At 56.8% G+C, this 130,658-nt stretch overlaps 3 protein-coding genes across 3 annotated transcripts; 1 reads left to right on the forward strand and 2 right to left on the reverse strand.

Annotated features, from left to right (window-relative positions):
* Positions 1-585: 585 nt before the first annotated feature.
* On the reverse strand, positions 586-97,377 carry LOC119096064 (ecotropic viral integration site 5 ortholog-like). The gene is given in 17 exon segments (XM_037218924.1): positions 586-1,814; positions 3,719-3,814; positions 4,410-4,505; positions 5,595-5,741; positions 5,995-6,219; positions 6,471-6,632; positions 7,415-7,585; positions 8,046-8,282; positions 9,466-9,624; positions 11,457-11,537; positions 11,539-11,691; positions 14,220-14,345; positions 16,664-16,834; positions 27,991-28,119; positions 31,631-31,850; positions 49,352-49,480; positions 97,038-97,377. Coding segments are annotated over 17 exon segments (2,538 nt in total). The 5' UTR covers positions 97,109-97,377; the 3' UTR covers positions 586-1,649.
* Positions 97,378-108,760: 11,383 nt separating this feature from the next.
* Positions 108,761-113,991, forward strand: LOC119095438 (guanine nucleotide-binding protein-like 3 homolog). Its single transcript, XM_037218263.1, has 3 exons — positions 108,761-109,269; positions 111,625-111,797; positions 112,867-113,991. The coding sequence occupies exons 1-3, from the start codon at positions 108,859-108,861 to the stop codon at positions 113,921-113,923; spliced, it is 1,641 nt and encodes a 546-aa protein (XP_037074158.1). The 5' UTR covers positions 108,761-108,858; the 3' UTR covers positions 113,924-113,991.
* Positions 113,981-122,582, reverse strand: LOC119095439 (2-oxoisovalerate dehydrogenase subunit beta, mitochondrial). Its single transcript, XM_037218264.1, has 8 exons — positions 122,302-122,582; positions 120,202-120,343; positions 119,644-119,782; positions 118,193-118,348; positions 117,656-117,827; positions 116,926-117,071; positions 115,433-115,519; positions 113,981-114,939 (listed from the first exon to the last, which is right to left on the reverse strand). The coding sequence occupies exons 1-8, from the start codon at positions 122,432-122,434 to the stop codon at positions 114,799-114,801; spliced, it is 1,116 nt and encodes a 371-aa protein (XP_037074159.1). The 5' UTR covers positions 122,435-122,582; the 3' UTR covers positions 113,981-114,798.
* Positions 122,583-130,658: the final 8,076 nt, after the last annotated feature.

Here is a 130,658-nt window from a genome sequence, read left to right on the forward strand (position 1 = left end):
TGTCCAATTGATTTTGTTCCTTTTGGTATGGTACCGTTCGTGCGGCTCCCAGTGCCGTGATCGTGTGTGTGTGCGTGTGTCGTTGGGGATTTACGACGCACTCAGCTGCTGAGGCTATATGGCGTCGCCTGCCTCTCACCCTGGCAGGAAGGGCGGGCACCGCGTGCCGTGATTGGTCCCCTGCGGCGCGCGGCGGCTTTGTAGTGATTCTGGCGCGGCGCAGCGATTGGCTGGCGTCCTCGGAGTGTTGAACAGCCTGACAACGAGCGGACACACGACTGCGTTTGTGTGATGAAGCAACGCACAGGCGTGACTCGTTAGCAGCGTGCGCAGCCACCTTCGCGCCGTGTCCGAACCCCCACAACCGTCATAGATTCAACGATGAGATGCCGTTTTAGAGACCCACATCGTTTCGCGCTGTGTAGTCGAAGGATGGGCAACACTGGCAACAACAGCAGTAATTTGGTGGCTGTGGGTCACGCGTCTAGCAAGGACTAAATCGCAGGCAGATGCTGAGGGCCTTCATCCCATCCATCACAAATCGCCTTGGCAACCTCCCACCCCGTGCACGGCGCTCAAACTGCAATGAGTGTAAACCATTTATTGACTGATTTCAGCACCAACTATAACGAGTGCTCTCTGCGGGAACCAGCCCGTCACCAGCACTGGCGGAGCGTGTTCTCGTCAGTTCAGCTGACGACGGCGCGTGCTCCCGAGTGCTGAGTGCCCCCACTCCGCCGAGTGCCCGGCGAGTGTCCCCCGTCGTTGCGAGTGCCGGCACTTCGAGGCGGCATCGCTCGGCCACGGTCGGTGTTAACGGTGTTCGGCGACACGGTGCAGACGGTACTGATGTACCGTCACTATCAACAACTCACGATTAGGCTTCTAGCAGCTATAGTTACAAGAACATTACGAAAATGTAAACGCTGGTTTCGGGCTCGAAAACATCGGCAGGAAATAAATAGGACTCTGGCGAAAAGCGCCACGGAGGCAGCAATAAATTACATCCAGCACCGCCATTGCAAACGGTTATTCATTGCTCACACCGAGGGAAAACATTCGGAATGCAAATTTCTGATCACAATCCACGGTTGCCACGGCAACCGGCCGAAGTCCAGACCAACTCATGAACACCACGCACACTGTATCACGTTAAAGCACACGCCGTCCCCGTACCCCAGTGCCTTGCAACGACAACCAGTAACGTACGGCGTATCACAGATCATCTATCATTAACATCTTCCCACGCTCAGACGCCGGGCGGCTCGCGCGCCCCGGGGCATCGGCAGCTGTCGGGAGGGAACATTGAGGTGCGCGGGCGCCGGTGGCGCCGGCACTGCTCCTAGCGGTGAACACCGAACACATACGCCAGCAGCGCGCGGCGAGCAGCCTTCAGTTCGGTCCAAACAGCGTGCAAAATGAGATTCTTCCCGCCCACTCCACGCGTCTGCCGCTTTCCGTTCGTTGAGTTCCTGCGCCGGGCCAGGACATATCGCCGGTCGGTCGTCCGATCCCAAGCCCGCCACCTCTCGGCCGTCGGCTAACCGAAGGCGGCGACGCGCACCGGCAGATGGGAGCACCATCTACCAAGACAGTATGCCCATCCGCCGCCAGGGTGACTGGTGCGCGCCGCCGCCTTGGGCCTCATGCTAGCTGGCGGCGGCCAGCTGGGCCGAGCCGGGCCGCTCGTCGTCCAGCTTGAGGCGCAGATCCTCCTCCTCGGACGCAGATCCGACGCTGACACGCGGCGACAGGATCTGATGGATCTGCACCTGGTTGTTCAGCGACCGGTTGGAGTGCTTCAGCAGCAGGATCTGGCGGCGGGGGGGGGGGGGGGGGGGGGGGCGGCTCAGCAGGGCGGCGCGGATCGGGAGTGATCCACCAAGGTGTGACGGGCGGGGAGGCGCGGGGGGTTGTCGTGACGTCCCACGTAGTGACCGGGGAGGGGGGGAGGGGGGGGGGGGGGAGGCAGCACTGACGCCGCACGACGCAGTGAAGGCGACCGCGAGAGTGACACATTGTCCCACACCGTGGGAGCTGGCTCACGGGGAATGCATCCACAGACTAAACCATTCCACCATATATGACAGCGTGGCGGCTAAAAGCTTCCAGTGGTGACCTGCCCCACTAAATACTTCACGTTATGCACCTTAAGTAATTGGGGTTAAATACACATACAACTTGAGAGAAGACCAGGCTTTTTCATCACACACTCAAATAAGCAAGCCTTCCTTAGAAATTGGAGTGAAAACAGCATACACCTGTTTGTTGCAAAGCATAGGAAACATGCATTGTCCTGCTATCGGATAGTTGTGACTTAAGACCTCACCCGTACCCCGAGTTCCAGAAGTGCGAACAGGTCTTGAAATGACAGCACAGTAAGGTACCACCCCACCCCGGAAACCTATATCAACTGATTATGAAATACTAAAAACACAGCCACTACCGGTTCAAGTACACTAAAACAATACGGTACAAACATGTAGCATATAACGTCTGGCCTTAGCCGCATGCGTTTATCTAGCATCATATAACATTGACAGCACATATATTGTCGATTTTCAATTTCTATATACTTTTAGTACAGTACCGTTTCATTTAGACACGTGCGGTCTGGAGTCCCGCAAAAAAAAACGTTGAATCGATCACTATGCAATATAAAGATCAAGCTAAGCATGCTCTTATAAGCAGCTATAGCCATGTGTGCGCATCGTTACTCCTTAAGCATAACTGGTCTACGTTGATGGGCGCCATATGACCAACGTAGTCGGTGCGCCCCAAAGCCCAAATCATCATCATCATCATCATCATCGTCTACGTTGAAATTGGCGTCTTTTCTGCACGTTGGAAGTCTCTTACACCGACAGGTAGAGTCGGTATCAAAGGCACGGTGGCATAGCATCGTATTTTCACACGGCACACTGAGGTCGCTTCAAGCATACGGAGCGGCAGAACAATTCTAGCTGTGCCCGACGCTAAAACGCTAGAAACGAAAGAGAAGCGGGTGGCATTTCATCTGACGCGGGGCCGACCGTACGACGGAAGCACCAGCCATGCAGCGCGAGCACCGCGTCACGGCCCAACCGGCACTTACTCCAGACCCGTCCCGAGGCAGCACAGGGCGCTATAGGTGCTTGGGACGGAGGAAGAAGAGGCCAGGCAGGGGACCGCCCCACTCGAACATCGGCGACGGCAGAGGAGACGGGGAGGTCATGCTGGGCACGCGCACGAACGACAGGGGCAGCTGCGCCGGCGAGGAGGGCAGGGAGGGGGAGACGGCGAGTCAGTGACCACACGCTGCAGTGCGCACGCGTGCGCGCACGCCGCAGTGCACAGGGTCTCGGCGCAGTGCACTGTGCTGGTGCATGTGGCGAGTCAGAGGAGACGGCGGGCAACAGCAGCACGGTAAGGTGAACACGGAAATTCAGGGGCTCCATCGGTCTCGCGCCAGCTCGAGATTGCAAAACGCAGGCAGTTGGTGAGCATATAGCGCGTGAGACATATCGCACCATATTACCAGACGGACAGTGGCGAAAAGTTCACGGTGACAAGAGACAGAGTGTGATGAGTGCAAACACGTCAACCAGATCTCTCCATGTGTTACCAACGCCCGCACCAGGTTAGGGCTTGATGCCTCTGCCCACGGGGCGCGGGAGACGCGCATGTGACGTCACACACGGACGCGCCTCGCAGGCGACCGCCCCTGGCGCCGGCTCACCTCGGCCTTGAGGTCGGCGACCTTGTCGGAGAGCTCCTTGACGCGGTCACTCTCGCCGACGCCATTCAGCTCGCCCTCCGCCAGCAGCTCGTGGTTCTGCGAACGCCGGACCACACAGCTTGCATGGCGCAACAGAACGCCAACGGGGGTGCAGCTGGAGAGCCGGCTCGCGCAAGGGGCTGTGCTAAGAAGCTTCACGCGAAATGCAGAAATGAGAGTGTACGGGCCTCTTATGCACGTTTTATGCTGAGCCCTGAACGTATGATCGGATTATGTCTGACGTTTGACAGTTATAGTGGAACGCATCTGAGCCCCCAGAATGAAAACCATTGGACAACACCGACGCAGATACAAAACAAAAATCACCTACCAAAAAGAAAGACTCAACAAAAATCAAACATGTTAATTTGCATTGTTAGGCGCTGTTTCAGCCTGTATCTATGACATGAAATCAACTCAAAAGTAGCATTTTCGGGCCAAATCCAGGCAAACCTGCGCCACAGACATACGATTTACTTTCCCGGTGTTTACTCAAATGCGGCCAGCACTGCGCAACAGCATGGTAAAGCAACTCAGTCAGGGCAGCGCGTAGCCAACCAAGTTCGTCGGAAGCGGTCCGCCATGCCGAGCACGTGCTGATCACGTGGTTTACCATGTTGCTTATGGCCAGCCTGGCTGCCGCATGCTCTACCTTGAGCTCCAAGCTACACAGCTTGTGTGTGAGCTCGGCCATGCACTGGGTGTGTTCGGCGTCCCGGATCCGGGCCAGCATCAGCTCCTCCTTCATCTGACGGAGAGCGGGCCGACGGCGCCGTCAGCGGTCTGTTTCTCACGACCCGGCTCCAGTTCAGCCCAGCGTCCGTGGTCGACACGGATCGGATGGCCTGGGTTCGACTCCCGCCGCGGGAGACTTTCACAGGTCCCGAATTTCACTCGGGGCTCTGGAGAAGCCCCATCCCTCCGGCCTTGCTGAAGCTGGTGACCTTTTTAACACAGGCGTTGACAAAAGGCACCCAAATTATGATAAAGGGGATCCCATTAAAGTTGAGATGGGCGCAAAACGACCATAGCAAATGGCGTGTCCTAAAACGCCAATAAATAAACAACAAAAAGATCCCGCTAAAGCCTTTCACCAAGTTACGTTTTCACTTAAAATGTGATATTGGCAAGCAAGTACATCTTTAAAAATGCCCATATAGATTGCCCTGTAGATTTGAAAAAGCTTTTCCGGGAGACAACTGGGCTGGGATGAAGCAGGGGTCCGGCGGAAGGGAACCCTATCGCTGACAGCGTCTGTCCAATGCGACACTGTAGTTGAAGCGACTAACGTGAGCTGGAATTGAACGCCGTCTCGAATGTTCTCGCGGCGTAAATGCATGTCGCTCGAAGCACACAAAAACTTCGAAGAAGTCGAAGAAGCGCCAGTGCCGTCCAGAAATTACTGGGTTTGAGGTGACATAGAGCGCTGAAATGTGTTTCATGGAACTGATAGCAAGAGCAGCAGGTCGCTCCCAGCGCGGCGACGACGCCTGCCTTTCACCACTAAGGCGCTCTTCGCATCTCTCGCATCCACTGGAGATTGGTCAGGCAGCACACACATAAGGCAAGGAGAGCAATCAGAGATGCACCTACTTCTCCACGCGTTTCCGCGAAGTTTAACGCAGTTCTACAACAGCAGGATTACCGTCAGTCGTGTGACATGCATGGTGCACATGTTTGCAGTTAACAGCAACGGAAACCGGCTCACTCTATTTAAAGCCTCTTTGTCTGGGGGAATCTCATTAGATAGCGCCACCCTTCCACTTACGCGTTTTTGACAGTCATGACTGTGTTACGTGGTCTTATGAGATGGGGCCCGTCCCTCCAGCGGTCGTACCTTGGTCTGGAGATCGGAGAACTTCCTCTGACTGTCTTTGATCTCGTCTGCCTGACGTCTGTTTTCAGTCTCCAGGAACTCTACCTTCTCCAGAGTCTTCTTGTGCTCCTCACTCTGTCGCCGCAGCTGATTGGTGGTCACCTGAACCTGTGAGTCAATAGGAGGGCATATTACATTGCCGAGGAAGGATGACGCACGCTCGTCAATCGAGCTTCTGTTCCTAGTCCACAAAAATTAAAATAATGCTACCAATGCGGACCAAAAAACACCCAGCGTGCCACCAACCAGCGTAAGGATCACCACACCACTTTGTGACCACATTTTCAGCTGATGCAGTCACCAAAATTCTCCTTTCCAAACTTAAGCCTTTCCCTACCCGGGTCTCCAACCCACAGCCCACCTGCGTCTCCATTTCCATCATCTTGTTGACCATCTGCTTCATCTCGGCCACGGCCTCGATCTCCTTCAGTCGTGACGTCATCAGCTCGTCCTGCAGACGGGACGTGTCCTCGCTGCTGGTGCTCCAGAAGAGCAGCTTGCGCGCCGCCGTCGGCGTCCGCATCGTCGGCGTGTCCGGGCCGCCGGCGCCACCCGCCTCCACCGACATCTTCAGCTTCTCCTTCTCCTGCGGCGGCGGCGGCATCGTCACAGAGGTCACGGAGAGTGGCTGGGTGGCAGAGCCAGGTCCCTGAAGCATGTTCGAATTTTGAGCTATCTGTTACGTCACCGGCCAGCAACACATCACAGTACGCAGTAACATGTCACCAACTGTAACACACCGGTCAGCGTCACCATCTAGTGCACGGTCCCAGCAGCAGAGTTTCACATGACCGCCGCTCGGCGGCGCTCGCACCAGCCGTCCGCCGGCCCACGCACCTCCAGGTGCCGCTTCCACATGACGTTGAGATCTGCCACCGTCTGCTGGAGCTCCTTGAGCGCCAGCACGGCGTCCGCCTCGCGCTGCTTGGCGGCAGCCAGCTCCTCCTGCAGGGCTGCCACCGGGTCCTCCGGCGGCTGGTCCTTGAGCTGCCGCAGCTCCTACGCGGCGAAGGTGGCGTCACGCACGGTGGTATCAGTCGGCAGCGATGGGAGACTGGTGTCAGCGCTGCAATCTTGGCGTGGTGATACCAGGCGCAGGCTCATCCAGAACAAGCGAAACGACTCGACATATCCCTGACACGATGCGGTATCCGTGATCAGAGACTAGTGCGAGTGTCATGGTCCTGACCAGTGATGCTAGAATCAGACTCGGCCCGAATGAAACCCATTCTTTGCGAAGGAAGATTTGACTTAATCACTCAACGCGCGATTATTCGCCTCCTTCCCCGCATGATTCCCCCAAAATATCAACTCATTTCCAAAAACATTCGGCGCAAAATCTGAGATCACAAGACGGGAGTGGCTCTTAGTACAGAGCACATATGGCGCTAATTCGCGGCTCAGGGAACGGCGGCCCCGGATCCCCCCCGCCCGAGCGAGTGCACCCCCACGCGTCCAGCCAGCACGCTGTCACGCGTCCAGCCAGCGCGTCCTTATGCGTCCAGCCAGCACGCTGTCACGCGTCCAGCCAGCGCGTCCTCACGCGTCCAGCCAGCGCGTCCTCACGCGTCCAGCTAGCGCGCCGTCACCCGTCCAGCCAGCGCGCCGTCACGCGTCCAGTCAGCGCGCCCTCACCTTGTCCTGCCAGCGCGTCCTCACGCGTCCAGCTAGCGCGTCCTCACGCGTCCAGCTAGCGCGCCGTCACCCGTCCAGCCAGCGCGCCGTCACGCGTCCAGTCAGCGCACCCTCACCTTGTCCTGCTGGTCGCAGCGCGTTCTCACCTTGTCCTGCTGGTCGCAGCGGGCGCTCAGCTCGCGGATGGTGGCCTCGTTCTCGGCGTGCTCCAGCCGCACCTTAACCAGCTCGTCCTGCAGACATCGCATCAGCTCCTCCTTCTGCTGCAGCAGCTCCGTCTTGAGCGATAGCTCCTGCAGCGAGTCCTCGTTGGAGCTCTGCAAGAGAGGCCGGCATGGGCGTGAGGGAGTGCGACTCAAGAGCGTGAGGAGGGCGAGCGGGCGGTCAAAGGGTCATGTTGGGATGACCCAGTCCGAACAAAAGCGTCACACTGGGCGACACCTGCACTTGTCTCCAGCGAAACAGACTTGCTGGATGTTCCAGAAAAAAACATGGCTGTTTTGAAATGAAGAGTGAGATTGGCCGCTAAGTCCATGGATCCATTAAAGTGCTGAGCACGGGTATGGACCGATCCACTTACCTGCATCCATCACTGCCAAACATCGTTGGGAATTTGTACATAGTCAAGACCTTTCAGCTCCCGCCAAACGTTTCTAAGTGGATTCTTTAGTCGTTGAGTAAAAACAACCAATCCAAACCTCAATTCATTCCCACAACGGTCTTGAAAACGTTATCAACTGCAACGCACCGCGGTACCACGACCGCCGCCACGCTCACCGACTCGTTCATCTGCTCGGAGAGCTTGTGGATGCGGGCCCGCGCCTCCTCCAGCTGCTGGGCCGTCTCGCCGCTGTGCTGGCGCACCGACTCGAGCTCGCGCTTAATGACGTAGCTGTGCTCAGCCTCCTCGGCGCGGCACACCTGGCCCTGGATGAGACGGTCGGCCAGCGCCACCGACTCGGCCTCCAGGTATTCCACTTGCTGGCGCAGCAGCCGGTTCTCCGTCCGCAGTCGCTGACGAAGGAAGAGCGTGGTCAGGCAGGGGTCAGGCAGAGGTCAGGCAGAGGTCAGGCAGGGGTCAGGCAGACGTCAGGCAGGGCCCAGGCAGAGGCTAGGCAGAGATCATATAGAGGTCAGACAGAGGTCAGGCAGGGGTCAGGCAGAGGTCAGGTAGGGGTCAGGCAGAGGTCGGGCAGAGTGTCACAAATATAAGACAGGCATCACTGTTTCAGGAGACCTCAACATGTTCTGAACTCCATATCCAATAGCCATTGCAGTCGTGCCCAAAAAATGAAATAACCAAGGCCATGCACGGCCTTGTGTCCATCAGTTTGCTATCCCTGTTCGTGGTCACGCAAGTATTACGGAGTTCAGCCATGCGAAGGTCATTTATGCACGCTAGTTACAGATAGTTCCCAGAAAACTCTCCACCGTCGCTGACAGCTGCAGCAGCGCTCAAAATGTCATCTGCAGCCCGACAAAGGTCATACGGAGGTCATACACTTCGCAGTTCCTACGCTCGCAGCATACGGACGGTTCACGGCATGACAGCCGGCTCACGGTGATTAAACCCAGAACGGCGCGATTAGTTGACACACTACGGCCGTTACTTCGCTCCCTCATTCGCCCAGAGCACACAAGGGCCGCCTCTCGACCTACTCGGCTTCAGCAAAATGGTGCAAGCACGATCGCCGCGGCCTGAGCTCACCGGCTCCGGGACACTTTAAAAAGGTCACCCAAAGGTCCTCTCCGCCTCTCATCAATCTCGATGCTTATTCATAAGGCCAGCCACGTGACTTCGACGGGAGGGATGGGTGGATCGTTCGGGCTGGGGCGCCGCATAAATGTGAGTGCACCACCACCAGTGCTTCCAAAGACTTATGCATGACTGTGTATACACGAATAAGGTTGTCTATAGGGACTTCGTGACACTATTCCAAAGCTGGAGTTTTCTCGTTTTATGTCTACCTACACCATGCGGCGAACAGCTCCCCCTCAACGACAACGTACCGTGAGATGCAGCAAAATATCATGCGCCTTCACGCTATGTCCACCAAACCTTACCATGGTGCCAGGTGCGGGCGAGTTATGAGATGAGTTTGCCGGGGCCAAGCGTGGAGTTTAATGAGGAGCCCGATGCTTCGTGGCTGCATTGCACACAAATTTCCAGGACAAGATACGCGCGTCAAGCACTCACCCTTAACTCTACTTGTTCCTCGTGCTCTTTGGTTTTCATCACAGTGTACTCCTTCTCCAGCTTCTTCATCCGCTTGGCGTTGTACTTGACGTTCTGTGCCAGCGTGAAGTGGTTCTCCGGGTCCGCCTCGAACTTCACTGGCATCTCTTTCTGGAAGTACTGTGGACACGAGGAGCGGGATGAACTCCCTTCACACCGCGCGTCACACCGCTTCACACCACGTCACACCGAGTGTCACACCTCCCTACACCGCGTCACACTGCTTCACACCCTTCACACCGCATCGGGATGGGGACCGGAGCCAGACTGCGCAGAGACGCCGGCCTTCTCTGCACGACGCTTCGGATTCGAGAAATCACGGCCGGCAAGTGTTCAAATAGGTTGAAATGACAAAGCAGCTGGAGCGAGCATCTGTCAATGGACAAATGTAAAAAAAATGCGCATGCGTGGAGGAGAATTGGTGTGGTCGCTAAAGCTCTGCCGCATGCCACTCTCCATCTAGACACAGGACACACGTTGTTGCGGTCTCTCGAGTTCTTGTCTCAGCTTATAGGTAAGATGATATTTATAGACAACAAATTTGCATTCCCTGACAACGCGCAGGGTGCGAGGGGTCGCATTGGCCTCATCGGCCCGACATTGTCAGCACCAGTCGACCCGCTGAAGCCACGTGCCCAGATGCATCGCCCCCCAAAATATCTCGCTGCAGAATGGACGCATCATTTTCGAACCCAGACCGTACATTCTGCGGGGTCCCGAAGGCCGTTGGCATGTTCCCCCCCTGGACCTGGCCACCCGCCAGCCCGCGAGGCTGGAACCGCAGCGGCGAGGCGTCGCCGTCCGCTCCGCCCCCGCCCCGGCACAAGTCACGGCCGAAACAAAATGAAACGGGCGCCATCCCAGCATGACTTGTGACCCCAAACGACGCTGAGGCGCATCCGGGGATCCCGGCACGGTGATTCCGTCCACGCCGGCGGCAATTTCGGCCGCCGTTCCATGCCGAATAAGCGTCGACGTTCGGGGCGACGAATCGCGCGAGACGGAGGCATCGCCTCTGTCGGCTTCCATTTCTCGCGTCAGCGGCTAGGACAGGGTGATTCGGCGTCAGCCGGCCGTGCCGAGGCAAACAAAGATGGCGGCGCAGGACGCGGCGGCCCGGTGCTGCTGTCGGTGCCGGTACTCGGAATTAAGCGCGGCGCTGAATGGAGAGCTCTTGAACCGGGAGCCGGAGGAGGCGGCGCGCGTGTGATAAGTGAGGGCGTGGGTGGCTGTTCTTGAGTCGCAAATGCGCAACAATTACGTCATTGTCATGAGCAGCGGACAATGACGTTTCACGGGCATGTTGTGAGGAGGAACCCAGCGGTGACTTTCACTCCACCGAAATCCGGGTCGGTGACCGTTCGAAAAGTGCGTAGCCTTGACTGGGCGAAATGCATCGTCTTCTTATGTGGAGCAGCACACCATGGACGCATCGCTAACCGTTTCGCAATCAGAGGATCGCATGTCCTCAACGGCTGTGAGTGACCTCCAGCGTCCCTGTAGCGACGCCGGGTCACTGACCTATCGATGACACGCGACCCTGGACGCTCGACCGGCCTGTTTTTGTCTCGCTCTTCTGTTTGTCGAGCTCCAGAGCACACATCGCTCGCGCGTTGGCCAATTCACGCCCGCGTCCAAACAGCGGGTGGCATGTAAACGAAGCGCCGACAACGACTGATCAATTGACGAGGTCGCACGATAGGAGACTGCTCACCGGTTTCCCTGACAGTCCAAGCGCCAGACTCCGGGTCAGTCCTGATGCGTCATTGTGCGGAAATTTTGCGTAGCACTGCGCCAGTGTGCGGAAAACCGAGTGTAGCCGGCACGTAAGCGGGCGAGCGACGGCCCTTTACACATCAAACTCAACATTCCACAGCCCGTACCACCCCTAGCGACAACTTTATTTCCCGCCAGCCCTGGCTTCCTCTCGAAGCGAGTCAGCATGCACCCACCTTCAACATGCCCTCCATGTCCTGGCTGAGGATGTCGGCCTTGCCGACGATCAGGATGGCGACGGCCAGTCGGAAGATGACCCTCCATGCCGTCCGAGAGGAACCAGTCCATGACGCGGCTGGCCAGCGGCAGCGGCAGCGCCGTGGTGAACAGCGTCAGGAACCACGAGCTGGCGTACATGGACGTGTGGAACGACTGCGACTGGAAGTGACCGTGCAGCTCCGGCAGCTGCTCCTGAAAGCACAGTCGGCGGGTCGCGGTCAGCGTCAGTATCAGCGGGTCAGGGTCAGCAGGTCAGGCCCAGGGGGTCAGTGTCAGCGGGTCAGTATCATCGGTCAGGGTCAGCGGGTCAGGGTTAGAAGGCCAGCGTCGACGGGTCAGGGTCAGCGGTTCAGGGTCAGCGGGTCAGGGTCAGCGGGTCAGGGTCAACCGGTTGGGGCCAGCGGGTCAGGGTTAGAAGGTCATCGTCAACGGGTCAGCGGGTCAGGCTCAACGGGTCAGGGTCAACCGATCGGGCTCAGCGGGTCAGGTTTAGAAGGCCAGCGTCGACGGGTCAGAGTCAGCGGATCAGCTCCCGCAAGCGCGGGTAGGGGAGGGGAGGGTAGGCTTCTTCAAGCTGCAGAGCGGCGGGGTGCTAGATTGCTAGATCCTTGATGACGTGGCGAGGGTGAAAGAGCAGCCCCGACAGCTCTGCCAGCAAAAACGGCAGTAGTGGCAGGTCCGTATGGGTGCAAAAGAGGGCGGGGCTGACTGTCAGCAGGTGGCAGGTGGCAGGAGGGGGGGGGGGGGGGGCGGCCTGCCAACGCCAGACATGGAACATTGATGCGATTCCTGCCCCAAGCCGGGATGCAACAGATATTTGAACTTTCGCAATCGCAGGTTTCCGCGAATATGGACTCCAGACATGAAGGACCAGGGTATGTTGGCTGCAGAGCTTCCATAAGAAAGAATTCGCGAGGATTTCAGACCACGCACAGTTTCATTTCAACACGTCATCTCACACCTGCCACGTGTCACTTGTAGCTTGGTGCCTGCCCTAGTTCCCACACACTGTCGATAACCCTGGGAGAATCTCGGCAGAAGACAGTGTGTCACTTCTGCAGGCTTGGCAGTCGGCTGCATGGACCGTTCGCAAGAATACATCGGCTGCTGCCTCCTCGGGTCCTGAATAGTTGAGCCGTGATGTGGTCTGAACAAAGGACAGAGGTAGAAGGCGTTTTTGTTGGGACAAAGATTCAAGTCTTTAGCTCTGCGGAGATTTTAGACATTCATTCCCTTCACGACGGCCTGAGCCGGCGCTAGCCGTCAGTGCCGAATGCATTAAGCTGCCGTCCCATCCCTCGTTTCCAATTCCACGTTAGCATGTCTGGCTTATACCCCGGCCGAGATTTCACCGCCGAGCCAAGTCAGCTGACTGCCGTCCAGCCTCTCAGCTGGCGCCAGTCAGCTGGTCAGCGGTTGGCAGAGCGCCAGCTGCCTGCAGACAATGGGCAGAAGCCGACGGCGGACCGCCCCGGCTCCGGGAGGTCGTGCAGCTTTAATCGGCCCGGAGCCGGCCGGGTCAGCTGCAGGGCGCTGACCCCGTGACCTCAGCCGTGCGAGGTGAGCGATCGCTCCGAAAATTGGACCTGGCGCGGCTGCGGGACCGCATCTGGACCCGGGCGGAGCGCGCCATCCGTTTCTGGGAGACAATCTCGCGGCGGGCGGCCCTCTGCCCCCCCCCCCTCCCCCCCCCGCTCCCAGCTGTCGGGTTCAGCGGGGCCTGGCGGGGGGCCGCTGGGAACGCGAGAGCCTTCAACTCAGCCGGGCGGAAACGAATCCCAACTTTGCCACCCGCACCTGCGACCCAGACAGGCGCCCCGACAGGATGAAGACGAGCGGTGCTCAGACGTCTTGCTCGGCTTGAGCATCGAGCAGAACCGCTCGACCCGCGGGAGCTCACGTCGCTCCAGCAACACTTTTGCCGAACATAGATAGCGTCAAGTGACACATCCCGCAAAGGGTCCGCGCTCTTGCTGACATTCCTGCGTGCTCACCGGCGCAAACAGGAACGTGCCAGCCGTGTAAGTGATTTATGTGTTATCACGGGCATGCCGCCCGTGCGAAGGCGATTAACCGCGAGAAATATGACCTTCGAGGGTGTAACGGGCCATCAAATGAGATACTTACCACGGGTTACGATCTCCCTCCCCCTCGCCCACGTGCCTTCCAGCGCCCCTCATCTCTGCCCCGTCTTGTGCCCTCTACTTTCCCCGCGCCCTCGGCCCTCATCACTGATCACCAGCGATGACCGAGCGCCACCATTGGACAGCGTCTGCCGTGCGGACAATGCCGCAGCCAATCCGATGCTGGCACGCCGTCCACGCCCTTTCATTTCGGCGTCCTGCCGTGAGCTCACGCGCGCATCACCAGCTGACAGGCGCCGACTCCCTCTGACCTTCTGGCGACCCCTGCAGCCCCACCCGAGGTGCCCAGCACGCTCATGTTGGTCCCGGCAACTGTGATTCAAATGTCAAATGTGATTGCAGATCAGATGTGATTATCTCTGGACATGGGCGTTGTGCGTTGGGAAATCAATTTCCCGGGTACTAAAACGAAGAATAAAAATTATAACTGGGTAGTGGGCGGGTTGCATCTCCGTCCCCCTTCCTTGGTGTTTCAGTTTTACTCGGAACGCTCGATAGCTTTGTTTGTAATGCTTGCAAAGTTTGCAATTTCCTATTGGTACTTGCAAGCAGTCAGACTGCCTCCGTCGTCTTTACCTGGACCAGGACTTCCAGCTGGTAGATGCAGACGCCCAACTCGGCCATCGACGGCTTGAACATCTCCCGCATGCGGTAGTCCTCCATCAGCTTCACCAGCACGGCGAAGGACTCCTCCTCCGGCATCTGAAGACATGCGAGGCCCATCAGGACGGCACGCGACTCATCTCTAAAGCAGGAAAAGGCATTTCGATAGATCCGTCCTCAGAATGATTTTCAGTTTGATAGACCCCTTTGAATACCTCTTCATTTTGGTCCATTTTGTGATTTCAGTGCATGCCTCCTCCATGCACTTAAGATAGTTTGACCGCGCACCGTTGACCGCGTTAGTATTGTAACAGCAAATTGGTACCAGGCACCTTGAAGGCTTTTCCGCGTGTGGTAATCTCGCGAGGTAACATGAACATATCGGCCATCTGGCGGTGCACACATAGCCCATCCGTTCAATTTGCTTATTTAGCAGCGCACCGCATCTGTCTTTCTCAGCGTTGGAGTCAATGCCATGTCATGGCACTAGATCTTAAGCATACAATATGTCCTTCTGCAAGTTACTGTACACTTAAACGCGCTTGAACAACCTTGAAAAACGAATTCCCACAACACACGTGCCAGTCAGACACCTAACGTAGTCAGACACCTAACGTAGTCAGACACCTCGCAACTGAAGAGCAAGCCTTGTATTTCTCCCCGCTCGGCCCTCGCCCTCGCATAGCATGCCATTCACTGACTCGGCAATCGCTCTTGGTCGGACCGCGGCGATGTTTCCGACGGTGCGCCGCCGCGGGCGAGCGGACGCTTCCGGCGCACCGGCGTCGTTTCCGGCGCCCTCGTCGACGAGGCCGACGCGAGAAAAAGCCGGATGTTCGACATTGCTGATGCTCAGGCGGTATAACTCGGGACCGGCCGACGATGCGCGGCGTAAAAACATATTTACGACGGCGCCGGCCGATGGATAGGCAGCCGCTGCCAACTGACGAACGAGACCCGCAGTTGTGTTTCGATGCTAATGCGACGCACGAACGCGGCTGCCTCGCCGAATCAGCAAATCATGGATGCATTCGGCATGTAGAGGCGTCCGCATACGAAGTGGGCACGCGTCTGCAATCGCGCACAGAATCAGCGGGTGCATTCGTTGTATTTTTTGTATCTACTTATTGGATACAATTGTTGACTGAGATTAAGTCGGCATGTTTCATTGGTCCAAAGCGAGATGTCGAAAAAAGCGAGGTGTCGGCAGTAGCAAGTGCATTGTTGAAACTGGACGGCGTGCGCCGCCACAATTCAATGTTGCAGGTTCTACCGCAAATCCGATACAGGTATGCATAAAACTCCTGCAATTGTCGCGAGCAGGATACAACGGTTGCAATCTACACGATCAGCATGTCTGAATGATCAGCGAGTTTGATTATGGAAACGCTGCATTATGCATTTAATTTGGTATATGGCCTCGCATGCATCCGGCGCGACTGCAGTCATCTGACGCCATTGCGAGTAGATGACGTCATGTGCTCGCGCAGATGGCCACAAGGCCGGCTGTGTTTGTGTAGACCACACGTCATGTCATGCTGGACAACGCATCTAAACTGACATGTTTGTTGTCGGGTGCCGGAGTGTGATCACCAGCCCCGTGCTCCGACGCCGCTGACAAACACATCAGCACTGGGTAGTATCGGCTCCGTACTCCGACGCCCGCCGACAAACACCTCGGCACTGCTGAGCGCCAGCTCCGTGCTCCGACGCCCGCCGACAACAGATCAGCACTGCCGACCACCAGCTCCGTGCACTAACGCCCGCTGACAAACTCCGTGCACCGACGCCCGCTGACAAACACATCATCACTGCTGATCACCAGTTCCGGGCGCCGACGCCCGCTGACAAACGCATCAGCACTGCTGATCACCGGCTCCGTGCAGCGACGCCCGCTGACAAACGCATCAGCACTGCTGATCACCAGCTCCGGGCGCCGACGCCCGCTGACAAACGCATCAGCACTGCTCGGATGCCGCCGCCGATCAATGACGGTCGGCACAGCCCATCCGTCAATCCGTTCGCCAAGCGGCACGGCACGCACAGGTGGCTCTGCAGGGGGCCTGCAGACCCGCGGCAGGGTACGGCGACGACCGGGCAGACGTAAGGCGAGGGTACCGCCGGACGGCGAGCCCGGACCCGTGAGCGCCAGGTACAGAGAGAGCGTTTGCAGTCCGTCTCCATCAAGTGCGTCCGCTATTGGTGAAGGTTTCGGGGCGCACCAAAACCGACCGTTTTTTTTAACGCGCAGCGAAATGCATCTCTCATATAATGTCAAGTGGCGAACTCGCCAAGCTACGGCCCACTGATCCCTGTCGGCCATGACACCAACTGTTCGTGTCCGCGCATCTCCAGCTTTACCGTCAGCACTGATCGACGTCAGCTGACCAGGGCGCTGACCTCAGTGATCGACTGACCTGCATCAGCAGCAGACCGACGATGAAGGCGGTGCCCTGGCAGTACCCGACCTCCCGGTCGTGCAGCGAATACGCCTTCATCACGTTGAACAAGCTCTCCTGGCCCATGCCGTTCTTCTCCTTGAAGAAGTCATGCTCCGGGTACGTCCTGGCGATGTCCCGCCGGATAGACTGCAACAAGGGTCACGAACGGTCACACAAGGTCAAGATGAGCTCCGCGAGGTCATGGTGAGACGCACCAGGTCATGACCGGGTACGTCCTGGCGATGTCCCGCCGGATAGACTGCAACAAGGTCACGAACGGTCACACAAGGTCACGATGAGCCACGCGAGGTCATGACGAGACGCACCAGGTCATGACCGGGTACACGAGGTCAAGATGAGTTATCCAAGATCACGACCGGGCATGCCAGATCACAACCGGTCACGTGAGGTCACCACGAGGCATGCGAGGTGACGACCGCGCACGTGAGGTCAAGACCGGTAGTGGTGGTGGTGATTGGGGTTTTTGGGCGTGGCGACTGCCGCGGACATATTGCGTTCGGGTTAAGATCGGTCACGCGCGGACTAGAAGGGCCACCCGAGGTTACAATGGCTTACATGGGGTTACGATCGGTCGTCAGAGGTCACGACGGGTCACGCGAAGTCAGCTGTGACACGGTCAAAACCGCGCGAATAACGCGCTCGACAACTCGTCACAGACTGCCGTCCAGGTGGACGGACTGAAATGACAAGATCAAATGTCGGCAGGAAAACGGAACCCAAGCAGTAATTTGTACCATAGAGAAAGTGCTGCTATTCTGCCACATGACAGACGAACAGGAACCTCCATGAAACAAACATAACATGTATGCGTATGCCAGCTTATGTTCGTTGAAATGGGCTATGCGGAATTAAATCAGCAATCGCCGCCATTTGTAGGCAAACTCAACGCCATTTCATGCTAAGCGTGTTGGTCATACATTTTCCGATCACTGGAATGTATTCGCGGCCCTTTTTCGACAGCTCCACTTTTCCTTTCGTGTGCACACATTTTCCTTTCACGTCATGAGGCACGTCGCCACATCGCACTTCGCCTTGAAACAATGACGATGTTAAACATCCAGTTTGTGTTTATAAGGCACATGCAATTTTAAAACTTGCGGGACTCAGATTGCGCGGCATGAAATAAAAGAAGTATCAAAAAAGCTTTCTTCCATGACCAAGCCTAGAAGCCTAGTACTATCACCGGCACACAACAGCGCTTTAACTTTAAGGCAATCAAGGCAAAACTCGTCCAGCAAGTCGCACCGCATTACTTTGAAAGTGTTGCACTCACTCCTAACTTGGCAACTTAAACCTTGAGCACATCTTTAAATCTACTGCCATCTCAGCAGCCTTTTGTGATGCCAAAGAACCAGCAAATACTCCAAAGACTCGATATAATCTGATTGTATATAGGATAAGTCGATATTTGATTTGATTTCCCTTTCTAACCGGTGAGGGGAGCCGCGCGTAAAGCGTCTTATGCTTTTTGTCGCCGTGATTCGGCGTGCTGGTCGTTGCGGATTACGGTAAAAGTTCCAGTCAGAGGCCAGATCCGGACCAGGCGGCAACTTGACGCACGATCCTCAATCCCCAACTTGATCCCAAATCGGGCCCTCTGAGCTCCTCCCCCCTCCCCCTGCTGACAACAACCCATGACCCACTTTGTCCGAGCCCCTAAGCACTGGGTATAGATCAGTTGCCGTCGCAGCAGTGCTATCGGCAAGAGTGCGGCGTACGACAACAAACTCAAATAATCCCAACACTCCACGCATTGAAACGACCCGCTGGTCGGCCCAGCTCCGGCTCCCAGGGCGCCCGAGCGCTTCCGGCGCCTTCAGCCTGAACGTCCGCCTTCCGCCTGGTTCGTGCAGGCGGTGGCAATGGGCCGACAATGCCCCACCAGTCCCGCGCTGATAATGGTATCTCCACCGCCGCCACTTGCTGAATAAACATCTCCCTCGCGCCGGAGGTGCCCCACGCAAAGTGGTGCCGCGTGCGGCGGAGCGATGCCTGCGTCTTGATAACGTCTGCGCTGAACGCGTTCGCTTTGAGCGCGCGGCTCGTGAGTGGCGTGCTTCGAGCCTTGGCTGATGGACAGCGGCCGTGCAGGGTAGGATGGTCGCTCACAGCGCACCCTGCGGCGCCGATGTCGACGACATCTTAGTATGAGCAGCAGCAGCCGTAAGTCACCTCAGTATACGCCCAGACGCGTATCAAAATGCGTGTATACATGTATACGCCAGACGCGATGGAACTGCAGGCGCACTCGCGCAATCAGTGGCGGACACAGGCACCGCCGGTAGGTTTTTTCTTTACAAACTATGCTTGGATCAGCTGTCCCAAACGACCTGCAGAGCACTCTTACGCCTACGAGCGGAAGTCACAAACAAAGTATCAGCTTTTCGTTGTTCAGGACCCGCCACTGCGATTACTCCGCATAGCCAGGGCGTCCGAGCCGTCAGCGCCATTTACAGAAGACGCCTCTGCCCCGCCGTCGCCGCCGCCGGCGCCCCGGGCCGCCTCGGCGTCGTTACGTAATGTGCTGGCCCTGCCGACCACGCCAGGCAGCGACGCCTCTTCCACGCGGAAGACGGGGGGGGGGGGGGGAGAGACACGAGCCCGAGCATGCCGGGCATGGACGTCCGCAGGACGGGCGGCAGAGCGCCGGCAGCCGGCCGGAACGAGGCGCAGCCGGCGGCAGCGGAACTGGGAGGGAGGCACGCGGGGGCACCCCGGATGTCGTCCGTGTCAGCCCCGCGGAAAGGGTATTGGCGCCTGCCAGAGTCAGAGGAGAAAACAGCCACAGGTGAACGTGGACCCCACCTCAAAAGAAGACCCATGCGTTCATTCGTTGCATTATTTTGTGCATAACAAGTAACGGTCACCAGGAGTTTTAGCGCGAATTCCCGTGCGCCCTGCGTGTTGCAGGACACGCCAAGGACTGCGTGACAGACAGACAAATCGCAGGGCGGCGATTCTTGACCAATATGGATGGCCGACGACCAAAACGGATTCAGGCCCCCAGAGTCCTCATGCCCAAGGTCACCACTTTCTTGGTAGTTTTTCAGTGGTGGTGCGATGCGCGAGTGTTCGACGTGCCGCACGGAACATCGGTAATCGCTTCCGATACAGAAGATAAACACAAACCAGGCCCGTTTCGCGTTTCCTTGTCTACCGAAGTGTCGCCTGCAGCCGGAGTTAAAGTTCCCCATATATTCGTGACCGCTGCGACGACCGGCGGGAAAGAACGGCCCCATTCATCGGCCTCGGTTTGTGTAGGGCTGACAGAGGGGGTGTTACCAACCCCAATGAACCACCCACGAGGAGCGCCGGGGGGAAAGCCTTGTAACTGACCGCTCAGCAAGAGCGCTGACCGCCGGTCGCAAGCGTTCGTGCGTGGTATGACGAACATTTAGGAGAACATCAATTAACAAAAACACGAGGCAGTTACAGAAAAAGGCATAACAGTCATTCTTATCAAAAGGCCATCAGTGTTGGACTCCTTTTAACCTCTACATACTTTTTACTTCCAAATGTTTAAACTCCACATGTTTCTTACCTCCGCATGTTTCTTTTAAACACAGTATGCATGCCTCTCATTTTAAACTGCGCATGCGCGACGACTGAGCAGATATGTGCGGGCAGCCGTCAAACGCCATTGTTGTTGTTGGTGATGCCACCCGCGCAATGAGCAGTACACGCCTGGCAAACGGACCAGTCACGCCTGGCAAGCGGACCAATCACGCCTGGCAGACCGATCATCTACGTCACGCCCTTCACAATGCCAGCGCGGGCCGCCAGCCGGTCCGGAAGCCCGGCCGCCGGCGGCTCGCTGCCGACCCTCCCTTCGCGTTTTCCCCCGGCGCACTCAGCCCACAAACGGCAGACGGATCAGCTCCCAACATGAAGGTCGGTCGGCACTCGGCAGCGGTAGACTGGGGGGAGGGCATGGGCAACGTCCGACTGTCCGAGCGATGTATGACATTCGGCCACTGACTCCCACGCCGTGCACCAACCTCTGGTCTGACGTCACAGACCTCTTTACGGGTCAGCGCCGAGTGTACGCAGCTGAGTCACACACTCGTGGCAGTCCCCACGTTATGGCATTTTAACATACTCGAAGGCACGGTAAGACGGCAGCGCATTGAACAACTTCACGAGGAACTTTCAGAACCTGCATCTGCACCCGTCAAAGAGGCATTTTATCAGGATCGTATGGAGTAGCTGGGGTTGCTCCATTATTTGCTCCAAGAGGTAGCCTGCCAAGCATATTTCTAGAACGATTTAAGAAAGAACTCGTTTCGGGAACTTGTATTTAGAGCCCCAGGCCTGAGTTCCTCGTTCAGATTGCACGGCTTCCTCGTCCCTGGCTTACAATATGTCGGACAGCAATCACTCCACACGATCCGTTACACCAGCCGCCCACACCGCCTCTGTCCGTCCCCAGACGTCCATGTAGGCTGTCGTCGTCTTCACACCAGCCGCCCACACCGCCCTCTGTCCGTCCCCAGAGGTCCCTGTAGGCTGTCGTCGTCTTCACACCAGCCGCCCACACCGCCTCTGTCCCGCCCCAGAGGTCCCTGTAGGCTGTCGTCGTCCTCACACCAGCCGCCCACACCGCCTCTGTCCGTCCCCAGAGGTCCCTGTAGGCTGTCGTCGTCTTCACACCAGCCCCCCACACCGCCTCTGTCCGTCCCCAGAGGTCCCTGTAGGCTGTCGTCGTCTTCACACTAGCCGCCCACACCGCCTCTGTCCCGCCCCAGAGGTCCCTGTAGGCTGTCGTCGTCTTCACACCAGCCGCCCACACCGCCTCTGTCCCGCCCCAGAGGTCCCTGTAGGCTGTCGTCGTCTTCACACCAGCCGCCCACACCGCCTCTGTCCGTCCCCAGAGGTCCCTGTAGGCTGTCGTCGTCTTCACACTAGCCGCCCACACCGCCTCTGTCCCGCCCCAGAGGTCCCTGTAGGCTGTCGTCGTCTTCACACCAGCCCCCCACACCGCCTCTGTCCGTCCCCAGAGGTCCCTGTAGGCTGTCGTCGTCTTCACACTAGCCGCCCACACCGCCTCTGTCCCGCCCCAGAGGTCCCTGTAGGCTGTCGTCGTCTTGACACCAGCCGCCCACACCGCCTCTGTCCGTCCCAGAGGTCCCCGCAGCCTGCCGTCGGTTGTCGTCGCGTCAGTTTTGCACAACGCCTCTACCCCGTCCCCAGAGATCCCTCGTAACGTGCCGTTGATCCTCATCACACCAGCCGTTTACACCCCTGTCCCGCCTCCAGGGTCTCCCTGCAGCTCGCCGCCGATTGTCGCCACACCAGGCTTTCACGCCGCGGTTGTCCCGTCCCTGAGGTCCCTGCAGCCCGCCGTCGGGTGTCCACCCTCGAGTCCGGCTGGAACAACAGACGCCGATCGCAACGACGCCGCGGTGTGTTTTCGTTTCGGCGCGCGCACACAGTGCGGTCGGCGCTGAGACAACAGCGCCGCCCGCAGCCGCGCCCTCTGCCGCGTGTAATTGCCGCAGCGGAGCGGAAACACGCGCAAGGTGGGTGGCCGGGGTCGGAGGAGGTGCGCAGGGGCTCGGCGGCGTTCGGGGCACGTGCTGGAGACAGCCCATTACTCTCCGGCGTCGCGCCTGACCAATCAGAGCTCAGGGCGCGGAACAAGCGGCCGACTGGCCGGCGCTGGTTTGCCGCGTCGTCAAGAACGGATGCGTGGCGGACGGAGGTCCGGATACTCGGCAGCGAAGGGCGACGGGTGTCGGGATGGACAGAGCATGTGGTGTCATGTGCCTGCAGGAATCGGACGACGGTGCCGCGTGAGCTTGACTCGCCTGTGGCCTAGTTGGTATTTTGGAGTTGTGATTACGTCGGGACTTATGTTTCCTAGCTTCAAAGCAATATAAGCATCGGGCTCGAGTGAAAGAAGCGTCCACAGAAGCGAAGCCAGCCAGCGTTACTGCGCGACTAGTTGAAGGGGCTGTCATCTGCACCTGCTTGACGCAAATGGGAGTTTCACAATATAATAAGAGCCAATGAGCCTTTTCTCTATGCCCGACGCATTGCTGGCGTGAGAGGATTTCAGAGCCAACGCACATCAATTCTTGTTAAAATTGCCCGTTCGACTGAGGCTCCGACGCCCACCAATCTTGCTGTCAGCGACTCCACGTCGATACAACGGCCCCCAGACCTGTCGATAAGGCTTAGACTGGGTGCAGCAGCGGCATAAATGGTGCAGAGGAGGCGAACATGGCGCAGAAGCGGCAGAACAGCCCAGGGCAGCAGAAATAGCAGAGAGGCGGCAGAAGCTAAGTGGAGGCGGCGGCCACGACGCATGGCCTGATCGGCGGCACTGGCCGGGTTCCTGTCATCTCGTGATCAATACAGCTCGGCTTGGCTCGCTCGTATCTCGGATGACCTCGCCCCGGGCAATTTGCAGCCGACTGGGCCAGGCCGGGCGGGGCGGGGCGGGTCGGGGCGGGGCAGAGGCCGGGGGGGGGGGGGGGGAGGGGCGGTGAGTGACGGCGCAGTTGGTCGAGAGGGCAGGATGCTTTCCCCACACAGAAGGTCACGTCACGAGGGGCGTCACCAAGTCACGTGGGCGACGCACTAGCAGGCCCCAACAAGTCACGTGACCACAGAGAGCCGTGGCCACACGGGAGGGGGAGGGGGGCGTAACATCAATAAATCAGAACGAGTCATATGAGCGCAGCACCGAAAATCTCGCACGGAAAGATAATCTACCAGACCCCTTGCGAGCGGGAAAATATTCTGCGAGAATCCTTGCGGCACTACCAACGATGTTGATGTACCGCAGAAAACCAAGAGCGAGACAATCACCGCCCATGGCGTCGGAGTGGATCGTGGCACAAGGTCGACAGTCAAAAAATTTCCTGCGCGGCCGGCAGCCAGATCCAGCCAGCCATTACTGTAGGCACGCAGAACAACTCCGGCACCACGAGTGCCGCGTTGCTAGAACGCTCAAACCGTAGGCCGCTTCCTCGAAGTTAAGAAACCCGAGCGCAGCCTGCTGACCGCCCATCGGTGCGGGCCCGCGCCGGAGTGGCCGACGGTGTCCCGAGGGGGTGCCATGACCGGGTCAGAAGGTCGGCGGGTGGCCGGTCAGCGTCTGCGGCGCCTCGGGGAGCTCCCAGACCCAGAGCGAGCAGACGCCCAATGAATGGAGAATGCACGGCAACAGTGCACAGGAAATCCCAGGCGACACTGGAGCTAACTCCGGGAACGCTGCAGGGATTCGATGATATGATCTGCAGTGGCAGTCCTTTACTTCGAGAAGGTCACTACATCACGCACCGAGAGGATCACTACATATCACATCGGGAGAGTCACTACACCACGCATTTAGAGGGTCACTACATCACGCATTGAGAGGGTCACTATACCACGCATTGAGAGGGCCACTACATCACGCACGAATCACGCAAAACATTTCAAACGCATTTGGCGACGGGGATAGGTATTTTCCAAAACGAAACACCAACATCTGCAAAGCATTGAAGACGGGTCGCTGCTGAGACTATATCGTGGTCACTGTGACAAGAACATCAAGGCTTCGACCACATGCTAAATATTTTAGCCGATGTGCAGCGTGGAAGTGGCAGTGGCACTCTGAACAAATAACACCCCGTCCCGGGCCCATTGTTGCCATGATTGATCGAAACAATCTACCGAAAAATTCCGAGATACGCGAGGCGGTGATGGCGCGCGAGTAAACAAACCACAATCCAGCCTTGCCGGCGACGTCGCTTAACACTCGCACAGCGCAGCGGCAAGGCCGCGGTTTGTCCCACCGCCACACCGCCGCTCGCTTCCCTATTGGCGGCCATCCTGACGGCACGACAAGAGGGGACGGACCCGGGTGTCGCTCGGCCGCTGCCCTGAGGCCGGGTCGGCCGGTGCGTGGTCGCCACGTCACGCACGGCCCGTACTGCGCCGTTTGCGCGAGTTGATGGCCCATGCCGCTCCGGGCGTGTGCGTGCGACGCATCGACTCAGTCGCACGGGGACGACAGACGGAGCTCGATATTCTGCGCAGTAAGGACGCCGGTGAGGAAATAGATTGCCGCTGGGCGACAAAGGCGTTTCGAAAGGGAATTATACGACAGGCATCAAAATGTGAGCCCTCAAATGACCCTGCCCATTCGAACTCACCGGCGGAAAGCTACGTCTGGCAGAACCGTCAAGTCAAAGCATTTCCTTTGCACGATTCACTGGTTACTGTGAATGCGTCGAGGCAGATGGAGTTACACCAAGGTTTCATCAGGAGCCATTCGTCCCTTCGCCCACAGAACCATGGTTCGTCCTCTCCCACCCAGGAGGTCACCCTTCCCCCCACCCACTGAGCGGGCGCCTCCTCCCACGCCACGGGACGCCTGCCCTCCGCCCTTCCCTCCCGGGGTGCCATCCGAGCACGCCTGCGTGCGGCGTCAATACGCCCCGCCGTCCAACGCACCCCACCGCGTCCACTGCGACGCGCGTTCGTCGCTAGTGACCGAGCCTGCCGGCATCGAGCATCGGTGACCTTCAGCGGCCGCAGGCGCCGGCTGCGTGTCACAGGAGGTCAGGTGCGCCGGCCGCCGCCGCCGCCATTTCGAGGCATTGATCGCCGCCGCTTGAAGTCGACAGCGGCCGCTGTTTGGCGGCCCGGGCCGGACGGCCGGGGTACGCAGTCCGGCGGGGTCGATGGGGCCCGCTCGCCCCGGGTTACCACCCCGCCCGGCGCACATCAACACCCCCCGGCCGCCGTCACACGCGCGGGGTCGACCAAAGTCAAGGTCGACTAAATACAGGGCCGGCCGCCGCTCACCAAGCGGTGGCGGGACGGTTGTTGGTACCGTCATAACGGGGCAGAAACGAGTAGGTGAACTTGGCATAAGGCCGCTGCATTTCCAGGTTTCAAATCATCATCATCAAAACACACACAGTGCGCATCGCGTGTGATGTCACGTTCATTACGTCGCGTGTGCTGACCCGTTCATTACGTCGCGTATCATGACACGTTCATTACGTCGCGTGTCATGATACGTTCATTACGTCCCGTGTCATGACACGTTCATTACGTCGCGTGACATGACGCATTCATTACGTCGCGTGTCATGACACGTTGATTATGTCGCGTGTCATGACACCTTCATTACGCGGCTTACCGGGCAATGCTGCGCCCGCGGTCAATGCAACCGAAAAATTGAATCGTCTCTCCTCCCATCGTCGGTCTAATGCCGCCCCGTCTCTCCCCCTCCCCACCGCCCTTCCCATACCGGTCTCGCGTGCCATCAGCGGACGTGGTTAGATGATGATGATGAGGTCATTCTCGCCTCCCGGCGGCGGCCGGGCCGGCTGACAAACGCGCTCGATTATGGGGCCCGTGTGGACGAAATTAACTCGAGAGACGGCACCTATCGACCGGCCCAGCCCCTGCGGCCCCGGTGGCCGGCGCAGACAAAGTGCCTCCAGCTACCAATCCAGTTTTTAAGCCAAGTCGCAGTGGAGAAGTGGAGCACCATGGTGAGGCGTAATTAATCTTCATGCTCTTTAACTTTTTTACCGTATTGCATTATTTCACGAGTTTGGCATCAGTTTTGAATCCGTAGCAGTGAGGCCAACGCATCACGGACACTGTGTCACTTCGTTGGATGTTACTCTGTAAACCTCGGTAGTGTGCCTGACAGTGTGACAACAGCCCGATGAGCACGCACTTGAACCGCGAACGAGCAACTGAATTGCAATTGAGCGCCGCTTATAAGATAACTTGCTGCCATCCGATCCCCTGTCGTTTCCTGCATGCTTTTGTGTTAGAGCGACGTGAACAAGCTTATACAAAATTGCACACCGCACGCCACTGACGTGCAAGACTTTGATGTCCCCGATGTAAACAGGAAAATGTTGTCGTCGGAAAGTGGCACCACGCGGATCAATACGGCATTTCAGCTTACGCGCCAGCATTACCAGACGCGCTCTGTCGGTCGGCAGCTATTTTTAGAAACCGGAGCGCGTTTTTGATACCATAACTCGTTGCCTATGTCGCTGAATTGACCACATTCATCACATCTCCGGCTGAAAGGAGGTCTGCTCGGTGGGCGAGGCGCGCGGCTCCAAGAAAGGGGAGAGGGGGGGGGGGGGGGGCAGCGTCGTCCAAGCAGCGTCAGACACAGCCGAGGCGCCGTATTTCTCCCTCGAGGAGGCCCGCGATATTGCCTCTCGACGACGAAATGAACTCTACGACGCGCCCGGAGACAGACATCGGGCGGATGCGGTGGGACAGGAAGACGGCGAGAGTCTGCTGGAGCTCGGGGACAGGGAGACGGTGGGAGTCTGCTGGAGCTCGGGGACAGGGAGACGGTGGGAGTCTGCCGGGGCTCGGGAACAGGGAGACGGTGGGAGTCTGCCGGGGCTCGGGAACAGGGAGACGGTGGGAGTCTGTCGGGGCTCGGGAACAGGGAGACGGTGGGAGTCTGCCGGGGCTCGGGAACAGGGAGGAGTCTGCCGGGGCTCGGGGACAGGGAAACGGCGAGTCTGCTGGGATTCGAGGATAGGAATGACTGGGACAGTGGACACCGGGGTTGACAGGAGGGAACCGGGAGCTATGGCGGACTGTGGAGACATGTACGTAAACTGTGTACAGGTGGGACATGGGAATGAGCCGTAAAGAATGCACTGCAGCGGACGTCGGTCGGTGGCTTTTGTATAGTAGACTGGCCAGGGGAAGAGGGAAAGAGGTCACCTAAGCCTGGACTTAAACCGGGATGTACTCTAAGCTGAGGATGACTGCCCAGAAGCGCTCAGACTGACCAGATGCACTCGTACTGCCCAGTGGCACACAGGCTGAGCAGAAACATTCAGATTGTCCAGAAGCACTAACACTGACCAGAAGCACTCCAGATTCCCCAAAAGCACTAAGACTTCCCAGAAGCTCTCAAAACTTCCCCGAAACGCTTAGACTGCCCGTAGGCACTCAAGACTGCCCAGAAGCACTCCGACTGTTCAAACGGGACGAGTCCCGGCTCAGACCTTCCGAGGCGACTCGTCTGGAAAAATACCCGCCTGCCATCGACCGAGCCCGCGACGCCACAGAAAAAGCAGCTTACAGACCCCGGTCCGCCCGCCGGAGGCAAACAAGCATCCCGGCACTCCAATTCCCACCGTCAAAATACTGGCTGGGAGTGGACCGTTGTCGGTTTGGGTCTCCACTCACACGGCTCTCTTCGACCACGTCCGGAGCGTGCTGTGCTTGGGATCATTGTCAGCTCCAGTCTCTGCTCGGACAGTTATTAAATTGGCTGAAGGGCTTACCTTTTCACAGGCCGACGTCGCCTTGATGTGCTCGGCATACTTGGCCTTGACGGGGCTGTTGTGGGCGCCGCAGAGAAGCTGCCAGACGATCCCGCGGAAGTGGTGGGGGATGCCGCGCCGCACCAGGTCCTGCCGCAGGTCAGGTCAGGTCAACACGTATCAGGTCAAGCGGGTCAGGAGGTGTGAGGCCAGGTAAAACTAGCCTATGGTAGGTCATTATATGGTATATGGTATTAACTTCGGTAGGTCAACACAGATCGTAATTGTCGGAGCGGATCACCTAGTTCAGAGATCATGTCTGGTCAACAGAGGTCACAGTCGCAAGTAAGTCAAAAGAGCGTGACCTGGGGGCAATTAAGCCTCGTTAAATCATCGGTCGGCCGATAGTCGTTGGATGGTCTAACTCCACCCCGCCGATATTCTATAACGCAGCATATGGAAAAATTTTACCACCAATCTCCCACCCATAGCCGGCCGCCAGCTAGTCGCCCTCACATTTCATAACCGTCAGAAGCCATTCGTGCCCCCATCCGTCTGGTCATTCTCCGTCTCATCTCCCCACAGCGTCCGTGCGGCTGAGATTACGCGAGATCACAGTTGGAGCTGAGATCCCATCTCGGCCGAGAACGAGCTCGGCGCGTCGTTCGCCGCCCGCCCGCCGCCGGAAGAAACGCCCCTGACATTGGCTCACTGCTGCTCTACGTGGCGGTAACATGACATGAGGAGGGCACGGCACTGCCGCCGAGACGTTTACGAGTTTGGCGAGTTTTTACGAGGCGGCGTGTCGGCAGAGCGACATTCTCCAGACGACTCCTTCCTCTTCATTTACGCGGGTAGCAGGGTCTGGCATAGCGTGGTGAAACGGGTGCAGAGTCCGATGGTGTATCCAAGTAGCGACCGGCACTTGGGTTCTAAACACAGCTGGAGCACCTAACACCGTATACTTGGGAAGAGCAGGCCGTATACTTGGGGGCAGCGGACCGCATGCTTGGGACCGGACCGCATGCTTGGGACCGGACCGCGTGCTTGGGACCGGACCGCATGCTTGGTGAGAACGGACCGTATGCCTGGGGACAGCGGACCGTATGCTTGGGACCGGACCGCATGCTTGGGCCCGGACCGCATGCTTGGGACTGGACCGTATGCTTGGGTACAGCGGACCGTATGGTTGGGACCGGACCGTATGGTTGAGACCGGACCGCATGCTTGGTGAGAGCTGACCGTATACTTGGCAAGAGCTACTTGAATCTGGGAATTCCTAAACTTGGGCCGGATGAGAGACCGCCGAATGGCCACATTTGATCCAATATTCCGCTGTGGTTACCAGCCGACCCATCTATCCAGTGATCCGTCACCGGTCATTGAGCCTGCCCAGAATATCCGGTTCAATTCACATCGCGTGGATCCGATTATAAGAACGCGTCCGCTTGATTTCGTAACTCTGAGTGCGTACTATTTTGAGCCTTTCCGTGGATCCGCTCCAAGATCAATGTTTGGGTACTGTAGCGAAGCACTGCTTAAATGCCGTTCATGACCTACAGGCCGCTACTACCTCCGGATTGTGTGTAAATTCGCTTCCATAACTGTCAGCGATTCTGCATATAAATTCATGTATATTATATCAAACCACTATAATACGAATATGCTTCCGCGACACAGAACGGTATGATTTTGGGACCCCGCAGGATCCTGGACTCCAGCACGAGGTTAGCCTGAACTCTACACGGATATGAAGCCAGACTTCCGTAACATCGTAAAATGCTGGAGCTCTGTACAACTAAATCCAAGAACAAAATGCTCCATATCCTGTGCAGTCATGATCCCCGACTGTGCACCGGTTCAATTCCGGACCACTGTACGGATACGATTTCGGACCAATGTGCAGACAGGATTCCGTGCCGCTGTGTGGACACAATGCCAGACCACTGTGCGGGCACGATTCCGGACCGCTGTGCAGACGCCATGCTAAACCGCTGTGTGATCCCGTACCGCTGCGCAATTCCGTATTGCTGTGCGATTCCTACCGCTGGGCGATTCCGTACCGCTGTGCGACTCCGTACTGCTGTGCGATTCCGTACCGCTGTGCGATTCCGTGCCGCTGTGGGATTCCGCACTGCTGTGCTATTCTGTACCGCGATGCGATTCCGGACCGCTGTGCGGACACGATGTCGGACCGCTGTGCAAATGCTCGCCGGACTATTGTGCGGACACGATGCCGGACCGCTGTGCGGACACGATGCCGGGTCGCTGTACGAATGCTCGCCGGACCACTGTGCGGACACAATGCCGGACCGCTGCGCGGACACCACTCTGCACCGTGGACCGCGAGCGCCGGCGGCGGCGGCGGTCCGCCGGACCCGTCGGACCTCGCGTCGTTCGGGCCGGACTGAATTCACCAGGGCAGACGCCGCGGTCCGGCCGGCCCGGGCCGGACCGATTTGTGAATCAGATTGGTCCGTCGTGCTGGACGTGAGATAATCGGGTTTGATTTATGGCCGCTGGGCGGCGGGCCGTCGGGCGCCGCGGCCGTCGGCACGCTTCCCAGAGAACTCGGCCGCTGCGCTGGTCCGTTGTGCAGGCGATGGATGTGACGGTGGTGGTGGTGGTGATGGTGATGGTGATGGTGATGGTGATGGTAATGGTGATGGTGATGATCGCATGATCGCAGAATACGATATTCTCTCAAATAACACGAAAGAAGTGGTGTTTTTTTGGACAACACCGTCCATTACACCGAGGCCGAGACAGTTGTGACACCAAGGGTTGTCACATGGAACACGATCCGTGTGACGACAACTGCGTCAAAAAATACCAATCAAAATATTTTTTAGCATTTTTCGGTCAGAGGTATTCCCGAGATAAGACAAAGAGAGTGGGTAGCATGTAGTAGTATCATGGATAACTTAACTATATGACTCAACTGCTTGAAATAAATCGGTATCACAGAGGCGGAATGCCTTGTGCTGGGACGATGGATGCATCCACTAACTACCACACACAGTTTGATACTAATGTATGACGTGCATCATCATTTGGGTTGTGCTGAAGGCATGATTTACTGCGATTCCCCCCCCCCCCCTCATGTCTCTGAGATATATGGGTGGCAATGTTCCCGGCACCATCTCCTCCCAATTGATGGAAAGCCTCCCACTAGCGGCTTCAAGGAAGAGCCGACCATAATCAACGTACAATCTGGCATTTGACCATTTCAAGCCGTAAGTATGCTTCATCACTGAGAGCACGCCGCTGTGCTTTGATAGTGTGAAGTAAGTCAGTGCCAGTGCGGATCCAGAAGACGCAAATCGAAAACGTTTGAGAAAAACAGCACGTGCAGCGGCCAAAACACCGCGGCAACATTTCAGAGAAAGCCAAATCTTGATGTGGGTTAGACCTGACCTGACCTGACCTGATTGGACCTGATTAGATATACCTGATTAGTTCGGAACGTGAAATGAGAAAGGACAACGAGTGATGCAACACAAACCTCAACAACAACCACAAAAAACAAAACAAAAAAGACGGAAACAGCGCGGCAACACGGCACCAGCCACAGAGCAAAGCAAGCCGCTCACGGCGAATCGACGCCAGTGGCGACCGGTGCAGACAACATCACAGCAGCAGTGCTCATCCCAGACCTCACCTTGACCTGCTGCTGCTTCTTCTTCCAGTGCAGATCCCACTCGTTGACGATGCGTCCCCAGACCACCCAGGCGTCCTCCTCGGGCTCGGCGGTGCTGTCCTGACCCTGACCCGAGCTGGTGCCCGAGGTCACCGAGATCTGAGAGGTGTCGGACGACTTCCGGCTGTGTCCGGAGGCGTTCGACAGCGAGTTCAGACTCTTGGCGTCCGTCTCGATCATCCTGCGGCCATAGAGGAGGACGGGTCACGGCCGAGTCGGCGCGAACACGGAACGCGGCAGGACGTGCGAAGCCAAGGTCAGTATCAGTTCCTTCAGGTCACGTCACGTCACGTCACGTCACGTCACGTCACGTCACGTCACGTCAGGTTGGATCGGGAACGCTCCGGCCCTCAAGTCAGAGGCTTAGAGGCAGATTACTCCCGTCTGATTTCCATAATATCTAAATTTGTTCACCAGGCATTGTGCTCGTCGTCATTTAAACCAGCCTTTTTGGCATTGTTTGAGTCATTTAATGGCTGATCATTGGGGACTTAACGATGATCGAGGTTGATGCTGCACAGCGTGTCGCACAGCGACATATGAAAATCAAAGGAGTGCTTATCTTGTGTTGTTGAGCGCATTTGCGAGGACCATTATGCATATAGATAAGCTGGTAATAATAGCCTTATTCCTCGTAGAAAAACCAGGAGAATGAAAGTGTAAATACGTTGATATTTCCGCAACATGTCGTTACCGAAGCGAAGAGCAGAAGTCGGTCCGTCGCTTCCGCTTTTTCTTTCGAGAACGCCATGTTGCCGAAATATTAACGCATCTTTATCACCATTCTGTTTTTTTTTCTGCGAGGAGTACGGCTTTTACCGCTGACTTGTCTAAGCGCCTGTCTCCTGTTGCTCACCTAATGCACTGCATTGAACCGGACTCGAGTTTGCCTATTGCACGTACAATGCTGATGACCACCGCAGTCGGGCGATTTTGATCATCATCATCGCACCGCGAGGCCTCAGTCTGACAGCCGACCTGACATGACCTCTCCCCGCCCCAGGCAGCATGGGGTCACGGCTGACTGTCACCAGCTGTCCCCGACGGCGGTCGACACGGGCGACGAGGTCAGTTTTCCGTCGACTGGGCAGCAGAAATAGCACCCCGCAGCGGCCTGCCCACGGATCCGCGGCCCCTCTGCACTGCTTGGGATGCTGCCTCCAGCCCCGGTAAGCTCTGATTTCCGAGAGCACGTGCGGAAGTCGTCCAGGCGAGGGAAAGAAAAGAGGCACGGATGCCATCCGAAGTAGTTCCGAGCGGTGGTGGTGGACCGATTGGGTTCGGAGGCGGCCACCGCACGAGGAGAGCGCGGCTCGATGGCCGTAGCTGGAGGGGGGGGGGGGGGGGGGGGGGCGGGGAGGGGAGAAAGAGCGCCACAGAAGGCGGAGACCTGCGTTAGGCAGCGGGAAGTTTGGTTCGATCGCGGACGAACACGACGGAACGGAGGGACGAGAGAAGGGACGCGAAAGTGAACACACCAGCTCAACGCGTCATGGGGACACGACGATTCCACGACGGTATGACCATGGACATGACATGACGATGAGACCGAGGTCCAGCGACAGCGGCCGCGCCGATTCCACCCGGCGCCACCTGGCGCCAACGAGGGCGATTCCCGCGGCGCCACCTGGCGCCAGCGGGGCGATTCCACCGCGCGGCGCCACCTGGCGCCAGCGAGGGCGAGCTCGGTGAAACGATGGCCTCTCCGTCAGCGCGCTCCAATTGGGGCTTTGGTCGGCTGAGACAGGCTGCAGGCCAGTCTGTGGCCGCCTCTCCCAGGCGACTCGGTGATAAATGGGTCTAAGTTAGCAGAGCCGGCTAGAAATGGTAGCCGATGGCGGCGGTGGCGGACCGGGCGGCGGCGCGAGGCAGCGCCAGGATGAAAGTCGCCCTCATTTTTCCGGTATATGATTTATGCCCTCAGTTGGAGTAAATCTTCCGTTTTTGAAAGATAGGGATTTATGTTTTTCATTAGGCACATGCATCGCTGTATGTCTCAAGTTCGAAATGAAAAGTTAGCTCAGCCCAAACTTCAGCTGCTGCAGCATTTCACATGTAAGATTTCCGCGCACATACGAGGGTGAAACACGGCACGTGCCTCTCCCTCAGCAGGTCTGGGTCGCCGAGATCGGGAATGCGTCAAACGAGAACGCCCAGCGCGGGTCGCCCTCTCCATCGCAACGCCGCATTGCTCACTGCAACACACCTTAGGTACCGCCAGGCCAAGTCACGACGAGAAAGGTAAAATGGCCTAAAATGGTCTGTGGTAAAATGAGGATCTGTGACTGCTGCGCCATGGGAGTCCTCTGGGACCCCTGCCGGACCCAGCTCGACTAGAGATCGCGCCCGTCCTCCTGCCAGTCCTGCGCGCGCCTCCGTGGCCCAGCGAAGAAGCTGCAGCCAATGACTGACTGACAGACTGACACTGTCGACACACGTTGCTAATGTCGCAGTCCAAGCACTCGACGACGATGGGCCGTCACGGCGCATGGCGATGAATGCCGAGTTGATTACACAATTCTCTACGGAGACGGGTGCAAAAGGGGAGTCAATGGGAGGCAATTAGAGGCTTCTCGTGTGTGTGCGTGTGTTCGCAAGGGACGTGTCTCCGGGGAAGCCACGCCGGGCCATACAGCGACGCAACTGAAGCGGCGCTCCCCCAGAGACGGGACGTGATCGAGGACGTTCCGAACGAGAGGAAAAACATCACAGAGCTTCACCAGGGACTGCGGAGTGTGCCGGTGTCAAACATCTCGGGGCATTGCAACCGACGAAAGCTCCACCCTCCGGGAGCAATTCAGTCTGCCGAAATCGATGCTTCCAAGCGTGTTTTAGAAGGCTAGAGCCTGTCGATTCAGATACATTAATGGCGGCAAATGCTGGGCTATTCAATGATTTTCCTTCTAACGGATGTCAGCCGTCCCAGCGACGTCTCAGACGTTTGGATGGTGGGCCGGCTGGTGCTGCCACACATTTGCCACACACAAATTGAACGAGTGATGAGCTTTCACCCCAATCCACAGAAGGGAAATTGCGTTTCGGACGGCCGCCTCCTCCCTGCAAACAAAGTTACGACAAGTTGCGTCCTGCAAGATTTCCTGCGCGTAAAAAGCGGGCCCGGATGCTCGCTGAGAAGTAATCTGCCGCCTCCCACGTGTTTTTCCAGCTTAACTTTAGCCGAGGCCTCTCTTCGGGCGAGTAAGTGCCTGTTCAGCCGGCCGTCTCTGTTTTGTCGTCCTATCACGCGCCTTGCGTTTCATTGGCGCTGAATGGCTGCCTGTTCTATTCGCCCATTCGGAATGAGAATGGGGGCCGGTGATCAATTATGCCGCGAGGCAGCGCTGGGGCAGCGCAGCCCGCCACCGCCAATGTCTGCGGCTGTCCGGCTGCGGTCATCGTCGGCCAGCCATCGTCAGCCAGCCATCGTCGGCCAGCCACTGTCGGCCAGACACGCTGGGAGCTGTCCGATTCACTGAAGGGAGACATACAGGCCACGGCCACGCGGTGCAGAACCAGGAGATTTAGGAGACATGAAAACCTCGACAGCACGAAACAGCTACACGGCTTTGCTGAAGGATTGAGACGATGCACTAGTATCGCGGACGGGCTGATCATCTCCGACTACCGTCCGCGTGAGAGGAGTTTGACAAGGCGAGGACGATGGTTCGGACATATGACAAGAACCTCATCAATGACAAATAACAGGAACATCATCAATGACAAATGACAGGAACATTCATCCGGGACAAGAACACGGCGTGGTGAAGCGCAGGTGTTACACGCGCCACCGAGATGCCAGGAACGGCGGAGGTGAGACGCGATTGGTGGAATGCTGCGGCGTTAAGACGGCCGCCGGGAAAGTGACGTCAAACAAAACGAGCCCGACGCAGCCATCAAATTACGCTTCAAAGTCCCGCCCGGTAAAGCTGAGATGAAAGAGGCTATCACGTTAACCGCCGCTGGCATGAACAGGAACGACGGCGGGCCATCGCTGACGCCCTCAGCTCGCCAGCTTCAGCTTCACTTCAGCTTCTGGACGGACACCGAGCGCGGTCCGGGCTCGGAGGCGCCTGTCGTCTCTGCGCCGGCTCAGCTGACCAGCCAGCTGACCAGCCAGCTGACCAGCCAGACCCACACTTAGCCGGCTGATCTCTGATGCGACGGTAGGTCGGGGCATGGGGGCCACAGCACGGCCATTACCATTCCGGCTAACGAAGGCAGATTGGGATCTATGTCCGCCTGACACCGAGGAAATAGGCTATCGCAGCCGCTGTCTGCCGGCCGTATTTGGGAATTGTGATTGGGAAAATCCGCGGAAAATCAATGTCGATTGTGCCTTAGCTTCGCTGCGCGGGACCATGTGCGCATACGGTGTCGTCGCTTCACGAAGGAAAGCATAGCGATGCACGGTACACAAGGACTTTTGACGCTGGTGACCTATGACCTCTCCAACATCGACGGCCAGGGTGGTGGCCATTCCGTAACCTTGGTTCCAGCAGTCCTCTTTCACCGCGCGTGCCCTCACAGCACGCCAGATAATACTGCTGATGGGATCATTTACGTCGGTGAGATCTCCATTCATCTGACCCTGTTCGAAAAGGCCGACATTAATTCTGACATGCCCGTGTGACAAACGCTCATAACACCCCAGCCTCCTCGCGTTATAGCTCTTGATGGGACAACAGTCAGCAGAGGCTGACATCCACAGACAGAATGCGACCTTGACCTCCTCACCACAGCCACAGACAAAGAAACATCCGCCGATGCCACCATTTTTGAACGAAAAGCACAAACAGCTGAAAACGACAACCGTCGCGACGTTCCGAGCGAGCTTCGGAGGAAGCACGCGACAGGAGGACGACACGAGCCTAATCAGCTTTGCGCCGCCGGGGAGCGCGGTCGGACGCCCTTAAGCCGAGGCGACCAACCATTCTGACCAGACAGGGGCTTCGGAGACGTCAGCCCACACGGCCGGGGAATGGGCGTCCCCGAAGTCCACGTCGGCGCGTGCTGATGGGTTTGGGCACGTGACAGGTCGCGGCTGGAATCGCCAAGTCGAGGGGTTAGCAGGGTCAAGGGCTCCACCGGCCTGCGCTACCGTGAGTGCTGAGGTCATGGCTCGGGTCTCACAGGTACGTGACTGCCCAGTCATGCCCGAGCCCGCTGCACCGGCCGGGCGAGAAGGGATCAGAGAATGGCTGTTCGACAGATGGCTGGCTGGTTGGCCGGAATGGCTGCTTGGCTTGTTAGTTTTCCAGTGCGCGCTCTTGATACCGATCACAGATAAACGCTGGTGTTCCAAATAATGGTGCGTGATTAGCGTTGGGGGGGGGGGGGGGAGGGGGGTGCCGACGGCAGTGGGCGTATGGTGATCAGAATCAGTGACAATTGTGTGCGATGGAAATCGCGCCAATCACAACCCACTCGCTACAAGCTTGACATCTTCTCTGCCTGCCACTCGCTGGAAGAAAGCCAATTAATTACCATAAGCTATTACCGTCCCGAGAAAGTGGTATCCACCATCCACGTCATTATGTAAGCTGCATGGGATGGACCATTAGCCAACGACTATGAGCTATTCGTTGGCGTGCGTCCAGAAATAATCCCGAAAGCGCTGCGTGCCGTGATGAGATTGTACCGAAACGGACCAGGGACCCCATCACAATATCATATGGCGAGATTCAGACAGGATAACCTTTACCAGCGCGACGTCCATAGAGCAAACTAAAAGCATGCCAGTCGAGATTACTTAATCAAATGAGCATTCTTTCATGGCATTTAGCTTGTAGGCCAGGAAAGCACAGAATGCGGCGCTGTGTTCCACATTTGCGTGCTTGGTTTGACAGTTACGTGTTTTCATGCATGTTCAGAGGCAGAGGCACGAACACATCAAAGTGACGCCTCATAATCATCTGTCACAGCGGAACCAGCTTCAATATTTCATCCGGGATCTGCAGGTTGTTTGCTTACTCTACGCCCGCGCAGAGCTCAGCAAACAGCTGTGTCTGGCAGGCAGCTCGGCACGAGCAGCTCCGACGTCAATCACAGCCCGAAGAACCGCGGCGCTCCCCCCCCCCCCCCCCCCCTGCATCCGGGCTCGGGTGTACCGGAGCACGGGCGGCAGGGCTGGCTGGCTGGCCGGACCAGTCAGCCCGCGGTGAGCGCGCCGAACTGGACCAGGACGGTCCAGTCCCGGCCCGGTCAGCCGGGGTTCAATCTGGTCACCGGCGCCCGGCGGCGGCGACCGAGCGCGGTTAATCGCGCTAAACGGCTGGCCCGGGTGCGCCGACTCCAGCACTGCCGCCCACGTCCTCCCCTGCCCAATTCCAGCACTGCGGCTCCGGCTAATTCCGGCGGTCGTTTCGGCGCGGACGCACCGCCCCGGCGGCCGTCTCGAGGCGGGAGCCGGACCGCTGCGCGGCCGCCCAGCACGGATTTACGCGCGCCACAGGCGCGCGATTTTACCGCTATCGAGGCGCGAGCGCGTGTAAATACCGCGGCGTGGCGGGGCGGCCGCGGCCCGAGCGGAGAAGTTTGGAGGTCGCGCCGCATTCGCCGCGGGGTTTCGAGGGGTCAGCGAGCGATGGCTCCGGTGGAGTCGGTCCGCCCGGCCGGCGCCTGTCTACTGCGGGGTTTACGACGGCACGAGCACGCCGCGAGCGCTTCAGACGCCAGAGGTGAGTCGCCAGATAGCGGCCCTCCACGAAAGGAGAGCGCTCTATCGATGACATAACCAGCGGCTATCGAGTCGTGCTTCTCCGTCGGTTTTTGCGCCCCGTCTTATTAGGGACTCGGGTCGAAGCGGAAACGGAAAAACGCGGCAGAAGAAGCCGACCAGGCGGTGCTGGCCATCGCTACCATGTGAGGAAGCAATAGCAGTGCGCGAACCGTGGTTTCCGGGGGCCAGTGGGTACGCACGTCACCAGAACTAACTGCCACGCGCATCCTTTGTGGAGAGGGGCCCCCGGAGCGAGAAGCACGCTCCGCTGGCCGACCCCAAGGGAGCAGCCGTCGACGTCAGCTGTTCTCCTGCGCACGACGAGAGGAAAACAACGGAAACGGCCCAGAATAGCGGCCACAGTGGGCTAGCTGCGTGGGCCAAACAGCTGGCTAGCACGCTGCGTGGGTGAACCATGGCTCGCACATCAGCCATGCAGTTCGACGCGGGCCATGTGTCAGCCATGCAGTTCGACACACGTCTCGTCCGTGTCTAGCCGGACAATGCCTCGTGAGTTAATGCAGCCACGTTAAGCTGCAGAGGCGAAGGACTGATTCGTGCCCTGTCTTGCTACACTGCCGCCGCAGCCAGCTGGCACCGAGCGGCTGTGCAGCTGTGCAGTCTCCCTCTGTTAGCTGCCGCGGCGGACCGCGCATCGCCACCGGAATTAACGAACGGGCGTTTACTTGTTAAGGCCTGCGGTGCCGACACGAAGCGAAGCGCGTGCGTGGGCTTGCACCGCGTCTGACGGTTGCATCGCCGCGTCTGGCGGCTGCATCGCCGCGTCTGACGATTGCATCGGCGCGCTCGGGGGACACGGAACAATGCCGCGCGCCGCATGAGCGTGTGATCAATCTTCCCTCTCCCTCAGCGAGGGTCAACGCGGGGGCGGGGGCGCTGCAGTCGGGGTGTCACGCGCCATCCGCAACTCGCGTAACTCAGGCAGTAACTCCTGATCAGCACGCAGCATGAATGAGTGAGGTTCGCCGCCCGGCAACATCAGCAAGCGAGGCCACCGCGGCCCGCAGCCGGCCGCGTCACCGGACGAGCGGCGCCCCGCAGCGCGACAGCGTGACGTGACGCAGCGTGACGGTGTGACGTGACGCATCGTGACAACGCCGACGCTGCGGACATACCCTTCTGAGTGGCGCCGATGCCTGTGGACCAGCAGGTTGGAGAGACCGTGCCAGCCGTCGCGGAACAGCCGCAGCGGCAGGTGGCTGCTCCAGGGGTTCAGGTGGCCGCTACCGGTACGGTCTGCCTCGGAGTCGGCTGGCTCCTCGGCCAGCTCCGGCACGGGCGTCAGCAGGTCCGTCGACTCGAACACGTCATCGTCGAGGTCCGAGGCGGCACCGTCGGTGGCGACGGAGCCACGGCGACTACCGCTCGGTCCAGCGGGTCCTCTCAGGATGTCCTCGGCCGCCGTCACCTCCACCCGTGGACACATCCCGCGGCAGTCCCCAGCAAGGTCAGGATGTCCTCCCGCGGTGTCATCATCTGCTGACGTCACCTCTACCCTTGGGCACACCCTGCGAATAGGCTCCGATTTGCTCCTCCTGAGCGCCTCCAAACGGCTTCCTTCCCTTGCAAACATTCCTCGACTGCCCTCATTCTGGCAGAGTCCACTCCGACTATCGTCGTCCGCCGATTCCAGAGTCCTTTGTGGCGGCGCTGACTCGTCCGACGCTGGAGTGTTCACCAGGTGCATTCCGTTGACGACTGCTGCTGTAGTGACGTCATCCGAACTGTCTTCACCGACCGCCGGTGGACCCCCAACGTCGCCACAGGCCGGCGCACTCTCGCAGCACCGCTCGCAGCGGGTCGCGTCATTGCCGTTGAACGCCTCCGGCACCGCCTTCTCCGCCGGTGTCGGCGTCGGCGTCGGCGTCGGCGGCGGCGGCTCGTCGCCCAGCTCGCAGAACACGTCGAAGTAGGACATGGCCTCAGGTGGCGGGCCCGGCGTGGAGCCGCATCGCGCTGGTGCGGAGGTCAGACGCACCTTTGACACCAGGGTAGCGTGAGCGCGACGGCGGGCGGCGCGGGGCGGCCCGGCCCTGCCTCCCGTCGGCCCCACCCACCGGCCGAGAAAGCGGGCCCGCACGGAGGGTGGCGGCTGTTCTCCCCTGACGGCACCCATCACCAGAGGGCGGGGCTGTTTACGGCGGGCGGGGGGAGGGGGGGGGGGGCGGCGACGGGGGAGGGGCAGCCCAAGCTGCACCGGCGGGGAGGGGAGGGACAGCCTTCTGCCGGCAGGCGGACGGTGACAGGAGGCAGCTGTGAAGTCTGTAGCGGTCGTGCAGGCAGCAGGCGCCGCAGAACGCGCCGCCGCAGCAGCGCACCCAGCCTCTGCTTTCCGGAAGCCATCTTCGAAAGGCCAGAATCATTAAGGATGCTGCGCCAGCCTGCTCGATTATAATTTTGTTGACGTCCCCATAACAGTTGGGCGTGTTTATGTCGTGAAAAGCCAATCCCCCCCCCCCCTCTTCCACACCCACCGATAGAACCGTCTCTGGATGACCGCGCCCGGCCGTCACGTGCTCGCGGCCGTTGGGACGTCCGCCAACGGCACGTCCGAGCCGTCGGGACGTCCGCCAACGGCACGTCCGGGGCGCGTGCGGCTCGCCAGCGCCCGGCTCCGCTCGCGGAACGCCAGGGCTTGATTGCCTGTGCGCAGCGCCGCTGCTGATCCAGCCGGATTGAATTTAGCCGACGTTCAATCAGGCCGGCTGGGAGCGGCAGAGGGGCGGGGCGGAGGGCAGGGTGGAGGGCTGGCTGGACGCGGAGCGGACTCGTGGCAATTTCGAGCCCGGTTTGACCAAACTTGGAGACTTCGGCCCAGCGATAGGCTGTGAGGGAACTTGTAAAGGTCATCTGCAGAAGTTGGACACCACTAGACCCGGCGCGAATGAGCCTGTGACGGTTTTCGGCAAATGAACAGAGGTCGTGCAGATCAATTTCATTATAGTGGAGCTTTACCGGACGCGACTGCGTCCAATAGGCGCGTCCGGCCCGACCGGTCTTGCACTAAATCCCGGAGTGCGTTATCGCTTCCCCCCCCCCCCCCATCCCCGCCCCTCCCCTGCAAATCGCGCCGAAAACTGGGGCACTGTCCCGACCCGACCGACTGGGGCACTGTCCCGACCCGACCGACTGGGGCACTGTCCCGACCCGACCCGCGATAACATCTCCCGCCGGTCTCCATCCGCTCTCGGTCCCATCGGTGACGAGATAACGCGCCCGGCCGGACTGAGGACAGCGGTCGAGTCGGACACGTCACGGAATGCACCACGCCGGCTGGTGGGCGCGCACGTGGGAGGGGTGCCGCTCCCACTCCACCGCGCGGAGGAGAGGCTGGGCGGGCGGTCCCACGCAAGCCTCGCCGGGTGACGCCCAAGCGGACAGGGGCGGCGTCCGGCCGAGCGTCGCCGACCCAGGGTCACGCACTGGACGCCGCGATCGGCTGGCGAGCGCGCCACGACTGCCGCAGACCGGAAGGCGGCTCTTCGTGGGGAGGCGCACTCGCTCGAAAACACGCGTTAAGTGCTCGCACGTCTCCACAAGACCATCGCAGTCCACGGACGGCCGAGCGGCGGTGCGGGAGCATGGGAGCACGGGAGCACGGGAGCACGGAGCGCGGAGCACGGGAACAAGGAGCACGGGAGCACGGAGCACGTGGGTGCCGGTCCCAGGCCCCGCATCTCGGCATTATCAGCCGGAATCGGAAATCGCTCCGCAGACGACGCGCGCCGCTGCGACAGACCGCCAGACCGGCGCCGCTCCCGCTCATTTCAATATCCGGAAATAGCGCACCTGACGATCACGCGCGCGGAGACTGCGCAGCGTAATATCTATTCATCGATTCGGCGGCGCGGCAGCGCGCGGCCGGGGCGCGCGTCGCGCCGGGCATTGTTTTGGCGCGCCTCCGCCGGTTCCGCGGCCGCCCCGCGGCGCCGTCCGCGAGGAGTCCGTCCGCACGCGGCGCGGAATCCTCACCGCCCGCGGCCGGGGCTATTGTGGGCGGCGCCGGCGCGCTGGGTAATGACACCGGCGCGCTGCCGGCCGCCGGTCGGCGCGTCGCTCCCGAGCCGCTCACGTCGCAGCCGGCCAGCGGACGCCGGACAAAGGCGCCTCTGTGCCGGCGGGCGGCGGCGCCTGCAGCGGCACGCTGCAGCCGCACGGAAGCCGTGCGGACGGAGGGATGACCGGCGGAGACGCTCGTGTGGTGGTGCCGACGGGGCTGCGGGTGGGACGCGGGGCAGGGTGCACTAGTTGGTGAAAGGTGGGAGACAGGGGTGGGCACCGCGCACAGCCTGAGTGAGGGCGGTGTGAAGCCCAGCTGCAATCGTTGACAGGTGCACCGGCTCGAGCGGCAAAATGAAGAAAAGCTTGTCAGCGCCCGCCTTGAGACGGCTCAGGCTCGCCGGTCCGCTGAGAGCTATCGGACCGTTGGGAGCACCGGGGAGGAGCCGGGAGCCGCCAGGAGCACCGCCCGACCCCAGGGGACCTCGAACCGGTGCCGCCCCGCCGCCGCCGCCGCCGCTCACCAGTGACTCACACACGCGCACCGCGGAGTCGCACCGCCCACACTGGCGGCTGGGCAGCGGCCGACGGCCGGCGAGGCGCGGAACAGGCCTGCCATCTAGCGGCACAACCTCGAGACCAGCCGGCGGGCCGGCACGTTCGTCGGCCTGGTGCGAGTCGTAGCGAGGTCGACCCGAGCGTTTCCATTCATGAATGCCGGCATAACACCTGGTATTTTACCACGAAAGTGCATGCTTGCTGTACTCAACAGTAATTAAGCCTTTGCACTATTCAGTGAATGGTGGTGTCGAAGGGGACTACTGAAGAGCCTCCGAGAATGTCCAGTGCCCGAAAGGACGCGAACTGACATTTTCGGCGTGAGTGACCTGTGAAACCACCAATGGCACAAGCCAGACGACCATAATTCTACTAACACTTAGCTTGATGGTATCTGCAAACAGTATTGAGATCCTCGTGGATTGGCTGGAATGTGGGATGGACACACATCCTGTCCTTTGGTAACCCCATGCATCATGCATCGGAGCAGTCCGTAGCCGTTATTTTCTCGAGTACTGGGACATGTCATCTGGACAGCCGTGTTACGACCCCTCTGCGCCTGGGGACTCCTGCACAGAAAATAAACGTTTCCGTCTGGCAATCCGATTAGACGTGGGCTGAAAAAATATCCGCAGCGACAAGCCGTTCAGACTCAGTCTCTCCAACGAGGCGGCCTGACCCACAACCCGAAACCCGGCGCCACGTCATCGACAGAAGGCATTACAGGCGGTGCGGAGGCGACTGCCGCACGTGTCCAAAATATAAAAACGTGAACAGGCTGCCAGATGCTGCATTCTCGGGCTGGACATTCCATGATGGCCGCGGGCCATGCGGAGCCTCGCGTGACGTCACGTCGCCCGCGGGTGTTCAGTGTCCGCACGCTATGACTGCGAGCCCGGACTGTGAGTGGCATCCCGCCCCGGCGAGGCCTTGAGGCCGTCAGTCACACGCCCGAGGGGGGGGGGGGGGCGCCGACGCCCGAGCCGAGCTCCGGTCGCCGCCAGCGGAGGAGGAGGCGGCGGCGGCGGAGGCCGACGCCACAGCCGCCCACACCGCCCGGCGATCGCACGAGCACCGGCGTATATTTACCGCTGGCCGAGCCCGTCGGCCGAACCGGCGCCGTTCAGCTGGTAATGCGATCCGGGGTAGGCCGGCAGCAGCAGCCGCCGCCGCCGCCGCCGCTGCGCGGGGTGGCGCGCGCTGCGCCGGAGGTCGGCGCACACCCGCGGCGCGCGGAATCGGGGCTGGCGATCGGTGTCGGCGAAAGTCGGCTGCGTAGGCTCGGACGGACGGGTACGAATTGGAGCAGTTGTCCGTGATTTATCGGCTGCCGCTGTTGTCTGGCAGACAATTCGCGGCGCGGTTGCTAATGCCATGCGAGTGAAGCATCAAATGAAATTGGTGTGAGAGGTGAGACCGTTTCCAGGCGATGGCTTTGCAGAAATTTGAAAGTGAGTTCGGTTTACTCGTACTCGGTGACCGACACATGATCCCGTCCTTCCGTCAACATAAGAGGAACGGTGCCTGCTGCCTGACACGTCACATCACGTTTTATTGCACAACGTCTTTCCAGAGGGAACGGCCGGCAGTAAATTAGCATTCCCCAGGAATATCGTCTGTTCATTAACATAAGCGGACGAGCAATGCCATGTTCGCACACCGCATGCCACGAACGCGCCGGGAGAGCTCCTCACAGCCGGCCGCCGGCCTCGGAAGACAGTCAAACGTAATGCCGGTTTAATCGAGGCAATCGCGTGGATTTCATTGCAGCCATTGTCTGCTGATTTTACGAGGCGACCCGACGGTTGACCTCTAGTTTACGAGCGGCGCCTGTCCCCCGTGACACGCCTATAATGCGGCCATGACAGCCGGCGCTCCGGTCCCGCCGCGGTGGAGGACAGATCCTCCGCTCCGGAGAAAGGCGCGGAATGTGTGGAACTGAAAATATGGAAAGCTGCTGAAGACGTGCTATGAAGACAAAGCGTATGGAATGAATGGCTGACAACATCGGTGATGTGAACGGAAGCAGCGCGGTGTCCATTTCAATGGCGAGTTCTTCGTGTCATGGCAAACCGGAGAACCTCACGCAGATTAGGTGTCGTTCACGGCCCAGTTCGCATGTTTCTGGGCGGTTGGAAGGCCCGGTCAGTTCGGGAGTGACGTCGTTATTAGTGATCAATAGTCTGACCGCTATTGCCTGCCCCTGCCAGCCAGCACCTCACACCCGAGGTGAGACAACGGCGCCGTCAGGCCCAGAGACGGGAAGCGGGCGCGAGGCAGACGGACCTAGCGCGAAAGGATCGCGGCTAACGCACCACACCCAAACTTTTCTACCCGCTTTCGTGATTTCGTTCCACTTTGCTCCTTCTAACCGGCGTGGCTAGATCCGCCCCTGGCGCGGCGCACATGAACTGGTTCGCCCGTTGACACCCACCCGAGACGCGTCATTGGTATGCGCCTGCTGTTGTTGGCCCGGACGCTATTGTCCAGTGGCGTGGCGCGGCGCGGGACGGACTTTCACGTCGAGCATGCCGCGGCGTCACGTCTGGAGGGCTGTGACGCTGCGCGGCCGTGTTACGTAGGCCACCAGCTGGGTGACGATTCGTCACCGGGTGGGATGCTTTTGTCCGCGGGTTGTCGCTTGTAATGGAGATCGGCACCGACAAACTGCTGCATATCTTACGGAAAACCGGATGGGAGAACGGAAATGGGCCATAAATAATGCCCAACGCAAGGGAATGGCGCAGCGGAGCAAAAAAGACGACGATAAAAACAGCAAAGTGATATCACCATTACGCTTTGGCTGCGAACAAAGCGAGTAGGAATACCAAAAGATGAAATTAAACATTTTTACAAAAATCGGAGCAGAGTGGGCGGGGTCGTGCAGGGTCAGCGAGCTCGAGCTGCGTGTGACCTGGACAAACTGGGTCGCGGTGCAGCCGGACCGGCTCGGCGGGGTGCGTCGGGCCGCCACTTCCTGTGACGTCACCGGACCGACATCATCGGCATGCGTGTCGCGGTCGGGTCGGGCCCACGCTCGGCCCCGGGGACACGGAGGGCCGACGGACGGCGGATCCCGGCCCGCGGGGAGCCGTGACGCCACGTGACGGCGAGCTCTGGGACTGCTTTCCCGCCTGTACCGATTGCCCGACTGCCATCACTGTCCCGACTGCCCGGGCTGCCCGACTGCCCCGACTGCGCCGACTGCCTGGGCTGCCAGTGCGGCCCAGACTGCCCGACTGCCCGGGCTGTCCGACTGCCTGGACTGCTCCGACTGCGCCGACTGCCTGGGCTGCCAGTGCTGCCCAGACTTCCCGGACTGCCCCGACTGCCCGACTGCCCGGGATATCCGACTGCATGGACTGCCCCGACTGCCCGGGCTGGCCCGACTGCTGTCGCACGCTAGTCGCGAGAACCTTACCCGTGAAATCGTCTGCGAGCGCGCCACTTTCGCAGCTTTTGGCGCCATTTAAGCGGTCCCGTTAAATTTCTCAACCGCAGGCATACTGATCCCTTGATGCATGATCTGTGATAGCAGACGGAAGCGCTGTGCCAGGCACCGTATCAAGAAGCGGGGCTTCCGCAGCGGTATCGCCGGATTACCCCTCCGGTCCTGACGGAGATATTTCAGCGGGTGCAATACGGATCACGTGATCGCCAAATCTTTCGGCGGGGATCCGAGCAAGGAAAGGTCGTTCGGTATTCACCTCAGCCGGGAGAGGGTGTGGGCAAGACGGGAGACGCTTGGCCGGGCAAATGAACGGCCGAGTGGACTCTGAGCGATCACGTGAGGGGATTATCAGAGACTCAGAGATAGAGGAGTGACCATGCGTGATTACATACAACGGCGGCGGCGGTGCCAACGGCCCAGCATGGGTGCAGAACGTGGCCCGCCACGTGACAGAGGGCGGACGAACCTGAATACATGCTCTGTGTTGTTGAAGCGGCGCGCCTGCTGGGTTGTCATTAGTCGCAGGTAAAAGTTCTGTGCAGATAAGCAAATTTGGTCACTCACACCCAAACCTGGCATGTTCTGGCCAAATGTTGGAAAGGCAAATGTAGATTACATGGTGCTAACAAACGCGCTCCGCACTTTTTCTACGCGTGGGCAACCCTGTCACTGGGACTTTTAAATAAGCAAGCTGACCATGAGGCACTCAGGCAACTAAACTTCGCCCATCAAGCGCAATCTTCCGCTGTCGGGGTCCGGCACCGTCGCCGTTCTGGCGGAGCGCTCCGGCCGTCGAGCCGGGGGCGTCCAGCGCCGACCACCGGGAGGTGTTAGCCGACCACACCAGCCGGGGCGTCCAGCGCCGACCACCGGGAGCTGTTAGCCGACCACGCGAGCCGGGGGCGTCCAGCGCCGGTCACCGGGAGCTGTTAGCCGACCACACCAGCCGGGGCGTCCAGCGCCGACCACCGGGAGCTGTTAGCCGACCACACCAGCCGGGGCGTCCAGCGCCGACCACCGGGAGCTGTTCGCCGACCACGCGATAGCCGCATTGTTAGCCGACTTTACTGGGCCATAAAGCCGCCTCAGCACATCTCCCGCACGCGTCGTAACTTTTCACACAACTGCCCGGGGGGCAGCAGTGCTGGATGATAAGGAGCGGTTCGACAAAGGGCGGCGGACGGCCCGGCGACCGAGCTGCCATCTGGTGGACGTTTTCCGACCGTGTATCTAAAGCGCCAATCAGACCTCAGTGGTCACCGGGGAAACAGCTGGGCGCTGCCGGCGCGTACTCGGCTACAGTGACTAAGCGGTGAAGTGGGGAGGGCTCTCAGCCTTTACGACCCGCTACTGGAGTCAGCAGAGCACGCATTTGTTAGCTGACGGGAGACGGGGGAGGGGGCGGGGGACGAACGCCGGGAACGGCCAGGTCTCCTGCCAGGCAGTAATTGTGAACTGTCGATCCGCGGCCGCCCAGCCGAGTGCGCGTACCGTGTCCCGAGAGCGCTCACAGATGTCTCTCAGGTAAAATAAGGCGTGCAGCATCCGCACACAGGAGATGCGGTGCGACATCTCTGGTACCAATAAAGAACCGGTTACACAGACCCGGTGTCGGGGTCTCAAGCATGCGCTGATGTATGGTTTTGCTGGCGGTGGGCATCAAACGACCAAGGCCAGTCTAGATACAAAAGCCTTCAATTAAGCAAGCTTTGAAAGCGCCGGCTATTGTTGAAGCGATACAATGCAGGCCCGATCCAATTATGGCTGCAGCAACACCCCAGGGGCAGCTGTTAACCGCGGACGCCGCCGATTGCGCTGCACGCTGGCGCCGGGATAGGGTCAATGTCGATCAATGAGGATCCAGTATCATTGAATAGAAATAGGAGACTGATATCTGATTTCTACATCGGTGGTATCGAGGTTAGCACGAAAGCAACGAAAGCATCGTTGGCAGGCGCAGACTCCGGAACGGAAGCTTTTACGAGTTATTGGGCAAGACAACTTGCGACAAATAAGGGTTATCAGAAGGCAGTCGGATGTCTCATTAAGAAATCACTGAGAATGATTGGACGTCGGCCATAGTTTGGTGGCGAATCTTCCACACCTAGAAGTCACAAACCTTCGCCTGGAGAAAATGTTCGACTGTCTTGCTCGGTACTTGAGTTGAATTTGAAATCAAATATACTTTGAGAAAACAATGTTCGGCTGGTATTCCAGTTCAACTATCGCCATGCATTTCATTTGAGGTAACTCATAAATTCAAACAATCTATCCATAACTATATTCGTCATGGCACGACAACCGTTGTGAAAATGAAAACAACGCCACAACTTGGGCTGACCATATCGGCGGTACATCCAGTCGCACAGGCCTCCACTTGGTCATAGTTCCAGTTCTGGGCGTGACCATGAAAGACAGAAAACTGCAAGCCAGTTGGGAAATTCCATCATTATAGTGCTACAGTTTTCAATGACTCCTCTCAACACGCGTGCATAAAGCAGGTAGCGTGATAACGTGTTCTCACGACCTGCGGCGCCGCCGAATGCTGGTGTCATGAAGATGTTGCACCCTCTCAGAATGCAAACTTTTCCCATCCACACCTTGGGTTTGTCGCCCGGTAAAAATGTATGCATATCAGGCATCATGATTACTGAGACCGGGCATCTTATCGACCGTCCTTCCTGGCATTAGCTAACGTGGACGGCCATGATATTCCTACGTGTCCATCGACGCAATCCATGATTGACATCACTGACAAAAGTGCCGCCAAAAAACCATGCACAAAGCCCTGGTGAAAGGCATGCTGCCCGTCCACTGATTTTTCTAGGTGCGCCCCCACGAAGCCCATAATGGCGTGGTCGAAGCGGCGCTGCCGACATCGCCACCAGCAGGCAGCAGCGTCCGCGTCCACACGGGGAAGGTGGTGCCGCCTCACCTGTTGGCCGCCTCCAGTCGCGCCAGCAGCTTCAGCTCCTCCTGATTGGCCAGGTTGTTGTTGTTGGCCGGGGTCGTCTCCATGGCGACGGCCTCTGACCCGGCTGAGGTCACGCCCGCCGGCTCACATCTGGAAAGGGGGCGCCCGTGCTGCAGAGGAGGCACACACACGCACACGCCCGGACAAAAGCATAGGCACCCCAGGTGGCTGACTGCGATGGCGTGAGGGAGACAACAACAAAAAATTGCATGGATCGTGAAATGGGAACGAGGAAAGAACTTGCCTAGATTGCAAGAACTGCGTTGTGAATGATACGTGATGTGAAAAACACGTCTTTTGAACTTTTCTCGGCCCCAGCATTCCGAAGTTACCAGCTGTGAAATGTACCGCTATGCCGAGCACACGACACCAATGAGCCTTCTAAGAAATTATGAGCTCCAAAACGACCCCTCAAGGCTCACCGGTGATGAGATCAGTCCTGAACCGCGCTAAAGTTGGGCTGACATGCGGAAACTGATCGAAAAGAACGGGCTTTCGCCAAAACACCGCGGCATGGTATCGGGGTGAAATGTGCGCAGCAAGCTGGTGACATGCGAGGCACGAAGCGAAGCGTGACATTTCAACTGCACAAGCATTTGAAGAAGCGTTTCCACACTGCAAGACCAAGCGACACGCAAGGCGACTCGCCACCGCTCATGCCCCGTGGCCATCAGACAGCACTTGCCATCCCATTACGGCCTATGCAAACTGTCCATGCGTGCTCTTTCTGTCTGCAATTGCACGTCATATTGCACGTCATATTGCACGTCATATTGCACGTCATATTTGGGTGCAAATATCTGACGCCCAGTTCGATTGGTGGATGACGTGGGAGCTGTCGATGCAGGGACGATGACCAAATGACACGAACGCAGGGCTAGGCTTACGCCCGCATAACTGGATTTTTCCGGACGCATCCAATCTCATCTCCGCAGCGGGAGGAGAGGAGAGGGGAGAGGAAGGAGCTCGAGGACATCAGAGCCGAATGCCCTCCCAGGGGGCCTCCGACACGTGGCATCCAGCGGCCTCGTCGAAGGCGACGATAGCGCCAACCGTCATTTCCGACCGCCATCGACGCGGCAGAAATCGAAGTGACAGGAAGCACCCCGGCGAGATCGACGCGACCGAACCGAGCGCCGCGCGTCCCGGAGCTGCTGAACGCCGCCGCAACGTGTGGTGTCCGCGCCGACGGCTGACGGACAGACGGCCGGGGACGCGCAGACGACAGATGGATCAGGTAAAGCTACGCTCGAGGGAATGACACCTAATGCGACCTTGGTGGGCGACTGGGTGACGTGTGTTGGTTATGGAAGTTGCTACTGTGCATGCGCAACAGCATTTGGACCGGAATTTTTATGTCTCATCGTTGTATCGGCACTTAACGTCTGCACGCTACGTATTTTGCTGTTTCATGCAGGAATGCCGATTTCACTTGATTGTTCTCACACAGCAGCCTCGTATTTACCTTCGCAACGCAAGCGTGGCAAATGAGCCACTGCTCAATGACGGCACACGCATTACAACCTAAGAACAGCGCGGTTCCTTGAGCGGAGCGACCGCCCGGTGACGGCGACCCGTGGAGGCTACGAGAGCAGAGCCAGACGGGAGAGGGTTGAAAACGGAGCCTGGACCACACGCCCCTCCGCCGACCCCCGCTGATGACGTCACGCTGACTGAGGCCAGAGGTCACACACCGTCAGCGGGTCGGGGTCATGTTCAGAGTTCACGAAATTGTGCAGGTCGGGCTAACTTGGAAATGGGGGGATGGACAGAACGTGTCAACGAGAGTGAATCCACGGTGCCGTCTCTGCACTGCGCTGTGCCCGGTTAACTTCCTTCGAATCGCACTCCCTTTGATACCACGTCAATCAAGACGACATAGCTCGAGCATGTCGGTTGGAAATATTATTCGTCAGCCAAGAATGAAATCTGAAACCACCGTAACATTTTGGCGTCGTCCATGCTGCTATGCTGCCGGCAGCTGTCACCGGCCGGGCCAGCGATCAGCACAATCTGGACTGCCACCAACCCACGAGCCGGCCGGCACGCTCCTGCCATCTATTGGAAGCGGCAAGTACTAGTGGAGCGGAGGTCGCGCTTACCTGCGACTATTGTTAAAGCCGCCAGGTGGCAGTCTTCGCTTAGCGGTCATTAAGGGAAGGGCTGAATAATCTCAAAAGGGACGAGCATGCGCGCAAGCCAGCTTCTCGGTATCCAACGTCCGTGGTAGCATCCTAAAGGTTCACTGTCCTTTTTATTCCCTTAACTTCCGATGGTTTATAGCTTTTGGTTCACAGGATGGGAATAGCTTTTAAGGATTCCGTCGAGAAACCGTCAGCAGCGAAACGCTGAGAGATTTAGCTGTTGGAACCGACATATTTTCACAGCAAACGTCAGCGGTAAGAACAGGCATATTTTCGCAGTAAAACCCTACGACACAAACTTGAAGCATAATTACTTCAGCACAGATCACACCAGCTAGAGGCTCATACAACCCGCCCCGCCCACAAATATGACGTCTCTGACGAGGCCGACTGGAGCTCTAAATAAGCGGCATGTTTAGGTGGCTGGGCTGCCAGCGCCAGCGCAGACACTCATTCCGCTATTTCTGCCACTTGGCGTCATCACAACACGACGGTCATGGGAGAGCAGAAAGTCACGGACTCCCAGTGCCAAGCTGTGAAATCGCTCATCTCTTGTCAAGCCACGGGAAATTGGGGTCAACATTGCCCTTGAGTGAGTGTTCAGGAGAGCAGTCCAAGACACAAACACGCGCCTTGTGCGTATTGTGCGCAGAAAACGCGCTCTACTGACACCGATTCCAGTTCGACATGCGTGATGGAGAGGTGCCATGCCGCCAATGAATGAGCATATTCACGCGCTCCGCTACCTCAGATCTGCCAAACAACCGCGTAACTACACAGCTGTGTCCAATGGACTGCCGCATCGTAGGCCGCGTTGTGCAGATGGGCTGCCATATCGGCAACAGGTCGCACCGGCACGGGTTGTCATATCGGCAGCGGGCTGCGCCGGCACAGGCTGCCATATCGGCAGCGGGCCGTGCCGGTTGGGCTGCCATATCGGCACGGGTTGTCATATCGGCAGCGGGCTGTGCAGGCACGGGCTGCCATATCGGCAGCGGGCCGTGCCGGTTGGGCTGCCATATCGGCAGCGGGCCGCCCAGGCACGGGCTGCCATATCGCAGCGGGCCGCGCCCGCACGCTTCTCTATCGTCCCCGAGCCGCGCGCGTTGGCGCACAAGCTATTGAGGTCACTGCTCCAGAAAGGAAAGTGAGGCCGGTCGGCGCGCGTGCGTCCGCCCGCGGCGCCGGGTCGGCCGGGTCACCAAGGTCAGCCGGGGTCACACGAAACGGGCGCCTCCCGCGCGGTCGGGAAGGCCGCATCCCACGCGCCACCCGTGAGGCTCTGCGTACGTTCGCCGAGCCGCTGGGTCGGCTGGTCGGTCATGGCAAGGGCGCACCCAGGAGCAGTGGGGACGGGGAGTCAGAGGGACGGAGTTATTTGTTGTTATTTCCTACAAGTGTTGACCGGATGGGGCTAAGCAGATGTCATGTGGTTGAGTTTCGGCGAAATCCTATTAATATTTTTGCTCGGTTCATCCCTGCGCTGGGTAACCCCTTCACACATCACAAACCAAGGTCGGCCACCGGCGGCGCATGCGCGCTAACGACCTCCCGTGCGCCCTTTATCAATGGACAGGACTAAGCTGGATTCCCGGCGGAGTATCTCTGATCTATCAAGTCATCAGAGCCAGTCAGCGGCCACCATCGCTCTCTCGCCGACCGGTCCGAGGCTCCTCAGAAATGGCTTGGTCGTCGTCGGTAATTGCTTCCAGTCACCGGTCAATGCGTGGGTCGTCTGCGTTTTCCACGGTATTTAGCCGATATACCCAATGACCTCCTGGTTAGCCACTAGATCTCACAGAAAACGGACTAGCGGTGCGGCGATGTGGGTTATAGCGCCGAGAAGACAGCCGGAAATAATGAAAATGCGGCCGTCATTTTAGAAAATCCCCGAGAGAATCCAGCTTCGCGCCGTTTGGCTGCCGACGGCCGGGCAATCTGTGCACGTCACGATCTGTCGGCAGCAATCGCTGCGAGAAGCCAGCCGACAGTTTCAACTCCGCCAACAGATCAGAGTCTGTCGGCGCTGGCCAACGTCAGCAGCCAGGCGAAACATATGCCCAGCGACTGCTGGCGGGTCGGATCGCTGGTCGTGTCGGACCAGCACCCAGCGGAAAAGCCGGGTTCTCGCCGCTGCCCGGGGGCTCAGTGAACTCTGCGACCTGTGACAACTGTTATGGCGCATTGCCAAGGTCGTAACTGAAGACGGTATCCCGTTTGAAGCAGCAGTAACGATGGAATGGCGACAAGTTCATCAGGATGTGGTGTGCTCCTAAACGAAATTATTTGCGAGGGACGCCTGGAGCTTGTGTGTGAGCGTGTTTTCCGGACATGCTCGCTGATAAGTCGTTTGCCAACTTATTCTTAGCAAAAAGCTAAACAACACCTCAACAGATCACCTACAGCTTCAGCACCAAATAACATGGCATGCCAAAACCAAGCAGACGTACTGCGGTATTTGCTTTTACTTCGCATAAACAAACATTTTGCAAAAAACGAGAAAATACAAATGTTTGCATGACGCTATAGCGAGAAGAAACATATTGAAGAACCAGCCATCGTGTTACAGCCTTGGTTGTGGGATAGCGCAGTAAACAAATAGCTTAAGCCTCGCCGCGATACAATGGACCGACGCGGATCCCGTTACGATTTTCAGGGGATGCCTCTCCCGCACGTCGTACAATCGCACCAAAGCTTTCTGTAGCCTATGGGGCATTCGTTGCACGTGTTTAAACACCAAACAAATGTTTGTAGCGTTTCTGACTTCGGAGCAGCGGCGCTTTTTGAGGAACACTGCACGGCGATCTTCGGCCGGCGCGCGGCGGGCGGTGCGTGACGATTCCGCGGACCGCGTGCGGCGGACGAGTGCCACATCAACGGAGCCATACATCAAAAGCGTATGACAAAAACACATGAAATTGCATGTCATTGCGGTCAGCATTATCAAAGACTGCGCCTCTTAAATTTTGTGTCGCTACCAGGCATAATGATTGGTCGTATGAGCTTGCAAAGCTGAAAAAGTTTGATTTTCAGGAAAATGTGACTTTGACCTGGCACAATGGGGTCAGTTATTTGGCTAGTAACATAACATGTATTAACAACCGCAATGTCTGGTGGAGAACAACCCACTTATTTTTTTCTGCTAGGTTCTATCTTTGTTAGTTTAGAAACGGCAAAGGAGGGGTGATTGCGTCGCATCAGTCCGCGTTATGAAAATCAGCGAATCAGGGTGAAGGTTAAAACACAACCATAGTACGCGGTTACGGGTTCGGCTAATCCCAACCACAAAAAATGTATGAGCTACCCAACGCGGAAAACTAAGTAGGGCATTGCATTCCACACCTGTAAAAATCCTGTTAAGACTGCGCTGGCAGCCGGTATTGTAATCAAAGGCGGCACCAAAACTACCACGTGTACATTGTTCAACGATGATTGTTTTCTCACCAGCTGACGCCTTGGTGTGAGGACCGTGCGAACCCCAGTGAACGCCTGACAGCTCCTGCTCCACCGACTCGTGGGACCCGGTGTAGCTCGGCAGCGGGGACGACACGTGATGCGGTCAGTCCTCCCACCGTGCGCCGTTACGCCAGCTCTCTCGCTCCTGCAGATGTCTCCTCTCGACCACCACCTGCCGCGCTGTCCTGCGTGGCGCAACGCCGCTCCCCGCGGGAGCCAAGTAGCCAGCGCCTGGGTAGCGGCCGTGATGTGGCGACGGCAACGGTCAGTGCCGCCGCCGAGCCGTTGCCCACCCGCCCCCTCCCCCCCCCCCCCCCGCGCGCTCGCCACCGGTGTCGACCGCGCCCATGTCTCTTCACGCGCCGTGCGTGGCGAAACCGGAGCGGCGGCGCGCCACAAAGGGCTCCGGCGCGCCAGTTACGCCAGCGTGTTGGTGTAACGCAGCTGGGCCACCGGCGGCAGGTGCGGCGGCGGCGGCGGTGGCAGCGCGCGGGTGGCGAAACCGACGCGTCGCTAATGAAATGGGCCGTGCGGCGTACCCCGACCCGACCACGCCCGTCCTCTGCGGGTGACCCCGCCCCTCCCCCTGCTCCCTCCCCAGCCAGCTGGTCCGCCTAGGGGGATGACGGGGCGGGGCGCACGGTAGGGCTCGCATGCCAGCGTTCATTTGTAGCACCTTCGTGACAGGTGGCGCTGGCAGCACGACACTGGGACTCCCGCCGGAAGCACTCGCTACAGATATGGAGCTCTGCCAGCAACTCGGCCCCATTGCGGGTGCCCTTATGAATACACGCAATTCTGGTGATGGTTGTTGTCTGTTGCAAAAGCGCGCTTCTTTTCATATTTCGAATCATTATTTCAATAACATCGCGCGCATAATTTTGTAACGGGGGAGTATTAGTTTAAAAAAAACACGATCGCAAGCATGCACAGTGGAATCCTTGAGGTAAGCCGGCACATAGTTCGGTGGTGAATACCTGAACACGCGAAAGTTTGCACGCCTTTACCACAAAGAAGTCGTTATTGTTGATAGCTGTGGAATAAATGAACGCGTCGTTCAAGCAATTTCTAACACTGTCTTTTCCAGGAACTTAAGATCAACAGACTTGTTACCAAGCATGTATTGTGGTACAGCTGGACGCCTGTAGCCATGAGAGAATTCTAGGAACCAAAAGTGACTTATTACATGCATTTGTAACTTGCACGCTAGGCATTTATCACCTGTAGTGACCAGTGGAGGCTGAGATGTGATGCTTTACCATATGCCTGTTCCGCTCAATCCCCCCTCACAACTTCATTACAAACTCGGGTAACGGTGTTTAGAATGATTTAGCGTCGACAGCGATACAGCCAATTGGCTTCACGCCACACAATCTCACTGCTGATAATGTTGACGGTGCTCTGCCATTGGTAAACCGGGTTCAGAGTCAGCTGGAACGTGCCAGTGCTCCACACAGCTGTGATGACCCCGCCCCGCAGCGGCACATGTGATCGCCCCGCCCAAAATACGCCGTCAGCAGAGCAACAACAACCGGAGGTGCTGCCAGAGCCGTGTGGCCTGCAGGGGAGAGGGGTGCCAAGCGGACAGGTGTGCTTTGGCAGGCCACCAGAGTGGTCGGAGGCGGAGGGGCATGGCTGCCCAAGTCTCGAGTTTCATCCGTCTGGGAAACATGCCCAAATATCCCTCTTCGGACGAGCTGCATCGCTTTTTTTTAATTGAAAACGAGGGCACGTTGCATGCTGTCAGAACGACGCGTGATAAAGTCCCTCCCAACAGCTCTAATATTCAAGTCTGGGCCCTCAGGGGCGCGCAAAACACATGAGGTGACAGACGATTACACCAATGTACAAAAACAGCGACAAAAATAACAGAGGCCCATCGCTGTCCCATCGATCCATCCTAACACAGCTGTAAGCGTACTCGCCAATCTCACCTGCTGTGACCACAGCGCGACATAAGTCTGATCAAGTGTACCCTGGCTTCCCAGTGTCGGCCTGTTCGGCTTTTGGGCACGAAAACGGCTTCGCGTGTTTTGTGGTATTGCCACTTTGCCAGAGGCAATATTTGCCACCCCAACTAATGTTTGTTTCTGTCGGCGACGATGGATTGTAACAATGAAATTGAAGATGCCTTTGATGCCATACTTTCGTCGAAATGTTCGGGGTGGACTCGGTTTACAAATTCTGTTTGGTGCCAGAAAAGGCGGAGAAAAAGGCGGCGTCTTTCGAAAAGCAGGCAGGGATTCGTTTGCGTCTTTGAAAGGCTTGTTAGCGCATCGACACAGACTGAACGGATAGCGAGAAATCGTTCTGTGTTGACAATTTGTTGTTAGAGGCACTCGTGTACCGAATGGCCGCAGTCCCAAGTCTAGACACCGCTCCGTTGGCAGATCTGTCAGCAGTCTCAAAATGCCTGCGGCGCTGTATGAAGGTGCTGAGGGCGTAAAAACCTATCAACGTATCAACTGCATCAACTGCATCAATCAAGGTATCAACTGCATAAACGTATCAGCCCTAGCATTTTGCTTTATAGCAAGACTCGACGGGCACCTCGGGTGCGCACGGCTAAATATAACCCATTTGGGTGAACAAAATTCAACACCGCGGCCCAGTTTGAAGCAGGATGGACCACCGCGTCAGTCAATGCCTGCTTCTGCTAGGTCCCCACGCCTCACGCGACACCTGTGACATATGTGGCGCCTGCAATGTCCATGACTCATGTGACGTATTTGACGCAGGCGACGTACGTGACGACGCCTGTAACGCTTATGACAAGTGGGCCCTGTCGGCTGCACAGAGGCCTGCGACGACAGATGTCGGCCTGCGACGCCTGCACCGCCTGTACCGCCTGTACCACCTGCTCCACGCCCGGCCGGAGCCGTCATCAGCAGGCAGGCGTCACAGTTGGCCGGGCGGGCGCGGCGCGCCGGCAGGGCGTGCCCGGGCCGGACGTGCCCCCAGGGATCGGGGTCAGCGGGTCACAGGTGCGCCACATCGGGGTGTCGGGCTGGCACTGTCGCTCGCCGCGTCGGCGGGTTGACAGGTGGACCGTCAGGGCTTTTTGAGGAGAGGCCTGGACGCCGGCGGGCTTTTTGCTCACTGGTGCCTTCTACCCTGACGCCCCATGCGGGCAAACAAGAATATGACACAGGCAGCCGTCCAGTTACGTGCCTTGACAACAGACGGTATTCTGTTTAAGGCGTCAACGGCTTACAGGGCAATACAACCAAGCTGTTTTTTTTCGCACCGCCCACTGCAGGTTAGGCACTTTTATAGTTGAGCGAATATTGGCACTAGCCATTTTCTGTCACCTACTCTCTATCAAACGCATTAAGGCGAAGCGCTAAGGATGGTGCCATGGAGCATGAAGTAGTATGGTACGAGGCACGCTTCAAAACCATACCACGCTGATCTTACAGCTCACAACCTATGTCAGACTGCATTCATTTCACACGAGATGGACAGCGCAAAGGGTGGACAAACTGACGGGCCAATTACCCCTTCGACGCGGTGTATTGGTCCTGTACGGTGACCACCCACCTCCGGCAAACCTCCGAGCTTCGTTGGACTAACAAACGTGCTAAGCTGCCTCACGCCGCAGCTCCGACTCCACCCACCTCCCGGCGAAGCATTCCGACAGCCAGCGCCGCCACACCGACGCCGCACCCCACCTACGTCACCCCGCCCGCTCCGAGCGAGCGACTGAGGGAGGCGACACCGCCCCATCCCAGCTAACGCGCGGCGTGGGTCCGACAGAGTCAGTCCACCCACGGTCCGAGCCATTCGTTCCAGGCAAGTGCCGGGAGGCGCCACCGCCAGCTTCGCCCGCGGGCCGGCCCGGTGTGACGTCACGCCCACCTCCGGCGGCGGTGTGACGTCACACGACCTGTCTCCTGACCTCACGCCGGGAAAACAGTGGGCGGATGCTGCTGCTGTGTGACAGGCTGGCTGGTGACTGTTCCTGTGTGACAGGCTGGCTGGTGACTGTTCCTGTGTGACAGGCTGGCTGGTGACTGTGGACTACATCCGCTTGGCCGTAATCAGCACCGCCCACGTGACCAGTGTGGAGCGGGGCTGCCTGCAGGAAAGCTCTCCCTGTTGACCGCTGTTGACCGCTTGTTTTTGACTCCAGCCGAATGACTTAGGGTCAAGAGAGTCGTCCGTAAAATAACAGCGGCCCCGCCCTCTGTAAGAAAACGGAAAGTGCTTGACAAATCAGCGCAAAAAGCGTGGTATGCGGAGTGAAATAATCAGGCGGAGAAGATATGGCAACCGGACGTCATGCTGATGTAGATCTGGAGGAAAAGGCCGACGAACGGACCGAAGGCGAGGCCCAATGCCGACAAGGAAACAAGCCATGGGGGAAAACGCTTCGGCGTATAACCCGTTAAACGGGAGAGGCCATCTGGCACATGCGTACATTTTCCTTCCAGTGCCACTGGGTGTATGGTTGTCACCAGGGCAGGGCAGGTGGGCATGCCGTGAGGCCCAGCAGAGCCACGGTAGAGATAGAGGTAGAGATAGATAGAGCCACGGTAGAGCCACGGTAGAGATAGATAGAGTCAGGGCCATACGCGAGCGTTGGGACAGGGCGGGAGACGTCCGAGGCACCAGGAAGAAAAACACGCTTGCTGTCGAGCCGAGCAGCGAAGCTGGACGGTGATTGGTACACACGCTTGCTGCTTCCGCAGCTGCGCCGCAGAGTGGGGACACCACACTCACGTGACTGCCACAGTTGACCACCCCCCGGTCCACCAGTCGGGCAGGTCAACGGTCACCAGACATTGGGCCGAGTGCCAGGGACCAATAGAAATTTCTCTCGCGGCGGACAAAAGCCTCGGTTCCAGACGCGTCCGCGCAGCTTGTGCTGCTGCGTCACAAAAGCGCCACTTTTGTCAGGTGCAGCGGAGGCGCCGCGCCGTGCGGCAGTAATGGCGCAGCGGGCACCCGCGCCGGATGTATCGCCATTCTGACTCGGGACAGCAAATAGCGTATGTTGTCTTCGACGCAACAGTTCGACCGCGTGTGCCTTGCGATACAGGATTTCAAGCGATATTTTGCGCATTTTCGGGCACTGCTGCAGCGTACAATCGAATAATTAGAAATGCAACTGTTCCAAATCCTGCACTTGCTCTTATGATTTAATCATAGCATGATACAACATTATGCACTATTCATGGTTGTACCTCCGTTTTGTGAAATTGGAAACGGGCGGTGGGTCATACAGTAAAGTAACGGTCGGCGTCAGGCCGTTATGAGCCGCTGACGAGCTCTAGCGATGGGTGGAGGCCAACCATAATCCTATGCAGCTCCGTCTAACCTCCAAATTTTGGCTCATTCGTCAGAGTCCTAAGCACACGCAACAGCGTTTAACAGGAGTGGCACCGTAGGATTCGGTGCGCTTGCAATCGCTTTGCAGTGAACGCCATTGGTACAAATTATGTGCATCAAATACAATGTAGAAGGAGGTACCAACAGTAGATAGCAGCACGTCCCTCCCTTACACACCCCCGGCAAACGACTGACCTCTGTCGCCCTCTGGTAACCTTCTCCACAGTCCAGTGACCCAACATTTCCATCACTACGTCATTTTGGCCCTTCACCAATCAGCGCCCGCCAATTGCAACGTCGCTCCCTGCGTCAGCGCCATGGGCCAGCCGACGCTCAGCTGACGGTCGGAGGCCCACTCTGCGCCACATCTGCCGCCGCACTTTCACTGGGCTTATCGTGGCGCGCCACACAAAGCCGTGCCCCGATTGTCGCAGCAATACAGGGCCTCACGTTTGCGTTCGCCGGCCCCGCAGCGCGGGCGACGGTCAAAAACCGACCGCCGGGGGCGGCGGTCTTCGTCACGACCGAGCCACAGAGCCGGGACGGCGGCGTCACACAGAGGCGGCCGAGGAGCCGGGCGGCCCGCCGGCGGCGTCACACGGAGGCGGCCGAGGAGCCGGGCGGCCCGCCGGCGGCGTCTCGGCCGCAGTGCGTCGGCAGCACGACCGCAGCGTTTATTATCGGGTACTTCGACAGCGCAGACGGCGTCCATCAGTCAAACGGCCGCAAAGTGGCTGGCGATCGCCCGGACCGCCGGCGGACGAGCCAGCTGGCCGCCGACGGCGCTGACGAGCCCGGCGCGAACACGCCGCGTTTCGACGGCTCTCTTCCGGCGAAACGCATCTGCCGGGCGGCGCTGCAAATTGGCCGGCGGTCTCACCCACCTGACGGCGCGGCCTGCCGTGAAATTACCTGAGCCTGCCGGCGGCGGCGGCAGCGGCTAAGTCAACAGAGGCGCTCCCATGGGCTTAACCGGCCGGCCGCCTCGGGCCGCCGCTTCGGCTCATGGGTACGCACAGTGCACGTTGCCACATCCCGGAGCGAAAATGAGGGGATGCTCGGAGTTTCCGCGAGCACGCAAAAAAGTGGAGTTGAAAGTCGTGACGAAAGACATCTCACCATTTAGCCAACTATTGGCTGTGAACGGTGCCAGCGGCAGGGGAACCTTGGCGGCAAGGTGAAGGCGACAAAAAAGCGCGGGCTTTCAGAAGGCTAATGCCCTTCCTACAACCACCAATAAAACGGGTGTGCCGCTGAATACATCAGCGGCGTCTCTCATAAGCGGCGCCCCTGAATACATCAGCGGCGTATAGCTCGCTCAGCCACCCGCGGGCGCAGGCCCCGCCTGCGCCGGAGCCGGGTCTCCTGGTACCGACCCCATCACTGTGAGCCACCCTCCGCAAGCAGTCGCGCCCGGCGCGGGTCATTCGCCCCGCCGCACCGGGCCCGCTCCCACGCGGGGTGGTGCGCACGGCAGCGCCGGCCGCCGTGGACGGCGCCGAGTCCGTGACGCCTCCTGCACACGCTGATGACGCCGCGTGACGTCATCCCGAGAGTAACGGGATGGCGCGGGAACGGAGAAAAACGGCCGAGAAAGGGAAATGAGCGCCATGACAAGAACCGTTTAATTGCTAGCGGGGACGGGTTTACGAGGCTGAAACTTGCTTTTGATACACATCCCTGCGCCAGCCATCGGAAAACAGTTTTTTTGGCCGCCATCCACAATGTCATGCCAGCCGTTGGGTGTGGCATCTTGTCAGCCGACCCAACAAGCAGAACCAACTCTCCCCACACCTGGTGCGGCATGCATGGCGGCCGCGGCAGGCAGACCTGTTCTGGGATACGCCGGAGGTCGATGACTCTGCCGACCGCGGCGGGCTCACGAGCGCTGACGCCTGCCGAATTCTCCTCAGCGTGGGCGGCGCGCTGGACCAGCTGCGGTCCGGTCCGGTCCTGTCCGGTCCACTGGAGCGTTATCAGTCGGTCCACGGTGGCACACGCCGCGCTGCCCGGACGCTTTCACCGCGGGCGCCGCCTGTGGCGTCATGGGCGACACGGCACGGTCGCCGGGCAGAGGGGAGCGGAGAGGAGAGGGCGGCGGCGGTTCACTCGGGTCGCGGTCGACCACGAGGTCCGTAGGTACTGGTGGCATTGAATTGAATTGAAATGAATGGAATGGAATGGAATATGTGGAATGTTGATGCCGATGGAATGGAATGGAATGTGTGGAGCGCTTCAACAGATGTCGATTTAATGACGGGTGCACTGGAAACGGACAAGTCTCCAACGCTTGCAGGCGTTGACCTCAAAGTAACGCGTCGCTCACGTTCAAAGGCTAATGAAAAGTACGGGCCTCTGAAGACGTCTGAGGCGCATGGCTTCCCCGAACGTTACGATCTCCTCATCGCGTGGCCACAGCAGCTAAACACGCTCGGCGGTGGTCCCCGCAGGGCTCGCGCGAGAAGATGGAACGATACCAACGAGCAGGGTGTTGGCGGCAGCAGATGTTTGTGTAAGGAGATGCGAGCCAACTTAATGGCCGTCCGCCGCACGCCCAGTGCTCTTGGCGATAATCGCAGGTTAAACGGTGGGATGGTGATGCCGCATTAGCAGCGACACTACCGTTACTCAGCGTTTTTCACAGACTTCGGGCGTTCATCTCCCCGGTCGGCAGAGCGGTACTGCTATTTCATGCTTCAGCGGAACACCATGGCTGATGGTTTCCGCAAAGTTCGGAAAATTTGAACTACCGTTGCATGAATGGCGCGTTCGTCAGCTACATGAACAACATCACCGGAAAATCGGACAGGTTGAATGCGATTAAAAGTGTACGCCCAGGTGCCTCTAACGGAACGCACACAGGAATTCCGAAAGACCATTGTCGCTGTTCCAGCCGTCAGGTCTGCCCAGCCAAAAATTTATGAAGCATTGGCCAATGCGTGCATGAGGAAAATGGCACGGATTACATACATTCCAGCCTTGGAGGCCACACACGTCAAGGGTCGTGACACTTTGACCCTGGCCTCAGCTTTAAAAAATCGACTCCTGCACAGCGTGTATTCAGACCAGGACGGACTGACCAGCTCCCACAGAGGCGTGCGTCGGGATCAGCCTATTTTGCCTACCGCAGGCCAGCGCACTTCTTGCTGTCTTGCTGTCGCACGCTGAGTACCTTGTTAATCGTGACGCAGAACGTAGCGTAACGGTTGTTACGCGCCGCTGGGATGTCTGTGGTGGCCGTCTTTGTTGGGACGCACGGCACGACACCGATGGATCACAAACAGGAATTACTCCGATATCCGCAGGTCTCATATGTCTCCTCCGATGTCCGCAGGATGCCGTGAAAAGCTCATGAAAATGCAATTAGGAAGGTGTGACGTATCATGATATATGCGCCGATACACGGTAACCGATGCGCAAAGAGAACATGCATGCATGAAGACAGCGCAGCCAGCGTCACCCATGGATCGCCGATGGTCTCATGTTTGCCATGTGCCGCTGGACGCACATGGACGGATCTGGACTTCCGGACCGATCCGTCAGCCGGGCGGATCGGTCTGGAAGAGCCGTCCGAGGACTGCGGGCGTCACTAATGACCCGCGGGCAGCGACGGCGGCGCCTCGGGAGCAGAGGCCCCCGGACACCCTCGGGAGCAGAGGACGCGGCCCCGTCCGGAAGCACTGCCTTCGGGAGCAGCAGGACCGCCCCGTACCGCGGACACGCCTCAGGGAGAGCAGAGGACCGCCCCGTCCGGACACGCCCCGGGAGCAGGAAGGACGCCCCGTCCGGACACGCCTCGGGGAGCGGAAGGACCGCCCCGTCCGGACACGCCTCGGGGACAGAGGATCCGCCCCGTCCGGGACACGCCTCGGGAGCAGAGGACCGGCCCCGTCCGGACACGCCTCGGGGGCAGAGGACCGCCCCGTCCGGACCACGCCTCGGGAGGCAGAGGACCGGCCCCGTCCGGACACCGCCTCGGGAGCAGGAAGTACCCGCCCCGTCGGCACAAACGCCTCGGGAGCGGAGGACCGCCCCCCCCGTCCGGACACGCCTCGGGAGCAAGGAGGACCGCCCCGTCCGGACACGCCTCGGGAGCAGAGGACCGCCCCGTCCGGGACACGCCTGCGGGAGCGGAAGGCCCGCCCAGTCCGTGACCACGCCTCGGGTAGCGGAGGACCGGCCCCGTCCGGACTACAGCCTCGGGAGCATTGAAGACCCGCCCCGTCCGGATACAGCCTCGGGAGCGGAAGGACCGCCCCGTCCGGACCCGCCTCGGGAGCAGGAGGACTGCCCCGTCCGGACACGCCTCGGGAGCAGAAGACCGCCCCGTCCGGACACGCCTCGGGAGCAGAGGACCGCCCCGGTCCGGACGCGGCCGGGTGGCGGGAGCCGGAACCCGTCGGGAGCCAGCCGGCCGACAGAACCCAGCGGCCACCCCCAACCGTAGCAGCCGTGACGCACCAGCGGCGAGCCCGTCCGAGAGCCGTGGGAGCCGAGAAGGAGCCGAGCCAGAGCGGAGCCATGCACTCGTGAGCCAGGCCAAAACAGCAGGTACCAGAGCCAGCCGGCTCAGCCCGCCGAGCTCGCAGAACAAGCCGGGCCGGGCAGAGTGGCGGCGGGTTGGCGGCGGGTGGCGGGGGTGGAGGCGAGAGGTGGCGGGTGCAGATGGAAGAGGGTGGCAGGATGGACGCGGGTGGCAGGGTGGACGCGGGTGGTGGCGGGAGGCGAGCGGTGTGGTGGAGGCGGGAGGAGGGGGCACCAGTGGGCCTAGCGTCAGCCGCCCAGCAAGACTAGAACGATGGCGGCAATCCCAGTGGAAGAGCAGGGCTCAGACCTTGACACTCCAGCCAGGCTCGCGCAACATTTACGAAGAAGGCTGGCAGTGATACCTTGGGTAGGGGTTCCTCATTCGCCGTAGTGTCCAAGAGAATCAGAACTTACGCCCACATATAGCTCCCACACAAGGGCGTGCACATGGAGCTCGATCGTGAGAAAAGGCTCACAGTCACACACTTACCGCGTCACGCAATCATAAATCTGTGGTGTGGGGGGGGGGGCTACCAGTGTCATAGAGTAGAACCTGTGTAATGAGACCGAAGAACGAGGAAGGCAGGTACGATGGTTAATGAGCACCTCCCGGGAACAGGTCGAGGAAGTGCGGTCTGCCTCAAGGCGGTATGCACACAGTACAAACAAGGCGTCCCGAAACAAGGTCTCGAGACGGTTTGCACAGTGGGCGGTGTGAGCTCACAGCAGCCTCCGCCAAGGCACGTGCAGCAGGGAGAACCCCCGCTGTCGGGGCGGGGCCGTGCGAATGCGGAAGCCGGGCGAAGACGGAAGCGGCGACATGTCCGAATGACGGCTCCGGCTGACCTCCGAGGGGGCCGTCCGCTGGTCTCTCACGCTAACGACTCAACAGCTCGTGCACAGCACGGCAAACCCTGCCACCGCAGAACGCCATGCGTCAGTGGGAACATGGAACGGCGCAGCCCTGAATGAGGGCGGGGCGGGGCGACTTATTTCCGCCAAAAGGTCCGGGAAATCACCTAGCGCTATACCTTGGCGCGCAGGGCAGTCGCGCCATTCTGGCCACACTTTTCCTGGTCTGGGTGCAGTCGCTGCCTGCTGGGCGTTGGGCGATTCCCCCCCCCCCCCCCACCCCCCCCCCCACCCCCCCCAGGCTGTTGTAAGCCACCGAGCCTCGTCAGGCGTACGCCACGTCCTGGGGTCCCAGCAGCGTCACCGACCGTCACGGAGCGCCGCCAGGCGTCACGAGGCGCACGGAGAGCGTTACGGAGCGTTACGCGTGGGAGCGTGGGAGCGCGTCGCGACAGGCCATCCGCCATGGAGGGATGCGCACGCACTCTGCGCCGAGCGCTGCGCAGTTATGATGAAGATCAGGCCGGCCACGCACCGGCATGGTGCACCACATCAGGCCAGTGCAACGGTCCCAGGCTGTTGCTCCGTTGCACAATACAACGACAGGGCCCCGTCAGCAGAAAGCAGCGTTGAGTTCGGCGACCAAGCACCACGGCCTTTCTATATGCTGGGCTGTGATGATAACATCTGCATTGTCAGAAACTGACGAGGGACAGCAGCTGGAGGCATGTTCCCTCGAATTTTGACCACTTTTATAAGTGTATGCAGGTGTGCTTGATTCAGCATCACATGCTGTGCAGTGCTCTGTATTATCCTTGCAGCGGGAAAATAACCGTATTTAAGTCGGCAAGTTCAAAGAGCTTCAACAGCGCCGGATGAGACACAACCTGGCTGCGAGGGCCGAACAGTGAGCTAACTCTCGGCGGGGCACTTCCCCACCGCTGGCTGAGCTAACTGCCAGTACGCACTCTCTCACCGCTGCCTAAGCTAACTGCCAGTGCGCAACTCTCTCACCGCTGGCTAATATAACTCTCGGCGGACACTCTCACCGCTGCCTAAGCCAACTGCCAGTGCGCAGTCCCCTCACCGCTGGATGATCTAACTCTCGGCGGGCACTCTCTCACCGCTGCCTAAGCTCACTCCCAGTGCGCACTCCCTCACCGCTGCCTAAGCTAACTCCCATTGCGCACTACCCCACCGCTGCCTGAGCTAACTCTCGGCGAACACTCCCTCGCCGCTGCCTAAGCTAACTGCCAGTACGCACTCTCTCACCGCTGGCTGAGCTAACCCTTGGCGGGCGCTCCCTCACCGCTGCCTAAGCTAACTCCCAGTGCGCACTCCCCCACCGCTGACTGAGCTTAACTCTCGGCGGGCACTCCCTCACCGCTGGCGGCAAGGCATCCGGCGCCGGAGAACAATGCCCGCCGCTGCCCCGGCGCGCGTGACCAGCCGTGGCCACAGCGGTCAAGGCGTCATGACGTCATCACCGGTGAGCAGGCCGGACCGCTTTCTTTCTGCCATCCAGCCGGGTGAGGTAGCTCTGGCTGTGCGCCGGTGAAAACACGGCCGAAAACCTTGTTTTTACGGTGCACCGGAAAGTTTAATTAGTATGCTTATCCTGCGAACACGCACGGCAGCAGGCGGAAGCCTGAGAAGCAGCAGAGTTCGTCGCGCGGAAGTTGGCGCAGAAGTTCGAGGTCTTGGCGTTAGATTGCTGCATATGGTGAGCCGCATGGTGTAACGAAGGCCCACGCCCCACCTCGCAAAATGAGTCAGCGCGTCAAACCGGTTGGCAAGCAAAACCGGACTGGGATAGTGGTCTTAGTGCTGAAGCTGCGGGCTGGATGGAGGTTCTGCGGTGTCCCCGCGTAACTGGCTGATTATTGTCGGCCGGGTTTTGGCGACAAAGCAGGAAATCCTTCAAGGGCAGCCGAAATCTTCGGAGCGTAGCCACACGTCTTTCAGCACGGAGTATGTCTTTGTCGCAGCATCCTCACCACAATACCGCAGATTCTTCTTTTCCTGATCGAAGCATTCCAGCGTCTCATAATCAGGTGATCAGGGAGGCATTCTATTCGCCCGCGCACCTAATCCCAAACACCGGCACCGCCCCAGCAGTCGGCCGACCTTCACAACCGCACTCGCGCAGCTGAACAGGTGGCACTGTCGTGCCCGCATCGGCAGCCCAGCAGGTGCACACCTGATGGGACGATCGCGCAGGGGGAGGGAGGGTGGACCGATCTCGTGCCGGGGAGGAGACAGGCAGGGCGGGCTGCGAGGTGCGCAGCTGCTGGCTGTGTGGCGTCAGGCGGGGGCTGTCGGTCCTGGTGCTGTTTCTCACTGGTCTCGTGGAGTGCCATACCGGAGTGCCATACCATACGGAGTGCCATACCGAAAGCTGACGACCGCAAGATGGCCGCCACTGGCACGCGGCACTGGCAGCGTTGATCCACAATGGGCACACCGCCATCGAGCAAAGACTGCCTGTGACATGACAGAACCTCACGCCTGAGACACACAGTATATCTCCAGCACTGAAGCGCGGGGCCTGGTACCGACGGGTCCCCGGCACCAGAGAGCTCGCGGACGACTGGCACTTTCCATCGTGGCATCGTGCCATCGCGAGTCTGGACGTGACATCGGTGGGCCCGGTCAGTCACCTGCGGTCACTTCACCGGACCGGAGGATCCGGCCCGGCTCCGCCGCGGCCGCCGACCGCTGCCAGCGGCATCGTCACACAGCTGGACGGCGAATTATTCATTAGTGGGCGCCGGCGCGTTTGGCGTTTGCAGTAGATGTGTGCAATGACTGGATGATTTCCGTGGTGCATGGGACGGAACGTGGGCCGGTGCTGGGGAATTGATAGCCCCCCTCTGTTTTCGTGTTTTGCTCTTATAAGCGCACATCCCTCAGCACATTCCAACATGAGCCCGCGTGTCAAGTAACAGATGGCGCTGACGTCGACCGGTTCCACGAAATAGCACCTTAGAGAAGTCGGGATCATGTACCAGATGGCACTCCCAGGAGATGAGATCAACGCACAACGCATTAGCAGGAACTGGTCTGTGACATCATGCGTTCAGCGCGGCACGGTCTCCAGGTCGTGCCGAGAGCTGCTACACGCAGTCTACGCGCCGTCTACACGCAGTCTACACGCAGTCTACACATGTCGTGCTGTCGACACGCGGCTGTGCAGTGATGCCTCACAGCACCAGCTGGGCTGTGCTGCACTGACTGGGTACCGCTCCCCAAGTCCGAGCCCGGGCCCGAGCCCGAGCCCCGAGCCCGAGCCCGAGCCCGAGCCCGAGCCCGAGCCCGAGCCCGAGTCCGAGCCCGAGCCTGAGCCTGAGCCCGAGCGCAGGCGGAAGTGCGCCGGCGGGGAGGGCCGCGCCGTCAGTTCGGGACGGCGGGCCGTCACAGCGGGGGGTGGCGAGACGGACGGCTCGGCGGGGGAGGAGACGAGCCTGATGGATGTGACGTCTCATTGGGCAGCTGCGGGCCAATCAACCGGCGGGTACATCGGCCGAGACCGACAGGTCGGACTGCGGGAATCCACTAACACGAAATCAGGCGTGCAACTGTGGCTGGAAACGGTCAGCTGAGTGGTGGACAAGGGGGGCTGAGAAACGTGGGGGAATGCAACAGAAAAGCTCAGCAAAGATGCAATCATCGGATCAGAATTATATACTGTAACGTCATGCAAGGAAGTTACAACCGCAGTAAATGTTTAGAATGTTTGGAAAGACCAATATCACGATTGTCTCTTAACAAGCACTGGTCATCGACATGAATCAACTTGGCTTTACAGCATCGTCATCTTCGCTGCCGGCGATCTGATCCACGACCAACCGGGTCTGTCTTTGCGTGGCGCCCAGACACTGCCGTCGACCAAATTCTTGTGACACGCCTCCGTGCCAGTCCGGTCCGGATCTGACCGGATCGACCGGATCTGCGAGACCGACTCTCTGCCGGGAAGACAGCCGGCGGCAGCTGGCCTCGCCATCTGCCGCCGTGCGCCGCCGAGACAATACCGGCGCAGCGCAGCGACAATGCGACCGTTCGCTGCGACAGTGCGACGGCCCGCGCGAGTTCGGTCTGTCGCTGTCCAGGTGCACGTAGCGGACCCGGCGCGGTCAGTGCCCCCCCCCCCCCCCTCCCAGCGCTCCTCCACAGACGGCGGCGGCTGGGGTTCCATCTGAAGCGGAGATTTGGCCGCCGTTCAACGGCTATCGACTAACGCTCTCACGACAGGAAGACCGAGCGGAGCCTGAACGGAGGAAATGAGCGGCCGTATCGGCTGGACGCGAAGCCCGGTCATTTGTCACCGTCTTTAGAGGGCCTCAAGCTCGGCAGCTGCGGTGTGGCGCTTTCCCCGGCCGGCCGGCGGTCCGGTGTCGGAGCACAGGCAGCCGGCCGGCGGGGGGCGTGGGAGGGGCCTGTCGCCGGTGGCGTCGGCTGAGTTAAACCAAGGTCGCATTAGAGGCAGGCGCTGCTCGCAACAGACCGGATGTGGAATCAAACACAAGGCGATTTGCCTGTCATGTCATGTCAATAAAGCACATGTCAATAAATACAGAAAATGTTGGAGAGGACGTCTGTTGTTTGTGGCATGTGTAAATGGATGCAATAAGTGTGCGATTATTTTGACTGCTTAGTTTCCATCATACATTAGTTCAGTACGGTCTGGCTCTGTCAAGTCGTGGAGCGTTTGCCTCTGCGTGGCAAAGGGTATTACGCATGTATCCATTCCCGTAATAGGAAGCTTTGAAACATCATGTTCGGCGACTTTCACCACGTGCATTCTATGGCGCATGATGTTCAAGCTACGATAACAGCTTGTTCATGTCTAGATCGCCGGCCCTCACTGGATTCATCAGGTGGCACTCAGACCCATCAGGTGGCACTCAGACCCATCAGGTGGCACTCAGACCCATCAGGTGGCACCCTTCCGGATAATTCAGACACAGGGCGATTTGGTCGCACCTCGCCTGCCTGCATGATAGAAGTGGCTGGCACAAAACCCAGTCGCTTTAAATCATCAGTAAGGGGCTAGCATAGACGCACCAATGTGATTCACCAATCTGGTTAAAATTCCAATGCGCGCGGAGTTATTAGGGATGCTTGCAGCTCCTGGCGCTTGCTACTGCACGATTCTCGAAAACGGAGTGGACTCAATCAACCACAGACATCAAAATAGCCAATGCCTGACCACATCATTCAACCCGACGCAGCCCCGACTGACGTTCCATCATCATCATCATCATCATCATCGTCCTGATCCGACAACGTACCATCATCATCCATCATCACACAGCCCGACCAACGTTCGGTATCCACGCGCGAAACGACACCCGTGCAAAACCGAGCTCTTGTTCGATCTTCCTCCCCGGCACCACAGCTGGCCTTTGCCTTCACCCGAACGCTCGGGCCGTGTCACAGTGCAAGGTTGCGGCGTTTAAAACGGCACTCGACCCCACACCCTCAGCTCAGCGCCGGATACATCGCTCACGAACACGTGCAGCTTATGCCATGGCGCGGCTGAACGGACGGACAAGCCGACACAGCATACGCCTCCCAGTCGGGCATCAGTCAGACAATGGGCTTTGGTGCGCCCGTAATTACCAAAGCGGTGCCTTAACATGCGTGACAAAGGCCGGCTGCTTCATTGTGACGAGCTGTGACGCCGCCAACGGGGCAGCGTGGCGCCGGGTCAAGCTGCACGATCCCCGACTCAGAGAGCCGGCGTGAGAGCCGCACGGGCTTGTCGGCCTGCAGCACCCACGCCGCGGCGTCGGGGTATCACGCAGCGCCGTCGGACATCCTCAGAGACGCGCTGGGTCGTACGAGAGCCGACCACGAGCCGTGACGTGTCGCCGGGCGGGCCGCGCCCAGTGATAACACAGCGGGCCGTTCTCTCCCGCCAAGAACAGCATGGGCTGGACGTCCCTCGACCTGATTAGCCGCGTCGAGAGGCATCGCTCGAGGGTACGGGGGCAGCGGGCGCGTGCGGCTCGCTGCCAGCTGGGCGGAAGAGGTTGGCGATGGCGGAACAGCGGGGCGAAGAACGGACAGGAGAGAAAGTTGGAGTGGACCTAATTTGGTGGTCGAGTGCTGATAATTATCAGAAAGTCTGCACGGCCAGCGCAATGGTAGCACACAGTGAAGGCTACTTTGTCTTAGCTCACTGTGAGCTCGAGCACCAATGCCACCGTTGTTCATGCCACACATGGATCAGAATGCGCGGCGCACCTGCCGTTAACGAAAGCAATTGGGAGATAGCTGACTTGTATCAGCCAACGTCTGTCCCCGTTCGTTCCCGTAGACAGTGAAGAACACTGATGGAGCGCAGCTCTCAGTACTGACGGACAGCCACGCGAGAGCACCGCCGCGTACAACTGAGGCCGATCGGGCCCTGTCCTAAGCCGCCCGGGTCTGTCCAGCACCCGGGCTAGTTAGCAGCACGAGCGGAACAGTTCAGCCGGAATGTACCTAGCGATGGTCCGTCGGTTACTGCTCACGTGGGCTTCACTCCGCCCCGCGGCCTCCACCGACGCCGATCGATGCTGTTGGCAAAAGTAATGATGAATAATGGACATTAGCCGCATTCCAGTTAAGGACCCGGAATCTGAGGTTGCCGAAGTAGGCTCCGCGGCGAACACCGTGTCCGCTCCCCACGCGCGGCGCCCCCGGCTGTCGGCGTGGCTTCAGGACGCGCGCAGCTGCGCGGCCCCGGTCAGCGTGGTCCGAAGGACGGTGGAAGTTCAGTGGGCCACAGGGCCCGGCCGACGGCCGCCCCCTCGTTCGGCGCGGTCCGAGGGGCGGTGGAAGTTCAGTGGGCCACAGAGCCCGGCCGACAGCCGCTCCTCGTTCGGCGCGGTCCAAGTTCAGTGGGCCACAGAGCCCCGGCCGACGGCCGCCCCTCGTTCGGCGCGGTCCGAGGGGCGGTGGAAGTTCAGTGGGCCACGAGCCCGGCCGACGGTCGGGCTTGGCCGGCCAGCTGTTTACCCGGCCGGCGCCGGTAAACAGCTGACGCCGGACTGAGATTAACGCCGAGTTGGAGCCGACGTCGAAGCAAAGGTGAGCCGAGCCAGAGCCGACGATGATGCGGAGAGTAAAGTACGGCCAGTGCTGACGCCGAGGCGGAGGTGAAGCCGAGCCAGAGCCCACGCCGAGGCAGGAGTGAAGTCGAGCCAGAGCCCACGCCGAGGCAGAGGTGAAGCCGAGCCAGAGCCCACGCCGAGGCAGAGGTGAAGCCGAGCCAGAGGCCCACGCCGAGGCAGGAGTGAAGTCCGAGCCAGAAACTGACGCTGAGCTTGGCCTGACATCTGATAGGGCAGGAGAACGACGGAAGCAGTGTGAGAGTGAACGGAAGGATGGAGGAAGGAAAGGATAGATGAAGGATGTGAGGGCGAAAAGAAGGAACGGACGAATGGAAAAGGAGGGGACGAAAAAATCGATAGCAGCAAAGAGAATTCGGGAGAGAAATTAAAGGCGGAGATGGACGGAAAATGGGACTGACTCGCCAGGAGATGTAACATGGGGGAGAAACTCTTGAGGAGGGAGGAGCTAGGAGACGCACAGGCACACAATTGATGTTCCGGATGAGGGGTATCAGCCGTGCATTTCACATCGTAATGATGACGCATGGCTGGTAAACAAGATGTATGCCCCACCACTCTGACGTCCTGATGGCCGCTCAGACCTGTCCCGTTGTGTTTAACGGCGTTCAAGACCCTGTACGGAAGCAAACGTGAGAGTCCCCAAATCGGTGGGAGACTGCGTGAAGTTTGAATAAAACAGGAGCACCTTTGACCTCGGGACCAGCTACTTGTTGAGAACCTACATAACGTGCGACCAGACCGGAATTCACATTGGATTCAGCACAGACACCCGCTGATCAGTGCCCACTTCTGATGCATTTTATGACCGAAACTGGGAGGCACGTTTTCCACCAACAGCCATCTAAATTACAACTGTCTCTCCGACCCCATGTAGCACGATGAAGGAGGCACATTTGACCTTCGGGGCCCCATGTGTGGAGTTGAAATCAAACGACGCACATCTGAGTGGTAATCTGCGTGCAGAGCTAGAGCTCGGATTCGTCTTAAACATAATCTGCCATCAGCATGCCAGAGAGCATAATCGGCCATCAGTATGCCAGAAGGCATTGGCTTAATGGCGCTATCAAGCAAGTATAAGTATGTTGAAAAACTCATCAGCTCAGTAATGCCGGGAAAGATAGAAGCTCAAGCCCTTTCTTTCAAGCGCCTGAGGGTGACCGTCAGCTCCGAACAGTCTTTTGTATTGTGAGTCCGGTAGTGCAGTAGAGAAAGAAAGAGCAACGAGTCCAGTAGTACAGTAGAGAAAGAAAGAGCAACAGAACGTGGATAGGGGTCACCTTGTTATCGAGGTTTAGAAGAAATGGGCATGATGATGCACGACTACATATGGTGTTGTATTCTACTATGGCCTACCTAAGCACGCATTACAGACGTGCTATGACCCATCGTGCATGTTTTACACTTGTTCCATATGCTTTCGTGAGTGAGCTGAAGCGCTCATCTAGCAATTTGGGTCACATGGATAAGATACTACTGGCCAGTGGGCCTGCGAGAGGGGCACTCCTGACGGCCGGATGTATCTGAGAATGTGTACCAGTACGGCTAAAAAAGAGCACAGAAACCGCACCCAGCCAGCACACAGCCAGACATTCCCATGTCCGAAGCCGCCGCTCCTGTTTCCCTGAACCGGTTCGGCACGGCGCGGCCACACCGCGTGCTTGTGGCCGCACGGCCACATGATGCGCGTGGCCACACCGCATGGTGCGGGCAGACGGGCCGCCGCCTCCGTGTGTGGCGCGCTGGGATGCGGTCACTGAACACGAGTCGCCGCGGATGCGGGGCAAACAGGATGCCGGGGCGGTCACTGCCGACCGCACCGTGACGTCCACTGGTAGCGGGGCGGTGGTACGGGGCGACGAGCGTGGATGACGAGCAGGCGGTTGGGGGCCGTCACCGGCCGCCTCTAGGGCCGTCACTGGTAGCGGAGCAGTGGTACCGGTAGCGCGAGAGTGGATGGCGAGCAGACGGTTGGGGGCCGTCACCGGCCGCCTCTAGGGCCGTCACTGGTAGCGGAGCAGTGGTACCGGTAGCGACGAGCGTGGATGGCGAGCAGCGGTTGGGCCGTCACCGGGCCTCTAGGGCCGTCACTGGTAGCGGGGGTGGTGGTACCGGTGGCGAGCGTGGATGGCGAGCAGCGGTTGGGACCCACCGGTCGCCTGTAGGGGCCGCCGGTGATCACTTGCAGGGACGTCAAGGGAAACGTGCCGCTAATGAAATATGTTTACGTGCACTGTGCGTGCTTCCGAGACTATCTTTGTCTACACTCTACGTTTCCAGGGGAAAATGAGAATGCGCCGTATTGTGAATGAAATACGACATTTTACACAAACTCCTTCACGAAGTTCCTAGTCCTGAGCGGCTTATCAGCAGCGCACTCCACTTCCAGCCTCCGCTCCTGTCCGAAAAGTGACGTCATGAGACCGAGCAGCCAGCCGGCGTGGGAGGCCGGCCCATTCGCCTAATCGTCTACCTATTGCCCCACTCCGGCCAAGCCGCCTGGTCAACTGACGCCCCCACTTTCGCTCGCTCCGAGGACGCGACTTTCAGTTGCGCTTGGAAGTGTCGTGTCACGGTGGAGGGCTTGTGACGACCCTCTACCCCTTCTGGCACCAGCCATTGTCGGCAGTGTCCGGCCCTGCCCTGCTCGTCTTCCACGAGCAGTGAAGACATTCCACACGCGTCGATCGACGTGAGAATGGATGCGACCCGCGGAGGCACGAAGTAAACGTCCCGCTTCCCGTTGTGGATGTTCGCATCCGGTTCCAGCAATGCAGCAGGTGATCAATCCCGTGAACACGTGGGTCTCCAAATCACGTGTTGGCAAGTTGAACAATCGCGCAACGCATCGCTGGGCGATCACGTGACTCAGCCACTAAGCCATCGACCAATCGCGATTGATGTTGATTGGCGTGGACTCAGTCGAACGACCTCGGAGAAGTCACGTGTGAGGTCACCAAAGCGGGTCACGTGGTCACCCAGGATCACATGGTCACGAGTTCACACAACGTCACCGGGGTCACGTGGTCTCTAAGGTCAGCATGAAGGCAAAGTCACATGCGCGCTACCGCGCAGCCGTGTCTCTGCCGGCCGGGCCGCCGGCGCTCATCGCGCGCGAACCCTCCCGGTGATCCAGGGTCGGAGCGGGGGCGTCCTGCGCTGGTGGACGGGCTCTCCACATGGCCGGTGGACGGTGACCGCGGGCGAATGCCCTCCGGTGATTTCAGGCGATGCGCGTTTTTCATTAAAAAGTAGATGGTCGCTGACCGTAACGCGGCTTCTTGGTTTAAATCTAAATGGTGCCAAGTCGTTAGTCGCGTGAAATGCCGTTTTCAGTAGAACGCATGGAATAATCGACAATGCACTCGCCTTTCATCAGAATAGCGAGCTTTGATGCATGCTTATATGGTACTCCGCCTGGTAGGCAGGCTGCCTGAGAACATAATGTTGAGACTCGGTGTGTAGGCTCTCAAGCGTAATGGGTTTTCAGAACGCCTCCTGCAACTGAGGCTTACGCCCCATCTGTTTTCATTTCAATTCAGTTGCACCAATGCTCGAAGGCGACCGCACAAGCAGTCAACGTTCTAAAAGACGTAATTGGGGTTCGAATTTAGGCCCACGAACCGCTTGGTTTCGATCTTCAGGTGGTGAGGCGTAAACGATGCGGGGGCAATGGTCGCGGTCCTCACTCCCGCTAAAGAAACCGACTCCTGATTCCGCCCCTGCCGTTGTCGGCCGGTATAATTGGGATTCAGCTGCACCGCTTCGCCGGAACTGCCGCGTGGGCTTTCGTAATCGAGCACGCAGCGTACAGGAAGCGTCAGAAATCCAGCTTGTCTACTGCCTTAGTCAGAATCAAAGTCTGCGGCTGGAATCGCGGACCGTGAGTCTACATTCCGCCCGGCTGAGTTTACATTCCAACTCACCGTGAGTCTACATTCCGCCCGGCTGAGTTCACATTCCACCTCACCATGAGTCTAACATTCCGCCCGGCTGAGTTTACATTCCACCTCACCGTGAGTCTACATTCCGCCCGGCTGAGTTCACATTCCACCTCACCATGAGTCTACATTCCGCCCGGACGAGTTTTACATTCCACCTCACCATGAGTCCACATTCCGCCCGGCTGAGTTTATATTCAGCCTCACCGTGAGTCTACATTCCGCCCGGACGAGTTTACATTCCACCCTCACCATGAGTCTACATTCCGCCCGGCTGAGTTTACATTCCACCTCACCGTGAGTCTACATTCCGCCCGGCTGAGTTTACATTCCACCTCACCGTGAGTCTACATTCCGCCCGGCTGAGTTTACATTCCAACTCACCCGTGAGTCTACATTCCGCCCGGCTGAGTTTACATTCCACCTCAACCGTGAGTCTACATTCCGCCCGGCTGAGTTCACATTCCACCTCACCATGAGTCTACATTCCGCCCGGACGAGTTTACATTCCACACCTCACCATGAGTCCACATTCCGCCCGGCTGAGTTTATATTCAGCCTCACCGTGAGTCTACATTCCGCCCGGACGAGTTTACATTCCACCTCACCATGAGTCTACATTCCGCCCGGCTGAGTTTACATTCCACCTCACCGTGAGTCTACATTCCGCCCCGGCTGAGTTTACATTCCACTCACCGTGAGTCTACATTCCGCCCGGATGAGTTTACATTCCACCTCACCATGAGTCTACATTCCGCCCGGCTGAGTTCAACATTCCACCTCGCCATGAGTCCACATTCCACCAACTGTAAGTCCACATGACACTCCATCAGCGAGTCCACATTCCCCGGCCGCTAGTCCACATTCCACTCGACCACAAGTCCACACTCCACCCTGCCGCGAGTCCACATTTTCGCCGAGACCAGTGACAGCGCTGACGTGACGCCCCGCACGGAGCTGACGTCCACGGCCGCGGCGCTGCGCCCTGCAGTCCACACGTCAGCCGGCACCAGGCTCCGTCGCAGCCAGCGGACAGCTGGCGCCGACCGGTGACCTTTTCAGCGGGGCGCCGTCATCGGGCCGGCGGCACGAGCGGCCACGCACGCCGGGGTCACGCAGGAAAGGAAGAGGAGCGAGCCTGCATGGAGACAAAGGGGCGCTCACACTGGCTTTATATATGATATATATATATATATATATATATATATATATATATCTAATATTATATATATATAACATATATACATATATAATATATATGTGATAATATGTATATATATATATATATACATATATATAACTAGATATATCATAGATATATAGATCTATATATATATAATATATAATATATATATATGTCTATATATGAGTACTAGTGTATATCTAATTATATATATATAATATATTAGATATATATATATATATATATATATATATATATATTATATATATATAATTAATATATATAATATATATATATATATATATATATATTATCTATATATATATTATATATATATATTATATATATATATATAGTATCAATGCAGTAGAAAAGGACATATACAAAAAACAGCGACTGCTCTCAGTCCAGTGATGAGGGCGTACACTAGGCCTCGGCCAACGGTGTGAGTGAACGGGCTTCTTCGAAAGGGCCAGCCGGACAGAGGCAAGAACTGGACGAGCCGGTCGGCTCCGTGCCGGTCAGGACGGAGTCCGATGCTAGCACCAGTCTTATGCAACGGGCTTGAAGCTAGCCCGATGATCTGGCTCTGGTTTGTGTTGCGCATGATCTCGAGAGAGTGGTCGTCGCCACAATTTTGCAGTGTTGAACATGCATACGACTGCGGTGATTCATGTACCGAAACCATGTTGTGATGTGTACGTAATAGCAACCTTGCAAACCACACAAACAAACTTGCTAACAGCAAACTAAGGTAAGCGTCACAACTGATCGCGTGGTTACAACCACAAAAGTTCGACGGTCCTTGAAAGCCCGTTGGGAGCGGATCACTTCCCATTCAAACGACAAGGAGAACTCCAGCAGAACTCTCGGGGACATTCTCTCCTGGAGCCAGCCGTAAGGTCACGGGGTCACCGGGCGCGTCCACTGACCCGGTTCCAGCCGGGGCTGACGTGTCTCACCGCCCTGGCCAGACGGGCAGCGGATATCCTGCCGCGGCGCATCCGTCCAGCACGCAGACTTAGTCACCGGCGGTGGCCGGACGCGACTCAGAATATAAGCGTCTTCATCCTTGGAAGAGGCATCTGGTATCTTTCGCGGTTTGTCATCTAGCTCCAGCCATCCAGGCACACGCTCACAGCCCCCAGCTTCTAGGACAGAAGCATGAGCTGTGCGGACGGTCGTTGGTGTCCACCTTCTCACATCGGTTACTACACTGGGTACAGAGCTCGGGTCTTCCACAGACACATGTCGCTCTTGCAATGCTCATGTTCAAGACGGCTCAACCGGTCTGTGGCCAGCACTGAAACGGAACACCCACACCACAGGGAGCCATTCCACAGCGGGCGCCGGAAAGCGCGTGTCTCGCAATCGGAAGCAGGTCACGCGTTTCGAGCAGGCCGCTGCCGCCGCGCAGAGACCACGTGACCCCGGTGACCCCCTGACCTTTGGTTTCCGGTCGGCTCTGTATCGCCGTCGTCAGGTCAGACGCCGTTAGCGCCAACTAAGTGCCGCTGCCATAGAAGCGTGGCTGAAGTGGGACCTCTGGACCTGGGCGGTGTCTCGGCGCTCGTGCAACGGCGGCCAGCCCTTTCACTGCGCGGGCTGCCCAACGAACTGACGCTCATGCAATTACGATGCTATCTGTTGGCTGCAGTCATGGGTGGAGGAAAGCTTGGAGCCCATGGGCGTACTGCCAGTCGCCCGCAGCGCCAAAACAGGCATATGACTGTTATTTTCTTTGGGGCGAAGGTATGCACAGGAGTGCGATTGCAAAGGAAGTAAATACACTACAGCCCACAAAAACGCAAGATTCACAGCGCAGTGGCCAATAAGCTGCGGTATTGCGGCTCGACGCAGGATAGTAGCCGTCGGTCTGGTGTCGCCCCACACGCCCCAGCTTTCCCGGCTTTCTCCGACGCATGCCTGGCCGTCCGCCGCGCCGCCTGTCCGGTGGAAACCACGCCCCGGCCTCACTGTCTCTTGCGTCGACCCAGCCCGGTCATACCACGTGCGGAAGCCCGGCCATTTGCCGCGCCGGCCACGCCAGCCCCGCGGCCCCCGCCGGCCGCCGGCGGCGGCCGGGTCGGCCATGCTTTGTCGCGCGCCGGCACCGACGCGTGAAGGACAGCGCAGGCCGCGCCGCGAACGCCGCGGTCGGCCCTGGCGCGCCGCAAGCGCCGCGGTGGTCTCTGGCGCGCCGAGAGCGCCACCAGCGCGGCCGGCCGCACCCAGCGGAGCCTTGCGTGTACTGCGGGGAGGAAGGCGCTGCTGGCAGGAGATCGAGGCGGGGGCGAACGCCTGCTGACGGTTGCGGCTGCTGACGGCTGCGGCTGCTGACGTAGTCACCGCGGTGAGCCGCATCATCGCAGGCCGAGCAGGTGCATGCTTGCGCGACTGCTTTTCGGGCCTGTTGCAGGAACATGGACGAAAGGTGCCACGGAATGTATAAAATGTGTCATGGAAGACATGTGTCGTGGCAAGAGGTGTCAGGAACGTGGACTGAACAGAACTGATCCCGTCTGATAGGCCATTCCTGACACACTTTGGAGGGAGGAGCGGGGGCGGGGGTGGCCAGATCTCACAATGCCACCCAACAGACGTGGAGAGACACACGCCAGGGCATAGGCGTGGGAACCTTAACGGGCGGCAGGGGGTCATAACCCTCACACTTTTCGCGGAAGTCTAGCATCAGCCACATGGTAATGCATGGGAACAATCCAGTTCAGACAGGACTTTGGCCCTCCCGCATCTTGAAACGCGGCGAGTCCAGGCCTACGGGTCGGTATCATTGTTTCATGACAACGGCCTCTGCTGCTTCCGCTTCCAACGTGCCAGCCATATCCCGCGTCTAGGATGCCTCAGACGTGACTGTGGGTCACCGTTTCGGCCTTTTGAATGCAGAGTCGATAGCCACACCTGGTGGAAAACCCTACCTGGAAACACCAATGGGGAAATGTTCTCCCCTGCGTGCCCTCTACTACCGACTTCATTTGGTGTCACGTCGCTTGGCTCTCCCCATGCCACCTGTTTGTTTGGGTTTTGTGTGTGTAACATGGAATGTCGTCGGGGTTTTCATTATTGGCGGGACATTCGAACACCGTGTGTATATTTGCACAACAAACACCCAGCGTTCCACCCGGCCACCCGGCCCGACCAGCGCCGGCTGGAGGCTGCTCGGCGGCCAGCACCGCCCAGCACCGCATGCCCAGCCGCCGTGGCGTGGGCGTGGCAGGTCCGGTCTGGGAGCCCCTGCGGCCGCCAGGGGGCTCGGCTCAGCCGAGGCCGCCGCTGGAGCGGCGACGGTGGAGGCCAGGTGCCCGATCTGGCGCTGTGTGACGGCGCGTGGCACGAGCGCTGTTGCGGTGGCATTGAGGGAGGCTTTCCAGCGCGAATGGAAATGACGCCTCTGGATGGCACAAACAAACAACATGACTATCTCTCGCGTCCCGGTAAAAACGGACGACGTGATCCGCGGGGAAGAAGCTGACCTTGCGCCTCTCCGCCCTCTTCCACGTCCGATCAAAACAGACCTTCTAAGGTGGCGGCGCTGATGCCCGGCGGCGACGGAAGTGCGCAGGCGGTGATCTCAGCGGCCGCGGGTGTGAGTCAGGCAGAGGCCGCGGTCTGGTCCAGCCGCCTGGCCAGTCGCGGGCCGGCACGGAGCCCGCCGGGGAGCGGCGTCCGTGGGAGGGGGCGTACCGGCGGCCTTGGAGCGGAGAACGCCGCCAGTCAAGTGGGTGGGCGCTGCTGCATGGTTTTGCAAACGCTGTGTGCCGAGTGCAAAAAAAATTTAAACTTTTATGCGATGGGGAGATGGATCTGATCCCCGATGCATTCACATGGTTCAGGGAGGTGACCATGCGACTGGACACGGCGCCTGCCACGTGTGTGAACAGGAGGTCCGATCCATCACCTCATCAATCCGCAGCCTTGATGAGTGGCTTCAGCATGTCAGACACGACCAGCGCCAGCTCTTCGACAGAATTGCCACAGCACACGCGCCGCCCCATCAGCGAACCCCCCGGGCCCAAAATCAACACATCAAACGCTCCCGCCAGCGTGCAGTCACTACCGGAACACGTGCCTTCAAACATCACGCGCACATACCACGCCGGCTGTATATTTGGCAACGGCTTCAAAGGAGCGCAGTTGCACGCTTTCCTCCTGGTCTTGAGCTTATTACGGGGCCAACTGTAGGTCGAATGGGGTGAAGTTCTCTCGGCGTGCCTCAGATTGGTTCCGTTTTTTGGCGGCTGAATACGACCTAATGATTTACCGCCAAGTCGGATTCTTGTGGAAAGTTAAACTCCGGAATGGCGAGATCAGTGGCCTCAGCACCGATTCCGCTCGGGGCTTGAAACCATTGCGATGGTGGTGCAGGCCGACGCAACCAAAAACATTAAGCAGAGCCGACCGCATTGGCTCGTTCGATAATCGCGGTACGTTGCCATGACGACGGCCAGTGTTTCCGGCGGGTCGTCGCTCAGAATGCCTGATGCTCAGCGGTTTGGTGGTCCGATCCGATGCGGCTGTTGATTGGCCACTGTCAATACCTGCCATAATGGTTGCTGGAGGCGCCAATGCAAGGATCACGCAACTGATTGTGATGTCGCTTGATCTAGATTGGGGCTTGAACGTATCGGCAGGCTTAAGACCAGTTTTAAGTCTATTTTGATGGTCCAGATAAGACGTTGAGCGCCATAAACAATACACAATGTATCACACACTCTAAGCAGGATCCGTTCAGATTATGCCGCCAGACCCAGAGTGAATCACGACCAACTTACATAACTCGGTGCTGGATACGGGTCGTATACGCGGCAAAAACAACCAGCGTCAAGCTTCAGTTGTAGCAAGACACCGAAGCGTCAATAACCGTAGCAATTACACGAGCCGTGGAGCGACTGTTGCACAGCCCAAGGTTGGGTGACGCTGGCTTGTGGGGAGGTAAGCCTATGTGGTGGAACGTATGGAGGGTTTGCGGCGGGCGGGCGCGCCGCGCCTGCCCCGGATGATTCACCCGACGTTGCCGAGGGTTGTGGAGGTCAAGCCTCATTACCGGGAATAATGACAGCGGCGTGGTGCAGCGGCAAAGGGCGCACACAGGTACCGGTCGAACGGGGAAGGGCGCTCGAATCAGTTGCTGTTGGATGCTGACGGTCGTGTTTTGCCAACGCGTGTGCCAGATGCAGTGGAGGGGGACGGGACGAGTGGAACAAGTTCTCAGAAGTGCAAATGGTTCCTCTATGTACCCCTGTGTTCCCCTATTATCCCCTCCAAAATGAGTACCCGTATGATCCTATGACCGCCGCATGTGGGAAACAAACCACACGTGCAAGATACACAAGCCTGCGCCCGGACGGGTTTAAGTTTCTAACGACAAACCGGGCAGAGAGGACATTCCTCCGTTTAAAATCAGCTCTAAGCGCAAACGACAAACCGGGCCTAAGGGACATTCCTCTGTTCAAAACCAGCTCATTCCTCAAACGGACATTCCTCCGTTTAAAACCGTTTAAACCACGCCGTTCGCCTGTCCTCAAACACAGTCCTCAGCCAAATCGGCCCGGCACTGAAAGGACCCGATCCCAACGTTCAAATGACCAATACATGGACTTCCTGTCGCACGCTCAGCCCGGCCTCAACCTGGCCACGGCCTGTGAGCGGGAGTCTGCACAGCCGCGGCGCTCCGAGGGCGCGCGTGACTAACGCAGTCCTGCTCGCAGCCGTTCGCAGCCGGCGGCCGGCTTCCCTTCTTTCTCCGGCGTCACGGGTCAAATGCGTCACGAGCGCGGCGGCAGGAAAATGACCCCTGGTCAGGCTCCCACGGCGCACGAGATGGGCGATACTCGGCACCGGCCGTGTCGGACCATCACACCGCGGCTATCCGGACTTGTCAGCAAAACGTTTGTTAACGGGTGTCAAGCGCTAGTCATCGTCAACGCAAGGTGTCAGCCTTGTTCCGACTATCGCAGACGAGGCGCTCTTTCGGTTAATGTGAATGAGCATAACATTTGCGAGGCTGACTCACGAGTGAGGAAAGGGCTTCGGTTGAATATGAGCTGATACGCGTCAGCGAATGTCAGGTAAATGAGTCGCAGTGTTGCATAAAACGCAGACCGTGTGCTCTGAACTTCTGTTATGTGTTGGGCCTTTCGAAAAAAATGCGAGCAGCGTAATATCTTTATCGTCATTTCATTTGCGACTACGCCTAAACAAACATTAAACGCTAGTCGAATTTAATGCAGATACGGTTTACGCCAAGTCCAGAACCCGCGCGTGAGAACCATCACACGGATCAGCAATATAAATGGATCGGCTGAGCGGAACAGCCATGATTAGGGCGCTACTGGGCTGTTCTCGCCGGCTCTCTCATGTACATTTGGCCGGTAGAGGATCATCCGGCCTTAGTGTGGATATAGTGCAATACTATCGTCCATATGAACAGAACAACTAGCTTGCGAAAAGGGTTGAGGGATGAATCTGACGTGATTCAGATATGTAACTAGACATGACTGATGTGCGTATATCAACGCAGTTCACGCAGGAGCCATGTTCACGGACTCCCGCCGCTTATGAGTCAGATTTCGTTCCGCATGCCTTGCCCGACTGACCGGAGGCATACCCGCCCACATGCCGTCACAAACTTACAAACAATGATCCCTGCAAGACGCGCGGCCTGCAGACTGATGTCAGCTGACAGAAACAGGCCAACAGCTGTTTTGCACCGCAGACTGTCGGTGCAGCGCCTTGACGTTTGGTGGAGCCGAGTGGGAAGCCTTACACTCGATATAAACCCTGAGATACAGCAGCGATCTCACTCAGAACACCAGAGATCTTCATCACAGCTCGCCCGCTGGCCCAGCCGGCGTAGCCCGCCCGGCGGTGTAAACACTGTGCTGATGCCTCATGCTAACCAGGCCGCCGGGAGACGGACACGGGGCCTTCCCAGAAGTAAGCCAACCGGAAGCGGCCCACTATTGCCAGGCCGACATTACGAGCGCACCCATAGTGGCTCAGCTTCGGGAAGTGGCTGTCCTCAAGTGCCGGCCTATTCAGGAGTTGAACGTTATTTAGGTCCCAATGTAAGGAAGAAATGCGTTGGGTTCTCGCTGTTACGACATTATGAGTTATATGTCGGAAATAACCGATACTTTTGTGCATGCATAGCTTACTTGCGGCCCACAGCCATTTCGGAAATGTTTGGGCATTTTCATAAGAGCATTCATTGAGCGCTTGATATCTCTTTTTCATCAGTACCTCCTGTCTGCCGCACTTTTGTCATTTTCAGCACAGTCACTCGTAATCCCGCATTTCACCTATCAGGAACTGGAGCAGATCACGTCCTCATTTTCCCCACGCGCTGGATCCGCCCGTGGCACACGTGCTTCGCCTGACCGCCGTCGCCGCTCAGCCGCCAGACGCCACAGCCCGGCGGTCCTCCGCCGGCGCCCCCGTTGTCGCTCGCGCGCCGAGAAGGCCGCGAGTGGCGAGGTCGAGGCGTCTCTTTGTTGCACGCACCGCCCCTTGACCTCCGGCCGGCGACGGTGGGGATGCGGGGTGGGATGCATGGGTAGCGGTCGAGCAAGGACGGGGGAGCATCACTTCCGAATTTGATGGTAGTGCGGGAACAGAACCGTTAATTGACTCCCGCTCCACCACATCCACGACCGGTGGCGGGGTGCGCGAGGGGAAGGGGGGGGGGGGCGGCGGCGGCCGTGACCTAGCTGACCCCGTCTGTTTTCCCACCCGCGCATCAGATGTCGTGTCTGCGAGCTCGATTTTGCCGTGACCTGGACCGACTCAGCGCCGCACAGAATTCGCAATGAGCTTCGGTTTCTCCCCATAACGGCCTTGAAACGCTCCGATGAAACACCAGCGACCGTCAACCACGATCGCGCGCAGCTGCGGCCGCTGCCGCCGCACGATTGCGATCATGGAGGCCTGGCCCACGTCAGCGAGTACTTTCGCAAATCCGCTCGTACGTCGCTCTGACGTCACCGAGAGCGTTGAACCTTTGACCGGCTGGTGTGCTGGCGTCGACACACCACCAGTGTAACTAATTGACTGTCAGTGCCACGGGCGTATCGATGACCGGTGCTGGGCCGCACAATGGATTCGGCCTTGTGGTCGTGTGGCCGGTCGCATTTCGTTGAGCGCTGCATCAGTTTATTTAAAAAGCAGCGCTTGGGAACAGTACGACCCTGCCCCGTCCCTAGCGTGGCTGCATTCAGGTGCCCACTCTGCCGGCGGTTACAGGCTTACAAAACATCCACGAAAAGGAGAAACCACCACGCTTAAATCCAAGCAAACTAAGCGTTATGATCAAGAACATCTTTCCGTCATCAGGGAAAAAACACGTTTTCCGTAGGCATGGGGTGGCTGCATCGCTGCAGCCACCCCATGCATGTCACCCATACCCACGGCCGTCATCCCAGGCAGGCCATATTGGCGCCACTGCGGGTGACGACGGGCGGCCACATGGAGGGAGTGGCCGGCGGCCGGCGGCAGGCCGCGCGTGACACCTCGCCGATCGTCGCTCGCGGCCGGCCGTCGTTAGCGCGGCGGCGGCCGGGCCCCGCGGGCGCACCGCCGGTCGGACGTCATCAGAGCACGCGTCGTCAGCGGCGCGGCGGTGCGGACGACGATCGTCGGTGCCGACGTGGCGACGGCGGAGAGCGCCCAGGGGCGACGCGGAGAGCGCCCAGGGGCGACGGCGGGGAGCGCCCCAGGGGCGACGGCGGGGAGCGCCCAGGGGCGACGGCGGGGAGCCCCAGGGGCGACGGGGGGAGCGCCCAGGGCGACGGCGGGGAGAGCGCCCAGGGGCGACGGCGGAGAGCGCCCCAGGGGCGACGGCGGGAGCGCCCCAGGGGCGACGGGGGGAGGCGCCAGGGCGACGGCGGGGAGGCCCGGGCGACGGGGAGGCCCAGGGGCGACAGAGGGGAGCGCCGGGGCGACAGAGGGGAGAGAGGGGCGACGCGGGGAGAGCCCCAGGGGCGACGGCGGGGAGCGCCCAGGGGCGACGGGGAGAGCGCCCGGGCGACGGCGGGGAGCGCCCAGGGGCGACGGCGGAGAGCGCCCAGGGGCGACGGCGGGGAGCGCCCAGGGGCGACAGAGGGGAGCGCCCAGGGGCGACAGAGGGGAGCGCCCAGGGGCGACGGCGGAGAGCGCCCAGGGGCGACGGCGGGGAGCGCCCAGGGCGGTCGGCGCGACGAGACGGACGGGCGGGATCGAGCCTCGAGCGGGATCGAATAGAAGGCGTGCGCAGAGGTAGGGTCCCGCCCAGGCTCCATCCGTTGTTTAAGTTGCGCTTTTTAACGCTTCAGACGGCGGCGTTCTGGAATGTGGCCCCTGAGCACGTCTGGTACTTGCATTAGCGACCTGGGCCATTCATCACGGCGGCAATGGTGTCTGGATCAGCCAGAACGCAGCTAGTCTGGAACCGTCACTCGTCGCCGCCGCCATCGTGTTTGAACGATTCAGATACCCAGCGTATTTATTATGCAACAACGTAGTGTCACTGGCGGCATTTTATCTCATCGGTTTAGTGTTATTTGCAATTACAACCAACGAAAAACATAGGTACGGGGAAATACTCAAAATTTGTGCATTTTCATACGGCATAGTATCCAAGGGCTTTCATTCACTCCATATATTTTTTAGATTTAACGAGATACAAATTACGCGGAATCATGTGGAAACAGAACAGACAAGACCGGCGTTTTGTTTTTTGTAATAGTAACATCAGCACGTGCTTTCCACCGATGTGCCAAGATATACAACCACCAATAACGCCCCGCTGAGAAGTTCGTGACACGCGGAAGGTTTGGCATCGCATCGGCCTCACGCTTTCGCATTTACGACGGGCGGCTGTATGACCACCCGGCCATCACTAATGCAAGTCCAATCCAACGATGCCAACCATAAATCGGACCGCATCGTCCTCATAGCTGGCCCCATTTTCCACCGCGCCGTCTCACTCGACCCCGGCCGCCAGCCCGGCCGACCGCGGCGGCGTCCGCGGCCACCCGTCAGCGAAAGTTCCGGCCGGCGCCCAGCTGAAAGTTCAATAAAGCGTCGCGTCTCAGCCGGCGACCGCGACCGGCACCGCCCGACTCCCGCCGGCGCCTCCGCCGGCGGGGCAGAAGTGAAACCGGCGCCGCCCGCCGTCCCCTGCCGCCCCGCGGGCAGGTCAGAACCGCTGACGGGGTGCCCGGGGGAGGGGGGGGAGGGGGGCAGGTGACACGAGCGGCTGTGGCTGGGAGATGTCGGGAGTGATACGGGCTGGGAGTTCTCGCGCGGACTGGGGGCACGGCCGACCCGCGGCGCGCTTCGAGCGTGGGATCAGGCCAGCGCCGAGCTGGGAGCACCGGAATACGGAACAGACGCTGGTGAAAACAATGAATCGGGGACAGCGGCCGCGGGGGTATTAACGATACAAGTGAAAAGCAATATCCCTGGAATCTCGAGCGCATCCCACTGTTCATGTGTCAGCCGCTGGCGTCTGGCCTGTCTCGCCGTCTCAGTGTTCCCGTCCGAACCAGTGCGGTGTTTGATGTGGCAAAAAAAACAACATATAAACTGAGGAGAGAAAACGCAGCTATTGCTCGCAGAGAGCGATGCCGACTGCTCAGCATCTAGCCATGATCTGGGATCATGAAATATCTATGATCATGATCATGATCTGGCCTCGCCACCTTTGTTTCACACTGTCGATAGTCGTGTTGTACACACTGCATTTAACAATTTTCCGCGCAGGATGTCGTGAGTGATCAAATTTGCCTGCGTTGCAAAAGGAAAAGGAGAAGCGAATTGCTGAGATCCTGCTGACAATCAGTAGCCGATCCGAATCTGACACCTGTAAAAACCTTCCAACCCTTCCAAAACGACGCCACTCAGGGCATAGATAGACTACAGAGTTGCTCGTGCGGGCGTAATTAGCGTTATGTGGAAATACCGGCCGTCGTTTGACACAGCTGACGACCAATTACATAATGGCAATATGCAGCCTGCAAGGTCGACCCGCACCCCCCAGTTTGCCAGGCGCCCACGTCCGCGACGGCACGACGAGTGCGAGCGGCCCAGCACGCGGCGGCCTCCCTCGACACGTCACCAGCCTGGTGGGGACAGAGCATGGACGTGGACACGAGCCGATCAGATGAGGCCGGTAACGACATCTGCTTCCCCGTCATAACGGAGGGGAGAGCGGGGACGGGCACGGAGGGAGGGGGCGGATACGGGCAGTCGACCGGGGATCGGTAACGGCGCGGCCCGCCCGTCCGATGGGCACGTACGTCATGAGAGCCGGGCCCGGCGCGGCCGTCGCATGACCGGTCAGCTTGTGCGGCCGCGCGGTGCAGTGGGCTCTCCCATTACAGAGAGCCCCGGGTCCATTAGCCAGGAGAGGGAAAGAGCCTGCACCTGCTTGCATTCCACTCGGTGCGACAAGAGGTCCTTTCGAGGGCGGTCGCGGTCCTAGCAAGGAAGATCAAGCAGCCCCGACCGCGCCACGCTAGGATTGGACGCACGGTCCTGTGCGGGGAACAGCGATTTCGCTGACGGAGCCGGACGAGCGGACGACGCGTGTCGCTTGGCCACGACTGTTGCGAGCAAGGAACTGACGTACAATTCGGTAACCAGCGCTGGGTTTTTGCTGGCGACGGCCTTCAACACGCCGAACGGTTCCTGTCGTGCGCGATATCCTCTATGGCCGCCGCCTGACCCAGTGGTCCTAGCAAGATGACACACTGCAGTAGTACAGAGGGACAGCTTGCTCGAGCACTGTGCGAGAGAGCCGTTCACTGCGGGCGCCTCGGTCCGGGCCTGTGTCCGCTGGTGGTGGCGGTCGACACAACCGCGCCTCCCCGATGGTCCGGTGGTCCGGTGGTCCGGTGGTCCGGTGCGGACCGCCAGCCGGCCGGGACCACCGCCGCCGCGGCTGGCTGGGCGACGGCGGAGCGGAGCCGACGGCTCTGGCCCAGGCAACTGGTCAACGCGCGCTTTACAGGGCGCGTGCGGTGTGGCGTGAGAACGCCTGGCTGACACACCCACCCGGCGGCGGGCAGACACGGCCAGGCACGGCCAGGCCACGGCCAGACACAGCCAAACACGGGGCAGACTGGCCAAACGGCAGCCAGACCCAGCCACCGGCGACGGCAGACACGGCCAGACACACCCACCGGGCGGCGGCAGACACGGCCAGACTGAGTCCAGATTCAGACACGACCAGGCCCGCCACGTCCCGAAAGCGCCGGCAGGCATGGCCAACACGGCCGGAAGGGCAGCTGCAGAAAACAGTGGAGGCAAGCGCGGGCGTGGACACAGCTGTGAGCCGTGCACGCCTGCGGGTTGGCAGACGCGTTCTGACAGACGCGGGGCCGGACGCGTAAGTCAGCGGCGCTGCAGGCCGAGCAGCCGGTATTCGGGCGGAAGCGTGACCACCCGCCCTCGCTCCTGGACGTGCCAGGCCGGCACCGACCTCTTTCCCAGAGCGGCCGCCGTGAGTCACGTGGAACATCCCCGGGCGGACAGAAAGTCGGCCAGAACGGAGGGGACCCGTGCATGCGGCCCTGCAGGACGGCAGAGCGGGAGCCGACTGTGCTGAGAAGCGAGCTGCCACGGTCCGGCCGCGGGCCCCGCGCAGACCCGGCCGAGATGAGCGCGGATCGGGGTCATGCCAGGCGGCGGTGGGGAACGCACAGCGAAATAGCGGGGTGACGCGGGCGGTCGGCGGTGCCAGCTGACTCGCGGGGAGCCTGGCGCTTACCTGTCATGGGGGGACGGGTCCGGCGGCGGCCCCGCGGCCGCGGCCTGCGCCGCTGACCGCTCGCTGACGCCGGTCAGCGCGCGTCACTGACGTCACTGACGGCCACACGTCACTGGGTACCGGCCGCCGCCGTCAGCGGTCACTCTGCCGTCACTGGCCGGCCGGCGGCGGCGGCGGCTGACAGCGCCGGTCACCTCGCCTTGCTGCCGCCCGCTGTCAGTGGCTGAGGTGGTCGCCCGTCACTCGCCGCGATCGGTCGACGTCGGCGACTTCTCCAGCGCTGGTCACTGCCGGTCTCTGGCCGTCACCGGGGGCCAGTGACGGTCTCGGCGCGGTCACTGCTGGCCAGTGACGGTCTCGGCGCGGGTCACTGCTGGCCAGTGACGGTCGCCGGCGGCCCCGGAGCGTGTCCGCGGCCCGCTCCCCGCCGCGCCTCGCCGCGTCTCTCCGTCGTGCCAGCCGGAGCGCCGCCCACCCCCGCGCAGCCCGCCAGCCGCGCCGCTCCAGCACTGGCGCGCCGCCGCGCCGCCGCGCCGCCGCGCCGCCGCTCTGCCCGCCGTGACGTCACGGCCGGCGCGCTCTGCCCAGGGGTCAGCCCAGCTGACGATAACCGTTTAGGCCGGGCGCGGCGCGCGACACCCCGCACCGGGCGCCGGTGGGCGGCGGTCAGGGTCGGCGGCGGCGGGGCCGACGTGGTATGGATCCGGAGAGAGATGGGCCGAAAAAAACGGGGGACCCGCCGACTGGATCGTGCGGCCGGCGCTGCGATCCGCACGTCGCCTGGCGCCGGCGGCGTGATGACAGCGGCCAGCGATCGTCGCTGCCGACCCGCGCCCCCGTACCGTCGCCGGATGACCCGCTCTGGTGCGGCGGAGATCGCGACTGGCACACGAGACACACTTGGCGCTCGATGGCAGCAGCCGCCGGCGGAGGAACCGCGAACTAGCCGCTGTGGGGCCGGCCGGGTGGAGCGCCAAGGCGCCGGCTGCCGTTGGTTTGCTCGACCGGTTCCCACTTCCTGTTCGGCGCTCATTGGCTTTCCTTGCAGTGGCCATGGTCGCCTACACCCCTCCGAATGCTGCGCGGAACGGCGGCGCGCTGCGCAGTAGGAAGTAAACCACAGTCACGGAAGCAATTACGCTGTGCGGATGGGATGATTGTTTCAATCTTGGTCGCGCGGTACGACCACCATGGGCGCCAAACGGGGAATTATCACGTCCGCATCACGAGAAATGCCGCGCTTTAACTGTTCACGTGCTCAGGTGTCATCTGACACGTGCTCAGGTGTCATCTGACACGGCTTACGCGCGGCCATCAGACACCGATCGTCAAATGGAGATTCGTGGAACATCCGTCTATCCCGGCCTCAGACTAGGCGGTTACTCGGCTCAACTGGCTCAAGAGGCTCACTAACGACTGCCAGCGTCAAAAGGCGGCGGCGAGGCGGCCACGACCGTGCGGGGTGCTCTAAATCACCGGCGCCATTACGACGGGTATTGATCTCGGGTTTCCGTTGGCAGTCTCCGTTTTGTGACGGAGCTGCCGTCAGCTGGTAAGGCCGTGGCCATCGGTCAATCGGGCTCGGCTGACGTCACGGTTCGGATCGACATCACGGTTCGGATCGATACCGCATGGTCGGATCGACGTCACTGTTCGGATCGATATTGCTCTTCGGATCGACATCACTGTTCGGATCGGTGTTGCTCTTCGGATCGAAATCGTAATTCGGATCGACATCACGGTTCGGATCGACGTGACGGTTCGGATCGACGTCACACATCGGATCGTGATTCCAGTTCGGCTCAACGTCACGGCTCAGTCACAGGTGCCCAGACCGGACATGCTGCAGTGCCTGACTTGTTGAGCCACGCCTCACCTGTCGTGGCTCGTTAGCTCACCAATCCCGGCTGCTCACTGATAGCGTGCTCCAGCAGGGCCAACCGTCAGAATGCGGCATGAGGCTGGACTCTCACGGCCTGCCCTCAGTCAGAGATGATTCGGACCCATCAGTCATCAGTCAGACATCACTCGGATCCATCAGTCATCAGACAGACATGACACGGACTCATCTCAGTTCTGGAACGTGCAGCTGGAGAGAAGCAGCTGCCCTATACCGATACTCTGTCACTGAAGTAGCCAGCTGCTTTACACTGACACTCTGTCACTAAAGTAGCCAGCTGCCCTACACCGATGCTCTGTCACTAAAGTAGCCAGCTGCCCTACACTGATGCTCTGTCACTGAAGTAGCCAGCTGCCCTACACTGACGCTCTGTCACTGAGGAAAATCGTTCCATCGGCCTAGCTTCTGGTTTGTAATGAAGTGGAAGGCCGACAAGAAATGCAAATTTGAACTAGCGGTCAATTTCCCAGCTGACCAGTGTCATGTGCCCATCGGTCGCGTATCTGATTCAGGAGGATAAACAGGCCGCGCACAATTACCCGCATCTTACACGTGAAGCTGGTCACGCTCAAAACGTCAGTTATAACGAGGGAGAGCTGGCTTCAGTGAAACGCATTCCATGACCACACGTACCGAGCGTAAAATGAATTTCCTGCGCGAGCGGACATCACGATAGGAATATAAAATGCATTATCATGCTGGTCTACGAATCAAATAAGCCATGGATTCGACACATAGATAGTTTTCTGAAGCCCCATGGACAGTCAGACGTCAAGCTCAACAGCTTGCTCTGCCCTCGCGGTCCATAATGTAACGCTGCGTTACATCAACGCTGCGAGCAGTGCCTCTTCGCTTCATCGTTTCATCCTCCCACTCACTAAGTGCACCCGTAGGATCAGAGATGCATGGGTTCGCTACAGTCAGAGGCCCCTCTGGTTTGACAAGCACGAGTATCATTCCAATAGCGCACGATACACATCACGGTTGTGGCTATTAGCGATGCATTTTGAATGCTGGCAAGGAGGCGAGAACGGTGACGAAACAAGCTGATGACGCGCCTCGAACCCACAACCTTCCTCTCATAAAGGCTACAGGACCCCTCACATGGCGTTCTACACATAACGATGCCATCACACATGACGTCCAACACATAACGATGCACATGATAGATAGCGAATTTAAGCGCCACTCCTCAGCGCGTTATCAAGACCGTGACGTAAGCGGCGCTGTCCCGCAGGCGGCGTTTGGTTGTGAAAGGGGTCCATAACTTCGGCCTGGGGAGGCATCGACCGTCCTTGAGCCCGCAGCCGTTCGACGGAATTAGGACATCGCCGAGGACCACACCTACCGCCCCTGGTAACAGCCAGCAGGTCAGGATAGGTGACCTGCACGGTCAAGGCCGGTGCCTCACCACCGGGACCTGACCCGTCAGAAACAGTGGCTCAAATAGTTTGGTTTCTCTCCGCTGACTTCCGATTCTTTAAGAAGTTCTAACCCTTCTCTGAGCCGGTTTGCACTTGATTATACACAGTAAACCTCGACTTCAAACTCATATAAACGCAAAAATAGTACAGAGCTGGAGTGATATTACTGTGTTTCGAATGTCCAACCTTGTTGGGTGGCTTACGTTAATCACGTCACGTCAGTCACGTCACGTCGGTCACGTCACGTCAGTCACCCCAGTCACGTCAGTCACTTCGTCACCTCATTCACGTCACGTCAGTCACCTCGTCTGGCACAGGGAGACCAGACCGGCCGCTTACATCGACCCCAGCGAACGGTGGCCCGTTGGTCTTGTCGAGTCACCAGACCATAACACCTGACCCGAGCTGAAGTATCGAAGTCTGGCCTTTGTTCCGCGCGTATGCCTGTCTGTCTCCACGGCATGTATGAGCGGCTTAATGCTGCATTTGACATTCTACCACCTCCCTGTATACCTTTGGTAATTGCATCCAAAGTAATAGCATTGTCGGCAGATAGATGCATCTGAAGAAAAAAAAACATTGCGTCAACTATCCACGCATAAATAGCATCGTAACATGACCAAGGCGTGTCATAACATCCGTGTCGTGATGAGCAGTGCTTTTTATCACTCATGTCATCGAGCTCAGCGGCGTTACTTCAACGCAATTCATAATTTACGGATGACTATTCACTGCAGGGCTACAGGCCGTGCGAAGGGCAAAATGCAACATACAAAGTCATGCTTTTTCCGAGCCAGCGAGGCCAGCGAAGTTCAACGTCCCCGGCATTCAATCATGATGAATATGCATGAGTTTGACACTCGGTCATTAACTGCCACCGCCGCCCAGCACATCCGGGACGCCCGCCACATTGGTCTAATGGCGGTGAATATCGATCAACTCAGGGGGAATTCTCTCTCCGTGCAGGCAATCCCACTAGGCGCCACACTGAAAGTGACTCATTTGAATTTATGCATCGCTAGGATTTTTTGCGCGATGCGATCTCAAATGGCTTGTGAAAATTGGCAAACAAGAAAACCGTCATATGTGTATCGCTTTTTCGGAAGCTTCAGCTTGCACGCAGCCCATTGCGTAAACCTTTGGATGTCATCACAGGTGGCGCCGCTGAAAATCACCAGAAAAATGCATTACTCACATCAGGAGCACGTGTTTACTTTTTTGCCCCCGCTTCAAAGTGTGGCAGGTACGCCTGCCACCTTTCCTTATACCGAGCAACAGCGGCAGGTTCCCCGCTTGTTTTTGCACGACAAAGAATCCCTGATGGCAACACTTGGTTCAGCACTCAATAACACACCGTGCTCAGTTCCCAGAACCCGAGTCGGCTTCCTGGTACACCGGTCTGTCCTGGGCTCGAGCTGTAGCCTCACACGAGGCATCGAGCCCGCCGACCCAGACGCGGCTGCGGCGACCTCGCGCCGCGACAACGGCGCGAGGATCAATCCCGTCCCCCAGTGACCTGCGCCCTGCTGGCAGTGGGTGAAGCGCTCTTCTGACCCGAGGCTCGTTCAATCGAGGGAGGAGATCAGGTAGACGTGCAGCAGCAACTGCACGACAGAGAATGCCGCCGGTATTGGTCCCACGTGCGGCGATAGCGCCGTCAGAACGGTCGCATCAGCTTGCTGGGCCATAAAATCTCCATTTAGGGCGAGCTGTAATCGAGGAATGCTAGCGACGCTTTGAGGAGATTGTTCCGTAGCAGCTGGTCTGATATTCATCATTTTTGGCCGATGGATGGCGCAGTTTCTGGCCCAGACTTAGCGATCCAGTCTGGGTCGTTCAAGTCGATTTTCATCCATTCGGTTGATTCAACTTCATACCGTATTCATTTCATTGCAGAGAGGATAAGCATCGAGCGTGCTCAATCATGGCGATGGTTCGACGGCAGCACTTTAATAAATGTCGGAGGGAATATATATATATATATATATATATATATATATTGACTGCGTAACATGTGCTTGTTATCTTGTATGGCTTTGTGCAATATCTGCGCCAAACCTCTCGTGTTACAGTCAGGCTGAAACAAAGCTATCCAAAATTGGCCACTGTATTCGGTATCGTCGGAATAAAGTGAACACGAAAAGTTCTATTGAGCTTGATCGTGATACGAAAGGCTTAGAGTGAGCTGTCGAGTAAGGGAAGAAGATAACGAGCGAATATTGCGCTGTCGTGTTGAGAAAAAGTTTAATAGAAGGCCCGCAAGCCGCGTTTGTAAATATTTACATGGGCATCCATAATATGTATATATATATATATATATATATATATATATATATATATATACATATATACATATATATATATATATATAATATATCACTGTTGCTCATGACCATGTCAGACGTACTTGCAGACAGCTTTCATGCCAGACCAAAACACTTTTGGCCTGACGCTTGGCCACTGGTTTGGGAGGCCTGATTCAGATCATGTCGTGCCAAGAGCCAAAAGAATGATCATTGCTCAGAGTAATGGCACATTCTTCGTCTGATTAATTTGTGTAAAGAACGATGAAGCATAAACATCACAGCTTTGGCATCAGTGATGCTAGCTGATCTAAGTAGAAAAGAATGTTGACTAAGTGTGAGCGAGTTATGAAGCAACAATGCCGGAAACAGGGACCCAAAATGTATACAAAGTCCAGTTTGCACCCACATCCAAAACAAATATGAAGAGGGGAGTGGCGTCAGAGATGCATTTTACTGCATCGCCCGACCTCCTCTGGACGCGCAGACATCTCTCGGTATCAGCACTTTCTAGGCTGATCAATCAGGTTAGATCCCTTCCCAAGGGCTTGCAGAAACCAACGACGGCAGGTACCCGAGCATCGCCTTCTGCGCAAGAGTCGTTTATCCGCGCGCGTGTTGTCTCCGCCGTCTCCCACCTGTCATGAGCTCCCACCTGTCATGAGCTCAGAGAAAGTCGTCGCGCCTGAGCGCGCCACCTACCTTTGAAGCGTCTGGATCAGGCTTCCTCTGCGCTGCTGCGAGCCACCGTAGAGCATGGTCTGCAGCACCATTGTGAAAAGAGTCACGTGACCTGGGGTCAGGGATGAACCGACACGCTTACTCGGCCGACGGTTCAGCGGAGCATGTCGGCGCCACGTTCCTGGACGTAAGCTGGGTCGCACACACGTCCTTGGCCTTAGTTGGGTCACACTTCCCCGGCTGGAGCTGGGTCACGAGTTCTTGACCTCAGCTTGGCGTCACGCTGCGGAGGCTCAGGAGGGAACAGCGAACGCGGCCGTCCCGGCGGGGAGGGTGAGCTGGCTCGACCTCGTGCCGCGTGGGTCGACTCTGCCGCACCGGACGCCGCCGTGTGAAGTCGAGGGCGGTGCGACAGTGCAGGGTTTTGGGGCCGACTCCGGCGATGAGGCGGAGGCTGGACGCCACTGGCCGCTTCTGGCGCAGATGTGGACTTCTCGTCAAGCAAAACGTGGGTGCGTGAGCAGAGTAAGAAGAGGTGTTGGACTTCCACACCAGACGCGCAACGGATAAAACAGGTCTTCAGTGCGCTACGTCCCAGTGGAGTGCGGCGCTGATCCAGCAACTCGACGGGGGCTTGTGTCTTCGGTGACAGTCAAGTTTTCGGCCTCATTCACGTCACCTCTAGTTTAACGCAATCACCGCCATCGTGTGAAGAGCTTCATCACCCGTAGACGGTCCCACAGGCAACACGACGACGATTTTTGCAAGCAGAAGTCTCTCACGTTCGCAACAGAACCGCTTACACAACGGAGGCAACAGCAGCCAGAAGTCGGTCTGGGCGTGATGCTATGGAACCGCTTCACTACGTCCGCTAGCCCTGAAAATGTTCAGTAGAAGCTTGATGGTCACCGGAGCCAACGCTTGTTCCCTCACGGCCGAGTCCAACTTCAGCTGCAGAAAAAGACGTTCACTTAAGTTGCCTTTTTCGTATAGGCGATTGTTCACTTTCGTCACAGGCAAAGAAAGACGAACGTCCAACTGTGATCCTTAACGCTTGTTCAGCTCCACTTCCACCGCGCTACGCCGAATCCAATCACCACAGTTCACAAGCGGTTCCTGGACCGTAACGCACAGCCCAGTTCGCTCCACTGCAGACAGCTGACCGCTAACCACTGGGGCCTGGCGTGACGCCGCTCGTCACTCCTCGCGCGGCGGCGGACTGTCGTCGCGCGGCTGCAGGACGGGTGATGTGTGCCGGGCCGCGTCACTCGCCCGTCTGCCGGCCGGCCGCGTGGCGGCCACCGCTCGTGGGGGGGGGGGGGGGCGTGCCGCCGGGGTCAGTCGGCCCGCCTGCCCCGCGGGCACGTGCGAGGTCACCCCGTCGCTTTCCTTTCACCGGCCGGAGGACGGTCCAGACAGACCGCGGGGCGGTCGGAGACGACGGCGGGACCTGGTTGGCGACGCCGCAGTCACAGCGGGGCGGCCGCGCACGCGGACAGACTCGCTCGTGCGACTCCAACACCGCTGGTCGCGGCAGGGCGCGGAGTCGCCGCTAACGCAGCAGAAGACGCGCTCGGCGCGGTGGCAGCAGAAGTCAGCAGAAGACGCGCTGCACGCGCGGCGCCAGCAGATCGGCGGACGTGGGCGCCTGTGGACGACGTCACAGCCGTTAGTCCGATCCTGACAGACGCCGTCAGCCTACCAGTGCCGGTCGGACGAAGACAACTGGCCGCCGGCAGACGTTGCGGTCGACTGGACCGACCGACAGACGCACGGCCATCCCACGAACGGCCGAACCAGGCCTGTCGATGACCCACATGTGCACGCTTAGCGTGCGCGCAGTATTCCCTATTCAGTGCCCGGGCCAGGGGTGTATTTGATAGGATTGTCGCGATCCAGGTCAATCAATGCAACGACCTTTGGAGGCGGTCACACTTGTTGTTCCTCGAAGCGGCCCAGCGCGTGGAGGTCTGATTACCCTCGACGCCCTCGTCAGTAGTGGCACACTCATAACCGCGCCGCCTGAATTCATAACGTTAGAACGCTGCTGTTTTGTAGGATATTGGTAATGAAATGGTACCCTGATTGCAAAGGACGAGGACATGCTTGATGGATTTGCTGATACTATGCTCCCTAGTTTCTGCAGGTTCATATGCCCCGTAGCAGCAGTGTTTGCTGTACATGTATAAGTGCTTGTAGCTGGAGGAATACCATACCAATGATTTATCACATAATTCAGCTCTAGGAACCATGCACATTTGTAACCCAATCTCCGCACACACGCTCAGTCAGCACCTTCCACCTTCAGCATCCCCCCAAGTTTACCCCACTGCTGATTGAAACTCGCGAACAAACTAGCCACGCCTCCCCAAATGTGGTAAGTTAGGACTACAATTGTTAGCATTAGCACCGTAACTAACGCTGCGAGTTGTGGCATACGTCAGATATGCAAAACGCCCGAGGGTTGTTACGAGCGAGGCTGCAGGCCAGGCGAGGCGCTGCCCGAACTGCGAGCAGATTTTCATCTTGACTGGAGCGGCTCGACTCGGCGCAGGCGTTGACGATGAGCCCACACGCCACAATTTCACTTCCCCCACCCGATTAGCACGCAAGAAGTGGAATAGTTAATTTGGGACGAGCTGAAGAACACAAGTCGAAATCAGGGCAATCAGTAATCAGAGTCACAATCAGCGAATCTTGATGAGCCGGCGTTGCAGCGGCAAACGACTAACGTAGTTTGACCGATGAAAAACCGGGCAGTCGTACCGGCGAAGTGGGACGCGGTGCGAGCAGACGGTCACACGCTCTTGCGTGCAAACGAGAAATATGCCCATTTCGTGTTTTTGGGGGTTTTGTTTCCTTCGGAGATGAGGATGCTGCACTAGCTGCACGGTTTAATGTTGGCTATAATTCGCTGGCAAATAGGAACACTCTCCATCCCATGCGTTCGTCAGTATTCCAGCGGAAAGCTCCGATGCCACCTCTTCGGACATCATTCTCTTATAGAAGCCGCTTTGACCTAAGGTGAGGGAAATTGGGCTAAGCAATGTATACGGGAGTGAAGTCCTGCTAATGGCGAAAAATATCCACGCAAAAAGTTGGGCTTCTTTTTGTGATACCCTGACCACCATGCCACAGCCGTAAATCACAACAAATTAAGCACCTTCGTGAGCTGAGTAAAAGTTACCAACTCCGAACGACTTTTGCTGAAATTTAGCAAGGAAGGCTGCACAGTGAGCGTCTGTTTGTTACGCGTAGGGGTGGGAGTCAATTTGCCCCCCCCCCCCCTCCCCTCCCTGTACACTACTCCCTCCCTGGACTAGTGTAGTCGCAAACTTAGCACAGCTGTACACAATTAAATAACCAGTCTTTTGGTATTAAAAGTTAGGGGTACCCCGTAAGATCGCCGACGTATGGTAGGTCACAGTCAGGCCATGGCTGTCGGCAAAGGCAATTCCTATAAAATCGTTCAATCTGATGCGACAACGGTGTATTGGACGAGGACCGTACACTTTTTAGAAGACTTGTTTTACAGCGGGAGGATTAAATTTAGAATTGCGACTAAGTCCATTGATCTTAAGTCGGGTACGAATGTCAGGTCGAGGTGAAACTTTTTTTTACTTAAGAGCTTGGTTTGAGAAGTAGTTTTTGACGCTCATTTCTAATTTCTTGAACAAAGCGAGGTAAAAAAATGTGTCATTTAAGCCTCAGATTGGTGTTTTAGCGGTATGCCGCCTAGCGTAGGCCTTGTCATTTATTGAAATTCAGAAATCAAAACAATCTTGTGTGTTTTTGGTCACCGTGACCTTCTGAATGTCATCTAAGGTCGCTTAGCTTAAGTGAACGCCCTGAACCTTTTCCTTTGAACAGTTGAGACCAGGTAAAATATGGTTGCATAAGCAGTTCTCAGGAAAATTCGGACACGAACCTGGAATTGGACCTTATTTGATGCGAAGGTCACAAACTAGGGATCTAAAACTTGACGAAAGCAAACTCATATACGGGGCATTTCTATCCTGCAAATTTGTTGTCTCTAGCTCTCTTAATTTATAAGATCTCAGGGCGTCGAATTGACCTCCGCTCGAGCGGCGTCACATTCAACCGGTTGCCCGTCCGCGCGTTAAGCTGTCATGAAAGGTGAAATTGCCAATGCATCGATGAAGCCCATTGCCGAAGGTGCTCAGCTCCGCGAAATCTAACATCATCCACACGGTGACTATCTTTAACTCTTACGTCTATCATCTGCTCGTTCGTCTTACCCCACAACAGGCATATAAGTGGCTTCAGCTTCCGTTTCTTATACATTTGACGAGGCCCACCGGGCATTGAGGATTTATCCGTCCCTATCCAGGAGCTCTTAGTGTTCGACTCCGGGGGTTCACGCCCAAGACCTGTCACGTTTGTGGTGTAAAGGAAGCCTTTTGCCAACCTTTTTGTGAAAAATATTTGGCCAGCCTTTTCTGTTTTGCTGCCAGGCCAGCAAAAACGACACGGAAGCTGAAATGCTTAGCTGCGTCTTCTTCAGCCTGTTCGACTGATTTAGACGTCGGCTCTATTTCAAGGCCCTCACACTGGTGATCGTGTCGATCGCACTGCATTCACCACATTGGTGATCGTGTCGATCGCACTGCATTCGCCACATTGGTGATCGTGTCGATCGCACTGCATTCGCCACATTGGTGATCGTATCGTTCGCACTGCATTTGCCACACTGGTGATCGTGTCGATCGCACTGCATTCACCACATTGGTGATCGTGTCGATCGCACTGCATTCGCCACATTGGTGATCGTGTCGATCGCACTGCATTCGCCACATTGGTGATCGTATCGTTCGCACTGCATTTGCCACACTGGTGATCGTGTCGATCGCACTGCATTCACCACATTGGTGATCGTGTCGATCGCACTGCATTCGCCACATTGGTGATCGTATCGTTCGCACTGCATTTGCCACACTGGTGATCGTGTCGATCGCACTGCATTCACCTACATTGGTTATCGTGTCGATCGCACAGCATTCACCACATTGGTGATCGTGTCGATCGCACAGCATTTGCCGCACTGGTGATCGTGTCGATCGTACTGCATTTGCTACACTAGTGATCGCGTCGATCGCACTGAATTCGCCACACTGGTGATCGTGTTGATCGCACCGCATTCGCCACACTGGTGATCGTGTCGACCGCACAGCATTCGCCACACTGGTGATCGTGTCGATTGCACTGCGTTCACGACACTGGTGATCGGGTCAGCATGCAGTTAAAACGCACTCGGAGGAAAATGGGGCGAGCGCGAACCCTACCATCGAAAACGGAAATAGATTTTGAATAATCGATGCGTAATAGGGGTGTTGACCACAAGAAAATGGGGCGAACGCGTCTACGCACCCTGCCACACTGGAAGCCAGAGTTCAGGTCAACACTCCCATTACGCATAGATTATTACGATTAATACGCAGCCTCGACGGTCGACGTTCAACGAGCTGCCACTGGCGTCGAAAACACCATCCCCTCCTGGTTGGCTGACCCAGTTGACACCTACACACAGGTCACCTGCGCTTTGCACGCATCACACGGCTCGCGGGCTTCGTTTCCACCTGCAGCCCATACAAACGCCGCGGAAAAACCCGCATGTGTCCATTCAATCCGGGCTCGATTGCCCCGTTCACACCATGCGAGCGAGCGTGGCCGCTGAAACGAGGGCGCGCGAATACGAGGGCGCAGGTACGGTATCGTTCGCAGCACGCGCCGACCGTTTGGAGAGTGGTGTGGCCACTTGGGGGCGAGGTCAAGACTGGGGTCATTACGGCCTGGCGGCGTGGGGGCGTTTGGACACAGGGTGGGGAAACGACGACCGACGGCCTTGGGTTCCACGCACCCGGAGAAAGGCGCGTCCGAGACTAAACCCGGCCGCCAGAGCCGGGTGGCGACTGTCGCTGGTGCGTTTCTGCTTGGATAATGCAATTACGGCGAATGAGAGACAAAACGAGTTTGCCGATGGGCGGCCGTAGTTGCGTCATTCGTTACTGTAACATGATTTAAAGCTTGCCTGATTCACCGCCATGTGAAATGTCTAAAAGCACATCAACCGTGCGCCTATGCTTGATGAGAATGAACGCTCAGTCAGGCCCGTCTGTAGGCTCGTTCGGAGCGAATGCGGAGGGGGTGACATTGAACTTCCCCGAGAGCTGCTGCCACCAGCCAACGCTGCACCGGCGTTACGGCAGCTGTTTACCGCTGAGGCTAGAGAAATGGATCCAATTGGGTCAGCCTGCCACCGGTCGCCAGCAGGGGCCTGGAATCCCCCGTTCTCACGACCTTCGGTCTGATTTATGACCCCCAGCCGGGTAATCATTCTGCTCTTGATTATAATGCAGCCAGGCGTCGAGACGAAGGCGTTAATGCAATGACAGTTTGTGAAGTGATGGCATCAACATGACACGTTGACGTTGTCAACAGGGTCACAGTGGCTGCGGACACTCTTGAGCGATAGTCTCACATGCCGATTTCATGTCGATTTATCGCCGGATTTCTCGGAGTTTGGGGGTTCGGTCTGGCGTAAAACTAGGTTTCCAGATCTAGTTTATGTGTACTCGATCCACGCCAGCTTTATCGACCACCCGCAAAAGCTAACCTTAGTCAGTTTAGAACGCTACCGCTCGAGCTGACCATTCAGTCAATGTGAGCCGACTGAAGAGCTCACACTACTAAAAACTTGCATGACACTTGCATCGTTTATAATTAGACGTCCACCCGCGTCATTGGCTAATCATATTCATCAATCCATTGTACTGGTATGAAAATGAGCTTCAGCGGCTGATCCATGCTCCCCTCCCCCCTCCCCCCCCCCCCCCGCCTCAGCTGGTTTGTTCCGCTTCAGCGCGAGCGCCGTGTACCTGAGTGTGCTCCTTTGTCTTTAGAAGCACATGCTTCATCATTTCACGACACGCCCGTGCCTAGCAACGGTGATGGTGATTGTCGTGATGATGATGGTCGTAACCTTAGAATATAATATAGGTTGTGATCTCCCACCTCCATTGAGTTGAAAACGGACAGCAGCGCCTGGTGCATCCCAACGTCACGGCTGGTGACGATGCCCGCTGTTTCTCTGTCACGGAGCGTGGCTGTCTCTGTGCCATACAACCGGGACACATACAGCACGTGTACATACATCCCCGATGAGGCGACTACTGACCTCGACTTGTTAACCCCCGACGGCCTCCGTCCGTCCCGATCACAGCTTCGTCACTGTCACTGTCACCTGAATGCCTCCTATGTCGTACGCGGCGGTCCCGCCGCGGCGTTCTGGCCCCATCGCGGCGGTCAGGCCCCATCGCGGCGGTCTGGCCCCATCGCGGAGTTCTGACCCATCGCGGCGGTCCGGCCCGTCGCGGCGATCTGGCCCCATCGCGGCGGTCAGGCCCCATCGCGGCGGTCTGGCCCCATCGCGGAGTTCTGACCCCATCGCGGCGATCTGGCCCCATCGCGGCGATCTGGCCCCATCGCGGCGTTCTGGCCCCATCACGGCGGTTTCGCCCCATCGCGGCGGTCTGGCCAGTAGGGTTGTAATAACTCACCACGGGGTCTGGGTTCCATTGGCCTCCATGTTGCCGCATATGGTGAAGCCAAAATGGAAACAAAATATTCTCAGAAGCTGCTCGGGTCCAGAACGCCCCTTGCCCAGCAGTATGGATGAACATGAATACTTATTAGTCCCGGAGGGATATGGCGTTTATGAAATAATAAAGCGAATAAATAAATCCCCGTTGATTGGTCGGCTTGTCGTCAGCCGGTCGTGTCGTGCTGTTCGGCGGTGGACGAAATTGTCAGTGAAAATATCTGACGTCATCGATGCTATACTTGGTTATCGAGGCGAGCGCCGTGCGCCGCCACCGTTGGCACGCAATGCCTTCAATATAGTCGCCCCATTTCCGAATCTTCTTACAGTGCTTGTTCCTAGCTCTGAGATCTTCTGTTGGTCCTCAAAAGTGATACAGAGACTCATAGTTCTTTGTCGACGAACCGATTATAATCGCTAAACGATGCCATCGGATGGATCGCAGATAGCATGCCAGAGTTTAACAAGGCTGGAATAAATACCTGACCTAGATGTCTTATCGCGATGTCGCAAGGAAGATGCGTCAAGTACGCAATTAAGTGGTGGTGAGCTGGCGGTTGGTACGGCCGCGTGTTTGTCCAGTCATTTCGAAACTAAAAAAAGAAGTTTTCATCTCTTCTCCTTGAACCCACCTCAGGGGTAGAAGACCACACCGACGCAGTTAATTTAAAGTATTAATACGATTGATCGTCGAACTGAAGTAGTTGTACCTTTTCCAATACCTATATCAAGGCACAACACATCTGCAAATGTGCAATGTTACGGTGGCGACGTGCGAGCCGCAGTGAAGTGCAAAAGGGCATCGATTGCGATTCACACGGACATAAGCGTAGAGACTCAGCCCCCGCTGGCTCAGCCAGGGTCGCGGAATCATACAGGGTTTTCCAAATGGACCACATACATCGCCACAATGAGTCACCTGTGCACAGTATTGCATGTATCCATGCGGCGAAAGTTACGAGAACTACTAACCGGGGACAATAGCAGGTAGCGATGACCAGGAACACATTGCACGGCAATCTGCCGATCGCTGCGTCCGACACGCAGAACCATATGAGTCGAGCTCTGTCCCATCGACATTTGCGTAATACAGCAAAAAGTCATGCGGTACAAGAAGACCTCGGCTTGTTCAAAACATGTTTTGAAGCAATGAACATGGAAGACATCTCGCCTCGACACCCCGTATCTTGTCTTCTCCACGCAGTTTCTTTCAACTCGACAGCCCTTCGCTGCAATATTTCTTCAAAACTGTGAAGGTTTAACGTGGGGCCGGATGGAGGTCGGCATGGCCCACTGCATTGATACCAACATGACGGCAGCTCTTCGCTTGAACGTGACATTACGGCGCCGGGCGGCGGAGCAAAGTTTTAAAATCACACTTTTCAGTAAAAAATCGTCTTTTACGGTTCAAGTAGTTGGTAAGGCTATGTTCTGAAAATCGCAATAATCGCCTTCTAAAAACGATAAAATCAGCGAAGGTTTCTGTTATTATAAAATAATGCCCTTTGAAATGCAGGAGTTACTTTTCTTCTTTTTGTTAGCAACAATGTTGAGTTTTGCCGAACTTGCTAAGTGATTGACGTTCTTCGAACTACCAAACGCTTATTGATGCTGAACATAATGTCTACAACGATTGTATTCCAACCAAGCATTTCGACCTCTTCCACAAGCGTCCCCAAGGTCATCTCACCTGCCCAACGAACTTGTCACCACCGACCTTGCCAAGGTCACAGCGGGTAGCTAGTGACCTTGACGTGGGAGCAGCTCACATCGATACCGGCACGTGGGGTCACCACAGGCCCGGGCGCGACAGGTCAGTCTCAGGTCGGGTCACACACTGCCCGTTGACCGGGGCGCCAGAGGTGCGCCGCGTTACGACGAATCGACATAATAGGGCTCTGTTGATCGGCAGCCATGGAAACGACCGGCCGGCCTGGCTGGGACGGCCGCAGCGTGAGCCAAACAGCCGTCCAGAAGCGCCGAAAATGACGCTGCCGGCGTGGACCGCGGAGGAGGTGCACAGTCAACCGCCTTTCAGCACGAAGTGTTTGCTTAGGGTACGCACAGTACGCGAGGGCTACATCTTTAATGGAACATGTGTCATGACGAACATCACTTTCAATGTGATGCCTAGTGTTTGCCAGCCATGGAAACGACGTACGCGTGGACTAAATTTTTAAGGGAACAGGTGTCAGGACGGATATGGCTTTTAACTCCCTGCCCAGTCTTCGCACAGGATACGCACAGAACGTGAGTCATAACTTCTTTAAGGAGCACGTTGCATTACAGATTGACTTTTAACTCTTTAGTCACTTGAGCACATTAACATGAGGTGGGTTCTGGAATGTATTACAACGGTAAAAGCACAGCCAGTTGTCCATACAGGCCCCTGTGGTCCCGTCACATGCAACTAATAAAAATAAAGTAATGAGATGAGATTAAACCCTCAGCACCAGCTTGTGATGTATGGAAGCGCTAGACCAATTTTCGTGCAAGATCAGTGCCTTTTTGTCGTACTTGAGTATCTTTTGGGTCCGCAGGGCCGCCTGCACAGCGAATTCTTGCATACCATGCTGGCCAGCGACTGGAAGTGAAATTCCCCGAAGGCATCACTTGCAGCGTCACGGTAAGAGTTTGGACGAAAGCGTGGATTGGCTTTTCGCAGTTTTCGTTCGCAAAAGAGACGAGATCAGATTTCGACCAGGCTATCACGCAATACAAAATTAGAGAGGTCGGAGACAACGGGGAATTCGTCAATTTCGTCCAGAAAGATGCATACCAGACAATAAAAGGAAGGGGAGAGCCGAGAGGGAGGCTGTCCCGGACTCTGCTAGGGTGACCTGCTTACACCGCACAGGCAGGTCATCGTTGCCGATGGGGATTACAAGGCCGTCTTCCTCATACCCCTATGGAACCTTGCGATACCCTTGATGGCATGAAGGAGCCCCTGGTTTCATTATTTTGATTGCCAAAGCAACGGGCTTGCATCCTGGTTGACCGACCATGAATGTGTCTTCGTCACGAGCATTCGTACGCCCTACATGGATTGGACTTTGTCGACGTCTCCACTGTCGGAACGTCCCAGGAAGTGAAGGACGAAAACCGTTTTGAGGTCGTAGCCTACTGGCAACCGGCTGCAGGGTATTCATGTCAAGTGCAAATAATGAGCGCCCAAAGCGCCTCCAACCCATCGCACCCCGGGTGGGTGGACCGGAAGCCAGGCGCTCTACCCAACTGAGCTATCGAGATGGATAAAGTTGATCCATAGGGTGAATGCCATTGACAAAATGTCATAAAGACAAAATGCCATAGATCATTGTTCCCCAGTCTGCGCTTCCTACACTTACAAAATTATGCAAACGGGAAGGTGGCAAGGTATCTAACATATTGAGTTGCGTTTGGAAGTACAAACACCGTTTTGGCGTTGCAAATGGAACATACATGCGAGCGGCAGCCAAACATATCTTGCTGGGTTTTGATTGGAATATTTGCAAAACTTTACCTGAAAGTCGTAAACGTTGTCAAAGGGATGAGGAAGAAGGGGGGGGGGGAGACGAGCGTAACAACTTGCCTGCACCTAAAATAACGAAGCCCACCGAATCTGAGGACTTCTTCGACATATTTTGTACTGCTCATTGACAGACAAAATTACGGATAAACTAGAGTTTCTTTATCCCGCATGCTTTTTGCGTCCCCTCCACCCTACTCACAATCTTGTCTCAGTCAAAAAACCTGGTTATGCAACATCACTTCTGTAATTTTGTGGCTCGCCATCAGACTTGAATGTATTTGACGCCAGCAAAACCGATGTGGCGGTCTGGTAGATGTGAAACATGTCACGCTGATTTTCATCAGCAATTACGTGGTCGCATCATTTTTCCTCTTGAGATTTCACGGATCCGCAGCTGCAAAAGCCAGTTTTCTTCAGGATTTTCGACCTATACTCTCCCATTTTCATTATGTGTTTTTATGTTGTCAAAGGGCATACTGTGTAACGAATTTGTAACGTATTTGGAATTTAGTGCGAGATTCTTCCACGACCAGCATGCCGTATTTGGCGTGCATCTTGACGCTGCTGTGACAAATAAACGTGTCGGTAATGATGCTATTCGCGTGATATGTTGAATCCGTCCTTTGATGGCGTGTGCAGTCTGGTGAGGGTGTGAGTTCGAGTAGGCTTACGGCGTCTCCTTAAAACGACTTTTATCGCATCTATTTGCCAAGATGGTGACCAACAAGTTTTCAAAAAAGAAGAGTAAACGACTTTCATGCAATATGAAGTACAAGATAGCAAAAAAAGTTAAAGAGCATGCAAGAAAGTTGAAAAAAGAGGCCAAAAAGAATCCCAAGAAGGGAAAGAAAAAGAAGGATCCAGGAGTGCCCAATTTAGCACCATTTAAGGAGAAGGTAATTGAGGAAGCACAAGCTGAAAAGCAACGCATCCAGCAACTGCGTGAGAAAAAGCGAGAGGAGTTCAAAGCGCAAAGAAGGGCCAAGGATGGGTCATCCACCTCAAATTCCCTTAATGACCTGGTTTCAGCAGTGCAAACAAAAAATGAGGAATATGAAAGTATGGCTCAAGCTAACAGTTCGACTGATCCATCTGCAAAGGCATTTTACAAGGAATTCAGAAAGGTGAGTGTTGCAGTTGGGTCAGGGTGTACTTTCCTACCTAACGTGAGAAAAAATTATTGCACACCATTTGTCATGTTTAAGGCAGGACATATATTAAATAATCACAAAACAGGTAGGTTCATGCTCTTACCTTCCAATTTTTCATAATTACGATGGCGAGCTCCCGAGCGCTGCACACACACAGCAGTCGTGACACCGGCACCATTACTGTGCGCGGTCACAACATTACTGTGCATCAAGCAGCATGAAGAACCATAAAAATGTAGGGTGCCCAGGCAACAAGAATCCATGAAATTTGATCTTTGATGCCAAGGGGAGGATGGGCTGCAGGGGGATTGGGTGGGGAATGTAAAGTAAAATGAGAACATGGCAGCTAAATAAAAGCTCACTATATGGTACCTATATATGGCATGAAACATGAATGCCAATGGGATGCTGGGTTGAAGGAGACATAGGGTGGGGAGGTTAGGTTAGGTTAGGTTAGGTTAGGTTAGGTTAGGTTAGGTTAGGTTAGGTTAGGTTAGGTTAGCTTAGCTTAGCTTAGCTTAGCTTAGCTTAGCTTAGCTTAGCTTAGCTTAGCTTAGCTTAGCTCAGCTTAGCTTAGGTTCTGGTATATTCTTGGTTAGGTTAGGTTCTGGTCTATTCTCAGTTAGGTTGGCTTAGCTTAGCTTAGGTTCTGGTCTATTCTCAGTTAGGTTAGGTTAGGTTATAGGTATGGTAAGGTAAGTTAGGTTAGGTTAGGTTAGGTTAGGTTAGGTTAGGTTAGGTTAGGTTAGGTTAGGTTAGGTTAGGCTAGGCTAGGCTAGGCTAGGCTAGGCTAGGCTAGGCTAGGCTAGGCTAGGCTAGGCTAGTTTAGGCTATGTTCTGGACTATTCTGGCCTATGTGTTTCATAAACATACCTTAACATGATAAGAAACAATTTTCATTGCATTATTATTGTTACCTTGGTCCCATACATTTTTAAAGTTCTTGGTAAGCAGAAATATTGTAATTACACAATGTCAATGCCTGCGGTGTGTGCGGCACTCAGGAGCTTGCCATCGAAGTTATGAAAACTTGAAGGTAGGAGCATGATTCTACCTGTTTTGAGATTATTTACTATATGTTCCGCCTTAAACACGACAAATGGTGTACAATATTTTTTTCTAATGTGAGGTAGGGAAGTACACCTACACTTGCAGTTGTACTTTGGGTGTGTGTGATTATGGCATGGTTTCAAAGTTGATGGATAACCTTAGAAGATAACTACAAAGATAACCTTGTAGTACATTATGTTGAAAGTGCATTGTATAAACCCTCAATATGGCTTGTTTTATACCTGTCTTCTCATGGGTTTCTGCTGTGGGGTTTCTCCATGTTTGTAAGCTGCATTAAGTACTGGGTTTAATCTATTTGCTTAGTATGGCTGACAGCTGCACAGGGCTACACAGAGACATGGGAAAACAAGTTAATCAGTTATACCAGGTGATAAAATCATGCATCTTTATCATCTGCTGTGGGTCTGAGGCTGAAATGTACTGTGCAAAGGCATTTGCCATCATCCATTGATAATATTTTTTACTGAAATCAAACAATGCATTACCTGGTGTCTCTTCCAAAAACACATATAGAAATACAATCTAACTATTAATTGAATGTTAGAAAACAATAATGTATCTACCTAGTTCACCTACCTCCCTGTCCTCTGTTAAACTGCCTTCCTTGTGCCTTTGGCATTTGCATCTAAGGTCATAATTTGTGAAGTCTGCTTGAAATGTGCATATACATCTGAAGTGCAGTGTATTTCTGAAATGTCATGGATAGCTGCATTTACCTGCAGCAGAACCGCATGGACATAGACTACTGTGCTCAAGTTGTTTATAGATGACTTGCAACAAGTATGTTTTGACTCTGTCACTATAGCTGTATTTTTGTCATAGGTGCCAATTTAGCTATTGGCAGCAGCAGCTGTTTTGCCACATGTTGTTTCATGAGTGTAAAATGCTACTTTAAAAACTTTTAACTGAATCCTGGGACACTCCCTCTAATTAGGTGCATTATCAATATTAATGCTGAAGTAGTTTTCCAAGATGAATCTTGTTTACCTATGTCTATTCTTTTATGCTCTACTCAAGTCCTTGCAAATGATTGAACCTTTATTTTCTGTGTATAGCCACTTAATCATGAGGAACTGTTATGAGAGGAAGCACATGAAGGTAGACACAGCAGAAACATTTGCCTGTAGGTTGTTAGTTCCCAACCTTTAGGCAATCAGCCCTCTTCATCCTGCTAGGCCAACATTGCTGGAATTGTTTAATTGTCACCTGCCCCTATCACCTGTCTGTCACCTGTCACCTCACCTGCCACCCCCACAGGTGGTGGAATCCGCGGACGTGGTGATCGAGGTGCTGGACGCGCGTGACCCGCTTGGCACGCGCAGCAAGGAGGTGGAGCAGACGGTGCTGGCAGCTGGCAGCTCCAAGCGGCTGGTGCTGCTGCTCAACAAGGCGGACCTGGTGCCCCGCGAGAACCTGGCCGCCTGGGTCAAGTGAGTGGGGCAGGGCGCGCGCTCGGCGTCGCCGCCGGAGCGTGGCAGGGAGGAGTGGTGGCTGTCTGGGTGGAGTGGGTGCAGTATATGCTGCCTAGTGGATGCTGTGGTTGGCACCATCACCAACACAAAGACGGCTGGAAAAGCAGCATGGTGATCTCATCCGCGTTTTATGGTGATTTTAAAGATATTTCAGCAGAGGACAGACGTTCTGTCAGGCACCTCGCCTGATGGAACGTGAATGCGGGCTCCCTCGCCCACTCGCACACGCATCCCCAATATGTTGTGTTTGCCAGACAGTGCTGGCCTGAGCATCCGTGGCGTCTTAACCCTGGCGTGGACGACAGGCTAGCTCGCGACAGTAGCAGCAACAGTGCTAACGCCACGCATCGGTCGGGCGGAGTGGCTGTGCTGGGCGTACATGAGACGAGCATCCAATGTCAAGCGGAAGACCTGTACATGAAAGCACACGGGAAAAGAGCGGGCTAATTTCAGAACAGCGGAAGCGTATTGTGAAAACGGGTGACATTGCCAACCAAAAATCATCCGTTGGGCACAGCTCGTGACCGAACAGGAAGTGCTGTTGAGCTTCGTAGTCGCCGGGTGGCTGGTCATGCTGCGTAGCTGGTTCTAAACAGGTACTATTTGCAACAACGCAGAAGTGCATGACATCGCCATGGGAGATGGATTGCTGCTGGGTGATCATGACAGTCAACATTCTAGCTGTACTGACATGGGCCCGAAGTTTGATTATGTGGTATGCGTCGTACACTATAGTTCTAATTCTGGATTTTAGGATCAGATCTCCACATAATTAGCATACGACACATGCGGCTGCGGATCAGGGGCTTGAAATGACATTCAGCGGCCTTTCCAGCGAGGTGCTTCCAGCGCGCGCTGGTTAGCACCTGTAAAATGTGTTTCCAGCGATGTGTCAGACGTCATACACTGTAGCTCCGAGCATCGCGGCCTTCGTCCCCCTCCCCCCCCCCCCCCCGCCGACCAATGCTCTGGGCAGCCGCTCGCCCTCCGAGAGTCGAGAGTCACAGCCCAGCCTCCCCGCCGCCAGGTACCTGCGCGGCGAGTTCCCGACGGTGGCGTTCAAGGCCAGCACGCAGCAGCAAAGTCGCAACCTGGGCCAGAGCGCGCTGGACGTGCTTAGCTGCCCGGAGCCGCTGCTGCAGTCGCAGCGCTGCCTCGGCGCCGCCACGCTCATGAAGCTGCTCGGCAACTACTGCCGCAACCGCGGCATCAGCACCAGCATCGCCGTCGGCGTGGTCGGCCTGCCCAACGTCGGCAAGAGCAGCGTCATCAACAGCCTGAAGAGGAGCCGCGCGTGCGGCGTCGGCGCCACGCCGGGGGTGACGCGCGCCGTGCAGGAGATCCAGCTGGACGCCAAGATCAAGCTGCTGGACTCTCCGGGCATGGTGCTGCAGACGGGTGACGCGGGCGACGCGGCCACGGCGCTGCGCAACGCCTTCAAGATCGAGCAGCTGGACGACCCGGCACTGCCGGTGGAGGCCATTCTGCGGCGCGCCGACCGGCGTCAGCTGATGCTGCACTACCGGCTGCCCATGTTCAGCACGACGGCCGAGTTCCTGCTGCTGCTGGCGCGGCGCCAGGGACGGCTGAAGCGAGGCGGCGTGCCGGACGCCGCCGCCGCCGCGCGCCTCGTGCTGCAGGATTGGAACACCGGTCGTATCAAGTACTACACGCACCCGCCGGCGGCGGCGGCGGCGGTCGGCGACGCGACCATCGTGACCCAGATGGCGGCCGAGTTCGACCTGGACGCGCTGGCGGCCGAGGCGGACGCCGAGATGGAGGCGATGGAGGCGCCGCGCGCCTCGCAGGCGGTGCCGCTGGCCGCGTCCGCCGCCGAGACGCAAGAGACCGAGGAGATGGAGACCGGAGATCGGCGGCCGGCCGACGCCGGGGGACGGCTCCAGGTCGAGTTTACCGCCAAGAAGAAGACAAAGGGGGAGAAGGTCAGTGAGTTGCAGCAGGAGGAACAGCGAGTCATGACCAAGAAGGCCTACAAGGCTATGATGAAGAAGCGGAAGAAGACCAACGCGAGGACGGAGCGGAAGATGGACTCGCTGGCGGACGAGCTGGACCTGCAGCTCTAAGCGCGGTCTGAAGCGCCAGCGGCTGTTCTGGCGGATTTGTGAAGATATACATACATCGCTGGCTTGCACACTTGTATTCTTAGATTCATTTGGTTGCGGTCGGATCGAACTTCCGAGTTTCGAACGACGCGATGGTTTGTCATTGACGGCGTGGACATGCAGAGCACATTACCCGCGGTAACCACCGACGGACCGCAGCTTCGCAGCAGCCTCCATCAACACGGCGTCAGTCGCGATACCGACTCAGGCAGTACAAAACCCTGGCAAGCAGCGCACAACACGACCTGTTGCGCGCTTTACATGTCTACCATACACTAATATTGCACTTCGCTGCTACCATCAACGACCGTTGCTGGCGACGCCCCCTAAGCCCCGAAAACAGTACCCTTCCACCAGATCTCGCGAAGTCCCGTTTGCAACCAAGCGGCGCGCTATAAAGCTCGGCGAAAATATAATAATCATCCAAACCACACGTCACTCATTACTACCACGCACAGACTTGGGCTGCGACGGTCACCCACGAAGGTAGACAACACCTAGCTGGTCAAGTGACAGGAACGCTACCGTCGCACCGGACCGAACACCGGGCGCTGCGCGCCGCACCCGAACCGGCGGCAACTCCCATACGACCGCCCGTCCCGCACCGACGTGCGGCCCTCTACGAACCGCCCGCGAACGGCCCTCTGCGCAAACACTTCATCCCGGCCCTCTACGACCTGCACAACAGAACACAATCATCCTGCGCCGACGCTGTCACGACCTCGAAGAAGCCGGCCTTCACGTCGTCCCGTTTCCGCTCAGTAGCGCCACGCGGCCGCAGCCTTGCCCCGCTCCAGCACTCCCAGCACCCGTGTCGGCCGCCGCCGGGCGGGCGGTCAGTAGTTGACCAGCTTCTTGACGGCCTCCAAACAGCGCCACTTGGTCGGCATGTAGAACGGCTCGTAGGCGAGCGGGAAGGGCGTGTCGTGACCGGTGACCCGCTGCACGGGCGCCTCCATGTTCAGGAAGCACTCCGACTGCGGCGGCCGGCACACGACGGCGTCACACGAGGGCACACGAGATCACGGCCGCGCGAGGGCGTTGCAGGGGCCGAAAGGGAGACTTCCGGATCGTGGTTAAGGTTGGAGTGTTGGGGGGCGGGATGCAAACGATTGAAACAAACGCCAGTCTCTCGGCATTCAAAGACTGGATGTGTGGGTAGAACCAACAAACACCGAGAGAATAATGGTGTACCAGGATAACCAGGCTATTACGATGCTTAACGGAAACTAAGTACGCCGACCAAAATAATATGCACGTCCATCACTACCATGTGGTTACTGCAACTGGCCCATAGTTGCTGCCAGTCGCGAGCTCTCCTTTGACACGAACTGCATCAGGACCTCCATATTGACACAACACAGCACGACAAAATAGAGCATCTACGGACATGACAATCATCTGTGTGCTGCTGACCATCCAGCATACAGCTGGGAGGGACCGGCGCGACAGTCGGGGGGGGCATTGCACCTGTATAGTGGCAGCCAGCTCGGCTCCGAAGCCGCCCGTCAGCGGCGCCTCGTGCGACACCAGACACCGGCCCGTCTTCATCACAGACTGCCGGACAGCGACACGACAGGCCGGTCAGCACGGGCTCGCGCGGCCGCCGCAGCACAAGCCGAGTGCTTCGGCGTATTGCTCGCGTTGACTGGTGCGAATACACGTACATGATGACAACTTTTGGACCCCAGGTAAACTGATGAACACTTGGCTTTTTACGCATAGACCAAGTTGGCGCTGACAATTTTCGGATTTTTCCCATTTTTGACTTCACAGATAGGATCGAATGGAATGCCTGCATGCCGGTTGCATTGTTAAGTAGTACATATGCACGCCTAATTTCCACCGTTTGCAGAGCGCGACATGCCAATTGCACGTGCTTCATACACTTTTTTACTCCAAGATACTCGTCATCATAGAAATCTAGTACCACTCTTGCACTCTTTTGTAGTATGAGGCATCTGCGCTCGTCACACCGGTTTCGGCATGCCGCGGTCCAGCACAGGTCTTCAATCGTAACCAGCAGGGTCGCAAAAGCGACTTGGGCTTCCCGCTCTCGGTCCGCGCCCGGCTATTACGAGCTTCGATTACTCCGCCTTCGAACTTCCATCCAGTTCCGGCGGACTTAATTGCAGACCCCACTGACTGCTCGGTGCATTACACAGAAGTGGCGCGGACGCGACGCACGTGCTCTTCGAAGCTTGAATATAAAAGATACCAGTGCGGCTCTTCGTAAAATATATGTCCACATTTGTTGAGGCTCTACATGCCAGTGCCAAGGAATAAGGCAGTACACGACGGACGCAGCAGGATGGGCCCGAGCGGGAGCCGGTGGTTATCCGACGGTCAGGCCCACTCCCGCGCTGCCAGCGCCACCTATACGAACCGCGCCGACGAGCCACCTGTCGCAGGCCTCCACAACTAAGTCCTCGGAATCCACACGCTGTTTTTGATCACAGGACTTGAGAGCTCAAGCTCATTCGTGACCCGCACACCGCAGCGACCATACAGCCGGTAACGTGACAACAAGGATCTTACCTCGACGTAAAATTTCAATAAAGCCCTGTGTACTCTAGGCCGGGCTTAACAAGTGAAACTACGACTCACACAATTCTGAGATCACAACGGATAATACTGGAGGTGAAGTTTCCAATTCAGTTTAGGGGCAGCCCCATCTTTGAGAGGAAAGCGGACCAAATCCAGAGAGAAAGCCGATTGCTGGCGCATTTTTGCGGGAGATTTCGTCATTTCTCATGGCTTAGATCCCAACTTATTTTGCGAAACTACAACCCTGGATTACGCCATGAACTAGAAGCATGCACATCATCTTTGCAAATTTGACTCACAAGTAATTCCCAAAAGACTTCTAATAGCCCATGCACCCATACGATCCACATAAACGAGCAAACTCTTACTTCGCCTCGATAAACCGCCCCCAGCGGCGGCCCGCGCACGCTTCCAACCTTCATCACTGTCTCCCGGTCCCAGGGCAGGATGGAGACGAGGTCGATGACCTCGCACGAGACGCTCAGCCTCTCGGCCGCCAGGTCAGCCACCTCGCGCAGCACGTGCACCTGGGTCCCCCAGCCAACCAGAGTGACGTCATCACCTGCGGCAAGTGATGCCCCCGATTAACTCTTCGCAAACGTGTCGTCGTGCACGCGTGCGATTGTTTTACAGCAGAAACTGGTGACGTAGAGCACAACGTGTAGCGCGTAACAAAATGAAGCTCAATCAAAGCTAACTTTAATTTTTATTTTTTATTTTACAGTAATCAATTTCTCTTCACAAAAATAGGTTGTAATGACGCATCTGTTGAAAAGCGATTGCCATTTCCACCAAAATTTTATCAACACTAGCAGTAAAAACCATGCATGCGCTCCTGCTATTGCATTAAAGAAGTCCTGCAGCACTCAAGGCATGACGTCTGCCCACCAGCAGCATGGTGAAACAACGCATCGCAACGGGACAATCGAGCACAGCCTATACCACCGACGAAGAAAGGCTTGCTGCCACATCAACACGCCCATACATCCTTAACAGCTTGCCGGAACCAGCTGGCAGAAAAAAAAACATAAGCTCACGATCCCCAAACACACCGAAATTCCCTTACACCCCGCATGGAGACCAGCATCCCCCCCCCCTCCGGCAGCACACCAGCGTGAACTCCACGCGCTCTGCCGGCCAGCTCACCCTCGACGAGGACGTCGGCCTTGCCGATCGGCTCCGTGTACTCGGCGACGGGCACCTCCTCCACGGCGGAGCGGTAGAGCACCTTGGGCTCGAAGAAGACGCACGGGTTTGGGTCGCGGATGCACGACAGCAGCAGGCCCTTGGCCTTGATCGGGCCGCGCGGGATCACCACCTGGCCGAGACCGCACCGTTACGATGGTGGTCATGATGGTGATGATGGCGATGATGAGGATGATGGTGATGTCTTGAAGAAAGTGCATGGCGCCTGTTCATGTACAGAGAGCATGCTGATATGGGTTCCATCTGAGGCGTTCTCAAACTATTTTCCGACTCCATACCAACGATCTGAGTAAGAAGCAACGACTTCCCAAATCCGGGCTGGCACATCATCACTGCCAGACCGACAGAAGTCGCGCATAAACCCTGAACTTCCAGTTTTTTTCCAACCCAAAACACGGCATCGACGACGGCAGCCACTCGCCACCGCCGCTGCTGATACCAACAGCCCTCAGCGCCGCCCGTGACGCCGCATCGCACCTTGATGCCGGGCACGTGCGCGAAGAACGCCTCCGGCGACTGCGAGTGGTACAGCGCGCCGTGGCCCACGGCCATGCAGGGCGCGCGCAGCGTGAGCTTGCCGCAGTTGAATTGGCCACCGGAGCGGTACCGGAACTTGGAGCCCTCGTTCACGATCTGGAGAGGGGGGGGGGGGGGGCGCCGGCCGTCACAGCCTCGCACAGGGCGGCCTGCTAGTGCGCCGGGGAGCTCGCGGCGCGTTCTCGAGGTCAGCCACTCAATGACATCATCTGCGGTCGTACACGCAATAAGTTCATACCCTGGCAGGCGCGCCGCCACGACAATAATCCACGTGTCGTGAGGTTATCATCGGGGTTTTCCTGAAGACGCTACACGACGCTACAGTCATCACAAAAGGACAGCCACGGAAAGACACAGGCCCGTAATGCGTATCCGCATCAACTCTGCAGCATTGATCGCGAGATAAGCATACATACGGGTGTCATGATTAGCCTGTGAGCACGACGGGAGAAAATCTGTCCTCATTGATCAACCTCCCGACCCCTTCGGTTGCGAAATATCAGGGCGCAGGGGGTCGGGCCCACGTTCTACTTTTAGGCGACTTGCAGAACATCTCAGTCCCCGAATTTTTTTCAATATCCGCCAGCAGGAAACGCCATGCAACTGTATCGCTGATGCAATGTCTGTAATACGCTTACAGGCAGGGCCGTAAATCGAGGCAGCCTCGTCTGGAATGCGATTCAGTTTTGAGCTTGAGCCGTCTTTTAACTCCTGCCCTTTTCGCGGAAGACAGCGGGTATAAGAGGGGCGGTGGAGGGTGGTGTGGTGCAAGAAGAGTAGCATGGGAGGTGAGGACGGGGTGTGGGTGTGGGTGTGGGGTGGGTGTGGGGTGGGTGTGGGGGTGGGTGTGGGGTGTAGGGGTGTGGGGTGTGGGGTGGGGGTGGGGTGGGGGTGGGTGTTGGGTGGGTGGGGTGCAGGTGGGGTATGAGTGGAGTGTGGATGTCAGTGTGGGTGTGGGTGTGGGTGTGGGTGTGGATGTAGGTGTGGGTGGGTGTAGGTGTAGGTGTGAATGTGGATGTGGGGTGGGTGTGGGTATGGGTGTGAGTGTGAGTGAGTGTGAGTGTGAGTGAGTGTGGGTGTGGGGTGGGTGGGGTGCTGGTGGGTGTGGGTGGAGTGTGGATGTCAGCGTGGGTGTACTTTGTGGGTGTGGGTGTGGGTGTGGGTGTGGGTGTGGGTGTGGGATGGGTGGGTTGCAGGTAGGATGTGGGTAGAGTGTGGCTGTGGCTGTGGGTGTGGGTGTGGGTGTGGGTGTGGGTGTGGGTGTGGGTGTGGGTGTGGGTGTGGGGTGGGTGTGGGTGCAGTGTGGTTGTGAATATGAGTGTGGGTGGGGTGTGGGGTAGGGGTGGGTGGGAGTGGAAGGGTGGGGGGAGGCAGCTTTCAGGCGGCCCCACCTGGTCGAACGCCGGGTATATGTAGTCAGCGAACTGGATCTCGGCGATGGCCGTGGCACCGGCTGCGGCCAGGCCGATACCGAAGGCGGCGATGCCTTGCTCACAGAGCGGCGTGTTAAACACACGGTCTGCGCCGTGCCTGCGGCAGGGAGACGGCCGGTCAGATGGGGACTGTCTAGCACAGCCTCGAGAACCTGCGATGGGTGAGATTAGACGACGCTCGGGCGTGGGCCACTGACAGGGAGAGGTGCGAATGTTCCCAGGTGGGTGAGTGCAGATGTTGAGTGAATATGGTATTCTGCCATTTGGAAGACAGTTTTTACATGTTTTACTGAGCATGCATGTAAGTTCTTGCACACAAATATGAGAAGCATATTGAGGTGCTTTTCTGACCCTGTTTACAGTTGCACAAAAAAACTCATGTTGGGCTCCCAGCAGGTACCTCAATATTTTTGTCAACACAATTGTCTTTTGTGATTATTAAATGACCTGTGCCTTTGGTTAAATTAAGTGCCTTCTTACAACAGTCTGTGCATAATCACATAGAAGACCACACACTTGTCCTGAAGTCCAACGGTGCAGCGGAAGACACCTCCAAACCCGACATCCTCCCCAAAGACAACTGCTGTGCTGTCTGTGGTGAGCGCTGTGTCCAGAGCATTGTTAACTGCTTGGAACAGGTTCATCCGAGTTGTCTCTCCTGGAAGTGAAGAATATCCTTTTCACACAATCTGCTCCAAAAATAATCGGACAACCACACAACAAACAAAAGATGGCCAAAAAGTTCACACTACACCTCAAGCATGATCATCTGAGGCATTGGCCACCTGAAAGTCAGATCATCATGAATAAATTTGCCAAAATCAATAGGTCACCAGTCAACTGGATAAAAAAGGCCTGAGGGCACATGGACTTATTGAAACTTCAGCAACATAGTATATGGTAGGTATTCCCAAAATACTAGGCAATGGCAAATGCCTGGCAGGGTCTGCACGTTCCCAGAACTCATAACAATGGGGCCTTCAACATGGGATCAGGCCTGCTTTGATAGGCAGCATGCCAAAAAGGACAATGACAACTTGCACCCAAAGCAATTGCCTGCAAGCACACTTGAGGAAGAAGCACAAGCCAATGGGATTGTCAAAGTAACTGACTGCACATTCAAGTTGCAATGTCTACATGCCTGTTAGTAAGGCTGAAATTGTAAAGGTTTGCCATAGCTGGGTTGACTGGTTTGCCATAACTTGGCTTGATATGGGTTGACTAATCCTCTCCCAGTTTGCACTTGCTGCAAGTGACTTTTGTCAGCCATGGTGACTAAAATGGTTTACCTCAGTGGAATGTGTGATAAAAAAGGTTCTCCATGCTGCCACAGAAGGCTGGCATGGTGTCCATCATGAAACATTCAATTTCATGGAATGAAAAATCTATAAAAAAAACACTTGGGAAATGTCTTATTGCCTTGTGGGCAACACAAAAATACACTTCTCACAACTCACATTTAGTGTTACATGTTCCTAGTAATACAAGCTTATCAGTTAGGCTAGATTGGATAAAAACCTGATGAAAATTGCCTCGCCTTTAAACATGAGAGCTGTGCATTCTTAATCTGTAACCAAATTTTGATAACCACTAGCATTGCAGCATCAATAACTGCATTCCCACCATAACACATGGCTTACATTAGTTCCAAATAATGTATTCCCCCCCCCCCCATATCCATTAGTAGAGCACCACACCCACTGACCAGTGAGCATCAAGCATACTACTAAGATGCCAACACGCCTTACCACATCTTTGAAGATCAATGGGAAAATGTAGGCTGATAAGATTCCTAGACAGACCTCAGAATCTTAGTAGATTACACATGTAAGTTCCACCTGCTGGCCATGGCGGAAGCAAAACCAAAGCCTGCCAGATGCTGGCAGTTGTGAGATGGTCTTTGGCCAACATAGACATTTGCATGCTACCACTGCTTTGCAAGACAACAATATCCCTGTATTTTGAGTATGGCAACATCATCTGGGCCCTCTCAGCAAACAGCACCGGGAGTAGCTGGAGTAGGTTAAGCAACAGATGCACATCTTGTCCACAAAGTGAGGCAATACCACATCCTTGGAGGCTCGGACCCCTCCAGCTGCACTCGCTGCTCCATCAATGTACCGTCAATGTACCATCAATGCTGTACCAACAATGCTGTACCATCAATACTCTACTATCAATGCTCAGGAGACATGGTTGCAGTGTTTCAAATGTTTCAGGAGGCAGAGGCATGTCACCTGCTAGTGAAGGAGTTGGTGACAAGACACAATTTGGAGGATGAGAGGACACCAATGGAAGACAAGACATAAAAACATAGAGGTAGCTCTGATCACTTTGTCCCTTTCATCCCAGGCTGTGGTGTTTGAAATTCCTTATCATCATGAGGTATAAGATAAAAGCAAGTCCAATGTTGGCATTGACACACAACTACATTTTGTATGAAATGTGAATATTCTACTAAGACCTGCTCACTGAAATGACTACTTCACTGGGGTGATGGGGATGGTCTGCACAGCAAGCCACCAATCAGCACAGACTCTGGGTCCAATGCCAGTCCTGCCGACAGCACTCGGTCAAACTTCCATCAAATGTGCTGTAAATTGCACTGATCCATACCTTGAGCCTCAGACACCGTGTCAGGAAAATATGTAAAATGAGATGCGCATCTGATTGCAGCTTTTTGACAATGAACACCTGCAACTTTCCAGCCCGGCTTAATATGTCTTGCAATCGAGCGAATTGTCGCCATTTTTCTTTATCTTGTGACACAAATTGGCAACGAATCTGTCCAACTTTAGTCTGATGTTATAGGGTACAAATAAATATCTTGCTAACCAGTCAGCAAGATGAAATAATAATAAATATAAATGTAGGCCGTTGCCGACTTTCACAGTATATGGCCTTGATCGGAATAATAATAAGCGAAATGCTGTGTGCAATATATTGTCTGTATAGCGCTACAGTTGTATTCATGGGTAGAAGGAAAAACTAATCTACTGCAAATAGGTCTTCAGATTCGGTAGCATTTGGAATCAGAAACCATTTTTGTTCTTTTGCGTACAGTAAGCCGGGAATATGATTTCCAGAACGTCTTCTACCGTGAGGCTATGGTCCCTGCTGTAAGTTGTTCCCCTCCCATCCAGCGATCAGTTAGGTTTCGTCATGGCTCTTTCGCTATGGCCCGACAAGTGTAACCGAATTCGCTCCTGTTGCTCGTCTGGCTAACTGTTTATCTGCCTGTTTGTATGTCTGCATCCCTTTATATGCGGTGCACTGATTGCGGTGAAATTTACGCTGGAAACGGGTTCAATAAGGCTCACTTTTATGATGATCGACGCCAGAAATCCACACCGGTCCGATACAATTGTCATTTAAAAAAGAGAACTCAAAAAACGTCGTCACGCGTCGAACTCAACGAACGTCGCCGCCTTTTGAGCGCCGGCGACTGCATTGACCATATTATCGCTCAAAGGCTACGACACAACCGCGATTCGAACCCGGGCTCCCCAAGTGGGAGTTCGACGCACTAGCCACTATGCCTATCGACACAAGTGTCAGTCACAGCGAGTGCAAAGGGGTGCGATAGAAAGGCCCAGTTGGTAGAGCACCGGGCTCACGATTAGAAACCGTGGTTCGAGTCTCAGTAATTCCATTGAGAGAATTCGCGTCGTGACGCGCACGTGAGTAAAAGCCGAACGTCATCCAGGTCTTCTCAGGACCCATAGCATCTCACGACGGCCGGAGAGGTGGTCGTCATGATTAAACTCAAGAACATCGCGATCTTTTCCCTGGACAGTTTTTAGGGAGCCGCCTCGTAGTCCGCGTTTCTGACCTATTAATTTGTCATGCTGCATTCAGACAACCGAACGGGCGCCATGAGACCAGATGGCACCTTCCTGGATTGACTGCAGCATTCAAAGAAACAGTTATAATGTGTAGTCGGCAGTTATCGGTCGTAACGTGATTGCAATGCGATAATGAAAGCAACGTGAAACGTGTTTCTGTACGTAACCATGCAGCATGGAGACACGCCACGTCTCCCAGTTCAGCTCTAGAATGCCAAAGACATGAATGTTGCGAAGTCTCACGGCAGCAATAATGTTGTCCGCTGCCTCCTTCCGTACCACGCTCTTGTTGGCAGCTATCATGACCACAAGTACTTGTCGCGATGCGTGAAACACGCGTTATGTTGCGCGATGTAACGAGTCACATCTTGAACATGTTTGGCTAAAGCCCAAGCGGCTCCACGACGCAGAAGGAGGTGAACATTACCACTTTTAAATTGTGTTGCGCTTTTAGGTTAACCCACATGTGGCTCTGCACTTGCTGTACGAAGGTGACTATCTTCTTCATATACCACTTGGACCCACTCCTGGTATACAGAGCGAGGGTAGTCACGGCTATTGTTAACCAGCGGGAGTGGATGAGGAACCTAGGTTGCTGTGGTTCTTTGATGCCTGCTTCCAGCCGCTCGCTCCCGCCTGACAGTGACATCCTGATAGCACATGGTGACGTTACTGACGGTTATGCCGCAGCATCCTGCTGTCTGTGTTGGCTTGCTTGCTAGGTGTGATTTCACCGGCTTAACGCTGCTGGGTGAGTGCATTATCAGTGACAAATTCGGTTACGTTTCTTGAATATGCTGTTAAACGCAACGAATGGTAAACTGATGTTTGGTTTAAACTGAGACAAGAATACTGCTCACTCCAGGAGCTAGCTGCGTCCATTTATTGCATCGTGCCACATAGAAGTGGTAATATCCAGCTCATGGAATGACGTAATGAATTACTTTATCACACTGATGGGAATGTCACGACACGTCAACGACTGACTGCTTTAAGAATGCTCACATGGTTACGAGTGTACATCTGGTATTGCTTCAGTATAGATAAATGCATTTATAACGACCCAACAACCAGTAAGAATTATTGTGGGGAATGGCTAGGGCATGACTACCTCGTTTCAGGCAAGAATCCCTCTTCGGAAACAAAGTATTTTACATACCGTGTTAAATTCAACGACGTTTTGAAAGTAAAGTGTCCAAACCCCAATTTTTATGTTGTGGTCAGCATGAAATGTGGCCGCTGATGTCATGGCCGTTTATCGGACCAGACACCGCGTGGCTTAAGACGGTCCCTCCTTGGGAATTTCCCCGACCTACCATTCCTGCAGCGTAATTACTACCGCCCTATCCGCGCGGCGGGTTTCGCCTGACGCCAAAGCGCCGTCGCTGGGACTGGCCCCACTGCGACTGCGGCGGCGCGACTTCGTGGAGGACTCCAACGCCTGGTGCATGTGGCAGCTGTTCATTTGGCGCCGGGGCTCCCACGATCAGCTGGCCAGCTTTTGAGAAGTTTTGATCTAAGTTAGAAGACGAGTTTTAACGGCCGTTCGTTGCGATTACACACGTAACGACGTTGCACTTACAATTTCAGTGCGAAATCGGCCTTATATTTTTATATATGAGATATATCATTATACTTATATTTTTGGTTGTTCCTCATCAGGTATCAAAATAGAATGGCGCAATCCGAGGAGGCATTTTGATTCGGGTTATGTAAGGTGAGCCCATGCTTAGGATCTTCTAGAACGGCGGAGTTTCCCAATCGAAATTAAATAAAAATACTGGAAATATTTACATAGTGTGCGCAGCAGTCCCCAACGCGATTCGAGAACAACCACCCGCCCTCTGTCCTGGCACGGCGCCGCTGGGCGCCGGCGGCACTTGTCACGCTTGGCTCCTGGACCGACGGAAGCGACACAGGGTGTACGCGTGCGCCGGTGACCGCGCGATCCGGGTCAGCTGGCCCGGGGCATGACGTCTGCGCACCCCGCGCGCCTTCAAAAAGGGACGACGATGCGGTGTGATATACATGATTACCGGGCATCGTGATTATCGGTAATGTGTTGTATATATATATATATATATATATATATATATATATATATATATATATATTATATATATATATATATATATATATATATATATATATATATATATATATATATATATATATATATAATATATATATATATATATAATATATATATATATATATATATATATATATATATATATATATATATATATATATATATATAATATATATTATACATATACATATATATATATATACATATATATATATATTGTATATATATATATATATATATATATATATATATATATATATATATATATATATATATATATACATATGTATATATTATATATTATATATTAATATATATGTATATATATACATATATATATATATATGTATATATATATATATATATATATATATATACGCTTCTGAAAGTTCCTACATTAAGCAATCGCTCTTCCTGTGGCGAAACATTTGTGGTTTGCGCCTTCATTCCAATCATTATTATGACTGCTGTAAATGTTCCGACTTGACCTGCACGCATCGAACGTATTCTGGCGATATAGCTATATATATCTGGCGAATAAGCTCCACGGTTAGCTACATCTGAGTGGGCTTTCCAATCTGGGTAAGATGCTTACACCAAGGATTTCGCTACGGCAAATGAAATTCGTTAGTCGCCATGATTGCTAATGCTTACATGGGGTGCTTGGGACAGCAGTCTCACCTACCTGCCATGACATGTGGCTTAAACATCCGTCAGAATCAGCCCGCCAACGCCCGGCTTCGTTCGTCACAGCCGCGTGGTACTTGACCTTACTGATCCTCTAGTTGGAAAACCCTCCGATTTAACAAAGCTTATGCACAACATGGAGTTTGTAAACTCGACATTTCACGAAGGCAGCTCCGAATTAGTGTCACCGGTCAGGACGCGCCATCCACAGTGGTGCGCCTGGCCCTCAGCAGACGGATGGTGAAGGTTGCCAGAGCGGCTGATCTACAGGGGTGCGCCTGGCCCACAGCAGATGGGTGGTGTAAGGTGCTGGGGGCGGCTGATCCACAGTGGTCCGCCTGGCCCCCAGCAGACGGGTGGTGCAGGCTGCCGGGGCGGCTGATCCAGGGGGGGGGGGGGGGGCCTGGCCCCCAGCAGACGGGTGGTGCAGGCTGCCGGGGCGGCTGATCCAGGGGGGTGAGCCTGGCCCCCAGCAAATGGGTGGTGTAAGGTGCTGGGGCGGCTGATCCACAGTGGTCCGCCTGGCCCTCAGCAGACTGGTGGTGAAGGTTGCCAGAACAGCTGATCTACAGGGGTGCGCCTGGCCCTCAGCAGATGGGTGGTGTAAGGTGCTGGGGCGGCTGATCTACAGGGGTGCGTCTGGCCCTCAACAGATGGGTGATGTTGGCTTGATAATAGCGATATGCTCAAGCCGCTTCCAGTTGCATGCGCTTCAGGCTTGATTTTATGATACAGTGAATACGAATAAAGTCCGGTTGTCAACAGAGAACCCTGAGACGCACCGAACCGGTTCGTACGTGGATGGCTGACTGGGCATCGCTTTCGTGAAACCAAAACCGATGACCAAGGATATCACTTATGAAGGAAAGAAAATGACTGACTCCTACCCAAAGCAGCGCCTTAGAAACATTGGACAGAGAATTTCTGTCAGTTATGTGAAAGATGCGGGTTATAATTTTATTTTATCTTTTTTCATGATAATTTCTCGCTTTCATAGGCTGAGCCTGATTCCATTATTGCATTTTGACGACCAAAAACATGGTCTCAAAAACTTCTTTTTCGCCATCTCACCAAATCTTAGACGGCCTGGGTTTGAGGGCCGATTTCCAAAGCAGGAACAGAACTGTGGATAGCGATTTCTGTTGGTCGAGCCCCTGAGTCAATGAGTGCCCCGCTGTCGGTCAGGGGCCCGCAATGCCTAACAGGGGGTCCTGTATTGACAAGAGCCCCAGAGTCGGACAGGGGCAGTGTCTCAAGGGCCCGCAGAGGGAACCGAGGGACCCTTCGACACCGGCGATCAAGGATCTGATCGTGAGGAACCGAAGGGCACGAAGAGCTAGTTGTAGGTCAGAGAACACCTTGCGCCGACTGAGACTCTGGGCCAACGCTAGCGTCTACTTCGGCCGGAGGCCACCAGCGCTAAAACGGTTGGCTCCGTGTCGGCTTGAGTCCTAGGGGCCTACTTCCCGAGCAAGGAGCGAGGCTGGTGCACGCAGTTTGCACCGATCGAGGTCCTGGAAACAATGAGGGGGCCTGTGTTGATTAGGGGACCTCAGTGACCAACAAGGGCTCCTGTGTTAATAAGGGGTCATGTGTTTAGACCCGGGGGAGCATTTGTTTAAAATAAAACGGGACCGGACCCCGAATGCCAGAAGGCTTTTTGCGTTGGTCGGGGCCCTCTGACAAGGAAAACACGTGTGAGTTACAAGAGTTCACACTGAGGAAAAAAAGGGTGTGTCAGTCAGTCAGTCAGTCAGTCAGTCAGTCAGCCTGTGCCAGTTAGGGGCCCCTGTTTGGAACAGAGTAACATTCACCCCATTTAAACTAGGCGTTCATTGAGCCGAACTTAAGTCCCTGCGTAACCATCGGACAATCTGCGGGGATGAGAGACGTTGTCATGCGCGTCAAGGATGATGTGTGATGGGGAAGGGATAGTGTATGATGCATCCTTCTAAGGGCCCTGGATCGAGCTGGGAACCAGCCTCAGTGACGTCAGAATGGCAGTCGGTACTCGCCCCGCGCTTGGATCGATTAGCCCCTCAACCCCTGTCCGGGAACGATACAGTGCCTCTTAGTGTTTTAACCCACGGCGCCCTTTGTCTGGAAAAAAGGTAAGGGTTCCTATAAGTGTTTGTATGGGTCGATTGAAACGAGGTCAAAAAAGATAAAAGACCAACACATGTTTGTTGCGGGACGTCCATAATTTTCAGAATCGACTAGCTGAAGCACTTCAATCTAAAACAATTTTTGAGTCTGTGCGTTCGCAGTCTTAGGAGCGAGAACAGCTGTGGGCGTGGTTACAAGCGTCTGCAAAACCGAACGGCCTTAGCCGACGCACCTATCACCGGGCGGTAAGTGCCGGAGTGCGAGAGCGGCCGCCCTGAAAAAGTATTCCGAATCTATTTCAAAAGTGATGTGTGCCGTTGAAAAAATGAGACTGGGCGTGAACTTCGTTTGAAGTCTCGCGTTACTCTCTAAAAGCATTTACAGTTACAGCAACACGGAAAAAGAGATTGCTCCTTTACGCCTCCAGTTCCACTACCAGAGTTCTGCTCTCGTTTGCCTTGTTGTGCATGCTAATCCGTCCCTATGGTAAATTTAGAAATTGCACAAGTGTTTTAAACATCAGAATTGCCTTCTACGAATATAGTGCTAAATCGTTCGGAAGTGCAGCTTTCAGAGGCGTCATCATTTGCATCCGCCTATTACCGGCGGTACTGGTGTAGCCGAAAACGCCGCTGCGGGTTATGGAGGACCGCAGACGCCGGGCGTCAGGGTTTTTGCTCCAAAAGCTCGCAAGCCGGCATGTTCTAAACCATTTAGTAACTTTTTTCTTTTTAGTTTTGTTAAAAATGCACAATAGTTTTGTTACTGTGTGTGCATGGTGTGGGGGGGGGGGGGATTCCGTGGTGGGATGCGTGCGCTGCGCTGCTGCCGGGCCCGCCGCTGGACGTTTGTGCGTCGCCGGCTGCCGCTGTCACGCCTCCCCACAAGAGCGAATTTATATCGAGGAGCCTATTGGTCAGTATACGGGGCAGAAAGTGTTAGCGTACGACTCGACCCGTTTGTGACCTCAGGCACGCCCGACATCAACACTCATGTGAGCCACAAGGGTAGGATGAGACAGGTAAATCGGGGCATTGGGCGGGACGGTAGGCCCGGTCAGGCGCCATGCACGTCTATCTACCCATATATGGTTGTGCACCCTTTACCACGGTAGCCTACCTGCAACGAGGTCTCGCGATCTGGAACTCTGAGGAAGCTCCTTGGCTAGACGGGTGCCGACTGCAAGGAGCTCTGCGATAAGAGATGGCTTTCTTAACGTTTTGGCGTTTTTGGAGTGAAGCCGCGGTGTTGCATGGCATCACAGCAAAGTATGTTCGACGCAGGCTGAATACATCTGACCATGGCTACTTATAAATACTGTGTAATAATCGTATTTTCCTTTAGATCCCCTGTCGAGAAGCCGGGAATATGTTGGTCGTCCTGGAACGCTTTGCCATTAAGATATACCACTTCATGTAAATTCGTACACACCTCAAAACCACGAATAAATTGTAATGCCACCCTAACAAACGAGCGCAAAATTCGTTTAGGCAAGAACTACGGGAGGATTACTAGCAATTTACGAAATGAACAAGGACGATTAAGATCCTAGTAGTTCATTGGAAGCTGCAAGAAAATCCCTTGCTTTGAGGACACCAGTACCAGCGAGCCCCCTGCACTGGCTCTGCAGGCACAGGTTGTGGTGTGATTGTGCGGGATGTCCGCCCTCGCCCTCGTCTCCAGAGCTCTGCATCTGACTGGGTGCCGGGGGGCGTCACGTGACTGCGGGTCTCCCGATTCGCCGGGGGTCAAGGGTCGGCGGCTGAGGCGGCGGCAGGGGCCCGACCCTCGCGGGTGTCAGTCGGTTTTTGGACGAGTCCTGGCGGGCGCGTCGCTACGTTCTCCTACACAAGTATATCCATGGCATCCCAGCAGCAATGCCCAGTGAAATGCTAACATGCTTAGCCAATGTTCGTAATCTCTGCCAGCTCTCGCCTAGCTGCTTCACGCACAGCCTGTTTGTTCGACCAGCCTGTAGTTGGTGTCCGTGCAACAAAAACAGTATGTGAAATGTCGCCAAGCGTGTTAAAAACCTCATACATTAAATATATGTATGGTTCGCAGTGAAAGGCTGAGCTTTTAGTAAGAGTTTCGATAACATTGGTTTAGTAGTCCAATTTGACAGCCCCGATCCCTATGCGTTGTTATGCTGAAAATAAACCACCTTCACTTAACAAGAAATTGCCCTTTGTTGACATCCGCGCCTGACTTGGACCTGCCAGGACCACGACCTGTAAGGTCGT

The sequence above is a fragment of the Pollicipes pollicipes genome, unplaced genomic scaffold, assembly GCF_011947565.3.
Source record: "Pollicipes pollicipes isolate AB1234 unplaced genomic scaffold, Ppol_2.1 Scaffold_4219;HRSCAF=4965_pilon_pilon_pilon, whole genome shotgun sequence".
Lineage (NCBI taxonomy): Eukaryota > Metazoa > Arthropoda > Thecostraca > Pollicipedomorpha > Pollicipedidae > Pollicipes > Pollicipes pollicipes.

Coding starts and splice junctions, on each gene's coding strand:
- LOC119095438 (XM_037218263.1), top strand. CDS start 108,859: ATGGTGACCAACAAGTTTTCAAAAAAGAAGAGTAAACGACTTTCATGC. Junction 109,270..111,624: donor TTTACAAGGAATTCAGAAAG/GTGAGTGTTGCA, acceptor CCACCCCCACAG/GTGGTGGAATCCGCGGACGT. Junction 111,798..112,866: donor AACCTGGCCGCCTGGGTCAA/GTGAGTGGGGCA, acceptor CCCCGCCGCCAG/GTACCTGCGCGGCGAGTTCC.
- LOC119095439 (XM_037218264.1), bottom strand. CDS start 122,434: ATGGCGACAATTCGCTCGATTGCAAGACATATTAAGCCGGGCTGGAAA. Junction 117,072..117,655: donor GGCCGACGTCCTCGTCGAGG/GTGAGCTGGCCG, acceptor CACTTGCCGCAG/GTGATGACGTCACTCTGGTT. Junction 114,940..115,432: donor AGCTGGCTGCCACTATACAG/GTGCAATGCCCC, acceptor CGGCCGCCGCAG/TCGGAGTGCTTCCTGAACAT.